The 144,179-nt window shown below is 44.8% G+C and overlaps 1 protein-coding gene across 3 annotated transcripts; it reads right to left on the reverse strand.

Annotated features, from left to right (window-relative positions):
- Positions 1 to 1,376: 1,376 nt before the first annotated feature.
- nrp1a (neuropilin 1a) lies at positions 1,377 to 71,214 on the reverse strand. 3 transcript variants are annotated; one of them, XM_083995622.1, is made up of 18 exons: positions 71,062 to 71,214; positions 69,142 to 69,678; positions 67,846 to 68,020; positions 48,747 to 48,928; positions 40,068 to 40,295; positions 36,259 to 36,414; positions 32,057 to 32,223; positions 21,285 to 21,440; positions 18,758 to 18,902; positions 14,057 to 14,391; positions 11,986 to 12,130; positions 8,776 to 8,865; positions 7,740 to 7,787; positions 4,694 to 4,837; positions 3,884 to 4,161; positions 3,315 to 3,411; positions 3,144 to 3,197; positions 1,377 to 2,615 (listed from the first exon to the last, which is right to left on the reverse strand). In XM_083995622.1, the coding sequence occupies exons 2-18, from the start codon at positions 69,206 to 69,208 to the stop codon at positions 2,326 to 2,328; spliced, it is 2,757 nt and encodes a 918-aa protein (XP_083851748.1). In that variant the 5' UTR covers positions 69,209 to 69,678; positions 71,062 to 71,214; the 3' UTR covers positions 1,377 to 2,325. The 3 variants fall into 3 exon arrangements, with proteins under 3 accessions (XP_083851748.1, XP_083851747.1, XP_083851746.1); XM_083995621.1 differs by having other exon boundaries at positions 1,377 to 2,612; positions 8,755 to 8,865; XM_083995620.1 differs by having other exon boundaries at positions 8,755 to 8,865.
- Between the last annotated feature and the right edge of the window lie 72,965 nt (positions 71,215 to 144,179).

A 144,179-nucleotide genomic window follows, 5' to 3' on the forward strand; every position in this document is an offset into this window, starting at 1 on the left:
TTTTTTGTTTTGTGTTTTGATTGTTTCAGGTCCCACGGGGCCCTCGAGTCCTGATACTGTAAAATCTCACTCAGAGTTCACTCAGAGTTCCCCTTGTGTATGCATGTGTATGTGTGTGTGTGTGTTTGCATGTGTGTGTGTGTATGTGTGATGGAGGGATAGTCCCATCCTGTCCATCCATCTGCAAAAAAACAAGAAAAAAAAGGAAAAAGAGTCTCTTTTTTTGAGAGAGTTCACGCTGAGGTGACATTTGCTCGTCTTTCAAAGCTTATAAAGAGATAGAAAAAACAGACACATCGCTCGTCCCATCGTCCCATCATCGTCCACCCGGCAGGTTTCAGTTCAGTTCTCCTGCCCCTGATGACCGTTGGTGAACTGAGTTAGTTGTGTAGTAACGGTGAGAAGAAGAAAAACCCTCCACCCTCCATCCTTTGGTGAAGCCACGGAGCAGAGGGAAGGCCATGATTCGGCGATCCCCTCCCTTCCCTCCACTGGTTGGCTACCTTAGTGTCCTGTCCTAATGACATCAGCTCTGACATCACAACGTTATGGCTGCTACACGTGAAACACGTTAAGAAACTTCTTTGCGCCCCCTTTTTTTTTACGGGCCTTTTAAGCTACAATACAGCATGTGAACAATACAAACTGGGTTTAATTAATAATTCATCATGAGACACTTTTTTTGTTGTTGTTGTTGTCTGGCTAAAAGTAACGATAGCACCATTCTTTCAGTTTGTGTGGCGACCCCCTCCTTCCCCCTCCTCCTCCTTTTCGTCTAAAAACAGGGGGAATCGGAGACAAAGTGCATTCAAGCTGCATTGTCCAGATAGCACTTCTTCAGTGAACAATCCACAGTGATGTTGGGAGGAGATGAGTTGATCTAAGATTCAGCTAAAACAAAGAAATCATGATTGTTTTTGTAGTTAGTTTTTTTTTGGTTTCACCACCACCACCACCTTTGTGTTCGTTTGAAGCTGTGTGAAGATAGATAGTATGGTAGAAATGGGAGAGAAAGGTGCCAAGAGTTCATCATCATGTCAGCTTCTTTTGTCGTCGTTACCTTTTGACTAATTTGTGGGCGATGACATTCGATGACAGGTGGCTTGAATGCACATTGAAAAATCGCTGTAACATCAGCTTCACACAAATCTTGACTTGAGCAACGTAATCCTAAAGTGAAACCTAAAGAAAGAAAGAAAAAAAAAAGAAAAAAGAAAAAACAGACCATAACACTGCACCTTCCACAAAACAGTCAGGAGATTGTATTTACACACACACACACACACAGACATACAAACCCATGAAAAAAGGGATACTGCAGCTTTTTTCCTTTTTACTTTCTTTAAAAAGGGCAATAAAATATATTAAAACTTATTTACAGTGTGTGTTTGTTTTGGACAGAACGACAAAACTAAACAAAACAGAACAAAGCGCATGTGATAAGATTGTTTTCCTGTATTTTTTCGCAGGTATTTCCACGTTTCCTGTCGTCATAACTTAAGCCATGTACAATAAAAACGTCAACAGAGGAGGCAAACCCAAAATGTACTAAAGGCACTGTCAGAACCATACATTGCCATGAATGGGACCCTCACTTTAGAGTGACAGGGGTCATAGGGGAGGTGGGTGGGGGGGTCGGGGTACATGTGTCAGGGTCCGGGGGTAATGGGCGCACACCCTGTATGCCACCATACACCACAGGGGCAAATCTACAGTTTTGCCGGTTATGGTTCATTTTAAGATTTTTTTTTCTCTTTTGTTGAAAAAGTTCATGAACTGATGATGAAGAGAGAAAAAAAAAACCAACAACAAAAAAAACATTTTTCTTTCCCAGAAAACGATAAATACTTTAAACATTATTAATAAATTGGTCTCAACACCAGCATCCGATTGTAAAAATGAATGAAAATCAAAATAGAAAATTAAAATATTCATCTAAATCATCTGTACATATTTTTTTCCTGTATTGTTTTTTTTTTTTTTCTTTTTCATTATTATTTGTACACAGTGTCCCCTACTGGTAGGTTCTTTTTACTGCAGCTCCTGAGAAAAGCGTGGATCAGTCCAAACCTCCCACTGGGTCCTGAACCTTGTCCCTCATCCAGCGAGTTGAGCCGAGTCTGAGGGAGTTGAGGGAGGGAGGGAGGGGGAGTAGGTGGGTGTTGGCAGTCCTTTTTGAGCTCTCACCTTGCTCGTGCACACACACACACGAGAGGATGCGCAGTGCACTACAGCCAGTCACTCGTGCACGAACGCTCTTGCACGTGGTTTACAGTACAGTCACGCTTAAAATGCACCCAGCGGTCGGTCTGTCTCTCCCCCATCTCAAGCCTCCGAGTACGAGCTCTGTACGTTGAGTTTGTCCTTCTTTAGCTTCACGCCGTCCACCAGTTCAAAGTTATAGTTCTCCAGGGCCGATAAGTTCCTGTCCGACATGCCGCCGTGCGAGCAGGCGCAGTACAGCACCACGCCGCAGATGGCGCCCAGGAAGACGCCCAGCGCCGACATGGCGATGATGGTGATGAGGATGGGGTCCAGCGTCTTCAGCATGTTGCCCGCGCCGCTGATCTGGTTGGTTTCCACGAACACCGGGTATTCGGTGATGTCCTCGACTGCTGGAGAGAGAAGAGTGAGGTGAGAAGAGTTTTTTTTTCACCATAATGCTAAAAATTCAAAATCTATCAAAGAATATTTGTCTTATTTCTTGTCAAAATGTCAAATTTCTAGTCAAAACTAATCTCTTTCCACTTAAAATAAGACTCATCACCTAAAAATGAACTTGTTTTTAGATCATTTTCACTTGTTTCAAACAAATTTTCACTTGAAATAAGTAGAAAAATCTGCCAGTGAAAGCAAGTTTTTTGTGCTTGTACTAACAAGATAGAAAAACTTACTCCACTATCAGATTTTTCTACTTATTTCAAGTGAAATATGCTTGAAAGAAGTAAAAAAGTGTCTAAAAACAGTCTAAGAACAAGCTACTTTTTAATGTGATGAGTCTTTTTTTAAGTATAATGAGATTTGTTTTGACTAGAAATGACATTTTGACTAGAAATAAGACAAATATTCTTGGTAAGATATTTGAGTTTTTTTTGTAGTGCAGAGGAGACTTCTGGATAAATCCTCAGTGTGAGGAGACTTACGGATTTCATTGATGTGATCCTCAGGTAGCATGGGCTCAGTGGGTATGTCGGGATCTGTGTAGAAAGAAAGAAAGAAAGAGATTCTCAGTGAATAAAAATCTGAACGATGGACCAAAAAAATAGAAAAAAGTGCAGAGTCGTAGGCTATTTCAGATCGAGCGGTTTTCTCACCTTTGCAGTCCACCATGCTGAGCCCATTGAGGACCTTAATGTCGTCCACAGCGATGTCCCCCCAGCTCTTTCTCTCCACCAGACCTTCGATCACCACCTGGAAATTAAAAAAAAAAAGCAGAGTGAGTTTTTGGAAACATTTTTCTGGACAGATACACAAGAATAATGTCATACTTCTAGTCAAAATGTCATTTCTAGTCAAAACAAATCTCATTATACTTAAAATAAGACTCTTCACATAAAAAGTAGCTTGTTTTTAGACAGTTTTTACTTCTTTCAAGGATATTTTCACTTGAAATAAGTAGAAAAATCTGATAGTGGAGCAAGTTTTTCTTCCTTATTACAAGCACAAAAAACTTTTTTTCTACTTATTTCAAGTGAAAATTTGTTTAGAAAAAGTGAAAATGATCTATAAACAATTATTTTTTAGGTGATGAGTCTTAATTTAAGTGGAAAGAGATTAGTTTTGACTAGAAATGAGACATTTTGACAAGAAACAAGACAGATATTTTGAGTTTTTGCAGTGTAAACAGCGCAGGTCAACGGTACGACAGGATTTTTTCCTTTACCCTGTATGGTTTGTTGGTGCGAGGCACAAAGACGCGACCTTCCCTCCACCGGTTGCCCTGGTGACCGCTGACCGTCCACAGCAGGATGTCGGCCGGCCCGTCCACCGTCTGTTTGCGCTGTTTGATGTGCAGCGTGCCGATGTGCGACCCGAACATGTGGTACCAGAAGGAGACGCACAGGTCCGAGTCCGGGGAGCTGACGGTGGGGCTGACCAGCCGAGCCACCTCCGTCTCCTGGGGACCCGTCGCCAACGTGTAGATGAAGTTCCCCGATCCTCCTGAAGGGAGAAAAGACAGAGAAACGTCACAAAGGCTGAAAGGAAACCAGGGTTCCCACTGATGCCATACACTGACTAATCCCCTGTCCCATTCATGCTTTGGAGAAGTGTTCTTTTCGACAATGGTACCTTATTTTATACATTTAATCAGTTTGTTTCTATGTTTATTCCTCTCTCTCATTCTCTCTCCCAGAAATCTCATTTAAAGATGTGCAGTCTATGGCTCTAATTTATGAAATAATCTCTTAAATGCTTAGAAATGATGACAAATTTATCATAGAACAGCACAAACATGTTATTATTATTATTTTTTTTGGAAACAAAATCCTTAGCAGGGTCTGAAAAAGTCAAATAGAGCTCTGGTAGCTGATGTCATGATGTGATGAATCATTTTTCAGGACAACTCAAGCTTTTCCAGGACATCTGACTTTAATGACTGAAGAATTGGTCAACTATTTTCCAGGTTTTCCAGATTTTCCAAACGTGACAGCCGGCCGGTGAGTCTGAGCAGGAATTAGCAGGACTCTCTCACCTGCGTGATCCATCTTGGGCCCTGTGTTGAGGGTCGGGGTGCCGCTGGACTGGATCTGCCACCTTGAGCCCGTGTCCTCGGAGGTCCAGCTGCAGAAGGACGGATCGTTGGCCCAGCCGAAGTCGCAGGCGAACGACAGGAAATCTGAAAAAATCACATTAAAGAAAGGTTGAGCCCCGACGAATCAGAGAAAGAATCTGGTTTCAACATCCTGCTTATTACAGACGGACGATGTGCCGCGAGCTCTGGGCTTTTCCCCGAGCCCTGACCCCGAGGGCATGTCAGGATTATGCTGCAGGCTACACTTTGTGGGCTGGGATTCCTCTTCCACTCCACTCGCTCTGACTAATTAAACTCTGAGCAGCAGAGGGCAGCAGAGGTCTGTGGGACATGAGCGTCCACAGCTGGAGGAACGTGCACTGCAAAAACTCAAAATCTTTCCAAGAATATTTGTCTTATTTCTTGTCAAAATGTCTCATTTCTAGTCAAAACTAATCTCTTTCCACTTAAATTATTAAATGAACTAGTTTTTAGATCATTTTCATTTTGTTTCAAACAAATTCTCACTTGAAATAAGTAGAAAAATCTGCCACTGAAAGCAAGTTTTTTGTGCTTGTACTAATAAGGAAGAAAAACTTGCTCCACTATCAGATTTTTCTACTTATTTCAAGTGAAATATTCTTGAAATAAGTAAAAAGTGTCTAAACACAAGCTACTTTTTAATGTGATGAGTCTTATTTTAAGTATAATGAGATTTGTTTAGACTAGAAATGACATTTTGACTAGAAATAAGACAAATATTCTTGAGTTTTTGCAGTGTGGAAACAGTCAGAGCGACTCAGGAGGGAAGAAGAGACTGCGATAGAGGAGAAGTTACATGAGAGAGAGAGAGAGAGAGAGAGAGAGTGAACCGTCAGCACAGACCTCATGCAGACATTGTATCTTGGCTCTGGTTAATGAGCTCTTTTAATGAATGTAAAAGGCAACATAAAGAAAGGTATGGAGGGCGTTGGGGGGGGGCATTAAGAGCAGAAAGAGCGTCGCAGGAGTCGGGGTCTGGACACGGTGTCCAGTTGAGAAGGCAACACTCATAGAAACCCGCAGAGAGCTGAGGATTTTAATGAGAGCGGGGACTTGAGAGGTTTTGAAGACAGCTATGGTAACAGTGCCAGGGCCCCTCTCCAACAATGCAATCCCCCACGGACACACGCTGCGCCGGAGAGACGTCTCCGCGGAGGCAAGAGAATGTGTGGGAGCTCGGAGCTTTTCAAACCGGATAAATAGAGAGTTCCAAGGAACACAAGGGAGCGAGGTGTTTGGGATGTTATCCACGGCCCCCGAAACAGAAACTCCCATCATCAGCAGATGCCTTCAGAGATACAAAGAGATAACTCTCCAAATGACAGAATATATGAGCCAATATTCCCTTTAATAACGAGGAAGGCTTTAACTAGCTTCTGCAGGCTACGTTTCTGTTTACCCATTAAACACAGAGGATGGAATTCCCATGTGGAGCCGCATTTTCAGACGCCAAGCCACTTTTTTTCACGGAGAAATCCCATTCCCAATTAAAATGGCTTTGGCATTTTTTTTTTATTGTTCCATAATAATTCTTGGGAGGCTCTGACGGAGGCTATACCAACCAGCGCTGCTCGCTGGATTGATGAGCAGCCACATGACTCACTTGGCCATTTCAAGAGAAAAGAAAAAGACCTTTTCTTTTTTCCTTTTGTGATTTTCTTCCTCCGAGCGCCGACGGCGAATAGCTACGTCCTGTGAGATTATGGTGCCCAACGCACACACACACTCACACTCACAATACAACGGACACACGCATATGAACAGAGCTGATTAGCATGCGTGGTTGGAGGCTCTTGGAATGAAAAGTCGGACAGATAAGTGTTTATCCACAGCAGACACTTGGTTCTGTGCATATATACACACAAATATGCACATGCACACACACACCTGGACCTGAGCTCTCATATATTGTGGCGGCTGCAGACAGACAGACCACAAAGCCAGCTGATGGAGTGAGGAGGGGGGTGGAGGGGGGAGGGGGGTGGAGCCTATGGCCCATTAGCCAAGGTCAGACTGGGGCACAGCCTCTCAGCTGGCTGCTGCCTCATCAACCTGCTATAGGAGACGACGCTATGTGAGTGTGTGTGTGTGTGTGTGTGTGCATGTGGCCCCGAAGCTCACTTAATTTCCTGTGGTCATTTGCATTGTGCTTCCCTGCTCTATGTGTGTGTGTGTGTGTGTCTGAGTGTGTGTGTGTTTAGTGTGAGTCAGTGTCGGCCCAGTGATTAGTGATTATGCTGAGAAGGCAGCAGCAGAGCACCAGTGCTAATCATCAGCTCGCCCCGCATCACGCCACCTCCCTCACCCTGTCAGCAGGAGCCTCTCAGGGCCGTATCATCAGCTTTAATAACAGACACACATCAGAGGAGAGAGGGCTGCCTCCGGCTTCGCAGTCATTAACTCAGAGACACTGCTTGATGCGGCGATGCAAATGAATCCACAAAAACCTTGAAAAGTTGAATATTTTTACTCTCTTATATATTCTGACTTTCAGCCAATGTGATGGTGTTTAAAGGAGACATATGATGCAACTTTTTCCACGAAGTAAAATAGTTCCCAGGTGTCTGTGACATGCTTCGGTCAAACACCCCAAGGACCAAACATCACAGATCTTTTCATCCTCTCAAAACAGAACGGAACGGCTGGTTTCAGTGCCTGTCCCTTTAAATGCAAATGAGCCACTGCTTGCCCCGCCCCTTCTACAGGTACCAGGTAGGGGTGGTATTATGCAAATTTGAAAACTAGTTACATCATTGGAAGAGATCTGAGGCAACAGCTCATAAAACCACATGGATTTTAACCTAGGGAGCCTCTAAATTACTGATTTTTTGGGGTCAATTTTCACATTTTGGAGACCGGAAGGCAAGACAAACACCCACATGTATGTTAAAGAGCCTTGAAAAAGTGATATTTCCATCATATGTCCCCTTTAAAAGCAAAAATACAAAGTTGTCTGGGTTCTCACCTGGGACGGTGTCCACCTCGGCTGTAGTGGTGTCTGGTGTCGCCGTACCTGCACAACAGATGAGCACAGTTAGCTACATGCGGCTAAAAGGAGGTTTCTTCTCTAGATAACTGCACCCATGCTTTGTTGTTGTCTCCATGCTACAGTAGATACATTTAGCTAATCAACACACGCCTTGGTGCCCTCCCTCCATGCTCATCATTGGAGACTGCTGGTTAATATGGAGGAATAAGGGGGGGGGGGGTAAGCAGCAGTGCAGCCTCAGAGGCTTCTGGGTTAGTGGGACATTAGGCCAAGAGGAGTGAGTGGGAAACGAGGTGCAGGAGGATAAGAAGAGAGTTAGTGTAGACGCAGGTGTGTGTGCAGAGGTGTGTGATAATGTGCTGCTGTGGGTTTAACAGGGGACACATTGAAGCGGGAGGAACTGCAGGTGCAGCTAATAAGCTAGCTGTAGCTGTGTGTGTGCATGCACGTGCACTGTGCGAGTGTGCACAGTAGATGGCAGGTTAGAGAGAGAGAGAGAGCGGTCAAGCCGGGCGAGCACACTGCAAAAACTCAACATCTTTCCAAGAATACAGTATTTGTCTTATTTCTTGTCAAAATGTCATCATGTCATCATTTTCACTTGTTTCAAACTAATTTTGACTTGAAATAAGTAGAAAAATCTGCCAGTGAAAGCAAGTTTTTTGTGCTAGGTACTGTAATAAGGAGGAAGAACTTGCTCTACTATCAGATTTTTCTACTTATTTCAAGTGAAAATATGCTTGAAAGAAGTAAAAACTGTCTAAAAACAAGCTACTTTTTAATGTGATGAGTCTTATTTCAAGTAGAATGAGATTTGTTTTGACTAGAAATAAGACAAATATTCTTGGTAAGATATTTGAGTTTTTGCAGTGCAGAGCAGATATGAGCCATAGCAGAAGGAGGAGGCGCAGGGGGGGAGAAGAGGGGGGTGAGGTGGGAGTGTGAGTGGGTGAGGCGGGCGGTTGCAGTCTCATGAGGGCGATGTTAGCACCTGTCACATCGTAGTCATCACCTGTGCCGCTGTGGCAGCTCGCCTGGTCGTCGTCGCACTCGTCCGACGGCGTGGTGCTCGGGACCAGAGTGGTGGGGGGCGGAGTCGGAGCTGCAGAGGAGAGACAAGAGAGAGAGAAACTTAAATACAGGAAGTTATTTCATGGAGAGAAGCATAAGAAGGCAAGGCATTTTATTTGTAAAGCATTTTTACAAACAGTTTGTCTCAAAGGGCTTTACATAGCATCATAACAACTTCCTCTGCTCTTAGACCCTCACATCGACTGAGGAAAAACTCCCAGGAAAACCCTTTAAACAGGGAAAGAGTTGGAGAAACCTCAGGGTGAGCAACAGAGGAGGGAGGCCCAGAACAGGCAGATGTGCAATAGATGTTGTATACAGACAAGAAAACAGTTTATAACATGGAATATGATGGGAAAACATGGAAATGGTAAACAAGAGATGATGAAGGAGGCAGCATCTGGTGGGAAGAAGCTTCATATAATCCCTTCATTTGTTTGGTTGCTACTTTAGCCCAAAGCAAGATACAGTAAAACATAAACTACTGTAGATTTAATCTGGTTTTTCAGCTGCTTTATAGTTAAAACTGACCATTGGAAAGAAAAACAGAAACATGTAAACAGCCTCTGCCCACAGTTACACACTGGGTTTCAATCTGGGCCCGAGCTATTAGCACGGCTCCCCCCATCAGGTTGTGGAGGTGTGTGTGTGTGTGTGTGTGTGTGTGTATAAATAGAGCTGAAGCTGAGGCTCGGTGCTTCGGGCTTCGGCTTTAGGCGGAGCGGCCTGTCATTATGGCCGTGCTGCACTTGGTTGTGGGCGAGGCCCCTCGATCCACGCCACACTCCACTGCTGCACAGCCGTCCTGCGGTGTGTTTGTGTGCATGTTTGTATATGTGTGTATTTGTGTGTGTGTTTACACTGACTGAGTAATGAACGGGCTTCCCCAGTGCAGAGGGAGGAAGAAGGAAGAGGGAAGAGAGAGAGAGGGAGGCACAGACAGATACACTGCAAAAACTCAAAAACTCAAAACCTTTCCAAGAATATTTGTCTTGTTTCTTGTCAAAATGTCTCATTTCTAGTCAAAACTAATCTCTTTCCACTTAAAATAAGACTCATCACCTAACAATTAACTTGTTTTTAGATGAATTTCACTTGTTTCAAACAAATTTTCACTTGAAATAAGTAGAAAAATTAGATTCAGATCAGATTTTTCTACTTATTTCAAGTGAAAATATGCTTGAAAGAAGTAAAAAGTGTCTAAAAACAAGCTACTTTTTATGTGATGAGTCTTATTTTAAAGTAGAATGAGATTTATTTTGACTAGAAATGACATTTTGACTAGAAATAAGACAAATATTCTTGGTAAGACATTTGAGTTTTTGCAGTGTAGGGGGCAAACTGCCGGAAAAATGTATTTGTACAGTATCTGTGTGTGTGTGTGAGATTGTGTGTGTGCACTTGTATGTGTGTGTGTGTGTGTGAGCCAATACTCTTGCTCACTCCCTGTGCAAGATGAAATATGAGGCAGATCAACCCCTGTCAGATTCAGGGTGGGGAAGGTCAGGGATGGGGTCAGCGCTGCGTCAGGGGAGCCTCGCACAGAAATGAGGATTTAGCCCTCCTACTATGGCTTCACACACACACACACACACACACGCTTGTATGTGTGTGCGTGATTGCGTTTACATGCCTGTAACCGCATGTTCTGGCGAGGTGATTGCGGTTGTTGTGCGTCTGTGTGAGTATTAACAGTGAAAACAAGCGTTATCATCCGACTCCAGCTCCCGACGGGAGTCCAGGAGGCTTACAACCCGACGGGCCGCCCTGAAATCCAATATGTAAATCCACTTAGGGGGCTGACGCTCGCTGCTCGCTGCACGTTCTCGTATCTCTGAGCCGTTTCTGTGCAACATCATCAGCTTCCACAGACTCAGATAAAGAAAAGAAGAAAAAAAAACACAACATTTTACAGATAGCAAAGTGTGTATGTGTGTGTGTGAGTGTGTGTGCTGCCCTTTGAAAGAAGAAAGACATGGAGGAGTGTGCTGCAGGGGCAGGTGGGCTTTGATTTGATCTCTTCCAGAAGTGGCACAGATATGGAGGCAGCTTTGATGTAACAGTGAGACAAGACAACTGCCCCCTTTTTTCTTTCAGGGGGTGCAGAGCAGAGCAGGAGCTGGACAGCTGTGGTGGAGGCTCCACACAGGAAGCAGCTTTAAATAACCGGGACTGTGGCGAAAGGCACGAAGAGCAAGACGTGTCATTAGCTGAGGTGATCGATGGCTCACCTGTGTGTGCGTGTTCTTGCACAGCTACACATGTGAGGACCAGTTTGAGTTTTAAACCACCAGAGTGAGGACGTTTTGGCCGGTTCTCACGTTCTCAGACCCGTTCCAAGGGCTTTGAGGGTTAAGACTTTATAATAACTAGGTTATTAGGTAACACTTTACAATAAGGGTCCCTTAATTGCATTATTAAGCATTAATTAACTGTTTACAGGTATATTAACAATCATTATTATGTATTACTTAGGATTAGGAAACACATTAATGAATGTAGCCTATTAGTAAGCAGTTAATTAATGTTTACTACTCTAAGTTAGTTAATAAATTATTAAGTAATAATAAAAGTTGAATAATGTAATCAGTTATCATTATGTATGCATTACTCAGCATTAATTAACACAACTAACGGGCCCTTATTGTAAAGTGTTACCAGTTATTATAATTAGGTTTAAGTTAAGCATAATGGTTAAGGTTAGACATTTGTTTTGGATGGTTAAGGTTAGGGTAAGGGGCTAGGGAAAGCATTACTATATGTCAATGAGTGTCCTCACAAAGATAGCTATACAAACATGTGTGTGTGTGTGTGTGTGTGTGTGTGTGAATGACTGTGTTGAACTTAGGTGTGTGTCAAGTCATCATAACTTTTATATACTATATATACATGACTATAAATGTAAAGATGTAATCACTACCGCGTGTGAAGAGTGGAAGTGTTTTTACTGCGTTCCAACAGCTGGAGCTGTCGTCAGAGTGGGAGGAAAAGTTCCAGTGTGAGTGATAACACCACAGGCTGCTGCCGCTCCTTATCTTTGATATTTCGCTACTAGAACTGAGGCGATTTTTTCTTCTTCTTCTTTTTAACAGGACTCTGAGAATCCAATAGATCTCAACAAGATATCGTAACAAGGGGGCTTCGGTTTTACCTTCAATTTCACAGCCCAGCAGCTCGAGTCGCAGGCCCATGCCGGCAGGAGTGGCCCTCTCTGGGTAAATCCTGATGAAACGGGTCAGCAGGGTCTCCACCGTCCTCAGCTCGGGGGTGTCGTAGTTGCTGTTCCCTTCAAAAATCTGCAAGGACGGACACAAGAGAGGAGAAGGTGAGGGGTTTGATGTTTTTTTTTGGATCGTATGGCTTTTCGTAGCCCGAGGCGGAGGTGCTCATCGAACACCGCAGGTTCGGATGGAGAGGTGGCACGAGCCGGGGGGGGGGGAGCGATTAGATTAGATACGATATGATACGATAAACTTTATTGTCCCGTTCAGGGAATTTTGTCTTGGATGTACTTTATTCATCCCACAAAGGGGAAATTTAGTTGTTACATCAGCCAAGTTAAAAAAGAAAGAAAGTAGAGAGGGCTAAAAAACGAAAACACAACACAACAGCTCAACAGACAGAAAATATAGACGCAATAAACAATAAAACGAATCAATCTTCAACCAGGCAATGTGTAAAACAAGTACTAAGGATGGCTGTGTGGAGGAACAGAGGCTGACATCTAAAGCAGAGCTTAGGCGTCTGACGCAGGAGGGGACGGGGGGCAACGTTGGGCTCCTTCAGATCCTCGTCCAGCGAGAGGGGAATAAATGAGGGATGAGGGGAAAAAGGAGAGGAGGATGTCGGGTGTGAAGGAAGCGAGCGGAGGTGGAGCTGCAGGATTGATGGAGGTGGATTAATGGGTGTGATCATGTTAAAGGAGACTCAGATGCTGGAACCTCTTATATTAGACGAAGGGGGGGAGAGAGGGAGCTAACTAGGACAGGAGGGGGGGAGGGGAGAGGGGGGCAGAGGTGGTGGTGGTGATGGTGATGGTGGAGTATATAGATCCTCTTCACTCCCTTCATAAATCAAGCATCAGCCCATCTGGATCAGATTTATGCCCTGTCAGGGACGCTTGTAATTGGGGACAGGCTCTTGTAGCTTTTCTTGTGTGTGTGTGTATGTGCTCAACTCGTATATACATTTTGTTTGTGTGTGTGAGTGCATGCATCGTGCAAAGTGCCGGCATGTGTCTCCCGAACGTGCAGAGACACCGGCTGATAAATCTGGAGCCACTTCTCTAACGTTGTGCATCTATCGACTCCATCACCTCCACTCTGGTGTGTTACGATTCACTGAGGAGGCAGGACAGTGTGTGTCTGTGTGTGTTTGTGTGTGTGTTGTGCAGAAAACAAAGCAGGGAGAGAAAGAAAAATTAGAGGGGTGAAAGGACTGGGAGAGCCAGGAGATGCTTATCCTAATGTGATTCAAAGCGCTGCTGGAATTGACTCGGAACGACTGGTGAATGACTCACGAGCGCCAGACTCACAACGCTCTGGTGAAAACTGACTAAGTGCATCGTAATCAGAATCAATGTTGTGTTTTTTTTTTCTTTTTGTGGAAGGAAGCGTGTTTTCAAATGATTTCCACAACTTAGGAGGAGAGTAAAACCTGTCTTTTGGTTTGTGCAGGAAACCATCAATTCAAACCCATTCCCTTGAATAATGAAGCTGCCGAGGAGTTCCTCTGGTTACACTGCAAAAACTCAAAATCTTTCCAAGAATATTTGTCTTATTTCTTGTCAAAATGTCTCATTTCTAGTCAAAACTAATCTCTTTCCACTTAAAATAAGACTCATCACCTAAAAATGAACTTGTTTTTAGATCATTTTCACTTGTTTCAAACAAATTTTCACTTGAAATAAGTAGAAAAATCTGCCAATGAAAGGAAGTTTTTTGAGCTTGTAATAAGGAAGAAAAACTGGCTCATCAGATTTTTCTACTTATTTCAAATGAAAATCTGCTTGAAAGAAGTAAAAAGTGTCTAAAAACAAGCTACTTTTTATGTGATGAGTCTTATTTTAAAGTATAATGAGATTTGTTTTGACTAGAGATGACATTTTGACTAGAAATAAGACAAATATTCTTGGTAAGATTTAGTGTTTTTGCAGTGTACAGATCTGATCTGATGCAAAAGAGAAAAAAAAAAGAAGCAAAGAGATGAAAAGAAACACTCACCTTTGGTTTGCTCCCGGTGGCGTCGTCCATCACCATCCTCCAGTCGGAGCCGTTGTTGCTGTAGCCGAGGCGGAACTTCTTCATGAAGACCTTGTTCTCGCGGTGCTTCCCTCCCTGGATGATCATGCCCTTCACCAGCTTCTCCTCGCCCAGGTCCACCTGCAGCCACTCGTTGGTGAAGGGCTGCGGCTGGGGCAGCAGCGTCCAGCCCGTCCTGCTGGTCAGCAGCCGCGCGTTCTCCGGCACCCAGCTCCGGTCCGTGTGCGAGGACGCCGTGATCTGGCTGTCGGTGATCAAGCCCGAAACCATCCCCAGCATGCCCGAGCACGGGTACTCTGAAAGACAAGAGGTGGTTGCTCAGCGCTTTTTTTTTAATGCAAACTAATGAAAACCTGCAGAGATGACGGGAACACGGGAAACAAAAGACTTGATCTGCGTCCAAATGCTTGATGTTGGACATAATTCATAGTGCCACGAGTCAAGTTTGGTGAGTTTTAAGTTCATGCCGGGGCGGCAGGGAGAGGGGGAAAGTCGGGAGGAGGACAATTCCCCAAACTCTCTGTGATGTTATTGTGATCTCTCCCTCTCTATTCTCTTCCTCTTTCTCCCTCTCTCTGCAGATCTCATGCATACTAATTCCTCTGCCTGAAGCGGTTGTCTCCAGGCAGCCAATTAAAACCCTCCTCTCGGTCGGTGCTTCCACCTCCTGCATTCTGTGGGAGATGCTTTTTCTTTTCATCTCCACTCGTCCACCTCCTCCCTCCCTCCCTCCACACATTCGCATTTACTCACACTCGCACACACTCTCTCTTTGTGTTTTATCTGCTGCTGCACTCATCTACCTTCTGCTCCACAGCTGTCAACATCTGTGTGTGTTTTTTTTTCTTTTAACACCTCATTGTTTCCTGTGTGTGCACATTTTCAAACTTTCTTCTCCTTTCATTCTCCTTCTCTGATCTCATCCCATCTTAACTCGCTGTAGGTCCATTTGTTCATCCTTTCTTCTTCACGGCGTCCCCTCACATGAAGAGTCGAGCAGGAGAACAACAACCTGTTGCAACAGCTTGTTAATCTAAAGCTGTTTTTTTTTCCATTTTAAAGGACAATTCCAGGCAAATTCAACTCCGGGCTGTATTTTCCTAAGATTTTAGGTCTAAAAGAAGGAATCTGAAGATTTTCAGTTGCTCCTCTTTTGCGGTAGTTGTGTCGCAACTTTTTTGCTGCAATTTTTTTCCACAGACAGCATCAGATGGTGACTCAAACATGCACCGAGAAGTTTTTTTACTTCAAGCAAGTCAAGAGTTGGTATTCCTGTGTTTATGACACAAACGGGAGCTTCCGACTGCACGTAAACACACTGAGCGTCAACTCGGGTCTCGTGCGAAACTCCACGAGACTTTGAATTAGATCTAGTTTTACAAACATGTCGGCTTGCTTGAAGTAAATAAACGTCTCGGTGCAGGTTTGAGTAGCCATCTGACGCTGTCTGTGGAAAAAAATTGCGGATGTAGGAGAATGTAAACAGCCTAAGCAGTGGAACTTGCATCCGCTCCATTCATCGCTGCCGTGGCGATGCATGGACAGACACAACTACCGCAAAACAGGAGCAATTAAACTGAAAATCTTCAGATTTCTTCTTTTAGACCTAAAATGTTAGGAAAATACAGCCCCAAGTTGAATTTGCCCGGAATTGTCCTTTAACTGTCCACATGTTGTTGATCTTGCACCACAGGAAAAGTACTGCAGGTGGAAATCCTGCACCATGGCAAGTTATTGTTGAGATCTAATGAAATGTTACTGACTGTATTGAGTCTGTATTGAATCTAATGATTCTTATTTAACAACCTAAAATTCATGCAATGTCTCGAAGCTTTAGCTGTTTTTTTTTAAGCGGCTCAGTGATGGCACAAATTCAGTTTAGCTTCAGCTTTCTCAAACCCCACAGGATGAGATTTACTGTCACCGGTTGTGAGCTCTCTCTGCCCGTCTTTTTTACCCACTGTCACAGTGAGTGACGCCAACTTAAATCCACTGGAGTTTAGCAAAGTTCCCCTGTGCTGTAATCACCAGCAGAAGTCAGACACTCAGCCGCTTGTCTTAGGACTAAATCTTCCTTCTGTCTTTTTTTTCCCAAACTTTCTTCCAACTCTCAATCCCAGGACACTGAGTCAGGGGTCCTGTGGTAAAGTAACAACATATTTACTATCCGGCTCCCACAGAGGGATAATTCTGGGCATTATTACGTCCCCTCTGTGTCCGTAACCAGACAAAGCGAGCAGTGTGCGGCTGCAGGACCGACGGTTGCAGCGGCATCTGGGAAAAAGTGAGCGAAGACTCTTTTGCAGAACAAGGCTTCATTCAGACCGGTCTTTATCTGAAGAAGCTCCTCTCTGCAGACCCGTGGGACCATCTCGGAGCTCAGGGAACAAATGGAAAAACTTCTTCTCCACTGTTTTCAGACTCTTTCTCTAAGTCTTTCTTTCGTCTCTGGCCAAGATCTTGTTGGGGGGGAGTGATCGCAGCAGCTACACTGGCCGCCTTTGAAGTGGGAGGATATGAGAGGTGTGTGATTGAGTGTGTTTGTGTGGAGGCTGATCTGAGTTTAGGCACTCGGGTGAACTCCCCGGGTCATCTGGAGCTGTTAATCGACTTCAGCTGCGATCACAGAGGATGGCACGCACACATGCAAGGACACACCCAGAGAGGGGCCGGTACAATGTGTGGAGATGTTGCTCCATCATGCCTGCATACGTACGCGGGGCCTCGCTGAGGGTTTTGGGTGGAGCATCAGTGGTTCATCACAGATATTTATACACCGCAGCGTATTTACCAACAACAGGGCGGTGGATCTTTCTTATTAATACGCAGCTGTTTGTATGAACAGGGACACGCGACCAGGGTCATGTGGGTCAGAAACATCTTGGAGCGTTCAGGGGTTGAACTCCTCCCGTCCTCTGATGTCTGAATCTGAATCACTGCCTCCATATTTTGAAAATGTTGCACCAATACCAATATTGGCCAGGCCTTGCTTAGGAAAAGAGATGTTTTTTAATCTCAAGCAATCTGCCTGGTAAGTTAAATAAAATATTTTTTTCAGACTGTTTCAGATCTTTACTGTATCCTTGCACACTTTTTATTGCAAGTTCCTCTTTCTTCTATTTTCCTATATTTAGGTATTGTATCTGTCGTATTTATTGTTTCTGACTGTGATCATTAGCCATTACCTTCCATTAGGACCTCATGTATCCAGTCACGACAGCTTAGTATTTATTGTATGTATTCATTGCACTTTATCTTGGTATATTGATGCTGTTTCTATTGATTGTATTTTGATACTGTTGATATTTAATATTTGAATTCCTCACACTCAGATGTGTGGGAAAGTGATTGGTTTGTGTCACACAGCCACTCCTATTTAAGATGGCTTCCTGTGTTGGCACAAACATTTGCTCGGAAAAGGTCTAGTACCGAAACGTCTCAATAAATTCTGCAGGTTGGCTATGTGTGTGGGAACTCTTCTTTGTTTGAAAACATTGCACCAGAAATAGTTTAATGCAGCTCTATACTCTGCTGCTGTTGCTGCTGCTATGGCACCAGAAGTTTTTTTTTCTTCCATCAGATATCTGCATAACTCAAGGTGGAACCGAGTGAGTCAGTGCAGTGAGTTTGTTGCAGCTCTCGAGAGCTTCGCAAATTTTCCCTCTCTCTCTCTCCCACTGTGCTGCTGCTGCTGCCGAGCAGAGGAGCTGGCAGCGTCTTCAGAGCACCCGGGGGTGCTGACGTCATCACGGAGGCCCTGCGGTGACTCCGATCCTTCTGATGTGTTTATGCTCTGGTGTTGTGCCCGAAACACACGCCCCGGCCGTAACCCCCGCCGCAGCCGCAGCCACACAACCACACAGCGGCCCTCTGCTACTGCACCGAGATACAACACATGTAACATCCGTAACACCATGAAGGAAGCTTTGACTTTAAACCGAGGCTCAACTTAGATATACAAGCACAAAGGAGCAAAACACACAATTAGCATCCGATTCCACATGCTCTAAAAAAAAAACCCATACAGATGCAGCCAGATGTGCTAAAACCATATGAAAGTCAGCCCCACATGCACGCCACTCATTAAGAAAAAAAAAAAAGAGGAGCTTTTGCCAAAATCAAAGCTCTGGAAGCAAAAAAGACAGACTGTGGCTAAAGATGAGACTGAGACCAGATCAGCAGGAGGGAAGGGACCAGCGCCGAGCCCACCCAGCTCCAGCAGCACTCTCTCTCTCTGCCTGCCAGCTGTTGGCTCCATTTATATTGTATGAGCGACATCTAAACATGGGGTAGCATAAATAGGTAATCCTCCTTCATGTGCCACTGCTCCATTATGCAGCAGCTTGCTTCAGCCTTAGAGGAGGAGGAGGAGGAGGAGGACGCTCACAGAAATGGGAGCTACATCTGGCAGAAGTGAGGTGTTTGTGCAACCGGGAGCCAGGGTGGCAAATACCAGCTCTGCTTGATAAAAAAAAAAAAAAAAACCAACAACAACTGAAACATGTGCATAAATCATAAATAAGAGTCAGTGGCATCATCTGATTATTGCACTTGGAATTGGAAATAATCAGCGTTATGCAAAGTTTGTTTTCGGTGGCAGCTGTGAGCAAAGATAAAGCTGAGATCAGTGAGTGGATCAGTGAGAATCTCAACAATACCAACCTGATATCTTACATCCGTACACCTCGAAGCGCAGTGCGATGCCTGTTTCCCAGGTAACGGGACGGATACGGACGAAGCGCGTCAGCGTGGGTTTGGGCAGCATCGTCTTGGCAACGTCTGTTGGGTTGGTGTTGCCTTGGAAAACCTGTGAAAAGAAAAAAAATGATTTAACAGAGAGGAATGTGTTTGAATGTGTCGGAGACCTTGGCTGCATTGAATCAGCATCCAGGTTCGTTTTTTCTTTTTTTTTAAACCAGTGAGATCAATAACCAGAGCCGAGTGATCGGCCTTTTGTCTGCGTTCACTTCAGCCGAGACGCCGCCGCCGACACACATGAACAAACAAAACAAAAACCATCTGTGTGAGAGAATGGGATCATAAAAACCACAGAGTTGAAAGTTGTTTCTGTTGCTTCCCTCTCACTTCCTCTCCCAGCACAAACAAACCGCCGCCTGTGACCGTGAAACCTGAGGCAGTAAAAATGTAACACTGACAGGACCAGATTGGCTCAAGACGCCCTCTCTCCTCCTCTCTCTTCCTCTCTTCCTCTCTGTCCTCCACCTCCAGATCTGCTGCAGGTTTTACTGCGGCGGCGGCGGCGGCTTGTCCAAAGGTCAAAGATGTCACTGTTCTCCCCCGGGGTCGGCTGACAGTTTACTAGCTCCATACGAGGAGGAGGAGGAGGAGGAGGAGGAGGAGGAGGAGGGGGAGGAGGAGGAGGCCACCCAGCGATGAAGCAGCAGTTCGTCACAGTTCAACTCTGGGTAATTGAATCACACCGGTGACCATGTGACCTCCCTGATGTAACAGAGAGGAGTCCAGCTGAGAGGAGTCGGATGGACGGATAAAAAGACGACAACCGGGGCTAATTCTGGACAAAACACTAAAACAGACCACGGCCCATTATCTGTCACTGCTACTACGGCAAAGTCGTCCACTTTCTTGAATGTCACTCCTTGCTCCTCGCTCCACTCGCTGACTGCAAAGTGGCTTTTTTCTCCAAACTGCAGACTCAGCGTTGAGCAAATGGTGCCCGCGTCCGCAACAAGAGCACTTTACTTTAGAGTCCGGAAAAACACCGGCCGGCTTCACCGTGGCACCTTTAAGCCACCACTTTGCAGAGGGGACTGTGTACTTTGTTAGAGGCCATAAAGGAGTGTGTATATACACTATGTGTCTGTGTGTGTAGCAGGACAAACATGCTTGTTTGGTCGCTCTGACTGAAACTTTTTTGTTCCCAACTCTTCCAGTCAGAAACGCCCGGTGGTGGTATTTACATGTCACACATACTGTACTGTGTCTGTATGCCTTTGTGACCCTGCACTGCAAAAACTCAAATATCTTACCAAGAATATTTGTCTTATTTCTAGTCAAAATGTCATTTCTAGTCAAAACAAATCTCATTATACTTTAAAATAAGACTCATCATATAAAAAGTAGCTTGTTTTTAGACACTTTTTACTTCTTTCAAGGATATTTTCACTTGAAATAAGTAGAAAAATCTGATAGTGGAGCAAGTTTTTCTTCCTTATTACAAGCACATGATTTCACTGGCAGATTTTTCCACTTATTTCAAGTGAAAATTTGTTTGAAACAAGTGAAAATTTGTTTGAAACAAGTGAAAATGATCTAAAAACAAGTTAATTTTAAGGTGATGAGTCTTATTTTAAGTGGAAATAGATTAGTTTTGACTAGAAATTAGACATTTTGACAAGAAATAAGACAGATATTCTTGGTAAGATTTTGAGTTTTTGCAGTGTATGTGTGTGTAGCAGGACAAACATGCTGGTTTGGTCGCTCTGAAACTTTTTTGTTCTGAACTCTTTCAGTTGGTATTTACATGTCACACATATGCCTCTGTGACCCTGCGGGACACCCACAGAGTGTGTGTGTTTACCTCCAGATGGACAAGACCTGGCCTGTTTGACAGGCCGATCGGCAATCGATGGTTATAGCACTGTCACGCTCCGGTCAAGCATGCCGTCCCTCCTGTCCGTCCTCCTCCTCGTGGACACACCTCTACCAGCTGCTCAAACATCTCCTCTTCCTCTCCTCTTCCTCTCCACCACCGTCGCCCTTTAGCTCCTGTTTGTCGACTCGTTTGTCATCGTCCCTCTGCTGCTTTTTACGGCGAAGCTGACGTGAGCTTGACATAAAAACGGCCGCTACGCATTCTTTACACAATCCTCCCTGCAGCTATACAGCCGCCGCAGCGTGTGTGTGTGTGTGTGTGTGTGCTGGAAATACTGCTGGCTGTATTACCACACCGAGCAAAGTGTGTAATTGCATGTTGGGAGACAAGAGGCTCAAGTACATATAGCCGGGTATTCCCCATTTTTGTTGAGTTCAAAGGCAACTTGGACCAAACCACAATTCAAGTCAGCTGCTGTGCTGAGATGGGATATTCCAAACGCAGGGGTGGTTTTTCTGGCACAGTCGCACATAAATAAAAGAAAACAACTTTTTTATCTGTCTGTTTGTTGTTATTTAACTTTTTTTTTTTTTTTTCTTTAAAGTCTCCTCCTACCTTTTGCTTGGAGCCTTCCTTCAGCGTGATCCAGTCCTCTCCGTTGGAGCTGACGTCCACTTTGTAGGACTTGACAAAGTAAATCCTCCGCGTCTCCTGGGAGATGGCGCCTTGGGTCCCGATGGCTGAGACAAACCGCAAGAACCCGAGATCCACCTGTGGAAGCCAAAAAAAAAAGAAAGAAAAAGAAAGAGAGACAACTGAGCAAAAGCTGCTTAAAGTGGCTTTGTGTATGAAAATTTCACAGTCGCTATGTGAGAGCGCCAGGATTTAGCTTCAGTGTTTGGACGGGGATGCTGCTGAAATATAATTCTCCTCTCCTGCTCAAATGCATGAATAATTTCTGCAGAAAAGGCTCCAGCCATGTTTTAATAACACACTGAGCAGAGCTGAAAACTGTAACCTCACTACTACAGTCACCTTTGGCCATAGTCTTATCATCAGCTGCTACCTGGAATTTAATAAACAGCAATGAAATGAGATTCACATTAATGAAAGAGACACAGGATGACAAGTTAATTTCCTGAGATGGGAGACAAGAGCGCGTCGGATGAAAGTGAAACGATGAATAGAACGAGGTCTGCTCTGCAATCACATTATCAAAATCGGCCAGGAGGAAAAAAAAGAGAGAGAGATACAGACTGAATATCAAATATTGTGCTTTTTAAATATGCAGGGCTTTATAAAGTAATCATGAGGCGCGGTGCATTACTGCAGGGGCTTTTATATTTTCACAAGGAGGCAGCCAGAGGCGCTGGGGTCAGAGTGGCACGTGAGAGAGTGAAGGAGGGAGTGTCTGCTCTGTAGCTGCATGTACGTTATGTATTCGCTGGTGAAGCAGCAGAGCGTCTGCCAACCGTCAGGCCTGTACACTGTGACTGGGAACACACACACACACACACACACAAACACACTCCTGGCTTCTGTTTCTGTGTGTTTTTTTCCGAGCTGCAGCCTTCAAACCCTCCGTTTGATCCTGTTCTGTTGCTTTTCAAACGTCACCGTCAGACTTTTAACTGTCTGACCAGGAGCACAGAGCCGGTTACTAATAACTCTGACACACATGTACTGTACTGTATAATTTCTTTTTTAGCCGGCGGCGAAATAACAAATCGGTTCCCTCTCCTCTGACCTCTGTGGCAGCTACTTAACCTCTTCCATGCCATCCCCTTCATCCAAAGGCTCATCTCCCTGACCTGCAGAACTGAAAGATTTAAAGGGATAGTTCAACATTTTGGCAAATTGGCCCATTGCCATAATCGCTATAGTCATAGCAGTAGGTTCGTTACCTTTATTTGTCGGTGTAAGCTATTTTTAGAACGGAGGAGCGGAGCGGCAGGCTGTTCAGAGCTACACTATGGAGGCTAATGGAATTTCTTGGTTTCCCTCATCAAACTCATCAAATACAAAATCCCAAAACTCCAAAACGCTTTCGTGGACAAGTTGTGACCTGCACAATCACCACGCTATGAGATAATAATGGAACGTTACGAAACGGAGCCGTTTTCGAGGTAAATACAGAGTCTGCTTGCTGAAAAACTGTCCCTGAACGCAACGTGCATCAGCGGTTTTGCATGAATTTACCTCTAAAACAACTCTGTCTCGTAACGTTCTATTATTATCTCATAGCGTGGTGAATGTGCAGCTCACAACTTGTCCACGAAAGCGTTTTGGAGTTTTGGGATTTTGTATTTGATGAGTTTGATGAGGGAAACCAAGAAATTCCATTAGCCTCCATAGTGTAGCTCTGAACAGCCTGCCGCTCCGCTCCTCCGTTCTAAAAATAGCTTACACCGACAAATAAAGGTAACGAACCTACTGCTATGACTATAGCGATTATGGCAATGGGCCAATTTGCCAAAATGTTGAACTATCCCTTTAAGAGATCATTTGTTCCTGCTGCAATCGTTTTATATAACACTTGTTAAAATGTTTTTTGTGTTCATCTTTTTTGTGTCATTATTGTGTGAGCTACTGGACTAACTTGAATTTCCCTGCTAGGGATGAATAAAGTATTCTCTATTCTCTATTCTATTCTATAACAGAGGAAGGAGAGAGGATGGTGAGGTATTAAAAGAAACCCAGCTCCTCGGTGTGTTTGAGTTTAACACCGTCCCGTCTGACGTTAATGAGGAGTAATGCGGCGTCAGAGAAGTGAAGAGCGTTTGGGTGGAAACAGGTTTCCAAGATGGCGACGAGAGATGTTTCTCTTTGATGTTGTTGGAGATGGATGATGATGGCGACACGAACACCAGAGTCTTGGAGCAGATTAGCACAAAAAAAAAAAAAAAATCCCTCTGTGCAGTGAGTGAAGGGAGCAGGCAGACAGTCACAGTAGCGTGCACATATTTGAGAAAATCAAAGCCAGGTTCATCCGCTGCAGCATGTTAAAGCCATACAGCTTTGTCTGCCAGCCCATCTACACACAGCACACCAGTACCACACTTAATGACTCGGAGCAAAGACGGAGAGAGGGGAACATGTGCATGCCACAGAGCGCTGGTCATTCCTGCTCTTCCTGATGGGGTAAAAAAGACCTAAACAGATGGGAGCAATAAACGACGTTCCTCTGCTCTATGCCATTCTCTCACTGTCTCTTGGCCACTCAAAGGATTTGGATGGATGGAGACTAACAAAGAAGACAGTCTCGTATAAAGACAGGATACTTTTTTTTTTTCTTTCTTTCTTCCTCCCCCCTGTCTACGGGCTCAATGGGCTTATACAGTAAGACCCAGATTCCTTTTGGGTCCACAAATAGAGACGAAATCAAATCCCCGTCAGCTTCAGACTGGTTCCCATTTAATAATAACGCAGGAGCTGAATTCCAGCCCATATGTGCCAGCGCTGGATGGAGAGAGAGAGAGAGAGAGAGAGAGAGAGATGGCAGCGAAGGCGCGGGCAGGTCTTTTAACATCTGCGTTCAAACGGGGCCAGGCTGATTCGTTTCCAATCTGGACCAATGGCAAAGCGGCTTACTGAAAAAGAGGCTCAGTTTTTAAAATAAAAAAAAAAAGCAAAAAAAAAGAAACATCTAATAGGAAGACTTGGCCTTGGGATGTTTTCCCCTGAAAGGATCTCATTAGACGTAATGGAGAAGTGGAGCCTCTGGGAATGAAGTGAGTGGCGGGGCTAATTGGGAACACTCATGGGTGCTCAGACTCCAACGGGCTCAGGACATGAGCGAGATGAAATACGGCTGATCTGAAGAGATTGGACTGATATATGACTTTAATCAATATTCTGAGCCTGTAAACCTGTTAAATTCACTCAGAGAAAGTTTTTTTTTTTTTTTTTTGGAAGTGAATGTTTTCATTTGGAGGGCAGAAAACTTGGAGCCCGGTTATTACAGTATATTTTATATTTAATTTCTTTTACTTTGATCAGTTTGAGGTCCAGTACTTATAAGGTCCTGCAAAACCAGAGAGATGGAAAAAGTAAAGTGAATTACTGTAATTATCTAAAGTTTCTTTCTAGCGCAGAAGCACAAATAGTTATGCACCTTTGAGTCCAAATGGGGCGTGAGGCCGGGGCACCTGGGGGAAAGGGATGGAGGGATGGGAAAGAAAGAAATAGAGAGCAAGGAAGAGGAGGAGGAGGAGCCGCTGACAGACAGTGATGCCTCGTAAGAAGTGAAGGACAGAAGCTCAGGGTCTCCTGTGAAGAAGTGCACAGACTAGATCAATTTCACTGACACGGGCTGATAACAGAGGCCGGGTAATGAGCAACGCATGATTTATTAATGTGCTGCTTGTTAGAGGCAGAGGAACGAGGCCGAAGCTGCGCTAACAGACTGAGGTTGCGCGGGTCAGGGGAGGAGAAGCTCGGCTCGGCTGCTGCTGCTGCTGCTGCTGCCAGTCCATCCCATCCCATCCCATCCCACACCACAGAGACAGACCGCAGCGAAAAAACGAAATCCAGGGCCCAGATAATGATTATACTAGCAGGACTCCTTTTTAGCCCAGGGGCCACGAAACAGCACAAAATGACCTATATACATAAACCAATAGGAGACGTTTAGAAAGTGCATGCAGCGCAACACGGAGCATCTCTAATAAACAATCGATCCCTGAGAGGCTGTGATGTAATCGCTGCATGCATGGAAATGTGTGAATTACATCTCCTGATCTCTGATCGAACACACACAAACACACACACACACACACACACACACCGTCTGTACTGTCTGTTATTCTCCTCCTATGCACAAATGACAGTATGGATTCCTGGCATGCTGCTGCACTCACACTTGACACCATAAACATGTCAGACAGGGTATGAAATCATCTGCAGAGCTGCAGCACGCTGATGTGTGGGCATGGCTTCGATGTGCTCTTGCATCCAACACCCCCCCCCCCCCAAAAAAAATATAGTGTGTGTTTGTGTCTCTATATATATGTGTGTGTTTGTGTTTTCCACCTTCCTGTTGTGAGGCAAGGCGATGACTCAAAGCCCCCCTCTTGCCTCACAACAGCTCCAGTCGTTTCACAGACTAATGAAACCAGAGAGGCAGAAAAAGAATTAGTCGTGCTCGGGCTTGTAACATCAGCCAGTTAAAGCCTGGTGTGTCTGCAATTAGATCGACAACACAAGCGAAATCCACATCGGGCTCGTTTCGACTGAGGCTGCACGTTATCGTCTATATATTATGTTTTTCTGCGTAAAACGTGGCGGATAGAGTGACAGCCAGACAACATTTACATGTATTTACGTGTGTTTGTTGCACATTTTTTGACGAGATAATTCCTCCCCATAGATGATGCCGCCTCATCATCATCATCATGAGCAGTGGTGGTGGTGGTGGGATTTCGTGGGCGTAATCGTCAGCTCTATCTGTTACTCAGTGCATCGTCTCTGTGCCGTGTGAGTCAGACGTACTGTAGATGCACCGACCGAGGCCACATGACATGTATTTGAGGCTAAAGCCGAGTCATTGTTGCTGCTGCTGCTGCTGTTGTGTGGGCACAGCCAGGAGGAGACGTGTGGTTTATAAGGCCGAGGGAGGGGTGAGGAGGGGAGAGGAGAGGAGGGGGCGTTCAAGAAAGTGCTCAAAAGCTTTATCTCTTGCTTCTTGATTGCCTTATAATTGAGTTGCCAAGAAGTTGTATGCAGCAGACTGGGAGAAGTTTACCAAAATACATTTTTTTTTATTCTATTTCTCTGCTTCCCCAACAGAGGGGGTAAAAAATAGCTCCTCATCTCTCTTTGTGTGTGTGTGTGTGTGTGTGTGTATATATATATATACTGTATATGTGTGTTTGTGTGTGTGTGTGGGCTGCTGCCTCTAGGGGAAAGAGTTTATTCGTTTTTTTTCTCCCCCTTTTGCCAAAAACAACAACAGGAGAAATGCCGAGAGGAGGTGAGCGCTCCGGAGTCAAAGAGCAGCTGGTGGACACAGAGAGACTCCTCCTCACCCAGCATTGCATTGTGGGTCTCTGAGTGAACACACACACCACGCCACACACACACACACACAGCGACTCCACTAAAACCAGATTCGCTAAATTTCCCCCGCATGCAGCGCTGCTTCGGTGTCGGTCGCCAGCGGAAGCCTTTCTTTCGGAATAGCTCCATTACCTGAAAAGTGTAATTAATTCTCCTTTCATGAAAATTGTATTACTCTAATGCTGCAGGACCTGTGAGCTCCACTCGTGACCCCCCACCCCCCATTTATCACAATACTCACCTGACACAATTACAGTTTATTTTTAGCCCCCCTGGACACCTCTTTAGGTGGCATTAAATTATGCATGACTTCCCATGCTCCCATCATCTGTTTCCCTGACAAAGAGGGATGTATAGGTCAAACTGTGAGAATAAAAAATAAATAAATAAAAGGTTTGTTGTGCGTGAAGTGAGTGGATGTGTGATTAAAAGGGTTTCAGCCACAGCTGTTAAGAGAGGATGTTTAACTGTCTGGTTTCAACGTTTCCTTCCCGGTGAATCATCGTAAAGACCAAAAGACTAACTCCTCACCACACACACACACACACACACACACACACGACTAATGCTCTGAGTAATGATTATGAAACCGAGACTGGGAGCGGCTCAGGACGTTCAGCTGCTGATGATGATGATGATGATGATGATGACGACGACTCACCGGCCGCGAGGCGTTCAGGCACTTCCCTCCCTTTTGAAAATGACACTGATTACGGCTGAGCTGAGCTGAGTTGAGTTTTTGTCTCGGGGAAGCTTATGCAGCAGCGCCGCCGTTTCATTTCATTTCATTACATCATCGTGCCATCCCTCATGTTTCGATTTTTTTTATTTTTTAAGTCCCCACTTTTTTGGGCTTCTTCACTCAAGTGTGGGTCTCTATCCTCTTCATTGATTTTCCAATCGAGAGCGAAGCCAGACAGCATCCATTGTTTCCATTTATGCAGCGCAATGACTATGACAACAATGATGATGATGATGATGATGATGATGATGATGATCTCACTGCCAGACTCTCGTTTGACTCCATCAACAGAAACCTGCTGTTAATTACCGGTTCGTATTGTAATTACTCATCACTCAGCACGACGGTGTATAGGCTATATGCCACAGACTGGGGGACACAGGAGTGAAAGGAGCAGGAGGGGGGGGGGGGGGCATCTCTGAAACTCATTGACCTGAGGTAATTGAAAGCACATTTAAGATGAAACAGGATGTAGAAGAACGCCCTGGTTTCAGCGTCAGATCTCCAGATCTATGTGAAGAACAAGAGGAACCGCACTACACTGCAAAAACTCAAATATCTTACCAAGAATATTTGTCTTATTTTAAGTCAAAATGTCATTTCTAGTCAAAACAAGCCTCATTATACTTAAAATAAGACTCATTACATTAAAAAGTAGCTTGTTTTTTGACACTTTTTACTTCTTTCAAGGATATTTTCACTGAAACAAGTGAAAATGATCTAAAAACAAGTAAATTTTTAGGTGATGAGTCCTATTTTAAGTGGAAAGAGATTAGTTTTGACTAGAAATGAGACATTTTGACAAGAAATAAGACAAATATTCTTGGAAAGATTTTGAGTTTTTGCAGTGTAAGGAGTTCCGCTGTGGTGTTTTCCTGCAGGAAGTGCGCGATTAGCGGCGGCGGTTCATCTTGGGTCAGATGCTGTTGTCTTTTGCTAAGTGGCGATGTTTTGAGGAAATATGGTTAAAGCAGGTCATGCCCTCATGTCTCTTATGTTTTTAAACCCCCCCCCACCCCCTTCTTCTGACTCTGTATACCTCCAGATTAGCATCACACGCAGGAGGAGATAGAGAAGAGGGAGCGCGTTGTGTAAACAGCCGTCTTTTTTTTTTGCTCTTTCATCCATCAGGAAGACGAGATGAAAGCGTTTTTCTCTCTTATGACAAGAGCGGAGCGGCTCGCTATCTGTCCCCCCCGGCATCCTGATTAAACTATTTAGGTTATCAGAGACATATAGAGGCTGACATATACTTAAACACTGATGAAGCAGCTGCATCCTGACAAGAAGATTGAAGATAATGGCAGGAGCCTCTGCAGAAATTGAGAGCAGAAATGAACTCGAGCTCATGAGGATATATAAAAAAAAAGAAAAAGAAATATATGGGATAACATACTGTATATTGTCATTATGAGATGCTCAATAAAGAGGCTTTCAGGTATTGACAGTTGGGTTCTCTCCAAGACGGGGTAAATTATTCATGCTGTGTGATCAATGGAGGCCGACCGACCGCCCTTCTGCCTGACTGACTGAGTTCCAGTTTAGCTTTTATGGCATCACTCAGGTGCTGCGGTGACTCGGGGCTGGCCGTCACATCCTGTCCACCGACCGACCGCCGACATATTCGACAAAGCCATTCCACACGTTCTTTGTCAAGGTTTTCGCGGGGCCGTGACACAACAATCTGAAAACATAACAGAGACGGATGTGTTGTGGTTGTGCAGGTCCAGGTATTTCCTCGTCGGTGTCGTGCATCACTCTGTGTTTTTTTTTTTTTCCTCCTGGAGCTGGTGAAGCAATGATCGGGCCATAAACTGGGGGTGGACCCTCATTTAGTTCTGCAGCAGAGATCCTCTTATGCTTCAAAGAAATAAACGGAGCCTGGTTAAGTGCACACATCTCTCCCTGCACCTTGATGTAGATCTGTGGACCTGAATCTTCAAGAGGACCGAGGACAAGGAGGAGGAGAGAGGAGTGAAAGGACCGAGGGGTAAAAAGGGATTACTGCCTCTTTCTTTGCTGCATCCTCCGGGAGCCACAAAAAAAACACACCTCAAAGGACATCTGTCCATCTTTGTGTACAACCAAAGGGTTGATTAATGACCTGGCTAACCCAGCACTCGATGCTGAACCACACCACACCAATCTAATTACCTAGAGAAGAGAGCACAGTCTCCTCTTCTCTATGCATCAGAATGAGGCGGCATTAAAATGGATGGCAAATCTGAATCTGGATTATGTTCTGCAAAAAAAAAAAGAAGAAAAAGCAGAGAGAAGGAAAATGCCCCAGAATCAAAAGGCCGCCTGTCATGAATAATAAAACCCGTCGGCCTCAAATTGCAGTCGGGGAATGATAATGAAATAAATAATGAATTGATTACTATGCATCTAACGGAGCAGTGAGATGATTTATACGTGCCGCGAGGGGGCCTGAGCTTGTTGCAGCAGCGCCACGGACAGGCCTGATGAAAGAGGAATGAAGAATTGAACTCTTTTAATACCACTTGTGATAATTGGGCTTCAGCTCCGAGCGCTCGCCACAAGTGCATCGCAACATAAATTACGCCGTGACTTTTACGCACAGACTTTTCCTTGGCTCCGTCCGTGGCTGCGCTTGAAATTAGAAATCAGGGCCGGTGTTTTGATCCGATTAGTATCGGGGAAATCAGCACGGACCCATTAGAGGCACTAGTTTCAAATCAAATCCTCAATATGATCAATACCACAGGGGGAGAGAGACCGGAGTGGCAACAAATCACTGTGATCACTTGTTATTTCCGCAGACAAAAGGGGCCAAAGTGAGGACGAGGAGCCTTCCAGTCTGTGTCCTCGGCGTCCAGCGACTTCTCTTCTCTCGCTAAGTGCTAAGAGAAGCCATCTTTCTTCCCCGTCCACTCAGACACATGCTGCGTTCCTCTGCAGGACAATATGGCCCCTGCCAGACCCTCCCACTCACCCACGAAGCCAAGGAACGCACACAGGAACACACACACACACACACACATATAAAAAAGCATGGGAGACTGTGCACAAACCTGCACACATCCACGCTCACACACTGATTAAATTAGTCTGAAGGAGCAGCGGGGGCCCCCAGGACAATATTTTCATTGCAATAATAAAGGAAAAGCTTGCTTATGGCCCTCCCCAAGCAAATATTTGGCTTTGGGTCAGCTCTATTATTCATCCCCCGAGGAATACGCTGGGGCCAAAACTTTTTTCAGCGATGAAGCAAAAGAAAAAGAAAAAACAGCAGAAAAAGAAAAACAGTCTGGGCATTTACAAGGCCTGGAGGCTTTCTGTTAATAAATCAAACATGCTCCAAATGCATCTAGGTAGTGGTGGTGGTGCGGTTGTGTCGCTGAGGGAGTGTGTGCATGTGTGTGTGTGTGTTGTGAGTGGACTAAGGATATGTGACTTATCCCCATATGAGGATATGAGGATGGAGGAAGAACTAAATCCTTAATCTTTCCACATAAAGTTTCCCTGGTGGGCGATGATCGCTTTGTGCAGATAAGCCGTCAGACAGGAAAAATATGACTATTTGTGCAGCCTATTTGTGTGTGTTTATGTGTATGTATGTGTGTGTATGTGTGTGTGTGTGGCTTAGCAGGATGCCTGGACTAAATCCCAGCATCCCCCTGGAGGTGGACTGTGTTATCAAGTAAGGGGAAAGTTATCAGGTGTGACAGGGAAAAGATGGAGGCAGGTGGAGAGACGGAGGGGACGGAGGCGAGTGGACACACACAGAGGCAGCGCAGGACATTCATCGTCTCAAATAGTCGGGTATCATCGTCGTCGTGGCAGCCAGGGGGGACGGGGTTACTAGGCTGGGGCCGTTGACTCGCTGTTTTGGTATACTTTTTTTTTTTTATTGATACTATGATCTTTTATCCTCCTTTTTTGTAAGGTGACCTTGGGTGACCTGAAAGGCGCCTCCAAATAAAATGTATTATTATTATTATTATAAGCAGCCGGATCCAGGGCGAGAGAGAGAGGCCTTTCCGTCAAAATAAAAGCACCAAGCTAATAAAATGCGGTGAAACTTTTTAATTTAAGTAATTATAATTTACAAGAAAGTCCCCCGAGCCATTAAGTTAACCTTTTGCTTTTATTGTATTACAAGTTAATGTCTATTTTTATAAGTTTTATGTTGGTGAACACTTTTACTTTGGTGAATTTGGTGATTTCCCGATCCGCTAGAAGACGGGAACCCAAATGCAGACAAAATTCATACATTCCCACCTCAATCCGACTTCTCAACAGCTAACTCCCACCATAACTTTTTCTTTTTTAATTAACCTGTTTTTAACTAATTTTATCATTGTATGTGTCTTTTTTTAACCTTTTTTGCGAGTACTTGTACTTATGTGTGGTACTGTATGTAGGATGTGTGACATTATTGTGTAGGGATGTGTGGATCATTGTATTGCTGCTCCTGCACTTTTGATGTCCTTCCGCAACAAAGTTCGAATGAAGCACTTTTGACTTTGACTCGATACTGTGACTCACCTTCCAAAAAAAACCAAACAAACGAACAAAAAAAAAAGCTCAGACACCTGAAACAAACACTGATATATATTCGTACCTGGATCCACTCCTTGTTGGAGTCTTCCGCCGGCGTCCACGCGTTTTCATAGTAGTTGAGTCTGGAGCGCTCCGGAGACCAGCTGGGGTTGTACTGGGTCGAGGACATGATCTGGTCCGACGTTATATCTCCTGACTCCATCCCCAGCGGGTCGCTACAGTCAAAGTCTAAGAGGAGGAAGAAGGTGGGAAGAGGAGGAAGAGGAGGATGAAAAGAGGAGGAGAGAGTAAAAGATGTTCAGCTGATTCTTTTTCTGAAAGCACCAGAATGTTCCCAGCGTGCGCTCTCAGTGTCGTCCAGATTCAGAGCTCTGGTCTCTGGGGGAGGAAGAGGAGGACGCCACCGCCGCCGCACGACAGGCACTCAGGGCTGGAGGAGGAGGAGGAGGAGGAGGAGGACGGCACATCAGCGACGCCTCACTAAATCCTTTCTGTTTCTCTCTGGTTTAGATGGAAGCAGGATGCAAAGTGTTTCCGCATTAAGAAATAAAAAAAGTCTTCATAAAACATTCAGTGTGAGCGAAGTTCGAGGCGTTAAAGCGACTTTCACTCCACTTATTTCTTCCACTGACTGGATCTGTTTCCTTCACCTCCCTCTCGGGGCGATTTATCTTTTTTTTTTTTTTGCACAACTATTTTTCCAAGGCTCGGTCTCTTGGGGGAGTTTACGTGTGTTTAGTATCTGTATTTTTTTTTTGGAGGGGGGGACCATATATCAAACTCAATAGCCGAACCACACATGGTGGGAGGAGCCGCTTCCATTGTTTGTGTTGACCTGAGGCTGAGCTTGAAGGGGGGGCGGGGTCAGCGCGGGGTCAGACATACTGACACCGCGGCGGACGGAGCTGCAGCAACGAACGATATGACCTTTTGATCTCTGCCGCGGGGACGTCACCGTGACGACGCAAAGGTATCCGAGGAAGCATTCTATCACACTACACTGCAAAAACTCAAAATCTTTCCAAGAATATTTGTCTTATTTCTTGTGAAAATGTCTCATTTCTAGTCAAAACTAATCTCTTTACACTTAAAATAAGACTCATCACCTAAAAATGTACTTGTTTTTAGATCATTTTCACTTGTTTCAAACACATTTTCACTTGAAATAAGTAGAAAAATCTGCCAGTGAAAGCAAGTTTTTTGTGCTCGTAGCCTAATAAGGAAGAAAAACTTGCTCCACTATCAGATTTTTCTACTTATTTCAAGTGAAAATATCCTTGAAAGAAGTAAAAAGTGTCTAAAAACAAGCTACTTTTTAATGCGATGAGTCTTATTTTAAGTATAATGAGATTTGTTTTGACTAGAAATGACATTTTGACTAGAAATAAGACAAATTTTATCTTGGTAAGATATTTGAGTTTTTGCAGTGCATGGTCGTCGACTCCTTCGTGCTCTTCTTCTCCTTCCTCTTCTTGTTTGTTTAATTTGCGTTACGGACCGATGCTCATAAAACACCTTGACAGTGTCACAACACACTGCAACAAAAATGCAGTCATGTGCTTGTGTGTATGGACGCACACACACACACACACACACACACACACACACACACACACACACACACACACACACACACACACACACACACTGAGAGGGCACAGGATGAGGAGCAGTGTGGCTGCTGCCTATGAGCTAACACAGATGGTCTCCCCATCTGCCACACTGCGAACACACCTCAGTCACTGGGTCAGCGTGTGTGTGTGTATATGTGTGTGTGTGTGTGTGTTTGTGCTTCTCAGTGTCAATGTGCCGGTCGTGTATGTGTGTGCGTTGTGCTTCGGAAGTCTTTGTGTCGACTTGAGAGAAAGCGTCTCACACCTCTCTCCTCCTGTCGCCGACGCTCCTCTCTTTCAACAAAACTGCCTTTTCTCATCATCAAACTTTTTTTTTTCTTCTTCCAGCTCTCCATCTAGATTACTCATGATCAACAAAACACACAATCAGGCGTTTGTTTGCTGCAAAGGACTGTATCTGATCATGTGGATTACCGAGCGAAGTGCGGTTGATAGCCAAAAAGATAGCAGAGGGGAGAAAGGGTGATGATTGCAGCAGAGGGGAGGGAGGAGGGAGACTGGATAAGAACAAAAGACAAGGCCTCCTTTCATCACCTTATCATCTCTCAACAGTAGCTTTCAGCTAGAGTGTTCCCCTTCCCCTTCTCGCCACGCAGCAGCGAGAAAATCCACCGTGTATTATGCATAAGGGGATTATGAATGATTCAAGTGGTGCGAGTCTGGAAAAAAAAAAAACATGCAGGCAAAAAGTTTGGAGTTTTTTTTTCTGAGCTCTGATGTAAGGCCCAGCAACTCACGTAAAAAAACAAATTATAAAAGTATTTACTTCTGGCCAGACAGACACGCAATTCTGCTTAGATGGAGAGATGCTGAGCCAATGGCTTCAAGACATAACGACCTGTCTCAAGTTGGAGATGCTGCATACGCTTCTCTATCGGCGGCTCAGAGAAAAAGTTCTATAGAACATGATGGGATCCTTTTTTATAATATTTTCATAACACCCAAACAACATGAAATGTGCTCAGTTTTTGGCCCTTGACATACGGTAAGCGTTCGCAGCCATGAGGGGGCGACACCATAAGTTAATCTTTAGAACTGTGCCTTATGATGCGTTCAAGACAACTCGGAAGTCAGTAAAAAAACGAGCTCCGAGTTGTCAAAAATGAACTGAACGACGTCGAACTCGGAAATTACAGGTCGGAAACTCGGCTCATCATTTCAGAGCTCCGACTTTCCGACTTGACGTCACGACAACATCAAAACATGGCAGCCCTCGTCTTAAACGGTTAGAATTTAGAAATTTTAAGTTATTTGTTGAGGTTTTAATGCATATTTTTTATGTATTATTGCAGTAGCCTAAATAAAACATGTTTAATTTAAGCTGTGATTGTTGTATTGTGTGAAATTGCGGTCCTCGTATGTGGCGGAAATAACGTTTAACTGTTATCAAGGCTGTAACATTATATGTCCACTCATCTGCGGCGTCTCCTCTCCTCCAAAATAAACATAATTTGCTGCTGCATATATTTTTCATGCCACAATATGCCAAACTTCCTTCGGGTATCCATGTTTTTTCTCTTCCGAGTTCCTGCAGCGTGATCGCAATGATGTCGGAAGTCGGAAATGTCCGTCCTTCGGGGTTTGTTATGTGCGGGATTGTTAATTGTACCTGTTAAACCCTGCACTTTTTGTTTGTTAAAATAAGGATCTACTTTCTACTTTGTGATCAACATGCACATTATACCTGTCTGAAAAATCCAAATAAAACTATTTGAAATTAAAGTATTTTACTGATTGCAGGTCAGAGATACAGCACCTGGAAGTGCAAAAGTTGATTTGTGTGATCTGATCTGAGATGAGTGATTAAAGTAACTCAGGAGAAACTCAGGAGAAATGACATCAGCAGTCATCGCTCTGCTCATTACTGTCAGGCAGCGGGTGTGTGTGTGTGTGTGTGTTTTTCCCTTTGGGGCAAAAGACGAAATCCTTTTTAGAGATGATTTGTAGATTTGCTGACTGTCATCCATCTCTATTACAATACAAAGGCTGACTCAGTGTGTGTGTGTGTCTGTCTGTGCATGTGTGTGTGTGAGACAGGGGTGGTCTCGCCTCTGGACAGATTTACGACTCCTACCGACGCTCGTCTTCCTTAATGAAATGTTTAGCTGGAGCGTTTTAGCAAAACGGGGTGGGAGGTCAAGCCCCGTGACGACGATGTTGCATGTAAAGAGAAGCAGGGGAAGAAAAAAAACACATCCCTGGGGTGTGTGTGTCTGTGTGTGTGTGTGTGTGTGTATGTGTGTGTCGGGTAGCAGCGCCTGGCGGGGAGGCTGCCTTCTGGAGCCGGTCTGGGGCCCATAGTGAGTTAACGTGGGCCTTGTAAACCACTGGACTGGCTCCCTGAGACTGAGACGATGAAGAAGCGAAGAGAAGAGGTGTTTATTTAATAACTCATGACGAGCTTGTGGAAACTTGTCACAATGGAAGCAGCTGCAGACAACATCTGCTTCTCACTTTGACTAATATTCCTCTGGTGGTTTCTTTATTGCCCTCTAATTCTTATTCAACTACCCACTTTTCAATTCAAAGATCCTCTAACACAGATTTCTCCTCTCCTCCTCCTCCTTCTCCTTCCTCCTCCTCTCTGGAATAAATCCTCTGATTATCTTTATCATTATTTTCCACTCACCCTCTGGGACCGTCCTCTCGATGACGGTGAAGTTGGCGGAGAAGCCCTCCTTGGCGATGGCGCTGTCGGTGTTGATTGTCAGCGCCATGATGCCGGTGTAGGAGATGATCCGGCCCGGTGTGTTCTGGCCACAGTACCGGCCGACGTACGGACCCACTGGAGAGAGAGAAAAGAGACGAAGACGACGTCGTTAGTTACTTTAGGGTTGGTTTAATATCTATTTGTTTGCCACAACCTTGTCACACATGGGTTTTACTACCACCCCCCCCCCCCCCCCCCCCTACCTCTGACATTCCTCGTCTGCCTGCTGCTCAAACACACACACACACACAGACAGAGAAAGGCGGAAGGAGGACCTGTGGCGTGGACGGGTCACGGTCTCTGTCTATTTACTGGCTGTAAATACTTCAGACTCGACTCCCCAACCTTGTTTTTTTGTTTTTTTCCCCCTTCTCTTTCTTTCTTTCTTTCTTTCATTCCTGTGCAGGGCATGAGTCACACACATAGCGACCACGGCCGAGCGAGTTTTGTGAAGGAGACCAAACAAGTGAAGGCTGAGCAGAGACAATAGAGGCTGCAATAAAAGCACAAGAGGGACACGTTCCAGTGAGCAGACGGAGGAAGAGGAGGGATGTGGTAACCAGGGGAAAGCACAGTGACCTTGCCCCTGTGATGTGAGCTATGATCCGTCTATCTGTGTGTGTGTGTGTGTGTGTGTGTCCCTGCAGCTTATCTATGATTAGTAATGCTGTGATCAGCGGCGAGTGACAGTCCTGCCTCCCGTCATCCAAAACATGCCTCTTCCAGCCCGACATGAAAGGTGGAGGCCCCGGGGCCCCGCGGGGAGTTACTGCAGGGTTACAGAGGTTTGGAGGCTCAGATTAATCTTCATGACGCAGGTGTGTGTGTTTGTGTGAGAGAATCTGTCAGTGTGGGTGTGGGTGTGTGTTTTCAAATCCGCTAAGGCCCAAGATGAACGAGAAAAAAAACCCCAAAAAACACCATCTCCTGGATTATCTGCATGACTCCCGTGTGCTATGAAATTTTAAAGAACCTGGCTATGAACTCTGCGTCCTGCCCGTCTCTCTGCTCCTCAGGGAGGAGGGATGTGGGCGTGGAGCTGTGCTTTAAAGATATAGTTCAACATTTTGGCAAATTGGCCCATTGCCATAATCCCTATAGTCATAGGAGTTTGTTACCTTTAATTGCAAGCTATTTTTAGAACAGTGGAGCAGAGCCGCGAGCTGCTCAGAGCTACGCTACCGAGGCTCATGGGATTTCTTGGTTTCCCTCATCAAACTCATCAAATACACAATCCAACAACTCCAAAACGCTCTGGTGGACAAGTTGTGACCTGCACATTCACCACGCTATGAGATAATAACAGAACGTTACCAGACAGAGTTGTTTTAGAGGGAAATGCAGAGACTGCTTGATGAAAAACTGCCCCCGACGGGAGCGCGCATCGGCGGTTTTGCATGAATTTACCTCGAAAACAACTCTGTCTGGTAACGTTCTGTTATTATCTCATAGCGTGGTGAATGTGCAGGTCACAACTTGTCCACCAGAGCGTTTTGGAGTTGTTGGATTGTGTATTTGATGAGTTTGAAACCAAGAAATCCCATTAGCCTCCGTAGCGTAGCTCTGAGCAGCTTGCGGCTCTGCTCCGCCGTTCTAAAAATAGCTTGCACCGACAATTAAAGGTAACGAACCTACTGCTAAGACTATGCCAAAATGTTGAACTATCCCTTTAAGAAGTGTGCGTGTGTGTAAGTGGGGAAGATACAGGGAAGGAGGTGCGACTCCCATGGTGCATTCATGGCCGCCTGCATTTGCCCGGACATCTCCCACTTCTGCTCACCCTCACCCCTCCCCCCTCCTCCTCCTCCTCCTCCTCCCCCCGACCGCTGGCATGACACCTGTGCTCTGTGCTAATGTACTATCGACCCTGCAGGCGGCACAGGAAACACACACACACCGACACACACACATTTTCCCTCACATGGCTTATTTTTACACAAAGCGTCTGCCACATACAACAACACTTGAAGGGTGTGATCCCCGTGTCCATCTGAAAGTGATAGTTCAGTGTCTGGGTCGGTCTTTTGTGTCGAAACTCTTCAGCTGAGAAATTCCATTAAGTCGGAAGTAGCAACAGGAAATGTGTCTTTTTATATTATAATAAAAAAATATGTATTTAAAAGGTGATAATAATGTGAGATATTGCTCTCTGATCTTTAATCACACAAAAAGCTGAAAATGAAACATGTCCCACCTCCCTAAGGGGGAGCGATTCACAAATGAGCACAGAAAAAAAAAAAAAAACGGCTTTGCTTCTCTTTGTAGATTCAAAGTTCGAACGTGAGCTTTGGAGATTATTGAACTTTTAAACTCGCTCGAAAAAAAGGCGTCAACTAGATTTTTACACTTCAACCTCATCAACCTGAACCCGGAGCGGAGGGCGCTGACGTGCAGCGACCACGTCCAACGCTCGTAGGGAAAATTCCTTCACTTTTCAGCGGCTGATGAGCAAGAGGAGCTTTCATCTCGACTGTGGGGGGAGAGAAAAAAAAAACTGAAGGCTTCAAGAGGTGAGTTCAAAGCCTCGTCTCAGGCTGTGGAAGAGCTGATCTGAACAACTCGCCCTCTCTCTCATCTGCTGACTTTTTTCTTTAAAAAGTTGGATCTGAGAAAGCAATTTAAGCCAATAACTCGTCTCGTGGTCGATGCTACGACCAGGTGAAGCTGCTACTGCACTACTTCTTTTTTTTCTCTTTTCACTTGTGCTGTGGGAAACTTCCAGAGGAAATTCCTTGGAGAGTCACTTCCTGCGAGATCGTATCTGGCGTTCGCAGGGCGGCGGCCGGCGACTTAAACTTAAATAACACCGCTTAGATTAGACCTTCAATTCCCAAGCGTAGTGACACTAACAAATCTTCAGACACACTGCTGGTTTGTGACAGAACCAGGAAGGGGAGGGGGCGGGGGGGTCTTGTAATCAGGAAGTGTTTGGCAGTTGAGCGATGACGAAGCGCTGCGCTCGTGACGACAGACCCTCTGGCCCGCGGCCAGGACTGGCCAAAGCAGCACTTAGCCCAGCGGGCCGGATAATGCCATCAGAGAGTGTGAAGTTGTTCATTTCCTGTGGAAAGGCAGCGAGAAGTGAAGTTGAAACCCACCACAACCCCCCCCCCCCCCCCCCCCCCCCCCCCCCTCCTCGGCCGATCTTCTCTCTCCTTCCCCAGGTTTCTAACTTCACCAACATTAGTCACGGTAAATTAAACCAAGTGAAGCCGAAGCAGGAAAAGCCCGAGAACATTATAGCTGACAAACACCGGACTTTGCTTGTTTATGAATTTCTCTTCTGCATTTGCTTCATTTCCTCTTTCATAAAAACACAAAGTCGGAGATCATGTCTTCACTGCAAAATCTTACCAAGAATATTTGTCTTATTTCCTGTCAAAATGACTCATTTCTAGTCAAAACTAATCTCTTTCCACTTAAAATAAGACTCATCACCTAAAAATTAACTTGTTTTAGATCATTTTCACTTGTTCCAAACTAATTTTCACTTGATATAAGGAGAAAAAGTTTTTTGTGCATGTAATAAGGAAGAAAAACTTGCTCAACTATCAGATTTTTCTACTTATTTCAAGTGAAAATATGCTTGAAAGAAGTAAAAAGTGTCTAAAAACAAGTATAATGAGATTTGCTTTGATTAGAAATGACATTTTGACTAAAACTAAGACAAACATTCTTGGTAAGATTTTGAGTTTGATTTGATTTTACAGTGTTTATGTCTCGCTCACCTCCAGGGAAGCCGTCCCAGATCTCCAGCCGGTCGTAGCGGCAGAACACGCCGGTGGGGGGCGTCGGGTCGGGCTCCAGCTCGAAGCTCTCGAACTCCAGGATGATCTCGGACCGCTTCGGGGCGAAGATCATGAAGGTGCAGTCCAGGTTGTTGGGGTACTTCTCGGGGAAACCGGGCGACTTTATGACGCCGCTGTTGGACGTGAAGTTCCTGGAGCATTCTGGACCTGCAGGAAGGAAGGAAGAGAGAAGATGAGACGAAACAGGGACAAAAGAAAGGGTGGGAACGACTCCTCTGAATGACCGGTTGGTTAAGTGATCTGTTTCAGGAGGCTTTGTGTGCGAGGCATTCAGACGCTCGGCCTCACAGCTGCTCTATTGACTGGAGGAGTTTATAGCCCAGAGATGAGAGACAGAGACAGAGAGAGAGAGACCACCTTGATGCTTCACCAGCGGCTGCATCTGGTCTCAGCTCCTCTCACTGTGTGGACTCACTCTGCCTTTTTCCTCTTTTCATAAATGTCACAGCATTTCATCACCGTGTGTGTGTGTGTGTTAAATCTGTAACTCCTGGAACATCTGGATAGGGAGTATAAACATTAGTGAAAGGCCTCAATCACTAGAATCAGGGAACGATGATTAAATGGCTCAATTCTCACACACACACATGTGAAACATATGAGAGGCAAAATTACAGTGTCAGTGATGGAAGACTGTGTGTACATCAACACACACACACACATACACGCTGTAACGCTCATTTTTTACACAAAGAGAAAGTCAAAACATTTATTCACGGCTCCCTACAGAGCTGAGGAGCATTAACACGTCTCGCACGTCGGAGCTGGAGATCATCACGTCTGAGAATGAGTGACACGTGTTAAAGGGATAGTTCAACACTTAGAAAAATTGGCCCATTGCCATAATCTCTATAGTCATAGCAGTAGGTTTGTTACCTTTAATTGACGGTGCAAGCTATTTTTAGAACGGCGGAGCAGATTTCTTGCAAAACCTCTGATGCGCGTTGCATTCAGGGACAGTTTTTCATCAAGCAGTCTCTGTATTTGCCTCTAAAACAACTCTGTCTCGTAACGTTCTGTTATTATCTCATAGCGTGGTGAATGTGCAGGTCACAACTTGTCCACTAGAGCGTTTTGGAGTTGTTGAATTGTGTATTTGATGAATTTGATGAGGGAAACCAAGAAATCCCATTAGCCTCCGTAGCGTAGCTCTGAGCAGCTCATGGCTCTGCTCCGCCGTTCTAAAAGTAGCTTGCACCGACAAATAAAGGTAACGAACCTACTGCTATGACTATAGCGATTATGGCAATTTGCCAAAATGTTGAACTATCCTTTTAAAAAAAAGAAAAGAAAAGAAACGCAGCCGACAGGTGCAGAGAGAGAGGATTTAAAGAGTTCACATAGCGTCCAGTGTGAGCAGAGTCTGGCTTCACACAAAAACACACATAGGCTACATGCAGCAGCCGCCGCAGCAGCAGGGAGAAAATAGAGGACTGTCATCCAGGGCAATTATTTGGAGCCATTAGTGGCAGAAATGTGCCCGTGATAACGTCATTTTCACGGCAGGCTGACAGGCGGCGTGATGGGTGCAGATGGTGCCGATCCAGACTCAAATTGCAGGGAGTTATTGGCCGATAGAGCCTCAGTGCTGCAGCCGCCGCCACCGGCTTAAATGAATGTGGCAAACTGCTTTTTTTTTTGCTTTTTTTTCCTCCTCACTGTCATTCAAAGATCTCGTCGGGCCCCTAATTCACGACCATCAGGCCCACTTCAGCCTGTCCACTGACTGGTGGAGCCGCGGAGCAAAGAAGAAGGGGCGAGAGTCATGTTGATTTTCTTTCTTTCTTTCTTCGCCGGCGAGTTGAAAGTGGCGGCGAGCGGCGTTTTGACTCTAAAGAGAGTTGACATTTAGCGCGGCAGCTAAAGTGCGGCTTTTCGAGAACAGTGGACACCATTAATTTCACAGTTTCCCCCCACGTATTATTTGCCCCGTTTGGAAAATAAGAGAGATTTTTTCCGCTGAGGCCTCGTCATGTTTGGGAGAAATGTCACTCAGACTTTTAGAGAGAAGGATAAAATAAAAAATAAAAATAAACTACAGATGGAGAGTAATACTTTGAAAAAGGTGTTGGATTTCCTGCAGATACTGTACCGCTACAGAGCTCCACTTTCCATCCATCACATCAGGCCCAGACCTTGACCTTTGACCCTCACATTAAAAATCCTTGAACTTTTCCATCATAATCCATCAGTTTTGAGTATTTAGCACAATTTTATTCAGTTTATTCACTGCAGTTGTGATACATTTGATATATTCAAGGACTATATATTCATCCTGGCTCTCTGTTGTGTCTGTCTCTGCCCTCCTCCGCCGCCTCCCAGACAGAAAAGACAAGAGTAAGAAGTCGTCACAACAAAACAGAGTGTCAGGAGAAGACAGAGCGCCGTGGTCAGTCCCACCGGCAACATAATCATCCGACAGATCTCTTTTATCTGGTGTCTCCACGCGGGAGAGCTTCGTCCCAGGATGCTTCGTGCTTGTGTGTGCAGTGTTTATGTGTGTGTGCATCTTTGTTGACAAGGAGCTTCAGGAGACAAATATATCCCATTGTCAGCCAAATGCTAACACTCTGCCCCTCACTCACTCTCTGTCTCACCCCCCCACTTGTTTTATCGCTGCAGTTGTCGGTGTCTCTCCCGGTGGATTTATCGCCGTGACAGAAGCAGCAACAGCGGCGGTGGCGACAACAAAAACGTGGAGAAGAAAGAAGAAAGAAAGAGAGTAAAGGAAAGGTTTTGAAACAGGAAACAGAAAAAGAAGAGGTTTTTTAGTCTTGTCAATACGACAGGTAGCGGCTGCTTTTAAACTAACGGCTGGATTAACGGCGGGAAGCGAGGAGAGGAGAGGAGAGGAGAGGAGAGGAGAGGAGAGGAGAGGAGAGCGGTTGGCTATATAACCTTGAACGCAAAACATTTACTGGCAACCTCCAACCAGGCGCTCCAACCTTTACTGCCGTCCGTAGCTTCTGCAGTAATGGATTCTTTTAACTCTGGTTTATATCGAGCTCTTCTCCTCCTCCGGACGAGGGAGTAAACAAATGTCAGTCCCACATGCTCACTCTCTCGCTCCCTCGCTTGCTCGCCGTGACTGATTGGAGTTTGTTTAACGGGGACGAGCCGTCGCCAGCAAAATGATATTTAATGGAGATCTGATTTCAATCTTTTGCAAGTGTTAGAGGTTTATAATAAATCTTAAATAAATATGGTTTGTGGGGGGTGGGGGGGGGGGCATCAAGGGGAGCTTTCAGCCCTCCCCTCCTCCGGCTCTCTGATGACTCGTCCTCTACGTCTCCATTAAGCCGGTGGCGTTGAGAGCAGAGAGCAGCGAGGAGGGGGTTAGGTGTTAATCATTACAACAACACTGCAGCCGCTGAACACGACTTAAACGTTTGAATGTGACGGCCTCTCGCTACTTTTCATTTGGAAACCTGTCTGTTCACATATCCTCTCTTCACTCACATCAACGTTGCCCCACCCTCTCCCTACCCCCTACCCCCACCTGCCCCCCCCTCCCCTCCTCTCTCTTTAGTCGGGGTTATTAGTGGCCGGAGCCATTGGGACTGAAGGTGTTGTTCTTGGACTGCGAAGTAAATCAACCAGTGTTTATGTTCCATGTTGCTCTCTGGCTGATCATTAGTCCAACTGCCCCCCACCCCCACCCACTGCCCCCCCTGGCATTTACCTACTTTTACCCACTGACACATACGGACTCATTGCTGCTGGTGGAAAATTTACTCTTTCCACACAAAATCAAACATTAACCTGACACACACATGCAAACACACTGCAAAAACTTGAATATCTTACCAAGAATATTTGTCTTATTTCTTGTCAAAATGTAATTTCTAGTCAAAACAAATCTCATTATACTTTAAAATAAGACTCATCACATAAAAAGTAGCTTGTTTTTAGACACTTTTTTACTTCTTTCAAGCATATTTTTACTTAAAATAAGTAGAAAAATCTGATAGTGGAGTAAGTTTTTCTGCCTTATTAGTACAAGCACAAAAAACTTGCTTTCGCTGGCAGATTTTTCTACTTATTTCAAGTGAAAATTTGTTTGAAACAAGTGAAAATGATCTAAAAACATGTTAATTATTAGGTGATGAGTCTCATTTTAAGTGGAAAGAGATTAGTTTTGACTAGAAATTAGACATTTTGACAAGAAATAAGACAGATTTTGAGTTTTTGCAGTGTACACACACACCCTGAGGCATTGCACCGCTGACATGTGTGTTGTTCACTGTGTCTGGGACGTCACTCCCCCCCTCGAGCCAATGAGGGATGACACAGTGCTGATGGGATGGGGGGAGGGGGAGGGCAGTAGTGGTGGTGGTGGTGGTGTCTCCCCCCTTACAGAGATTTGTTACTCTAAGTTTCCATGAGGGCTGCGTGTGTGCGTGTGTGTATGTGTGATGACAGTATATCTCCATGCCAGATGTGACCTATGCCATCAGGGTGTGTCACCCATGAGGAGAATGTACCCTCTATTACGGCCCCACCCAACACACACACACTGAGACAGAGACACACACACACCTTGACAGTGTTTTCACAGGTGTGTGCTCTGACTGAATGCGCCCACATCACGGTGACATAACAAACAGAGCTTTAGTGTGAAGGATAGGGATGTCACGGTTATAGATTTTATTGATTATGTCAGAAAAAAATAATCACGGTATTACGATTATCACGATTATTATTATTATTATTATTATTATTATTATTATTAACACTATGAATGTGTAAAATCAAATATAGTCAAAATATAATGACCAATTCAGTGTTACATTAGATAAAAGGACTAGTATCTGTGCATTTTCCTTTACTTTGGTGCACATCTTCTTCTTTGGAGCATCCTGGCAGAAGAATTTCCTTTGGGATGAATAAAATTCTATCTATCTATCTATCTATCTATCTATCTATCTATCTATCTATCTATCTATCTATCTATCTATCTATCTATCTATCTATCTATCTATCTATCTATCTATCTATCTATCTATCTATCTATCTATCTATCTATCTATCTATCTATCTATGCCGATATGGTTCCGACAATGTTTTTGGAAAGTTACGGTATTTAGGAATCTTTACCATCAATTAATTGTGGCGTTTAATACCGCGGTTAATTGTGAAAACAAGTAATCGTGACATCCCGAGAGTGAAGGATGCTGTTTTCCAGTGTGAGGGATGAAACGTGATAGGCCTCGGTCCAACAGTCACTCTGCTGAGTAATCGAGAAGAGATGAGGATGAGTGTGTGTGTGTGTGTGTGTGTGTGTGTGTGTGTGTGTGTGGAAGTGGGAGGAGGGAGAGGAGCGGCTACCACCAGTGGCACTATCTCTGCCTCCTCCTCGCCCACTTCAGCGGGCCCTCAGCCAGCCTTGATGTGGCTCTGAGCAAACTGCAGGGCTGTTAAAAGAAAACATATGTTGTGTGTGTGTGTGTGTGTGTGTGTGTGTGTGTGCGCGTGTGTGCTTAAGTGGACAGATCTTTCCAGAAACACTTGGAGGATTTGAAGTTTAAAAAAAAAAAAAGAAACCAAGTGAGATGTGCAGATACAAACAGAGCAAACCAGGATCATGGGTTTGAAGGTAACCCCGCCCCGGAGCACCCGGGGAGCTGCCATGATGGATGTTTGTCCACGCTGGAGCTTATTTATCTTATTTTATCTCTGTTTTATTACTGTCTGGAAGTGGAGGGTCTCAGCAAAGACACACACACACACACAGCCATCTTGCTAATCTTCCCCTATCACTTCAAATATTCCTCACTCTCAGAGTTATCCCCTCCTCCACCTCCTCCTCTTCTCTATCGCCCCCAACATCTCACTCCTTCCCGGCCGCTCGCTGCCAGACTTCAGCCAGCAGAGCGAGGCTGCCAATTTGCAGGCTATAAAATAAATAGCCCATGCTAATTAAGATGGTTGGATGGGATTGAGGAGCAGAGAGAGAGAGGGAGGGAGAGAGAGACTGATGTGCAAGTGGCCACAGAGAACCGCAAAACAACCTGTTCTCTTCCAATTAGACACTTTGCAGGCAACCGCTGATGAAAGCCTGCATGCGCCACCGTACGCCAGCGTATTCAAGCGTGTGTTTACACAGTTTACAGCTTAAGTGCATGCAAACACCGGCACACGTGGTGCATCTTTACATATATTTACTTCCTGTATATACTGTATATGTGTGTGTGTGTGTGTTTATCTTGCATGTGTGAGATAAGAAGCAGCAGCACTGGTCGGTTGCTGAGGTTGAACTCCAGTGATCTCCAGGCCTATAATCACAGTGATAAACAGCCTCCATGGTTTTTTCTTTTGTTTTGTTTGCTCCATCCTCTCTTCATTGGCATTCATGAGCGCGATCGAGGCTCCCCGTTCCTCCATCCGTTATCAGAGCATCTGTGTATCATCATTAACGTTACATGTGTTAGCCAACACAATGTTTTCCCAACTAATACCCTGCTTGTTGATAAGCCGTGCTAATCAGCTAGCTTTGTATCTCTCTCTCTCTCTCGGTCTCAAACAAACACGGCTCGGCTGTTAATTGATCTCAGAGCCCCGTTCTTGGCGCCTCAGTAGTTAAAACGCAGAGAAAACATAATGAAGGTCTGGATACATGGAGGAAGTGAGGGGTAAAAATAAAAAAAAGTTTGGTCCTGGGTTTAATCTACAGTAACGCCCCGTGAGCCTCCGTCTCATCAGCAAAAAAACAAACCACAGATCCTCATCTGGCTTCAACTCCTTCTATCCATCTCTCTGCCGTCCACACTTTCTCCTCCATCTTTCTCTCTCTGCAGATCCGTAGTTCCTCATATCTTGCTCAGCGTTCAGCAGTTTCCCTCCTATCTGGGCCCTTGTAACACGCCTCATTTATAATCAGCCCTGCTGCCTAATAGATGAGAACGAGGAAATACCAAGAATGTCGTCGATTTAAACCGGCCCCCATCAAGAGGAACGAGGCGGCCTTGATGAGTTTGCGTATGCCGGGGCGGAGCGCCGCTTTGATCTCCTAAATGGACCCACACACTCCACCAGCTGCCCTCCCTGCCGCCACCGCTACCGCTGCAGTGGTGGTTGTGGTGACACGCACAGAAAAACCCCCAGGCACGCAAACACAAGCACATACACACACAAACACACACTAGCCCAGATTAAAAGGAAGGAGGGACCTAACAGGGGCCATTCATCTTGTCTCTGGGGTCACGGGGGGCCGTCCCATAGAGTGCTGCTGGGGTTAATTAATGAAAGTGGAGTGTGTAGCACCTGTCTGCAGATATGTGCTGTTGTCCTCCCCCCTGCTTCCCTCAGCCCAAACAAAGCAAGGCGGCCAACAAACAGGACACACTCCCTCATGTCCTGATAAGATAGACTTCCCCCCTCAGGATATTTATGGTTTATCGTACCTCATTCACTGCTAAAATTACCCATTGTTCTTATTTTTAGTTTTTTAAGGGAGGATCCTCATACTAGAAATACCAAGAAACATAAGGAGGTTGGATTATTTCCTTGACTTGAGTCCTATTAAAGCTTTTGAAGATTTATTTCTGGTTTTAAGCAGCCAAAAAAGCATCCTGTAGTTTCCTTATCCTCTCTCAACAACAGGTCAGTGTCAGCCAATCAGAGGAGAGGAGGTTCGGAGCCTCTAACCCTAACCCTAAGCGATTAATTAAAAAAATAGAGCAGGTTTCAGAATAAAGCACTCAGAGAAACCAAATTCTGCACGTGTTGGATTATGGCTCCAGGTGGGCGGGGCTTGGTGATTGCCTTGTTGTGACATCATAAAGTCACAGGAAGTACTGACTTCTTATTTAAAGGCTGTGTGTGTGTGTGTGTCTCTAATGAACCATCTGACGAGAGAATCCAACACTTGAAGCAGCAATACTTGAATCAAAGTTTAGCACAATTATGCCCTTGCTTATTGTACAATAATTCACATCAGACAAAAATTGCGACAATTATGGAACATATGGGACTATGATTCATTGGTTGTGAATGCAGCATATTGCTCGCCATATTGTGATTGCATAATTTGATGCTCTGGTGCTTTGACTAAATCACAAACAAACCATGAAATTAGACAGAGAGGCTCTTTCTTGCCCCATTATCAGAATGATTTCTCCAGCTTTCTCGCCGCGTCCCGCTGTGCCGTTGTGCCGCTGTGATGGATTCAGCTCAAGACGAATTGCAGCAAAATTATCTTTGATGCGATGTTTTTCTATAACCTTAAGACGAGAGCTGCTTTAAATATCGATAAATCAGTCGTCTTTGGTGGGAGAAGAAGAACAGGATGTGCTCCTTCAAGTAGAAGTTGTTTCTTTGGCTGGGAAGTTGCAGTTTATGACAGCATAGATAAGTATTTACAGTACTCAGATTATCTCCCCTTCACTGACAGCTTGGTAAATGGAAAACTGCAGGTGAGCTACTAAATGGACCTTGAAATGAGTCTTAACTCTTGTCTCTTTCACTCAGTTCATGAGAAACGTGGCTCTAAATCTTGGAGGATTTATCTTTTCTCCCCCCCAGAGTTAACCAAGCTGGCACATTTATGATGTTGACATTTATTTTTTTGGTGTGGTGAGGATATAAAAGTGAACCCACCTGTCTTGAAGATCTCGTATCGGATGGAGAAGCCCGCTCCGTGGGTCTCGTAGTCAGACACGAACTTGATGAAGAGCTGGTTCCCGGAGGAGACGACCGGGGAGGGAGCGATCTTCCCGCAGTACTTCCCCACCAGCTGACCGCTCTCGTCCACGCCGTCCCGCACCTCCACGTAGTCGTACCTGAGCAGAAAAAGAGAAGAGAGGAGAAGCAGGTTTTAGGTTTGGTTTTTAACTTAAAGGGATAGTTAAGTAGTAATTGACCCATTGCTGTAATCACTGTAGTCATAGCAGTTGGTTTATTACCTTTAATTGTAGGTGCAAGCTATTTTTAGAACGGCGGAGCAGAGCCGCGAGCTGCTCAGAGCTACGCTACGGAAATTCATGTGATTTCTTGGTTTCCCTCATCAAACTCATCAAATACACAATCCAACAACTCCACAACGCTCTGGTGGACAAGTTGTGACCTGCACATTCACCACGCTATGAGATAATAACACAACGTTACCAGACAGAGTTGTTTTAGAGGTAAATACAGAGACTGCTTGCTGAAAAACTGTCCCTGACAGGCAACGCACATCAGTGGTTTTGCATGAATTTCCCTCTAAAACAACTCTGTCTGTAACGTTGTGTTATTATCTCATAGCGTGGTGAATGTGCAGGTCACAACTTGTCCACCAGAGTGTTGTGGAGTTGTTGGATTGTGTATTTGATGAGTTTGATGAGGGAAACCAAGAAATCCCATGAGCCTCCGTAGCGTAGCTCTGAGCAGCTCACGGCTCTGCTCCGCCGTTCTAAAAACATCTTACACCGACAAATAAAGGTAACAAACCTACTGCTATTACTATAGCGATTATGGCAAATGGGCCAATTTGCCAAAATGTTGAACTATCCCTTTAACTTCATTGCGTTGTCATGCAGAAGGAGAAGTGTTGTTTACACTGTGCATATACGCTGTTAACACACACACACACACACACATACATTCATACTCAGAGGAGCAGACAGAGCAACACAGCATATTGTGCAGGTAATGTAGTGGAAATAAAACACTGTGTTCTAATGAGGTCTCAGGTTAAAACTCAGAGAACAGGTGGGCAGGCTTTGCTTTCATTATATCGACCTGGCACACACACACACACACAAACACACACACACACACACACACACACACACACACACACACACACTGCAGAGGTTTTGTACTCCCAGCAGCACCGAGGTCAGCTTTACGTAACTGCTTCAACTACTGAACTTCAGCTTGAACAGTTGTCAACCACAGGATAAGTGTACGTATGTGTGTGTATCTGTATATATGTGTGACTCTATATAAGAGAGTACGGGAATTGAAAGTGATTATATTTTGGCCTTTGGCTTAAGGTGGTATAGACAGAGCAGGTGGTAAAGCTATTAAACACACACACACACACACACACACACACACACACACACACACACACACACACACACACACACACACACACACACACACACACACACACACACACACACACACACAAACTCAAACATCGCATTCAAATGGAATTTCAGACCCACGGCTATCGAAGGGAGCAGCCGCCTAATTGAGTCGGTGCAGAGTTTGGGAGCAGAAGAGGAAAACAGCTTTGAAATAGGATTGGGAACACGAGCCATGACGCGCACACACACACACACTTACACAAACACACACACTTACACAAACACTTACACACACCCAATCTGGCAAGAGAAACTTAAGATGCTAGAGTAGAAAATCGGAGTGACTGGTCAATGAGGGTGGTCTAAACAGCCTCTGGTTATCACTCTGTGTGTTTCAGAAACTTGTAAAGTGTGTACATTAAAATGCACTCCACTGCCCGCATATGTGTGTGTGTGTTGCGTGCGTGCATGTGTGTGTGTGGGTTCAGATGACTTTTCCGTGCTGTGTTTTGACTGTGAGTGACGGGGCCGAGCGCCACTCCAAAAGCAGATTTTTGGTTCAGGTTTCCCAGAGTTCCTAATTGCCCATAACGTCGCTTCCCGCCAAGTTTTTCAGCTCGGCGGCTTAACGAACATGTTCCTGTCCAAACCCTGATGACCTGCTGCTGCTGCTCCATCTCCATCAGGAGAAAAATGCACTTCACACACACGCTAAGTAAGCACCGAAATTAATTCTAATGTATGTAAAGTATAATGTGCAACAGGTGTGGAGAGACACACACATACACGCATGCATACTCTTCTCAGAAACTATGTGCCCCGTGGGCATCGGGGGCCTATTTTCACGGCTTTTTGCTTGATTCCCAAATTACTGTCAAAACATCAGAGCTCCTTTAGCGATTCTGAACGCACTTAATTCACAGGATCTCGCACAAAAAGGCGATTTACGCTCTGAATGATGGCTCGGGGGTGGGCTGAGTCCCTCAGGTGGGGGGCCTGACATGTATCCACACGCTCTGTTTTCTTACAGCAGCGGTTTTCCTTCACCTGCCTCAACGTTTAAAAAAAAAAAAATAGAAAAACGTGTTTGTAAAACAGAAATGTAATCACTGGAGGGGATTTGCAGGGAGCCGAGGGAGGGTGTGGGTTTCCAAATGTGTCAGTGATGGAGAGACGGAGTGGAAGTCGGACAGAAGCAGCACTGTGACGACTTCACTCGTTCAGATCTGAGGTGATGCGAGCTGTCGGCATGCATCAGGTGTCTCCTCTTGCTTTGTCTCTGCTTTAAATTTTCATGGTCTTGGGGTTAAAGGTGGGCTACGTGGCGAGGAGGAGGAGGAAGCTGCTGTCTGATATCCAGCCTTTTGTTCCACTCCTGCACAGACGTTCATTACAAGTCTCATCAAACACTGTCTGGAAACTGCTTCCTCCCTCTCTCTCTCTGTTGAATTCATACGTTTTAATACTTCTTTATGAGCTCAGCTCATCCCCGGCTTCCCCTCTTCGCTTGTTTGGCTTCTCCTCATTTCTCTTTGCTGTGTTTTTATTTTTTTTTCCAAAAGCTCGGTTTCCTCCACAAGTGCTGCTTTGTTTCAGCCACTTTATCAGCTACAGCTCTGTAAAAAAAAAACACACACACACACACCAGCTTCACATGGTGTTTACAGCGTTATCCCGCCTCCCTCCTGCTCTGCGGCTAACCGGCCATAATTTAGTTTAAAGGGCTCCCCTGAAGCCAGCATCGGGTTTCTGTTGTAATGATGTCATTGTCTAGTTTAGTCACCAGAGCAAATATTTATGATGAGAGGAGAAGAAGTTCCAGTTCACATAAAGTCGATGTCGTATGTTTCTGTCTGTCAGAGCTCATCAGGACACACTGAGAAATAGTCCATGAGGATGCAGCAGGGAGAGATTCTCCCTAAATGTTTTATCTATTTATGAATCAACTCCTCTCCTCTTCTTCTACCCTCCTTCTACCCTCCTTCTCTCCTCTCCTCTCCTCTCCTCTCCTCTCCTCTCCTCTCCTCTCCTCTCCTCTCCTCTCCTCTCCTGATTCACAGCTCACGACGGAGAGCATCAATCTCTCTGTGGCTCTGCTCTGTTCTATCAGCAGACTTATAATTCACCTCAGAGTCTGTGTCTCTGCAGCGATCTGACTCCTCCCCTGCAACTGCCAAAAGCTGAGCATTGCCAGACGCCTAAAAAATTGATGCTGAGATGCATCACTGAGATGAAGGAGGAGGAGGAGGAGGAGGAGGAGGAGGAGGAGGAGGAGGAGAGAGGAGCAAGCTGCAGCACAGCTGAAGGAGCCCAGCAAGTGCACGATATGCTGCATGTGCAAACGTGCAGGGACCTGCAGATCATTATGTGCATTGTGCAACATCCCCGGTTTAGCATGTAGCCAAACCATGAGTGTGCACGTGAACAGAAGCCAAATAATTCATGTTTTCATTTAGCCTCACCCCTCAGAGAAAATATTTCTATTCTATTTCCACTCGTTACACCTCCAGAAAAGCTGTTTATTGCATTTTTGCTCTGTGGCATCATCAGATGGGATGGACCCTGTGAAGGCAGCACAGCAGGGGGGTGGGGGGGGATGCAGATGGGAAGAGAGAATACACCCTGGGGGGTCCTCGATGTGCAAAAACAGGCTGAAAGACAGATAACACCTTTTTAAAACGTCTCTTTATTTGTGTCGAAAACGAGCGGCGCGTCGGCCAGGACTCCACAGACTCTGCACACGCTCGGCGTCCAAGCTCTTATCATCTGGAAGACATTACGGAGGGGGAAACGCTTTGGCGAGGCAGTTTGACGCCTCCGAAACGATCAACCGCGCGTTGCCAGCTCGTGTTAACTGGAGCTCTAAACACCTGTGAGGACTTGAATGGGGAAAACAAGCTTTATCTAAAACCATGGAAGATAGAACATGAACGCAGCCTAGTTTTAAACCCTGGGTGGTCCCATATAGTTTTCGTCTTGACCCGTCACGTCAACTCAAGATTCCTCCTCTAAGGAGTCGGTGGCGTGGTGAACGTCGTATCACCGCTGCTGTTGTTGGTTTTATTCCTCATGACAATACAATCCAGTTGAGCCACGCACCTATTTATCTGTCTAGTCTGCTTTGGGTCTGGGTGGGCTTGTCAGTACGCCACAACACACAGCGAACTGCCTACCACAGTGCTAATAGTGAAAACGGTTTGCCAACCCAGTGGGGAAATTAAAGGGAGGATGAAAAAAAAAGGGTGCGAGGCGGGGTGAGAGAGGGGGGTGGAGTGAATGTAATTCTCAACGACCTTCGCTTCACCGACTCAAATGTATTAGCTCGCCTCCTTTCTTCAGGCACAGAGAGAAAGCAATCCGCCAGTGTCAAACGAGAACATTAGGCCTCCGTGCAAAGCCAAAGAGAAGGCGACAAACCGCTGCTCTAACAATATAACAGTTATATTGCCTGCAGCTTTCCCATGGAAATAATCTGTCCTCCCTCTATAAACGTCCGCTTGATATGGTTCTACAAAAGCAATACAATCTGAGGCAATGGAATAACACTATGACAGACTGTATAAGCCTCGCACAATTGGTTAGATTTCTTAATCAGACCATTTATAAGCTGCAGCGTTCGGCGGGAAAACCCCAGAACAAGAGGCTCTTTTTTTCTTTTTCTGTCTTTGCTATCACTCTCTTTGGTTTCAGTCGTGACACGGAACAAAAAAAAAAAAAAGAAAACGCCTGACGTTTCTCTTTCGGAGCTTGTCACTGTGTAACTCGCCGCCGCGGCACCAAAACATGTCACCTACAACATGTCAAAACATCTCTACATGAGCTACAACAGCAACACGCAGGTGAAAAGGCCTTAGCAACACATACATACACACACACACACGGGACAGCTCTCCCCCCTTCCCCCCTCCCACCCTGAGGGGAAAAACTTAAAAACTTGTTGTCAGCTGTCAGGAAAAAAAAACTCCAGCCCGTGACTCCACAGGTTAACGAGGAGTCTCTGCTAACAAACTGTCATTGGGGCTCCGGCAAAACATCATTAACATTTGTAGAAAGGGGCCCCGAGACAAGCTGAGCTCCCGACTTATAGCTACTCCTTCCCTTCCCTTCGCCGGAGCCTGGAGGGGACGTATCGCTGAAATAAAACGATCTCTTTCTCCGCTTTTCCCTCCCCACCCCCCATCCTCCTCCTCTTCTTCTTCCATGTGACATTCATTAACCTGAACTAGAATAACAAGTTCCTTCTTCGCTCGGGTCCGGTACAGCTGTAGCTAATGACCCAAACATCATGCAGCTCGACTGGACAGACAAGTGGAAGGGAAGGAAGAAAAGCAGTAAAGCAGGTCCTCAACTACTGTACGAACATTAACCCCAACATTAAGATTTTTATTGAAGGCAACAAAAAAAAAGTGTCGTTAAAACAGAATCTGAAAAGAATTGGGAGACTTTTTTTTTGTTTTAAGAGTCTCCACTTCTGAATCTGCAGAAAATTACTGCAAGAGCCTCGGGACACGCCGACTGAGTGGGATAAACCACCGACCAATCAGAGCTGATGGGCTCAGAAGTGGTTGGTGAAGAGGAGGAGGAAGAGGAGGAGGAGGAGGAGGAGGAGGGAGTGATTGCTCTGCTCGCCACCACACTACAACATGGATGGATGGATGCATGGAAGATAAAAAAGATGGATATTCCAGCTGCACCCGTCGCCGGGCCTCTTTGGGTGTCACCCAACGGCAACGGGTCGACTCAGCACTGTCATATTTTTAGACGCTATGGGGCTGCTTTTAATTTTTTTTTTTTTTTTTTCCTGCGGCAGCGGCCTCGGCCACATGTTTGTGAAGCATATTCGCTTTCCTAAACAGCAATTATCATTAGCATTGATGGATTCAACGTGCCTCCATCCATTAGCTTTCCTAATTACACTGTCGAGAGGTCTGCTGTCGCCAACAATCAAATTAATGAATTCAGCTATTTAGGCTCGATTATTGCACATACAACCCCCCCCTACACACACACACACCGCCCCCCTCCATCTTTCTCTCCCTCTCAACACACACAATAATCCTTTATCCTGAAACATGAGCTCAGACAGACAGACGGAGGGAGATTTCTGCCTCGAGGTGGTTGTTGTTGTTGGGACGACCACCTCACATGTAGGACATACAGTAAGTCTGTTCAGCTGACTCCTCGTTTCCCCAGAGCGAGTGTGTGTGTGTGTGTGTGTGTGACTGCGCTCTCCCAGCCGTCCCGATCAACTCCCCTCATTAAAATTGACAACTGATAAACACAAGTAGGTCACGGGGAGATGATGTGATTACAGAGGAAACTTCAGTCGTTAGCCACTTGGTCACAACACAGCAGACCTGAAGATATCAAACCAGCTGTGATAAGATATAATCCATTTATTTCTTAACCCTATACGCCACTCATTTCAATTTCAGTCCTTATTCAGTGATTATTTGCAGCAAATCAAGGTCAATGAAGTGACCAGATGTGTTTTTTTTACCCTTAAAGCAGAAGTAAGCGGAATATTTGTGTTAATATAAGTCTTAAATAGTTATATCTTCCAACAGCAATCACTTATAGAGTGTTTGGTCCGAAACACGGGTCTGTCAGTCACTCTGCTCTGCTGTAAGCCGAGGAGAAAACTTTCCTTGTATCCTACAACCTTTATCCAATGAGGAGAGAGAACGGCATAAAGGGGCGGTCCTCTCTGTGTGTGTAGCCAAGGGATGCGCGTGAATGTGGTGACGTAGGGACGAGGGCGGGGACTGCTAACTCCATCGGCTGACAAGAAGTTAGCCAAAACGACCGGATCGCTTACTTCTGCTTTAATAAAGTTAAAGGAATATTTCAAAAATACTTATTCTTAACTTTAGGTACTTAAATAACGTATTTTATTTGTCAAAAATATGTTACTGCATGTGGTTACTTGGCAGATAAAGGGTTAAAAGAGGATGATTAGTGTAAAACCGGGTTTGTTTTTGTTCCAACGTGTCAGAAAGTTGTGATTTTACAGTCAGGTAATGAGGAAATTAGTGCAAATGAGCTGCTGATTATCGCTCAGCTGACTTCATAAAACAATAAATGCTTGTTAATATATTCCTACAATACCCCGCTGAATATTTGGGTTTAATATTTCATCCGATTTCAATGAAATATGATTCGACATCAGCATTTATTAAAATACAAACTGTGCCAATATATCATCTGTACAAAACTAGAGGCAATAATAATAGTAATGACAACAATAATAATTCCATACAGAGTTTTTAATCAGTGTATAAAGTTGAGAAGCTGCAGCTGGTTCAGATTCTCCATAGCTCATCTTGTTATCATAACTGCAGCGAGAATAAGTGAAATTAAATATAAAAGTGCCAGTGGCAAAATGGAAATACACATTTAGCACTTTTTCCTGCTATGTGAGCTTCGGAAATGAAATTGCTTCTCGTACAAGCGGAGCTCCGAACGTATCTCGGTCTGCAGATATGAATATTCAGGCTGTGGATGTATGCTTCTGCAAATGAAGCCAACGACCCTCAGGGTTAAATTTCTAAGAAACGCTTCATAGAAGTGAAGTCTCAGCGTTGAAATGGTCTTATTATATAGTAATTTTGGCTGAGAGGGTTCGTACGTACCTACAGTACACCCTGTTCTGAAAACTTAAACATCATAAAAGAGGCAAAAAACTCTGTGATGTGATTTTTCAAGGGCCAACAAAAAAAAAAAAAGTCTGAGAAAAACAAGGAAGGAAAGCGATGCAATAAGATCAAAAGGATGGAAAGGCCGGTGTGTTTTGTCAGAGAAGGAAGAGGCCAAGAGATGGAGGGTGAGAGAAGCACTCCAGCCCATTTCTGGGGCCATTACAGGAGGGAATGACTCCCATTTGTCCCACCTTGACATTTGAGAGGATCTCTGATTACACAGGAGCGCGGGGCAGGCAGAGGTGAGCGAGGAGAGAGTCCTCCACAGGGGGGCTGCGGCCCGGCTCAGATGATACGCCGTCGTTACGACAATGAGAAGTCAAGGGTAAAAATAACAGGGCACTGGGAGAAAGGCAGGGCGGGTGGGGTGGGGGTAGGTATGGCATGGAGGGGGGCTGAGGCTTTGAACACACTGTCGCCTCGCTGCTCTCGTGGCCCTGCTCGCCACACATGCACATGTTTGGTGAGAGAACCGTGTTTGTTTCTCTGATAACAAACTCCTGCATGGAGGAGGCCGAGGGTCCCAGAACAGAACCCCATTTATTTGGAGTAGTTTAGTTTAGTTTAGTTTAGTTTAATACGTTTATTTGTATCAGGGACAATGTACAAAATAACATTAGTCTCGAAATGAGAAGAGATGCCTTGTACCGGATTTAGCTTATTAGCTACTTTCCATCTGTATAGTCCCTGGGCAGGTGAATAAGAACAATAGAAAGGTAAGAATGATCAATTTACATAGCGTTCTAAACATCCATACACATGTGCATAATACACCCTCTCACACATCACAAACACTCAAGACATATTTCATATCAGAAAGAAACATACAGTTATTAAAATACTTCACACTTTGCCAAGGTTAAAAATAATTTAGGCTCATGATTAATGATTAATGCTGACATGACATGACTGATTTCTTAGGATCCATTGTTTGACTTCCCGGGAAAAAACATTGAAGTCTGTACAAAGTTTCAGATTAGTTGGTAAGATTGTTCCATGATTTAACAGGTTTACAATCTCCACTTGAGACAGATCTTAAAGCTCTGGTGGAACGCTCAGAGCAGAGTTTAACGAAGGTTTTCAGTGGGGGAGGGGCAACATTATGAATTACTATCATTAAATTATCAAAGCTATAAGCATTTTATATTTGTTGTGAGTATGTCACACAAAAATAAGGTGGTGCATGTGTTCCGAGGGGGTCAGACTATATCTGGATATCCTGCTCATGACGGCGCTCCGGGAACCATGTGACACGGAGAAACGCTAGGAAACATAGAGATAATTGTTAACAACCTCGGGCCAGTGACCCACTGAACTTCACATGGGACTAAAATTAATCAAACGAGCGCTACAAGACTTCATGTACGCGGGCTGAACAATAATAAAAGACAATATGCAGCACTCCACAACATCACGCAGACAATCGGCTGTCTGTTTGTCTGATGCTGCTGCGAGGAGATCGTGGCGCTCCCCGCCGGATAATGAGCGAGCGAAGAGCGTGCTGCAGTCAGTGGCGGCGAGAGGAGCCGAGGAGGAGGAGGAGGAGGAGGAGGGAGGAGGGAGGAGGAGGTCAACCAGAGGTAAAGCTTTGAGTGCTGCCCAGAACTGACTCTCTCCTCTTCACAATGGGCAGGAAGTAAGAAAGAGTAACTGTTTAGGGAGATAGAAGTTAAAAAAACGCCTGTACAGTAGGTGCAGGAACCAAAACAAAAGGCAGGAATGGTGCAAACGACTGATAGAGGGAGTTGGCAAACTGTCGTCAACACCGAGGGTTCAGTGGTGTGAAGCTCGCTCGCTCGCTCTCAGATTCTTCTACATTTGAAGAGGAAGCTCGAGGGCAACAGTGGTAATAACTGCACTGGGAATTATTCAATTAAACACCCCCATCTGCCCCCCCCACCCCACCCCGCTGGCGTTCTCCCTCGTCTTTCTTCTCTTTGTCCTCCTCCCTGCAGCCTGTGGAGGCGGTGGTGGTGGCGGTGGTGGTGGTGGTGGTGGGGGGGGGGTTAGAGAGCAGTCTGATGACCCGGTCATCTGGCTGGACATGCGGACACTTGGCTGCGAACAGGAGGAGACTGTGAACAGGCCCCCACAGTGAGAGAGGAAGAGCAGGAGGAGGAGGATGAGGAAGAGGAGGAGTGGGAATGTCCTCCTCAGTGTGCACAATGCTCACAAACAGCCACCAGCAAATACACCTGACCTTAAACCACACTGTCACCTTCAGACGGGGGCTATTTGTGGCTGCAAACAGGAAGAGGAAAAGGGGGATAATCATGGTAATGGAAATAAACAAGGGCCGGGTTTTAGCAGTGGACACATATTTACAATGTGAATCAGCCCGTGGTTAAAAGAGACCACATCCTTTATTTCATTCTGACGGCTGCATTGTTCTCCCCCAACTCTTGATTTTCCAGTGATGCAGCACTTTAAAAGCCAAACAGTCCGTCGTCCATGCTGCGAGCCGAGGGCCGCATGCCAAGCGGTGCATCTCGGGCGGAGAGCGGCTGAATGCTTGGCATTACGGGGGCCGATCTAAGTGCTGATGGCCGGGGCCGCGGCTCTTGCCAGCATTTTTGGAGGGCAAGGTGACTCTTCCAGTTACTGGCCCCACATTTAAACTTCCCTGCCAACTTGGAGGCCGAGCGTCTGGTGGAAGTGTATCGCTTCCCTTTCTCTTCTTGGTCAAATCCTCTGGGAGGTTGTGTTCGTGTCGCTCGCCCATACGTAGGCCGGTGGTCATCATGGGGGGAAAAAGGGGGGGCTGGACAGTCGGTCTCAGAGATACAGACGTCTAATAACACTCTGAGCACCGCCCTGCTGTGATAATGCCACACAGCGTTGCCTCCAGGCTGAATTTACAGTCGTTTTTTACAATTACTGTCAAATAACAAAAGAAATAAAGCCGTGAGAAAAAAAATGGTGGCTGTGAGGAAAAAAGACCACAACTAATGTCGCCAATTTAGCGAAGCGAGATCAAGCAAAGAGCAAACAAAGCCGGGGATTGTGAGTGCTCTAACTCAATCACAGAGCAGTGGGGTACCGGCCCATCAATCACTGTCTGCTTTTGCTTCGCTACGGACGAATCAGGCCGAGCTGAGTGGTTGGAGGAACAGCGGCGGGCCGCGGCGGGGCCCCCGGCGAGCGCAAACACACTGACCGAAAATGACCCCTTGGGGGATCTGGGAGCTGAGACAGGAGCCTCTTTTGGGTTTTTTTTACTTCCTATACCCACCAGCTTCCCTCTCAGCCACCGCAAACAAACTTCTCTTCACCCAGAGCTCCCTTGGGGACCGGCTTGATTGTTTGAGTAAAGCCCGCCACCCCTCGAGAATCTGTAAGCACCGGGGCGTTAGGGCAACAAACAGGACCACGGCCACATCAATCAAAATCAAGAGCCGCATTCAAGGTTAAAGCGTTGAAGGAAACACGTGTGACAGGCGTGGACGCGCTCGTATTAAAGTGTCCACAAACTCCCCCCGACTCATCAATTCAGCTGAAGAGTCTCGCTCTCGTCTCTTCCCTCTCTCGTCTCCTCTGGGAGGTGTTGGACAACTGAGACACTGGGAGACGGTGTGTGAAAGTGTATGAGATCAAACCCCTGAAACACACACACACATACACACACTCTTTATTCACTTTCTTGTTTCTCATCAGCCCCATAAACTGAGAAATCAGCGTTTGATGGAAAAGAAAAGGGAGGCAAGAGAGGAAAACCTGTTGCTAATTATATTATATGAAGCAGAGACAGGGAAGGAGGGTGGATGAGGAGGTAGTGGTGGTTGTATGGGGGGGGGGCTTCTTATTGCCAACTGTCCTTTGGAAACAGAAACGCATAATTGAATTACAGCCTCGGTGTTTAATGCTTATTTGTCGGCGCTGGAAGGAAAAAGCGAGTATGAATTTCTCTTACAGTCAATAGATGTGTGTCCAGATACAGAGCTGAGATTACCAACTGTTGTCCTCTAATCACCAGCCGCTCCATACGGCTGCTGCGTCTCTATAGCAATCTGTTTTGGATAAGAAAAGCAAAAAAAAAGCAAAAAAAGCGAGCGGGATTCGTCTGACATCTCTAAGCTGTGTGGCCCGCGGCTCCGGTCCACAAGAAACTTCCATATAGGGAAGCTTGTACTGGGGTTTTCTTTCTTTTTTTTGGAGCAGTTGGAAAGAAAAAAAAGGGAGCGGAAGAAGGAAGAAGAGGAAAAAGGAATTCACCCTCCGTGTGCCAGAAACAGCTTAGTGACACTCAATCCCCTGGCAAACACGAGCCGCTAACTCCCACATCGAGATGAAAAAACAAAACAGGCCGAACGACGACGGCGACGACGACACGTGATGTGAGCCTCGAAATCCAACGGGTTATTTATGAGCACAGGCCTCGACTCTTTCTCTCTTCCTCCACCACCTCCTCCTCCCTCTTTTCCCCCTCTCTTCTCCTCCTCTGCTGTGAAGTGGACCTCCCTCCCGCTGCGAGGTAGAGTGGCTCGCCTCCCGGTTGTGGTCAGGTTGTGCATGAATCAAAGCGGTGACAGAGCAGCGGGGAGGATGGCAGATGCCACGGCCAGAAAGCTTTTCAATCAGACTGCCCTTCCAAGCCGCGGCCAAGGTGAAACACTTCACCGGCAGATGAAGAAGCAGAAGAGAGAGAGAGAGAAAAAAAAAGACCCTCAACCTGACGGTCACCCACATGCACACACCCACACACACACACACAGGTGGCTACTGCATGGCTGCAAGCACACATGCACGCAGACCTACTTTAATCCTGCTCATTAGCCGGGAAGCAGCGCTTTATGTTTAAAAGAGATGGAGGAGAAGGAGAAGAAAGAGAGTAATGACAGTGAAGGTCAACAGCGTTCTGATGCAACATCTCTGTCTGCTGTCCTGTCTTCTCTGCCCTCTGGTTAATTAACAAGGTGAACACTTTACATCTATCAGCTTGCTGCAGCTTTTCATCCCCTTTGAATCCGCTCATTAAAGCCTCGGCCGTGCAGGTAGGAAGCAGAGATGAGTGGATGATGATGATGATGATGACAGCAGGTAAAAACAGACATTTGAGATGCGTTTAACGTTTGTTCTGAAAGTTTCACAAGCGGCGATGACAAAATAAGGTTCGCTGTAATTGTCTGTGAAGTACAAAACCAAATATATTCAAAGTGGCGGTGGTGTGGGTTTTTGACAAGACGCATAAACATTTTTCATTTGATTTCCATTGTTGCGAGCTGCGGGACGCGTCGCCGCGCCGGAAAATACCAGGTGCATCATTTCAGCTGCTTTTGTCCAACCCGGTAGTTAAAAGAAGTGGTGTCGCCCCGGGCGCTCTTTATTTTGCTGCGCCTATTTTGAGGCGTCACTTTCAACACCAACCATCAACTCCCCACTCCTCTCCGCAGCATGGATGCCTCTCTCTCTCTCTTTGACATTCACTTTGAACAGAAGTACATATCAACAACAGAAATAAATGTCCGCTACCAACCAGGCCATAAGTATCTCCAACAATCCATGCCCCCCCCTACCACCCTCCTGTCCTCGGCCTCCAGGGGTCACAGCACTTCCCGTCTTTAACAGCCGCCACCGCCACCGGCCCACGTTTAAAAAAAGGTTCCTCTTGCATTACTGCCGTATTTATTTCCCTCCATGACAACGGCTGATAAATGGTCACGCAGCCCCATCTCTCCTTATTTGCTCCTCCTCCTCCTCCTTTCCGTGCTGTGTGGCGCTCCACCGCACTGGCTCCCAGTCAGCTACAGAATAGATTTTAAAGTTCTGCTACTGGTTTACAAATCACTGAACGGTTTAGGTCCAGAATACATGAATGACATGTTAGTAGAGTATAAACCCAGTAGAGCTCTGAGATCTACTGACTCAGGTCAGATAGTGGAACACAGAGTTCAGACCAGACATGGTGAAGCAGCATTTAGCTGTTATGCTGCACACAAGTGGAACAAAATACCAGCAGAACTGAGATCAGCCCCAACTGTAAGCACTTTTAAATCCAGGTAAAAAACATTTCTCTTTTCACGTGCTTATAGCTGAGCTCTTTTACTTTTATTTGCTCTTGCTTTTACCCCTGTTTTTAGTGTTTTGTTTGTTTTTATTCAGTTTTATGCTTCTTTTTTTAATGTTTTGTCTTTATGTAGAGCACATTGAGTTGCCTTGGTATGAAATGCGCTATATAAATAAAGATGCCTTGCCTTGCCTTGCTCTTTCTCTGCCTGTTATTCAGGTGGAAGGGGAACTAGGGGATTATGGGAAAGTGTCCAAGTCGCCTCCTCTGGCCACTCTCACTTCCTAAGAACAGGTGGCTCTCTTTGTTGTGCGCTACGACCACATGAGTGGAGTTGGTGGGATTCCACATGACAAAGGAAACGGCCAACTATAGATCCAGGATAGGTTAATACCCCCCCTCACCCCATGCCATCCTATCCGCCCCCCCCCCCCCCCCCCCCCCATCCAGCTCCTGTTAGTCATCTCTGGAGTCCCGGCCTGTTCAGGAATGCCAGTAGGGGCAGGATGTCTTTTGTAGAGGGTACATAGTGGGGGATGTTTGCCCTCCCAGCAGGCCAAGCAGCACCACGGGGGCAGCTCAGCAGGGGAGGGGGGGCAGGCGGAAGAAGGGGGGGCACAGAGAGAGAAGAGGAGAGGACCACAATTTAAAAAAAAGAGGAAAAAGGTGCTTTTCCAAGCTTTGGGTTACAGGCTCCGACAAGCAGGGGGGCTCTTGTATAGACTTCTGAAGCGTGCACTGCAAAAACTCAAATATCTTACCAACAATGTTTGTCTTATTTCTAGTCAAAATGTCATTTCTAGTCAAAACAAATCTCATTATACTTACAATAAGACTCATCACATAAAAAGTAGCTTGTTTTTAGACACTTTTTACTTAGGGTTAGTTTAGTTTAGTTACTTTCAAGCATATTTCACTTGAAATAAGTCAAAAAATCTGACAGTGGAGCAAGTTTTTCCTCCTTATTACAAGCACAAAAAAACTTGCTTTCACTGGCAGATTTTTCTACTTATTTCAAGTGAAAATTTGTTTGAAACAAGTGAAAATGATCTAAAAACAAGTAAGTTTTTTAGGTGATGCGTCTTATGGAAAGAGATTAGTTTTGACTAGAAATGAGACATTTTGACAAGAAATAAGACAAATATTCTTGGAAAGATTTTGATTTTTGCAGTGTGGCAGGGGCAACAGACTTTCTGCACAATCTCCCCCTCAAAGAGAGAAAGGGGGGAGTTGGGAGTTGGGAGGTGGGGGGGGGGGGGGTGTCTGGGAAGGCATTCCTCAAATATCTCTCCTGCCTAGTACCACCACCCTGCCATACATCTCATCTGCTGCTCAGACTGTCACCGTGGAATTTCTGTGAGGTCCAAAAAATACCATCCATCCATCCAGAGAGAGGGGCAAAAGAAACGAGGGAGGGCCGGGAAAGAAAGAAAAAACAGAGCCACTTTCTCTCCCCCTCTGTTTTTAACCCCTCTCTCTTTCTCTCCTGCTCCTCCCAAAACAAACAGTGCAGCCTTGACTGACTGAGAGTTCAGAGAGCTCGGAGAAGTACAGGAACTATGATTTTTTTCCCTTATACTTCTTCTTTTTGGTCTGGTCAGCAAATCCGATATCATCAATGATTCATAATGTTGTCAGGAGTCGGCTACATCATATCTACAGAAGGCCGGCTCTCCCCTCTTTGAGTCAGCAGCAGGAGAGGAGAAGGTGGAGAGAGAGAAGTGCAGCCTGCAGCTTCAGGATGAAACGCTCCAGTGTGAGTGAGTGAGTGGATTTTCAAAACTCTGGAAACTCTCCACCACTCCGTGATGCTATACACCCGTAAAAAAAAGTTTTGCGTCTTCATTACACAAATGAGATCGACTGCCCCTTTGACCTGCCTCGTGTCCCGCCACTTGTTTAAGATCCAAATCCACTGAAACCTCAAATTTCTTCCCCCCTTCAGATGTGAGAGCCATGATCAGATAGCAGAGGAACAGAACGGGTGCAACACAAGCGTATCTATTTACTTCAGTTTTCATTTGAGCTTAGCTTTGTGCATTCCACTGATTCTCAGAGCGAATTGACTTCAAATATTTGCCTTGATGCCGGCTGCGCCTTTCGCCCCCTCAAACTTCATTAGCTGCCAGAGCGGCGGCGAGGGTGGGCCGGTCCCCCCTCCTCTCCTCTCCCTTCCCCTCCACTCCTGAAACTCTCTCTTCTTGCACTCTGTGAAAGTCTACAGCGGTGCGTGAAAGGTAAACACGCTGTGCATTCAGAATCACAGGGCTCACTTAGTCCCCTTATCTCTGTGATGAAGTGTTTTCCTCCTCCGAGTTCTCAGGATACAGGCCTCTGCACTTCCCCAAACAAACCTGTCGAGGGGCAGCGGGCGGAGCGGAGCGGCGTGCACGTGCAACAACAACTCCACCAGACTCGGGCTGTTTTTCTTTTTACGAGCTCCACTTTGAGTGCTTCTTGTTTGGTTTGCTGATAACAGCCATGTTGGGGAACATGTGGTGCATATGTGTTCCATTTGCCCACTAATTAGATTGCAAGGCGGTGCACTGAAGCATGCATTGTAGCCCCCCCCCACACCACCACCACCCACCACCTCCCCCTGCGCCTCCACCCACTCTGCCAGTCCATCAGATAAGGAAGCCATTCTGACTCTCATCAGTTTCCATTATGTAAGGGCAGATTTGGTGGAGTGGAGCTGCGACTGGGAGTCTGATGGGCCCAAAACAAATCAAACCCAACTACTGTCTGCTGATACATAAGTGACTATTCCCTTGCTTATAATCGAGTTACCTATGACATGCCTTGTCAGCGATTAACACAATAAGCCGCCCTCATGTTCCACAGTGCCATAATTTAAAAGAAATTAAGGTGGAGAGAGGGAGGGGGGAGAAATGGAAAATGGATTTCGCTCAGTGGATTGAATTGTGAAGTGGAACTAAAGTCCCGTGAAAACCACAAACATTAAAAAATGAAACGGTGAACGGCGGTACAGTACAGCTGCAGGTCAGCGTGACCCCGCCGCTTTCCTCTGCACGACCCACAAGAGTCAGAGACTTCAGTTCAAACAGGCAGAGAAACATATGCACAAATGATGACAGAGAGAGAGAAAGATGCTCACAGATGCAAACACTAAACTTCATCTGCTAACAAATTTATGAACAGCCAATTAGCTGCCAATCAGCAGATTCAGTGGCTGCTGAATGAAAGAGCAGAGCTAATTTGGAAATGATACATCGACGGAGCCCGCTCTCCACTCAACCTGGGAAAAAAAAAAACAACACAAAAACGCTGCCTTCCTTTCCCCCGCAGGGACCGAATTCTTTTTACTGTGTGTGTGTGTGTGTGTGTGTTTAGACACAGGAAACTCATTCCTGACTAATTTGATTAGCTGGAGCATTGTTACTGCTGCCCCCACCTCCTCGTGTCCCCTTGACTTGAGGATCATGGACAGTTTAACGGTCCCGTTGGTGCTGAAATTAGACCCCAAAAAAAGAAGAGTCAAGGAACAGAGAGAGAGCAGCACAGCTAACCCTAAACCCCCCCTCTAACCCCACACCTTCTCCTCCTCCTCCTCCTCCTCCCCTGGGCCATAAATCTCTGACAGCAATAAAGAAAAGGTTAAAGTGGGATTGAAATCTGGGATTAAAGGACCAAACCCTCCTGCAAACGTACACCACGGCCATTCACCGAGCACAAAGGAAGCGTAAGGTCCCCGGTTTTGGGGTGGAACGGGAAGAGGAGAGGGAGGGAGGGAGGGAGGGGTGGTGGGGATACAGTAACAAGATCCAGCAAAGCCCTGTACTCTCCTGAGCCCTGCAGCGTAAACAAACAGCTGAGACACACACACACACATAAAACCACACACGCACAATCACAGACACACAATCAGAGCTGGCTGTCTGTCTGCCCATGCAGGCAGGGCTCATGCACCTCGGGGCAGCGCACTGACACAGGCTCATCACATTACTGTCTGTCTCCGGTTTCATCAGCTTAAACTATCTCTCTGACAACAGGTTAGCTGCTCAGCCTTCGCCTGGATGTGACAGCTCGCAGCTCGCCGGCCAAATAAGGATCGGTGTCGACCTGTAACTCACAGGTCCACCTTGTGTTTTGACCCCTGAGGAGGTGAATCATTTTTTTTTAAATAAGGAAGGAACTCACTCACTTGTTTGGAGAGTTAATGGGATTTTTTTTAAAGAGGGAATATGAAAATAAAATGGGTGATTAAGAGGGACATTTCTTCTTGTAGTGTGTAAAACTGCTGCAGTTTAATGTTTAATGGGGCTCTGGCTCCTCAAGCAAAAAAAACGAATAATAAAAAAAAAAATACTGTAACTCAGATCAGTATTATACCCCGGCTGCATGTGACTTCATCCTGCAAAGACGAGAAGCGAGGACACTCCAAAACCAAATGGCAGGAGTGAGACATTCCTGCCTCCCTATGTAGTGCCAGAGCGGGAACACATCAGCAGCACAGGCCGGTCGGAGCAGAGCAGAGCAGGGCCGACACTAGATGGCGCAGTTTCATGTGCAATACGGAGAAGGGAGGGGAGGGAGTGAGCATCACTACTACACACACACACGCTCACACACACATTCATGCATGCAATAAACCTCACAGAAAGCTGTATGTAGAAGCAACACACTATATGCAATATTAATAAATCTGCAGGTGTGTGAACAGCATATGTTTGGGTTGAATTATTCAGCACAGCTTCTCCTTGAAGCTCTGAGCTCTGAGCTCTGAGCTGACTTTCTATCATCTAATTTGTTGTATTTTTTTTTTTACATTTGGTTGCAAAAAAAGAGAAAAATATGTGACACCAACTTCTCACCCACATCCCACATCAAACAAGCAGTGCTGACTTCAGATCAGACAAAAGAGAAAAGACAACACAGCTGCTTTTCATAGACGCGATTACACAGATTACACAGATTACACAGATTACAAAAACTCATGCGTTGCTGGCTGCACTCACTTGCACTCCCGGTCCTCCAGGTCGAAGTGCGGATTGAAGTTGATGAGGATCCGCTGGTGGTGAGCGGGCGTCGATATCACCCACACGCACCTCTGAGAAGGGGGGTAAGACATGGGGTATCCGGGAGAGGTGAGGTAGTTGGCGGTTGAGATTCTGATGTTGCCTCCACATTTGTCTGCAGAGAATAAAGAGAGATGATTATCTATCTATCTATCTATCTATCTATCTATCTATCTATCTATCTATCTATCTATCTATCTATCTATCTATCTATCTATCTATCTATCTATCTATCAAGACATAATGTATAGGGATTTAGATGCACTTCTCCATTCTGTATTATTCATAATATCAATATGATAATGGGGTATTGTTTATAGTGAGATCATGAAGTAGAGATTTGTTGAGTTTCATCATGATGAAGCACTTTTGGCTCCTTCCACTAAAACAACAGCAGGTTTCAGTTTGAGTTGATGCATAATTCAAACAATGCAAATAAAAAAGGTCCGAGGGGGGAAAACTTTAAAAAGTCACAAAGTCACCAACAAACTACAGGAGAGTTTCTTTCTTCCTCTAAACCTGCTCAAACACTTTGTTTCATCCACAATTGAATAAAAGGCCTGCTGCTGCTGCTGCCATTCACATTCATCCTCATTTGCGCCTGTATTCATCCTTTTTATTACAAAAGCCCGAACCATCTGCTGCTCTAACCTGAGCGCACACCTCCACAAAAAAACCCACAACCAATCTACAGTATTAACTGGGAATAAAGCAGAATAAGGAGAAAACAACGCGAGGCTGAAATGAAACTAAAGGGGAAAGGGAACTTGGGGAAGTTCAGCGTGTGGCCTGACTCACTGGGAAATACACAACAACCCCAGTAGCTCTAAGACTGAGAGATGAACGAAACCCGATTCTAATCATTTAATAAAATCTGAAATAACAAAAATAATTTATGGTAAAAGTCTCACAAGACTCTGTAAGAGGCAGTGAATAAATACAAATCCAGACATCTAACAACAGGGCTTTTAAAGGGGGCAACGATGTGTTAATAATAAACTCACTGAACAGAAACAAAAGCATTAAAGGAATATTTCAAAACGTGCAATAAAGGCGTAAAAGCGTCTCTTTAGAAAGAAACGGGGGAGGTGTAGGCACTAGGCAGGACGATCAGGTGAGCGACCTGCGAGTTTACCCGGAGATCAGCGGAGATCAGAGGGAGTTAATCTTTTAAAACAATACCGGGCTTTAGTTAGAAAAGCGTAATTTAAACAGATATCAGATGTCAACACTCACCGTTTTTGAAAGCCTTGACAGCCAAGAGGATTCCCATGAACAGGATCAACACTAATCCACAATGCATCCTTGGTTTATCTCCAGAAAAATAAAATTACGCATAAAAAAAATGAAAAATGAAAAAAAAAATCTCCAAAACCAAACTCCTTTCGAAAGATTCTTTTTCGGGGGGTCCAATATTCTTCTTTTCTCCTCTCGTTTCGATGAATAAATAAAGCAGAAGAAGCAGAAGGAGTCTGTTTTCTCTTTTTTTCCTTCTTTTTAAGCGGAGTTGGGGCTGATCTGATCTGAGAGCGGGGCTCAGGTCTCGGGCATCCTGTCATTCAGCTCCTGGTTCCTCGCTGCTGCTGTGCCGCCGCCGCCGGCTGCTGCTGCTGCTGCTGCTGCTGCTGCGCTCCCCTCTCCAGCGCCGTCCGTGCCATATCCTCTCCAAAGAAGGAGTCCGAGAAGCGCGAAGAAATCTCCCACTCACTCACTCCGATTCCGACCGTCCTTACTCCGTCAAATGCGGGAGATAATCCGTGGTGGCTGCTGCTGCTGTGGATGTGGATGAGGAGGATGAGGATGAGGAGGTGAAAGACAACAGGAGAGAGATGTGAGCAGGTTATGAACGCAGCCTGACGCCGTGCGCACTGGACATTCCCCCGATCTGTCCAAACCAAACCACCACCACCGCTGCTGCCGACTATAGAAAGGCACGAATATCTATCTATCTGTCTATCTATCTACACCTCCTCCTCTTCTCCTTTCCCCCTTACCCCCTTACGGCCTGTGACCGCTCCTCTTCTATAGGCTCAGAGCGGCCGGGGACTCGGAGAGCTTTATGATTGGCTTGATTACAAATAGCCAACCGAAGTGGTAAAAGCCCCGTGTCTTTATATGTAAGCGGAGCTGCACACTGAGTCACAGAGCACCAGCAGTCCGTTAAGTGACATGACTCCCTCTCTCTCTCCCTCTCTCTTTTACTCACTCTCTCTCTCTCTCTATCCCCTCCCTCCCTCCTTCCCTCTCTCTCTCCTTCTCCTTCTCCTTCTCTCTCTATCTTCTCTCACAAAAAAGGGAGTTAGACATTAATGGAAGCTGTAGTCACACGACAGGAGACCCTCCAGGAATATTCAACACCACACAACCTTTAACACAACCTAAACCTAATACATAAACAGGTTATTTTTGGTGAAACATCTGGACTTTGAACAGTTTTTACATGTGGATTATGAGGAATGCTGTAGTAGTGAGTGTTTCCTCAGGATGTTCCTCCTTCCGCCACTGTCTGGGACTGATTATTAGGACTATAATATGACACACTGGAGCTGCCCATCAAGACAAGTTACAGTGCTGCTGCAGTCACTGTCTGTTCTGTTCTGTTCTGTTCTGTTCTGTTCTGGGCCCTGAGCAACAACAACAGACAAAAAACCTAACCTAAAGAAGAGAAAATAGTCGATTTCTCTCCTGCACCAGCAGCAGCAGCAGCAGCTGATGATCCAGATGCGCCGACGGTTTAAAACCTGCCCCACAACAGTGACACCATTAAAACCGACACTCCGGAATTTAGGGAAAATCAATTAAAGCGTAAATTATAGCTTTTATAGCCTCGGTGGTTTCACTCCGGGCTGCCCTCACTGGGTCACACTGCATGAATAACACCGGAGCAGGGGCGCGCGCGCGTATGTATGTGTGTTTGTGTGCACCGCAAAAATCCTGCACTAAAAAGACACCGCATAGTTAGGAGAAAATATTAATTTATACCATTCATAAAAACATAAATCTAAATGGAGTTTAAACCAAAAATGGGGTCATATCAGTCTAATGTGATGAAAATGGACAAGAAGATCTGAAATCTGCAGTGAAATCTAACGCAGCAGTGTTTAATTTAATTCTCCTCTTTGCATTTATAAGTCAAATAAAAACAGCTGCATTCACCTGCGCCTTGAGGACTCGCAGACCGCAGGCATCCAGCCCTCCTCCCTCCACCTCCAGCATGCGTGGAGGAGCAGAGTGGACGATCCGACACACTTCCCCTCCGATTCTCCTCAAATGTCACCAAATCTTCTTCTCCTCCAGGTCCGCCACAAAAACAAAAAAACAAAAAAAAAACCAAATCAACTTATCTCCCTCCCTCTGTCTCGATCTTTCTCTTTCTGCCTCTTTTTTTGTGTTTGGTTGTTAGTTTAAAGCCGGGGTAGAAGCACCAGTCCAACCCGCTCCGGAGCTCCTACCGCGCAAAGACGCACAGCCGCTGCCGGGAGACCGACTCTCCTCTCCGCGTACAGACTAATCTCCTCCCCGCTGATCTCTCCGCGTCTCTCCTCGTTTCGCTCCCTCCCATTCAGCGCTGTCACAAAGTATGAGGTCCCGGCCGGTGAGAGAAGGTAAAAATACACAGTCCCACAGATGTCAGAGAGGGAGGAAGGTAGGGAGGAGGAGGAGGAGGAGGAGGGGGGGCAGTAATGCAGATAAAAAAGCAAAGTCCTTACAGGTCTATCGTTAAGTTTCTCTCCCCGTCTCTGTCTCCGTGCGCCACACCGCTCTCTCTCTCCGCTCCTCCGCTGCTTGATGCAAATGCAGAGGGTTTGAGTCCCTGCCAGACCCACACGCCTCTTTACGAGGGATGAGTACGCGGGTGCGCGCGTGATAGCTCGCGTGCGCGTGTGTGTGGAAGAGAGAGAGAGAGAGAGCGAAGGAGAGAGACAGAGAGACAGAGAGAGAGGGAGGAGGGGGTGTCTCTCTGCAATCAAGATGCAGATTTCGCCCTGCTGCTTCTTCTCCCTCTCCAGCAGCCTGTAGCCTGTACAGTCACATCAGACAGAGGCTGCGCTAACGCGACACCATCTCTGCACTGCTGGTTTTTTTTCCTATAATCTTATTTTATTTTTGAATAACTCACACAGGCTGATTCTGCAGCTTTATCTACCCCCAGGAATCACACCACACACCTTAAACACACAGAAAACCTGCAACTCCACCCAGGATCACTCTGGGATTATAAAAGTTTTATTATAGGAGATAAATAAAAAACTGCATTTTAAAGATCACACACACCACAAAATCTATATATTCTTATCATAAAGGGTCTATATGGGCTTGTGTGAGCCTTTAGGGGCCAAAGGGCGAGTGCATGGTGTCTCTCTCTGTGTGTGAGTGTGTGTGAGCTGTCTATCACCCACTTTGTTCTGTGCCAAAAATACACACTGACTCGTGAATGACAGCGTATGTCATCCAGCCTGTGATGTGAGAGTCATTAACGTTATAGGTGTTGGATATGACAGCGACCAAGCAGGAGTCAGTGAGTCAGTGTGTGTGTTACCATGGAGAAGAGATTAATGAATAAAACCAGTGTTTGTGGTTTGTTTGTTGGTCCAGATTCAAATAGGATTAAAAAAAAACTTGAACTTCAGTGTGGGGAAAAATCCAAACCACAAAGTTGCTGTTTCATTTCATTGAACAAGCATCTGATTCATAGAGGGAGAAGATGTGTTTGTTTCTGTTATCTGCGACTGATTGGAAGAAAAACAATGAAACTTAAGCTCAAAAACACCCATTCATAGGCCTACTGTACCATTCTTCTTGTCATTGTGAAATTCTCCAGAAACAGGAAGTGAGATTTCCTGTCGGAGAAAATTCAGCTTCATATAGCTAAAAACTTCCCCAATCCTGTTTCTCTAACCTCCTCTGTCTCTGGGCCTGGGGTGGTGGGACGTGGGAGGTGGGAGGGTGGGCAGGGGGGTTATTATGCCTATAGCAGCTACAGTACTACAGTGCTTCACTCCTGCCGGCCTGTGTGTGGTGTTAGGAGCCTTGTGCCCTGTAGGGGGCATCAGAGCTGGTGAGAGCCACCACCTCCTCCCCACTGCTGCTCCTCAGGCTCACCTCACTGTGAGTCTGCACAGCTGGGTTTACAAACAAGTGTCCTGATTAAAGGCTTTTTTTGCTGATTTAATCACTATATTCACTCAGACATCCCATGCATCAGCTTTTAAAACCGCTCTCTTACTCATCTTTGTGGCCCGGTAATCTGTGTTTTACATATTATCAGCTCCTTAAACAAACCACTGTGTTGCTGCTCCTGCTGCTGCCCTGCGTGCAACACAAGGAGCACTCTGTCAGTTCAGGAGTTTGACATATGCTGCATGCACGGAGCGTATTGTATTGAGACGTCTTTATGAAAAGTTTTTGTGACACAATAGAGCCAGGAGAGATAAGCCCACACAGTTCCCTCCTGCACGTTATTATTATTTTTTTCTTATTCCTGGAGAGAAGGGAGACAGAAGATCGAGTGGCTTTATTCCCTGGTAATTCTCCGTCTTGCTGATAACACAAATGTTAAAACGGCGGCGGGCATCTCTATCAAAGGCAGCGGCGCTAACTAGCCTTTCGTGTCTTCAGGATAACGCACGAACAATGGCTTAGAGTCATTTCACAAGGGGTGCTGTGCCTGCCTGTGTGCCGTATCTAAAATGAGGAGGTGGTGGTGGTGGTGGTGGTGGTTGTAACGGAACAATAAAAGAGCCATTTAAAGGATTTGCTTCTTCATATTTATCCGCACTAATCTTTAGTACAGCCCCACGATGAATAATTAGCTCTGGTACAAAAGCAGACATTTCATGGCTCCTGTGAGCAGTGGACTTGATTTCATTAGCCTGAACCTTTATTCACCAGAGTGAGTGAGTGAGTGAGTCAGAGTGAAACGCTGCAGGTTCAAACCATTTGGCACAAAGTTGTGTCGAATGTGTGTGTGTGTGAGTGTTTCACCTGAGAGATCTACCTGCTGCTGAGGAATCAGACACCACTGGAACAGTTTCTGGTGCTCATTCTGGATCAGAGATTGGGAGAGAAAAACGAATGAACGCTGTTTCAGACGGGTACGTTACGACTCTCGAACCCCTACGCTTCCACCCACATTAAAACACTAAAAAGGGAGGAGGGAGTGCACTTCAAAAGGACAGCGTCTGCTCCTCCAGAGACCTGTGGGATCAATGCCAAAGGAGCACGGACTCAATCACGGTGGTCCAACATCTTACGAAAACAAAAACACAAAGACTTCCCCTTTCAACCGGTGCCAATATCTTAGAAATATCTTCCCCTGGCAGCTCTGAGGTTGAGATGAAGGAAAAGATGTCAGCGATGATTGATAATGACACAGATGTTAACTGCAGGTGACCTCTGAGCTGCTTCATCAAACCAACCATCCTTTACTCCTTCAAGAAGATCTAACCTGACTTGTCTCTCTTCAGATCTGTGCTGTTTAATCCACTTGGCTTGGACTCGGCTTCCTTATCCTCTTCGGCACAATTTGTCTGGACAGTGGTGAATGGACTGTACAGAATAAAACTCCAGATAGGAAGTGGTCTTGGAGGCAGATTATCATAAAAAATCAGCAGGTAGCAGAATAAAACAATCAAGGTTTGACCTGAACTAGCAGCAGAACGCGTTGTCGTCTCTGTATCCGGGCAGATGAGACCTCCTTCCTGTGTTTACCTTCTTCACTTCCACCACCCCTCCGGCCCCATATAACAAGGGAAGAGGCAAGTTTACCAGAGCAAACAGAACGCCCTGAAGCCATTTAAAGGGTAATTACCGTTTTTTACAATCTGGACCTTCTTTCTAGCATAAAATATGATTATTTACTCACCCAGATAACTTTGGTGTCATTACAAGTCGTTCCGACGAAATTAGCTCCAGCCGAGATCTGTATAATGCGAGTCTACAGGGCAGCGGAATGCAGCCTCTAAATAACACATTATCTGCAGCGAAACTTGTTCATTTCACCAATATTTTGTTATGATACGCTAGTGCTATTCCCCTCTTAGTCCGGGGTTAGCTGTTATACATCCGGGGTCTGTAGGTCGACCTACTAACCTCTGACCTGGATGATATCATCTCTGAGCGCTGCGCGGCTAATTCTGATTCCGCTTCGGCATTCGGGTCCATTTTTAGTGCAACTAGCCGGAGCTTTAGTGAGTCCAGGTTGCAGAGAGGAAGCCTGTGGAAGCTGAACTTCCTCCAGCTGCTCATTTTGTTCTGACAAGTCGGAAACACGCAGAAACGAACCATAGCATTAGCAGTAGCAACAAGCCACGATATCATCCAGATCAGAGGTTAGTAGGTCAACCTACAGACCCCGGATGTTGATAACAGCTAACCCCGCACTCAGAGGGGAATAGCACTAGCGTATCATAACAAAATATTGGTGAAATGAACGAGTTTCGCGGCAGATAATGTATTATTTAGAGGCTGCATTATACGGATATACGCGGCTCTGGGCTGGAGCTAATTTGTTGTAACGACTTGTAATGACACCAAAGTTATCTGGGTGAGTAAAAGATCATATTTTATTGTAAAAATAAGTTCCAGATTGTAAAAAACGGCAATTCCCCTTTAACATCCCATTAAAACTCGACCGATCACGCAGCACCCAGTGCATTTTACTGGTGAGGAGACTCAGGGCCACACATTCAGAGCTTTACCTCCATTTTCCGACTGCAGCTGCACAGCGAGGCCCGATATTTTCAGCCCTGCTTGCCCTAAATGAGTGGGTGCCGGATGCCAGTCCCTGATGTCATATCAACCGACGTGTGCCGCACTGATCTCAGTCAGACTCTGCGTCTTTGCTTTGCTGCTGTCACATGCACCATTTAAGCTCTTGGATTTATGCGCTTTACAAAAAAAAAAAGAGAGAAGAAAACCTAACCCAACCTTTGATATGAGCAGCACCGCATCCATCTTGGCGGCGAGGCAAGTTCCCCGACTTGTCAGGGACATCACACACTCTGGACTTTCATGTTCGCTTATACGAGACGACAAAATGTGGTGTTTCACCCACTAGCAGGAATATTTAAATGCATGTTCCCATTCCACTGCATTACGAAGAGGATTAGAGCTGCAGACCATGAACTTTTTAAAAGACCTTGTTACCTACTAATCATACTGTGTTCCACATTCTCCTCCATGACAACCACGGTGAAGAGCCACAGGCAGAGGGAGGTTATTGTGTATGTGAATAGAGCAGGGGTCTATACAGCTCTGCACACTGTAAAGACCGCTGCAGCACTGTATCTGTATCCGTTTCACAATATCCAGCAGCTGTCGATAATTACCAACCGAAGAATGTTTCACACGCTCTTGAACAGGCACAAACGACACACCTTCAAACTCTGTCAATGTGTCGTAATCCTGGAGGTTTTTTCTCTTTTTTTAGGATAGAGAGGGAATGCACATGTGCGTGGAGAAACAGGGAAACCAGGGAGGTGAATGGATTTTTGAAGACAAAAGAGGGAAGAAGCCGAAGAAGTGAGTGAGTCGGCTCTGGGAAAAAACAGAGGAGGCCCTGAAGAATCCCTGCACCGCTGATTCTTGAAAGGCGGCGCAGTACGGTGGCGGTGGCGGGAGGAGGAGGAGGAGGAGGAGGAGGTGGCTCAGTCGGATCAAGGTCTGGAGTAATTGCAACAAAGGCTGCGTTACTCCTCGGAGGCGTTTGGGGCCGAGGTGAAACTAAGTGTGAATGGAATTAGCAGAGGAATGAATAAAGAGCTTTCTGAAGTTTAGAGACATTATGGTAATAGAGAAAGAACAACCGAGCTGAGGATGTTCCTCATTCATAGCGGAAGAAGGAGAAGACGAAGAGGAGGAGGAGGAGGAGGAGGAAGGAAGGCGAGCTAAAGGGAAATAGAACAAAAAACATAAAGAAATGGCTTCATTAGAAGTAGAAACATTTACAGTGACATTTAGTGAAGCGGGGAAGATGTATGAATAAATATGCATAATGTTGCCGGGAAGCATGGAGAGCTTCTCAGGGCCAGAAGGAGGGTGAGAGTGATGGCTTGTGAATTAATGATGAGGGAGCCTACTGTCTGTCTCTGGGTCTGTATGAGTGTCTGCGCATGTGACAGCATTTAACTGCAAATGGATGTGTGTGTATGTGTGTGTGAGAGTGAACTTGGGGCATGCACACACACAAACACACACATATCCAAATCATTCTTGCTGCACCCCAATTTCACATCATCACTGATGGAAATTACCCAATCCTCGATACCTAATCAAGCGATCATTTTTTGGAGACACACAGTCTTTGCGATTGTCTCTGTCTGATGCTTAATTACATTTCTGGAAAGCCAGGGAGCAAAACCGCCTGGCAAATTCCAATTTTTGGTGCAGATATATAAATATATATATAATTTTTTTTTTCTCTTAGCGGGTGAGTTAATGTTCTATTCTCCACTTTTTCTTTTTTTTCTTCCCTCCGCCACTTTGGAGGGTTGAGATGATGAATATTGTGCCGCTCATCATCAAACGTACTGGGAGAAGCCCCAGAGATCAGGGCAACGGAGGGGAAGGAGGGGAGGGGAGGGGAGGGGAGGTGTAAAGCGAGGGAGGGAACTGTCAGGGAGAAATGCTATGTAGGTCAATGAAGAATTGCACTGGGATATTGCCTCCTCAGCTCACAGTCTGGGAAGCTGATTTGATTTCTGGTGAATCCATCCGACTTGAATTATGAGAGATTACCTTCCCTAAAATCAGCTCGGCGACCGCCTGCCGCACGAACCCCCTATCCTCTTCCTCCTCCTCCCGCTCTCAGAGGAGATCTATACGCAGAGATCTATACGCCGTATTGGATGATAATATACGCACTTCAAGTCTGCCCAAGTTCTTCAAAGAGACACCTGAATCATACCGTCTCTGCACCGTGGAGGTTTGGTCTTCAGATATGAGCTGCCATAGACACCGACTCTTTGCTCAATATCTGCACATATGAGGTTCAAACTGAGGTAGAGATTGTATAAATAAAAAGAAAACACACGTTTTCTCCATCGTGAACATCCAAGGTACAACAGTAGCCTTAAACCTGACCTGCACACCTGCATCCTTCCTTGATGATGCACCACTTCCTGTCCGATATCAGATTAATTCCTATAGAGTGCCGAAGCGGAAGCAGGAAGTAACGTCTCCATGGGTCCTTAACTCGGAAAAAGTCTCCATGTAAGTGAACGGGAGTCAAAGTTTTCTTTCGTGATCCGATTGAATTGTGTCATGAGAAAAAAATATGACCTCTACCTGTTTAAAACATCGCGTTTCATGCCGAGAAATCAGCAGTTTGTTGTAAAACTATTGTAGAATAACCAGATCTGTAGTCCGTAGAGCGGTCTTCACACTAAATACATTCTTCTGTTGCCGTTTTACGATAAACTGCTGATTTCTCGGCATGAACCGTGATGTTTTAAACAGGTAGAGGTCATGTTTTTTTCTCATGACACAATTCAATCGGATCACGAAATAAAACTTTGACTCCCGTTCACTTAAACATGGAGACTTTTTCCGAGTTAAGGTCCCATGGCGACGTTACTTCCTGCTTCCGCTTCAGCACTCTATAGGCGCTGTAGTGATATCAAAACTCTTCTCGGGAAAGAACAACAATGCAGAGTTGAAGCTGTAAAGTCGACCCATGGGTGGTGGTGGTGGTGGTGGTGGGGGTTAAGATCAAAAGCGAAACATGAGCAGCAGGTTCCCGCCCGACTGTATAGCGAAAGCAGGAGGCTTCATCAAACATAGATACTGTTCAACATACAAACACGAAGACGTCTACGATTTCACAGGTCTGAGATCAGCAAACAAGCAAAAAGAAAAGTAAGAAACCTATACGCCGCTCAAGTCGGAGGTGAGGATGAAGATTCCTCAAATAAAGAGACGATGAACACGAGCAAACAGCAGCTACTGACCTGAACGTCACCTTTATGGTGTTATATGTAAATAAATACCCATGAATTATTCTCTCTGAATCTCCTGCTGCTTTGATCTCTCAACACAGAGCACCTGATTGTTGTTGTGTGTGTGTTTTTTTTTTTTTTAAACAGTCACACAAAACTCTGCATTTAAACAAAAAAGCCTTTATTTTTTTAATCCTCCTGCTGTGAAATCATGCAACACGACACCATTAAACTGCACAGTGTCGACCTCAGAGCTCCGGGGAGGAGGAGGAGGAGGTGGATCGACTCATTGTTCCTCTTTTCAAATTACTTGTTTATGTATTTTCTATTTCTTGACTCATCACTGTGTCGATGATGGAGAAGTTTTCTTCCTCACTGTGTGTCTGAAAGCATCATACCTAACTTTTCACATACATATTTAAAGCAGCAGTTAATGCCTGATAATGTAGTAGTGTAGTGGTGGTAGTGGTTTGACTGATGACCTGCCAGACCTTCTCCTTGGTAAGATAAGAAGTTGCTGGAAGTCAAGCCCTTCCCTCCCTGCCTGGCTGCCTTCATGCTTTGTGAGTTTGTTATAGTAATTGCCACAACAGGTGGTAAACCTAGCTGCCCCTCTGGCCCTCCAAGCCTCACAAGGTGGGCGGAGGGGTGGAGGTGGAGAGGGTGGAGAGGGGGGGTTAAGGACGCACACAACAGGGGTTAGAAATGGAGCCTGGGACTGCAGCACAAAGCCCAGTGTCCTCGTAATTAAGAGGAGGAAATCCCAACAATGGCGTCCGCGGCCTCTGATGGTAAAGATTATCTGACACAGTGAGACGGGGCTGCTGAGGAAGATGAGACGCTGGCTTTGTAAATGAGTGTATGTGTGTGGGTTTATGTGTGTGTGGGTTTGTGTGTGTTGCTGAGGGGGCGGGAGGTGCCTGGTCCACTGTGTGTGTTGTCATGCTGATCATTTCTATGATTCATGTCCCTGTTTGAACATATTTGTGTTTGTCTTTTTAGTTTTTTTTGCGGCTTTGTCACGAGCTGCTTCTGACAAAACAGCGTCGTCATGTGACCGACTGGTGATTATTTACTGAAGACTGACAGGATGTGACTAAAGAGGGATAAAAAAAAAAATGTTTGATTCACATCCAACTTTGTAGGAAGTAGTAGTTTCACCATGATATCTCAGTCACACACAAACACATCACAAGATTGCTTTTCCACCGAGACGACCAAGATGGTCACAGGCGGTTAGAAATGTTTGGTATGCATTGAATAATCCGACTTTTTTTTTTCTTCTCTCCTCTGAATGACTCATCAGGTATTTTCCTCCAGAAATCAGAGCGACTGATGGAACCTCTCACATCGAATGTATTTGCATTTCAAAGTTGGCGAAGCCCCGCTACCTAAATGCACTTCTCTATCAAAGTCATACGAGCGTTTTTAATCTGCCTTGTAAGCAGAAAAATGAAATTGCTGCAAAAAAAATGCAATCGAGCAAAGGATTCACTCGTCAATAAGACTTAAATTTCTCCAGCAGCGGTCTGATTCACATCGGGAAATAACACCATCCTCAGGCTGTGCATGGGCAGAACTTCTTTAAATGATTTTTTTCTAAATGAATCTGGCGTTCACCCTAAAGCAAACTAATGGCCTCCTCAGCCTGCTCAGCAACGGCTTAATGGGATTCTAAGGTGTAGCAACAGTGAGGGATATATTGTTGGGTTATGGATAGTGTTCTTTCCTCTTTATGGACTGATGGTAACATTTAACAAAGTAGAAAGCTGTACTGTAGGTCTTCCTGGAACAGGTTTGCAGCTTTTCTCATTCACTGACACCCAGGTTGACAAATACCCCCCTTTTCCACCGAAAAGAACCTGGTGCTAGTTTGGTGAAGGAGTCGAGTCGGCGCCATGCACGCTCCCCACGCAGGTGCTGCTCCTGTCTTTGCAAGACTGTTATAGAGTTTTCAACGGGATTGAAAATGAAAACTTAGTCCGACCCGATGCGGCCCGTCTCACTAGGCCTGAACCCGGCCCAAAAAAAAGGAAAGAATCTTTGTCGCAATCGCAGCAAACGGCGATTACGTTTAGATGGCGAGATGTTTTGATTCTGATGAACGTTAGCCATTGTAGCTCGGCTACTTAGTTTCAACTGTGAACAAACAAAAGTAATAAGATATAGAGCGCCGAAGCGGAAGAGAAGCTCAACCATGAGACCTCAATTCAGAAAAAGTCTCCAGTCTCCCAAGTGAATGGGAGCCAAAATTGTATTTTGTGATCCGATTGAATTGTGTCATGAGAAAAATATTTGATCTTAACCTACTTAAAACATCACGTTTCATGCCAAGAAATCAGAAGTTTGTCGTAAAACGGCAATGGAAGAATGTATTTTGTGTGAAGATGCTCTACGGACTACAGATCTGGTGTCCCACAAAAAATATGTCACCAATTTACACGGGAAAGGGCGCCATGTGGTGTGTGACGTCACCTACACGACCTGTACTCTCTCTGGTTACGGATTTTTCTGAATTTTATTTTACAATAGTAAAATAGAAATCAGCAAACTGCTGATTTCTCGGCATGAAACGTGATGTTTTAAACAGGTAGAGGTCATATATTTTTCTCATGACACAATTCAGTCGGATCACAAAATAAAATTTTGACTCCCGTTCACTTACATGGAGATTTTTTCCGAATTGAGGTCCCATGGTGAGCGTTACTTCCTGCTTCCACTTCAGCTCTCTATTGATCACGTCTATGCTGTGGTCCTGTTGGTCAGGTAAAAACGTGGTAGGAGCGCACACCAGAATTGAGGAGGACCTGACAGCTGGACCAAAAACAGTAAAAAGAGAAAAAAGCAGTTGTTCAACTCGTCCAGACCAGCGAGGAGCTGGTGCTTGTTTGGAACCAGTGTTGAGAGCCAGGAGTAGTCAAAAAGCAAAGAACCTGTGTTAAATCTGGCTCTGGCTCTGAACTAGCACTGGAAAGAGCTTGGTGGAAAATGACTCGGCCTAAATCCAACTCATGCCACATCCAGGATGAACGCTGTCAGTCCCAGTGCAGAGGCCAGAATCTGTCTCTCTGTGATTCTTGGGTTTAGGAATCAGAAACTTTTCTACTTTGATATTGCACCTCCGAATAAATTGATTTTGCAAACCTGGCCATGTTCACAGAGGCTTTGCACCGTGTTATCTTAACTTGTGACCTAAGCTGCACTAAAACCATGACTGTGCTTTTAGCAAACGGCCTATTTTTAGCAGCCTCCTTGCATTAGCTGGAGCTGTGTGTCCTCCTCAGCTCAGACTGTACCCACAGTTAATGTCTGCAGTGCTTTAAAGTTTTCACCTTCTCCTTCCTGCCAGCTCGCCGTGTAACCCTGAAGTCCTCTCCGTCAATATCTGGAGTTGTTATCCTCCTGACTGCAAAAGTGCCGCCGTCGCCGCGGGAACAAACTAACTCCATTTCACCGTGTCAAGAGTGCAGCCCTCGGAGAAAACCGACCTGTCCGCCGAGACAAATAGAGACAGACAAGCGAGAGAGAAAAGAGATGCAGCGGGACAGAGACAGAGGAGGAGGGAGGAGACAAATAGAGGCATGGCAACGGTCTGCAGCAGCGATAGAGAGAGAGAGAACAAGAAGGGGATAGAAATATTTTAGAATCAGATAGAGTGGAAGAGACAGCGAGTGAGGAATATGTGTGCATCAGGAGTGAGAAATGAAATTGGATGGAGGGAGAAAGTGTGATCAACAAAGACAGAGAGAGAATCAAGGGGAGTGATTGAATAGCAGAGGATAAGCTGGTGTACACACACAGTATATATACATATGTATGAATGCATATATGAGTTAGAAAGAGACGAGACAGACGGAGACATGGGAATACAGAAACTTCCAGAGATTTTGTGGCTTTTTCTTTCTTCTTTTTTAACAGGTGCGACTGTTATCAGACAGAAAACCCAACCCTGCTCCCTGGTGCACATCCACAGGCCTCAAACACATCCTCTCACTTCTTTTTCTGACATAATCCGCCCCAGTGTGGGTAAACACCACATATAACTTAGTTGTAGACTTGTGCGTAGACTATATAATTCAATAGATGAAGAGATATCGAAACAAAACAAACACACAGAGCTGCACATGGCCTCAGAGTTTTGTTTTAATTCGCTATAAAGACTCGGGCCAGCCGTGTTTTTTGGACAACCAACACACACAAACACAAAAAGCGGCAGCTCACCGCACTTCCTCCAGTCATATTTTATGGTTCATTATAAAGCTTTTGATGAGAGTGGCTGTGTTTTTTGTTTTTTAAAAAAAGAAAAAGGCCAAATGGATTGGATGGCTGTGAAGCTCCGGCGTTCACAGACGAGACATATGGCCGGGTGTAATCGCCACAAGGTTTCAGCAAATGCTTTAAACAACAACAAAAAACGGAGGCCGCCTGGCACCAGAACACAACGGCAAAACACAAACAACACAACACACTTGTTCCCAGCACATTGCACTCTTGTTAACTGCTACTTTAATTTGCAATTGGACACGATCACCCCTCCTTCCCTCCTCCTCTTTCCTTCCTCCTCCTCCACCGTTCAGCTCCACTGATATGAATCAAATGCCATGCAGCCACTTTTCTGAGGCTGCTCTGCAACACCGTGGCAGCTCAGATGTTGGTTCGTCAGCTCTGCAGCTCGTGTTAGACTAACAGTCATGCAAACCGGCAGCAGACTGAGACTGACATTGTGATGTTTTTGACCCTCCGTGACCCCATTTGTTTCACCGCCAGCCATCTGATGTAGCGATACGCCTCGGTCTGTTCTTATCAGGCCCTGGTCTGTGCCTGCCTCTCCCAACTCTGCCACCTTCACGGCCTCACAATGGGCCCTTGAGGCAAACACACACACACACAAACACATGAATACACCCAGCATGACACATACTTACAGAGGTTATCTTGCCTTGACATGCCGGTGGTAATCAGCGTCACATCGCCTTGTGCACGGCATCTCCAACAACTCTCCAAACAAACCAGGCCTGTAAATGAAGTGTTCTTCTCTCAGCTGTATATGGCTTCTCGTCCCCTTCATCCCTTCTTTTCCCATTACGCCGTCCCCATCATCTTGTCAAGCCAAGGAAGTGCGCCTAAGCAGACACTTAATTTGTCTTGCTTTGTCATTAGCTCTTGCAGCCACAGAGCGACCCACAAATACAACCCCCCCCGACCCCCACGTATTGATTTAACGTCAGCCGTCGCGTGTTGTCGAAGCGAGGAACCGGCCGCCCCTTGTTTTGGTTTCAGAAAAACTGACAAGACATCGCATTGTAATGTGTGTCACACGCCGATGAGACACGACGGGCAGCGGGGTGACAAGGAGGACTGATGGCGTTTGATATAGTGTTCCTTCACTGCTCTGAAAAGTCAACACACAGGCCACGGCCGGCTGGCTGTCAGCGATGATGAACCGATGGAGTCCTGCCTGAAAACACAAAGGGAGGGAAATCCTGTGTATGTGTGTCTGTGTGTGTGTCTGCTGCTGCTGCTCATCTGACACAGTTTTGGCTTGTTACATGTTTATGTAGCAGATATCAGATGAGCTCATCACGAGGTTCATTAGTACGTCTGCCAGAGCTTTCAACATGTACAACATGTTCTTTATGACTCTGTGTCCCCCTCACGTTGGCAGAAGATTTAAGATTTACTGTTTCATCGCAACTGAACTCTGTCGACTGATGGACACTGACTGACCACTAATGAAAGTTTAAGATGGACGTAGGTTTCTAAAGGAGGGGTTTTGAGGCCATCTTGGCAACGCCGGACTCTAACTAATCCAAGAAAAGGCAAAGAGGAGCATGTCTGTTAAATAAATGTAGTGAGTCCACACTCTGGTTAGCATTGTTAGCACAGTTTGACATGCTGGTGTTCTGCTTGCTGACTAACTGGACGCTAATTAATTTGCTTAGCTAGTTAAAGAACTAAGCTATAGGTATGACACTGACACAGATACCTGCAACTTAAAGCAGAAGTAAGCGGAATATTTGCGTTAAGTCTTAAATAGTTATATCTTCCGACAACAATCACTTATATAGAGTGTTTGGTCTGAAACACGGGTCTGTCAGTCACTCTGCTCTGCTGTAAGCCGAGGAGAAAACTTTCCTTGTATCCTACAACCTTTATCCAATGAGGAGAGAGAACGGCATAAAGGGGCGGTCCTCTCTGTGTGTGCAGCCAAGGGATGCGCGTGAATGTGGTGACGTAGGGACGAGGGCGGGGACTGCTAACTCCATCGGCTGACAGGAAGTTAGCCAAAAACGACCGGATCGCTTACTTCTGCTTTAACATATAAACATATGACACATATAACATATAAATACTCTGTTAGAACTGTTAGTTATTTTTGATTAATCCAATATTCAACAGGCCTGTATCTGCTCCAACACCACAACGTGTTCAGTTGATGTTCAATGAGTCGAATGAGATGAGATGATGCTGACCAAACAGCTGACGTCCCTCAACGATGCACAAGGATTCACTCCCTTTTGGAGCCAAAGTCTAGTGGCCGGTCGGAGAACTGCCACTTTGTAGAAGCTATTTAATCCACAGGTCCTGCACTTTAAAAATCAACAACATAATCCTTGTGAATGATTAGAAAATACTTCATCCAAATTGTCCTGACTTTGTTAACTTTTGGATGTTTTTAAATCAAAGAATAATTCACCAAAATATAAAAATAAACTAAAGTTGTATTCTTGAAATAATCAGTTTTGTAGACCACAGTGGGACCTACAATAAACATAACAAATATAAATATTTGATATAAAAATACCTCAAAAAATCAGTCTGTTTAATTTCACCATATAAGTAGCTCCAAACACTTGAGTTGAACTTGAGCTGTGTGAAGTGTGAGCAGATGAGATGTGTCAGGCCGGATCGATCTGGACTCAGACGCCGTGACTGACTGCTCTGTTGTGAAGCTCAGAAACAACGACCGGTGGGAGCACATTTGTTAAAAAATTGATTTCATGTGACTGTTAGTTATCAGAAGGCCAAAATAAAGTATTTCTGCAGAGCAAATTTATTATTCATCATCACATTCATCATTCTGCACATAAACGACTTCGCTGTTTGACCACTGTGATAATAAACCACGCCAGCTGTCAGTCAGTGCAGTTTGTCGACATTAGGGCCATTTCTAGTTCATGTTGGCGCTGTTTAAGACAAATTGTGTTAATGTTGTTTTCTGACTGGATTTGTTGCTCATGACTTTGTGTCCGGCTGTGATGAACGGACTTTGATACAGGCTGAAAGAAAAGGTCAGAGGGGTCAAGACTCCCTGCAGCATGGAAACTCCTCGTTTAGTCGTTCAGGTTTAGTTCAGACGACGGTAGAAGTGTCTATCTGACTTTAACCGTCTAAGCAGCAGGAGTGACTTCCTGTAATCTGTATACTGTGTCCCAATATGCACACTCGATCACATTTACACACTTGGGCACTTGCCGTGTGTGTTCATGGGCTTAGTGTCAGTGTGCAAGTGTGTCCTGTTTCTCCAGCGACCGAAAGTGCGAAAGTGATTTGCACTTTACCCACACTTCCGACCGAGTGGTATTTGGCCAAGTATAAATCCCACAATGCACCACGGTGAAGTCCGCCGTCACCGGGAGCCACAAGTCACGTTTAGGAAATGCGATTCAATGAATTTCAATAAAATGAAATTAACTTTCTATCTCATAATTATGACTTTTTAATGTCATATTTTATATTCATCATGCTCGGTTCATGTTTTTATTTTATTTTTTTCGTTTTTCTTGTTTGTTTTATTTACTTACGGAGTTGGGTTTACACATTTATGATTTGAATCTTGCACATAGAGACACTTTAGGAGTAGATGAGACTGTGATCCAGCAGCACTGTTAAAACTGTTGCTGTGTGTGTGTGTGTGTGTGTGTGTGTGTGTGTGTGTGTGTGTGTCACAGTTGTGCTAATGTGCGCAATGGCACAGGCTGCACTTGTCAAGTATGACCCGATTGCTTTTAAATATCCCCCCACACGCTTGGCCACTTAATACATGCTTGCACACTATATGCAAATATACAAACATCACCAGAGTGTGTGCGTAACCAAGCGCACTGAGCCAAGTGTGGAGAAATGGGACAGGCCCAGTGATATCTGAGTGGCATACTATGATGACTAGGGATGACGAAGCAGAGCGATGGACTTGTAGACAATATGGCAGATGGTTTCATCAAGTGACGATCTTCCTTCTTCTCTTTGAAAAGGACTGACCCCGACGTGATTTGAACACGCAACCTTCTGATCTGGAGTCAGACGCGCTACCGTTGCGCCACGAGGTCCTGTGTGATGCACCTGATCACACCAGAACTGGAGTCTGAGAAAAGAATGAGCTAAAAAGAAATAAAGAGGACAGACAGAGCGACCCTGATGGCTCCTGGACTCGCCCACTCCATTCTTTAGGGGAAGACATAAACAAATAATCAGTTGGAAACACAATGAGGCTCCCCACATGAATGGACTGTGGTGTTCGTTTGGGGGATTTGCTTGCCAACATATTTTGTTTTGGGTTTAAAACACAAATCCAAGAGCCTCAAATATCTGCTACTACTATTCTGGACATCTTGAACTACTTTCTAGAAATTATGTGAAAACAAAATTGAACAGATCAGCTCTGACCACACCATTTTGTTTTGTCAACATGACATGAATAAGCACCTGTCAGTGAGGATATACACTTCATGGGCAAAAAGGAGGCCTGCTGACTTTTACATACTTCTCTGTGGTTTGGTCTCTGAACTATGTATTTCTAATGAAGAGGAATCTTAAAGCTCTGCAGCATGGAATAATGTCTAAGGGCTTTTTTTGTTTGTTCCCTTTGAAGAGAATCAGGGGACTTAAATGAGTGTTTGCTGTGTCCCCATATCGAAAGGAAAAACAAAATCAAAGTCTGATTTATCCAGACTAAACAAAGCAAACACTTGTGTTCCCAACTATGTAGCAACAGTTCAGGATGTGACAATAAAGTCTGTACATAAAAAAAAAAAATCCAGACCCAGAGAGAGAAACGAACTGTTCTCCCCGTCTGGTGTGGAAGGACCCGACCGCCCCGGCTTATCGAAAATGACTAATAATCTTGTGGCTGAATGGGAGCAAATCCCTCGAAGCCCGGTGCCAAAATCTGGTGGAAAGCCTGAAAGTAGAGGAGTGGCGGTTGTTATAGCAACAGGTGATCGCCCGTGGGTTTGGGGAAAAAGATGTGCAAAAATCAGATTTAGGTGAAGTTTCTCAGGGTTGTTATCTTTGAGAGATTTTTTTTTCTTCCCATTTTCGCACTTCCATTGATTGATTATTATTGTAGCCTTGAAGACAAATGAAATACTTTGTTATTTTTCACCCAAATCATGACTTGTCCCTGATCCTGACCTGGTTGTTTTCCTAAACATTGTTCTCCTGCTGACGGGCCGACACGTCAGGAAAAACGAGAGGTAACAACAACAACTGTCCAACTTTGTTTTCTACCATGTTGTGTAGGTAAATGCCTGAAGCATTTGACATAATGGTGTTTGGATTTCCTGTAACGACAAAAAACCAAATCTGCAGTCGCCTCAGAGGTCAAGGATCTCAACTGTTCAAGGTCCATTATGGTCTGGAGTCGTTGTTTATCTGCTGCAGAGCTAACCTGACACATCAGCGCCTATCGAGGAGGAAATGTTGAGTTCACTGTAATTGCTTTTCGTTTTAGTGCTAAAAATTTCCATATAATAATTCCTATAATAAGGCTGGATGTTTACTTTGTGTCAGGAGGAGTTCTCCGCCTCTTCACGAGTCGTCGTCGTCTTCCTCTTCGTCATCACACTCAGTATCCAGGCAACTGAAGGACACAATGATGAGTATAATGCAGGTCTGCCATAGCTGCAGCAGGAAACTTGACAAGTTTAATGAAGACAGGTAGAGAAACAAAGACAAAGAGAGGATGGGGGAAAAAAAGAAAAGAAAAGAAAAGTTGGTGATGACTGATGCATGAAACGGACGAGGACAGAGTGGAGAGGCAGCGCTGCAGCTCACACAAGCTCGACCCAAACCCCCGGTTGATATATGTGGTAATAAAGTTATTAGGGGCCTCGTAGGCGACTCGCTTCAGGGGGTGATTCAACAAAATGACCTCACTTAGATATGATGCTGCTTCGGAAATGGCTCCGACAGCCTGCAACACTGAAACCACAGCTCTCCCAAAAGATCCTCCGATACCAATACACAAGGAATGTTTTCCTTGGCTCAGCCACTCAACACCACGCTAGGAATTTATTTGGGTTTTCGATGCAGATGAGGGTTGGCTGTGTTTTTTTTCTTCTTTGGGGATGGCAGCTTGAAGCTCAGCTGAGGTGGAATCGCAGAAACCGGATGATTCAATGAGACGTTTGTGGAAACTTTTGCACACTTGGAGGTTTTTTTTATTGCTTGTTTAACCCGCTTCATTCCTGCTGCCCACACAATTCAGGTCGGTCACGAAAGGTTTAAAGTTTATTGCGAACGAGAAACGGTTAATTTTTAAAGACATTTCAATATAAACATTTAAGCCCCCGTAAAATATGTAGAGGCGAAGAAGTCAAACCCAAAGCTGGGGCCGTAAAAGTTCAAACAGCTAAAGCAAACAGTGTGTACGGTTCGGTTTCTACTATCACCAGAGGAGAGGCGGATCTCTCCAAACATGAAAACACACTCTCCTATTTCACCAAACCCCCGAGACAAATGAGGAGGAACAGACTTAAACAAACACAGCGAAAAGTACAAGTTAGCACTCTTCAGCTCGGCTGTGGCGACTGTAAATACTGTAGGAGAGCTTTGTAAAAAAGAACCAGGTCTGTCATTGGTGCTGCTTGTTTTTGGGGACTAATATGTAGCTGCTCTATCATTTGCATTCTTCACAACAGTAGATGGTGGAATGAGTGGATGTTTTGCATCCTCCAAAGCTTTAAAGAGGAGCTATGCAAGAATTTTTACCTTAATGAAACAGCTTCAGAGTAATTGTGATGGTTAGATGACTTGTTACGGGGGTAATGGAGGCTCTCGGTGGCACCACGACAAAAACATGCCCCGTAATCTGTAATCTCTTTTTTATGACAGATAAGACTACAAAAATATGCACACTGTAAAAATGTATATATAACGTTATCCACTGCTCCATGGATTGATTTCTGGCCAGCTTTGTTGAAACAAATGCACATGGCCTTTTAAGTAAATCTTTTAGTTAGCTTAAAAATGACGTACTGTAGGAATATTTCAAATTCTTCAAACTCCAGAATAAAGCCATTGACAACTAGAGTAGATCTGATATTATTTTCTTATATTAGCTTTCCACTGCAGCTATTAGACATGAAAACCTTTAGGACTTTTAACAGAGAGCACTTTGTGAGCACAGAAGTTAAATAATCCTCCTCCTGTGACCTTTCAACTCGCAATCACATCAAATTAATTTGATCTAATTTGTTTTTTCTAAACACACGAAGTGACGTTCTGTTAAGACAAGCTCTTTCATTAGCTCATTACCTTATTAGCTTATGAATAGGTGTGTGAGGGGGGAAAAACAGTTCTGGTTTCAATTTGGTTCTGCTGTAAAAAGAAATAACTCAATAATGATGTCATCATCGGCCTCCATTATAAACTGAAGGTGTGAGGTTCCAGGGTCAAATGAAAGATGCCGTCCAGTGAAACATAAGCTCCAGTGCTCGTGGACCTTGACCCACACTGATGACTGAAAGTCTGCTAGTCTCCTGTGAGTCTGGAGTGGCCCTTTAAAAATCTGCTTCAGCCTCTAAAATATTTAGTAAGTGAAGGTAATCATTTTTGGAGCATGTGAGAACACAAATAAACCAGAAAAGTAGAAAAAAGAAACATTTTCCTCCCTTCGACATCTCATTTTTATAGTTTCTCACTCGACAAGTGCTGCTTTTAACAGTTTACACTACATTACCATGTGCTGACATATTTACATTACATGGAGCTCCACTTGTTGCAGTGTTAGGCTCGTGTTTCAGGCTCCGGAGAAGGATGTCGGGTAAATGTTTTAGTATTTGATAACACAAGTATGATCAAAAACCTTGTTCTTCAAACGCAGATCCCCACTGATTCCCACACGCTCGTTTTGAAACCGTTTCTGAATGACGCTCTGTGAATCATGCTGTTGACACATTCTGCACATCCCCAGACGCCCTGTTTATCAGGGAGGATGGATGTGCGATGTGTGTGTGAGAGAGAGTGTGTGTTTGTGTTGAGTGCACATCAGACGGGAGCTGCTGGAGCTTTTGTCTGAGTTAATTACTAAAACAGCATCAAACAACAGAACAGAAAAGCTCTCCATGGATAGTCTGAGCTAGCTGGACAGTTTGTCACAACTTCAAAACCACCTCCCACTGCTGTGATAAGGTGTGTGTGTGTGTGATTGTGTGTGTTTGTGTGTGTGTGTGTAGGCGCAGGTGGATGTATGTCGTCAGTTGGACACAGAGAGTCTATCTGTTTGTCTTTGTTTGCCTGACGTGGGCTTGTGTGTGTGTGTGTGTTGTCACACTGGGTGGGCCACAACAATTTAGACAGCAAGCAAATACAGGAAAGTGTCTGAGCGGGTCCAGACATCTCAGCTACACACACACACACTCAAACACACGCACACACACACTGATGCCACATTTCGGTGGTGAAATATTTCTATGGCAGCAGCAGCAGCAGAGATAAGCCCTCGGGGGCCTTCAGGTTGCAGCAAAAGAAAAATACTGCGACTTTATTCTGCTGAAGGTCCGTCGTCCAAATCGTGTCAACTAGTTCATTTTCAACAAGTCACAAGGAATTTATTTTCATCTCCATCACTAAGTGGAAAAAAATAGTGTTCAGTCTTCACTGCTGCTTCCTATAGAAGAAACAGTCACAAAGAAAAAAAATTATTGTAGCTCTTTGTGACGAGAGTCTCACATACAAACACTTGGCATCGCCTTAAAGGAGCTGTTTGTGTGTTTTTGCCATCGCTATAGAGCCGACGTTAGCAAAAGAGTTTAAATTATATACTATATACTTATTTATATTATCATATTCACAAGGTAAGAGGTTGTAACACGTCCTCTGAGCAGTGCTACAGACTGGACACTTCAGTGACTCGGTATCGGAAAGTGAGGAACCTGCTAGCTAACCTGTTAGCCACCAGTTAGCATGCTAACTACAGTAGAGAAGAGGAAGTGATAGTGCTGAGAATCTCATTAATGTAGCCTACATGCACAAGTGAAATATCTCTTTATGAGTTACTACTATTGAGCAAATTGAATCAGAAATTATTTGCAATTTCAGCAGCTCGACTGAAAACCAGAGAATCAGAGACGGCTTCGTCTTTTTCTTTTTGGTAAACTTGGTGAGTTGCTCCAGCAGTGGCCTCGAGCCTGTAGCATCAAACTTCTAGCTCACTTCTTCTCTAACTTTCTTGTTTTTGTAGTCTTCACCCCCGACTGATGCCGACTGGAGGCAGTTTTACAAACTTAGTGCAGCTCACACACTTAGCAGAGCTGCACCCATAGTCTGATGTTTGACACTGATGGAGATATGCATTTAAAATCTTTTAGTGGATCAAGTGGGAGCACTGGAGGTCACATGAGTGTTGGTCAAACAACTGCAAAGCTAAATAACATGAAGGACGTTTGATAAAAATCAGCTCTGAGTGTGAGAAGAGGGGGGGAACCGAACCTTTAGATAATTCAGATAGTTACTTCACTGTTGCAGTGTGTTACACAACAATGCTGCCAATTTTCACAGCATGACGGAAAAGTCTAACAACACTTTTTTAAACACGATGTTGTGAAAGTGGTGGTACGTGTGAGCGTTTAACAAAAATCTACCTTTAGAGCGCTATCAGTTTGGGAATACTATTCTTCTCACACTGTTGTTGGTTGTTTCCTCCTCTCTGCAGGTAGAATCATATCCCCGGCTCTCTTTATTAAAATCCTTATTTAAATATCTTATTTTCCTATTGGAGTCACGTCTGGCACCCAAACGAATGGCACAATAACTTGATATCTTATTCAATTGAAATACCATGGTGCAATAACGATTTGCTCCTGCAAACAGCTTGCAAATAAAGCTTGTCTCCCTGAGTGGTAATAAAAAGCCTCATGTGGAAGAGGTTATATTAGGACTGTGAGAAATCAAACAGATAGGATCTGAAGAGCTCGATTTCACTCAGAGATCCAAAAAAAGAGAGAGTTTGGCTGCCTGGCGGAGCATCAGCAGCAGCAGCAGCGCAAATATTGAAACATTTCACCTGACGACGGGGGAGTTGAGCAACACGCTGAAATGTCAGCGGGTCACAGACGTGTGCAAAAAAAAAATCTGCCTACTACCTGTCTGATAGCACAGATCTGACCTCTCTGACTGACTTCAGGTCAATACTGAGCCGGTGTGTTCACATGCCCCCAAATAAACAGGTTACCGTGGCATTTTCTGCAGTAACCTCGTTTCTTTAACATCATTATAATCTCAGGTCTGTGCAACAAGGGCATCCATTTATCAAACCTCCAAGAGTTGCACTTAAAAATGAGCCGAAGCGGCAACTTTAGACCGAGAAGGCCGTTATTGGCTGAGTGTGAGCAGTAAGTCAAATTATCAAATGTCTCTCTGCCAAATGTTAAAAAAGAAGCTAATGTGAGTGAGCACATGACTGATCAAACATGTGGCGTCACGTCACATCTGCCTGTCGCTCAAAGAGGCACGACTCAGAGGTGGAAAGACGGCAACTCTGCAGGAGAAAAAGGTAAAAGGTAAAGAAAGTAAAAACTGGGCTGCACATTTCTGCTCTTATCGACCACTGAAGCACTTTTTCTTTCTATCACACACACACTGATGACGGAGCAGCAGCAGTTTGGGGTTCACTATGTTGTCCAAGGACACTTGCAACATCTGGAGGAGCTGAGGATTGAACCACCAACCCTCCTATCGATGGACGACCTGCACTACCCTCCTGATTCAGACTTGTGAAGCCTTTCTATCTGATCTGTTATATTGATTTTTTATCGATATTGACAATGATTCTATCTGGGGTTTGTGTCTCATGCTGCTGGCTACACACAAACTGTTTTCATTAAACTGTTTTAGCAATTCACTAGTTAAGAGAAGGTAAAGAGAAGTGACGTTATATTGCCTATAGTTTTTCTTTTCCCTTGACACCTAAACAACCCCATAGGCTCTAACAAGGAGGGCTAACAGCAAGAACAACAGAACAAAGTCTCTATACAGTAAAATGAAATAAAAATAAATACAAAGTGTAACAAGAAAGCCATTTATGAAGAAATTTAGCTGGGCTACCCTTTACTGAGAATCTTATCTTTTCTAATTTAAGTAAAACCTAACATCTTTAATTCAATTCAATTCAATTCAATTCCAATTCCAATTTATTTATATAGCACCGTATCAAGCAGAAGCAGTTCAGAGTGCTTAAGCCAGAGGGTTAAGATAGATGGAGGTGAAGGTAAGATACGGCGTCTGCACTGATGATCCTGGCGTGCGAGTGTTACATTACATGAACCTGCAGCATCTGTTAAAATGAAGCACCTATTCCCTTTGTTTCACCCTGTGATTTACTCAGAAGCACGCATGTATTTGTTTTACATGCTTTGTGCACTCACACGGCCGACGTGAGATCAGTGCTCAAACAGGTCGCACAACTACAAAAAGCCTTTTATTATGTCGAGTGTTAACCTTTAACCAGGGGGCAGCTTTGAGGTTTTGTGCATACAGAAAGGCTAACAAGGTCACACAAGCTTTTCCATCCTGTCCACATGCCTGCAGGGTCTAGACTCCACTTTTAGCCGGAGAGATAACCTTCCCCAACAACAACAGCAACAATAACAGAGGTCCTGGGACTCCAACAGTCTCCAATGAGTCACCGATTATCTGTGTTTACAAAAGGTCAGCGTCGTTACAGCCCAGGACGTGGAGTGTCCGCCGGCTTATCTGTCACCTGGCCTCCATTGCTAGGGGAAGAGAGGAGCTGTCACAGTAAACAAGCCTGGGCTGCAGCTGCATGCATCCTGCGAGCGTGACGTTTAACAGAAAGCGTTCACGACGACGAGGTGGAGAGGGGTTTCCCTCCTCTCAGCCCTCAGGACGTCGAGACTTCCCTGTTCCAACCGGAGCAACACGGAGCTGAGCCTCCAACTCCAGGGCTCTGCTAAATCCTCTAATTAGGCAGCCAGGGTTTCTGCTGGAGCTCTCCCCTCGTCTCTCTCTCTCTAACCCACTGTGCTCCCTGCAGCAGAACATGTACATTAAATGTTATTAGGGCAAAATGACACAGACACAGACAGCTCATAGAGATATAATAATATTCTAATAATCTTAAGTGAACACGGGCTTGTTTCTAAAAAAGCTCCCTGCAAAACATTTTCTTGTCAACACCAAAGCTGTCAGAGCCGCAAATGCTATTATCGTGATTAGATTGAATGTGTTTTAAGTGCACGCACCCCAGTTTGCATGTGTGCTGTGCTTTGTGTGCCGTAGATTGTCTGTGATGTAAGTACGCAAAACGCATAATTATGAACAACCAGCTGCTAAAGAGCCGTGTCATTTTTTTGCGCCCTGGTCGAAGCCGTCGTTTGCCATAGGAACAAAGAGGCATCGACTATATTCTTCAATATGTGTTATCTTTTTGTGTAACTCTTCTATCGTGTGAATGACGGACAGTTCACCTTCCTGTCATGTCATAAACCTCCTACTCCACATAAGAAACGCAGGCCGGTAGACGACCCGGGGGCCGCCGTGCATGGAGCGAACTAAACGCAGCTCCTACAATTGAGTAGGAGGGTGAACAGGCCGTAAATAAAAGGAGGAAGGAATAATTAAAGGGTCGGATCATGTAAATACGTCTCTTTGAAGTTCTCCTTGGTGAGTTTGAAAGTGATGCTTCTTGTAATCTTTGTTCATTCCTCCTCTATTTTAGACACAAAACAGACACGTGCTCCTCGTTGAACAAAACAAAAAGGGGGAGTTAAGTGCAGAAAGTTGGAGGGCTGGAGACCGACCGACTTTAAAGGCATCGTTAGGGACGAAGATGGTTATTTTGTCATTTTCTTGCTTTTCTTTTGTTCTACAAATTCCATAAAACTATGGAGGCCCTGAGGGACAAATGCACACTCAATGGAGTGGTTCAATACTCAGATATATTGACATATGTAATGTCTTTTGGAAGAATGACACATGTTTTATTGGACAGTTTAACAACAGTTCTGCCTCTGTGGACTTTTCCATCATAACACATCAAAAAGAATTAATGTTTATAATTAAAAAAAATGGACAAAAGCAGTTCAGTCTACATTAAATTTAGCTTTGTTTTCAGAAATTCAGAACGTTAACTACCCTTAACGTCTTTGTATTTGTTGCATTTCTGAAGTTGCAGCTTGTTTCCATGTGTGTCCATGTCCTCAGGAGACCCAGCAGACTACACTTTGTTTCTGTTTTGGATGTGGTCATGGTGTCAGATTTGAAGGCTTTAACAGAGCCTTGAAGTCGAGCTGCGACCCGACAGAGAGCCCCGTCGGCCCACATGCTGGACTGCCGGCGATGGAGGAAGAGAACCTGCCTTTCTTTTTTCAATTTGTGCTGTGATCTTGTGGGTGAATAACGTGGCACAGTGGTCTTTTGTTGGGAGGTCATGAGGTGGCCCAGATTCTGCACTGGTCAGCCGCAAGCTGCTTTAAAAAAAAAAAAAAAAGCTCAGTGATTTCCCCAAAGAGCTGCTGGACGCTGTAGCTTTTTTAAAACCTGACACTAAACCAGGAGTAAATGCTGCTTTTGTTTGGCAGGCGTGACAGCGAGGATCATATTGTCTTCACCTTGTGACAGTGAGCGTCATGTGTCAAGCGTGTCGGGATGTGGTTTTTTTAAAAGTCGGTCAACGAGGCTATTGTTACGACAAACCTGCAAGACACGGCCACTAAACTGTACAGGTGAGAGTGACCACACAACCACACCTGTCTGGCAAGATGGCCGCTAGAGTGTTTGGGTTTAAAGGGATAGTTCAACATGTTGGCAAATTGGCCCATTGCCATAATCCCTATAGTCCGCTGCTCAGAGCTACGCTACGGAGGCTCATGGGATTTCTTGGTTTCCCTCATAAAACTCATCAAATACACAATCCAACAACTCCACAACGCTCTGGTGGACAAGTTGTGACCTGCACATTCACCACGCTATGAGATAATAACACAACGTTACCAGACAGAGTTGTTTTAGAGGTAAATTCATGCAAAACTGCTGATGTGCGTTGCCTTCAGGGACAGTTTTTCAGCAAACAGTCTCTGTATTTACCTCTAAAACAACTCTGTCTCGTGATGTTCTGTTATTATCTCATAGCATGGTGAATGTGCAGGTCACAACTTGTCCACCAGAGCGTTTTGGAGTTGTTGGATTGTGTATTTCATGAGTTTGATGAGGGAAACCAAGAAATCCCATGTTGAACTATCCCTTTAATATGAACTCAAGCATGTGTGTGTGTGTTTTTAATAATAAAGGAGGCCCAGTGAGACTCATTGACATGTTTTCATTACTTCTGGTCGAGAAGTGGAGCTCGGAGCTTCAGATCCTGACATGATACTGGATCGATTCATGGTCTGTTCTGGTTTATTAACCGGGCTTTGTTGAAAATAACAAAAAAAAAAAACACACAATATCACTTACTGAATATTCAAGTAAACTGTTATACATTTATTCTTCCTGCCAGGACTGTGTTGTGAATATTTGAAATGCAACTCGTGACCCGCTCCTGTGTTGCTGTTGTTGAGATGTTTCATTAAAGAACATGGAAGTCAAATTGTCTCGCTCTCTGTGTTTTCTCCCCAATCACTCCCTCTCTCTCCCCCCTGACAGCTCCACAGTACACAGACCACAGTTTAATAAGGCCATTTCATTTTCTGGAGCCTCATATGCAAAAAGAAAAAAAAAAAAGAAAAAAAAAACCCCAAACAAATGTGTCGTTTTAATCAACACTAGCTGGCTGATTGCAATTCACCTCCTCTATTTGCATCCTGCGTGGAGCTGTCACCGTGACCTTGCCGTGCCCCCCACCCCCGTCTCCAGGATTCGCCCTACAGCGTCTCCCCAATCAGCCCACCCACTTGTGTGATATCATTCTAGGGAGAGTGTTGGGATATTGATGCGAGGGGTCCTGTCACGCTCGCTCCCCGTAGCTCCACTATCAGTAATGCTTTCGATAGAGGAAGAAGTAGAAGAGGAGGAGGAGGAGGAGGGGAAAAGCGAAATATCTTCTCGGTTTGAACCCTGGCAGAAACGCGTCGGGGAGGCGAGGCAGCCATGAATCTTTGAGGCGCTTGCTAATGGCTTCCAAAGAGCAGAACATTTGTGTGTGTAATGCAACACGCGACGCTGAGATGGGGATGGGAGCTGATGGCCTGACTCCCCGACAGGGACGTGCACATGACTATAGAGGGGCAGGGGCTCAACATCAGAAAAGGGCAGTGTACAATTTTTTCAGGCCTTAATATCAAAATAAATAAATTAAAATAAATTACAGTTACTATTTAGTCGGTAGAGAAAGCCTGCACGCCTTCAGGACTGCAGTCAACACGCTGGACCTATTTCCCAACTTCCCGAAACAGAGTCATGACTTCTGAACTGGTGGCTAAGGCTAATATGGTATTGGGTGCACATTAACATGGCTTGCAGAAAAAAAAAAAAAAGTAGGCTAAGCCTACAGCCTACACACACAAAACCAAGAAATGACTACTGTGACTGCTACTGTGCATATTTACCAACAGTAGCAATATTTACCACAGCAAAGTCACAATTACCAGTAACTCAATATCTGGAAACGAATTCAAATAGTCAGTGAAATCAAGCTGAGTGAGTGATTCCTCCTGTTGCTGCTGTTATTCACTACATTCAGGTGATGTTAGACAGAGGACGGGGTGGGGCTTAACTCTTAACAAGCAGTCAGCTAAACAAACACAAATGGGGCTTTTCTTAAATATGACTCATATTAAGCTCGTTGAATAAGTGGACGGCGACTTGTCAGAACCGACAAGGAAGTTATGTTGGTGGATTTAACTCACGAGATTCGACACAAGTCTCTCCACTGTCACGTCTCATAGGCTATATGTGCGGGTTATCGATGAGGCAGCAGCTTCTACTTCTCTCTCTCTCTCTCTGGACGTGCATGTGAGGGAGCGCGCACCGCGGGGCAGCCCCGCCCCTCAGTGAGGGACAGAGCGGAGCAGCAGCGGACAACACACACACCAACGTACATACACAATACCGTGTGTATTACAAGGAAAAGCGTACGGTAGATAGCCGTGGCATTTTTACAGCGCGGTTGTTTACATCCTCATGCACAACAGGAATGCATTTATTGAAAAAAAAAAAAAAACATAAAAAAGGGCACTTTTTAATACGAGGCAAAAAGGGCAGGGGCTCAAGCACCCTTTGGGCCCTATGTGTGCACGTGCCTGCTCCCCGAGATGTGTTGATGCCACTTTCACGCCGACCCCCCGCTGCTCTCTCTCCCCCCGCAGCAGCAGCAGCATCCTGCGTAGCTACATCGTTCCCTTCGTTCCCAACGTCACGCTTCACATCCTCTCCCTCCTCCCTCCCTGTTATTTCTTGTCCACTTTCTTTACTTACAATTCTCCCCTTTTATTTTTAATCCTTCCGCTTTTTCTTTCATGTGCTCTTTATTCTGGTATTTCAAGGAAATTATCCTCTCTTTACCGACTCCCTCTCTGGCTGTGGGGGATAATGTGGATGGGAAGCAGAGACTCTTTCCCTCTCTCTCTCTCTTTCTCTGTGTCTTTCTTGTTGGGTTGTTAATGCTGTCTGTCTGCTTGACTCTCTCGCTCTCAGACGGGGGACTTGTGGTGATGAAGATGCTCATTTCTCTCTCCCCTGGAGGGCCAGATTGCAGTGTTGTGCCATTAACCAGAAGTTGCGCTCGTGCCTTGGCAGCTTATTAACATATTTCATCTGCACACACGCTACTCTCCCTTTTACAATTCAATTGTGCTTCTTGTTTTTTTTTTGTTTTTTTTTTTACTTATAACTTATTTTGGTAATAATCACTGGTTCCTATTAGAAAACAGAGGTGAGTGTTTTTAACATATAATTACACAGTGAAAAAAAAGAAAAGAAACAGAAGCTGAAGAATTAGGGAGCGATCTGTGAGGTTTTGGTTCAGAAAAGACAGACAGAGGCGGCCACACACATACAGAGAGGGAAAACAAATACTTGGCCACACCGACATGTAAATACACAACATCGGTCGACCGTGCCTGTGGAAGTGAAGGGGGAAAAAAAGAGTTTGGTAACACTTTATAATAACTACACACTATTACGCGTTAATTAATCTTTATTGAATACTTTAAACTTCATATTAATTAGTCTGTAATTCATAAACAGAGTCATAAATGTTGACGTCTAGATTAATAAACTAATCTATAATGTGTTTAATGATTGTATTACCATACTCAATAAATGATGGAGTCAGTATTCAAGTGTTATATCAATGACAAACCAGTTATTATTGAAGATGTCAGTGGTTCATAAAGTGTTAGGAAATGATTGACAAACTATTTAGATTAGATTTATGCTGCTTTTGGATTTACACAATTATTTAGACAGTGTACTAATGCTCAGTGTTTGATTAGATGTTTTATAAAGTACTTAACACAGAGTAATTACCTGAATCAATCATGAAATGCAGTGTTTATAAAACACTAATGTGATGCTTTATAAATGATCTTGGTTGGTTTGTAATTGATATAATACCTGATTTATAGACATGATAATCCATCCTTTAGCAAGTACGAGCAGATTTAATGTGATGTATTACAGACTAATTATCAATGGAAGATGACTCCTTTATAAATCAAGTGTTTACGAATGTTTCACAGTTTTATTATGAAGCTTTACCAAGGATTTTTCCTAAGTGGTGTCACGTCTATGCACCAGTAGCCTTCGAGTCGTTAACAGTGTATTTCAGGGACTGCAACATGCACGGGTATAAACACACACACACACACAGAGCCATTAAAATGCACCTGCCTCCTTTCTGCCCCCCTGTTGCCCCCTCTTTGCTCTGTGCTTCTCTTGCTCAATGCTAATGTTCGTCCTGAGGAGCAGGAATGTTGCATGGACCAACAGGGAGCAGGAGGCTGGAGGAGTTGGGGGTGGGGGGCCCTGAGGGGTCGGGGGTGGAGGGGGCCGGCGACCACCGAGGGGCCGCAGCCTTTTACACAACCAGGATTAAACTTTAACCCGAGCTCAGTTGCAGATTGAGGAGGTGTGCATAGCTGTTTAAAGGGATAGTTCACCCAAAATTGAAATTTCACTCATTATCTACTCACTCACCCTCATGTCGACTAAGGGCTGGGAAAAGTTTCAGTGTCCTCCGTGGCTTCTCTGAGTTACAGGGGGTCTCGGCATAGCAGTGCATGTCAATATAACGTACCAACTGTCTTCATAACAAAAAGACACACCAAAAAACATCCAAATACCTCCATAGTGCTTGTATGCAATGTATTGAAGCCTCGAAATGCGAAATTGTCCTGAAAAAAAATGAAATATTTCAAGCTTGTTTGTAGCGGAAGCTCCTCTTCCCAGTTCGTCCAAATTTGACGAACCGGGAAGAGGAGCTTCGAGAAGCTTCTGCTACAAAACAAGCTTGAAATATAGACTTTTTTTTGTCTTTTTCGGTACAATTTCGCTTTACGGGGCTTCAATACAAGACGGACATGTCTTTTTGTTACGAAGACAGTTGGTATCCATTTCCAACCGTTATATGGACATGCACTGCCACGCCGAGAAATTTCAATTTTGGGTGAACTATCCCTTTAATGACTCAGTGTAAAAGCTGTGTTGTGGGGGAGGTTGGGGTTGGTGTGAGGGGGGGGTCAGCTCTCAAACACCATGATGCAGTGAGGATGGCACGTTGTTAAACACAACTCCAAGAGAGAGAGAGAAAGGGAGGGGAGGGAGGGGCTGCAGCGTTTATCTGAGGTGTTTATTTAGTTCTAACGTCCTTGTTTCATAATGAAATTCTGTTCAGTAACAAACTCGGGGGGAAGAGTCTGAACTGTTTTCCAAACGATTTGAGCAATGCAACACCTGAGAGATAAACAAAACTATACCGATAAAGATTTGCTTTTTTTTTTTTTTTTTTCATTATTATTACATCCAACTGACTTACGCGTGAGATAATACATTTATTTCACTCCGGCGAGCTCCTTGCAAGCTTGTCATCAGTGGCTCTCCACGATCGAGCTAATTATTCCTCATCATATCCAGCAGGTAGTAATTAGGCCTTTGTTACTCGCTATCATACTGTTGATACAATAGACGGCTCTCAGGCTGCAATTGTTCTCCGCAATTGTGAAGAGGTAAAGGAGATTATGCATTTTAATAGGTGAGAATTAAAATAATATGAAGTGAAACCCGGCGAGAGGAGAGGCCGCCCGCTTTGTGTTTACTACTGATGTTTATTCATGGAATATACGAGTATAATCTCATGATTCAAAGTGACTCATTCATCCTGCTCATTCAAGTGTTCTTGACTGTCGCTGATGATCGAAATGGAAAAAAAAAAAGCCAAATTGACTCCTGTCTGGGTTGATCCGCGGCAGAGGCAAAACAAAGAGCAAATTGGCTATTTAAAAGATCAAGCCAGAAAAAAATGCTGATTGCTGAGTGTGTTTTCTGCAGATGTTGTTTGTCATACAAAAGGGATGAAAGGCAAGTGATAGGCAAGCTGATTCTGAAGAACACAACACTCAGAAGACTCTTAGCTGATTGCCGTCACACCCACAATCAGACATTGGCAGCAGCCGACACACAAACATCATTTTATTTATGGTAACTTTTTTTTTTTTTTTTTTTTGTTCCTTCTCTCCCACTGAATTTCAGTCAAAATGTGATTATACGACAGGATGTGACCGTCCTCCAGCAGGAAAACAACATCATCATCTACATACTCAAGTCTGTGTTTCATCACAAAGGGCTCTTGTGTGTGTTGAGACAGTAAATCCTTAGAAAACAGAGGTGCAGTCTAAACATTTACGCAGGTGTTGGACGCCTTTCAGGACCTTTGTACACAAACTGTGACTGAGTTATGGACGTTGTGAGCGTGGGTTCAGCCTGTTCATCTAAAAAAATGTCAAACATTTCCTTCAGTACACGGTGACCCGACCTCTGACCCCTGACTTAGTTGTTGCAAAAGGGACTAACTATGACACTTTGGTGTACGTTTAGGGGCCACGTCCCATTTTTGTGGCCTGACTCATCCAAAGATTCATTGCATGTTGCTTATGAAAATAAAACAGCAGCCAAAACAGACCCAGAGGATTACGCTTTTAAATATGCATCGAGTTTCATCCAATTTCAACAGCTAAAAGTGCAACTGTTAAAAAAAAACATTTCAAGGGCCTTAAAAAGTCAAGTGCTTGGCAGGTTGCTAGGCAGGTTGCTAGGCAGCGTTTTGTGATGCAATGATAAGAACAACATGGAAGAAATCCTCCGTAGTCTTCAAGGCAGTATTGACAAGAGACGTCCGTGTTGGAAGTGACGAAGAGCTGAGAGATCAAACTCCCTTTAGTAGAAGTGGCAAATGGTTATTGGGGGTTTTCCATGATGTTTACAGACCATAAACAGTGTCAGACATGAAGGAGGTTGCACAAAGTCTTCCACAAGTGACTGAGGTCAGCAGAGAATGATATGGAGACCAGATTTGACAATTAATAGGACAATTGAAGCCAAATTAAAGGGATAGTTCAACATTTTGGCAAATTGGCCCATTGCCATAATCCCTATAGTCATAGCAGTAGCTTCGTTACCTTTATTTGTCGGTGTGAGCTATTTTTAGAACGGCGGAGCAGAGCCGCGAGCTGCTCAGAGCTACGCTACGGAGGCTCATGGGATTTATCAAACTCATCAAATACACAATCCAACAACTCCAAAACGCTCTCAAGGACAAGTTGTGACCTGCACAATCACCACGTTATGAGATAATAACAGAACGTTATCAGACGGAGTTGTTTTAGAGGGAAATTCATGAAAAACCGCTGATGCACGTTCCCGTTGGGGGCAGTTTTTCAGCAAGCAGTCTCTGCATTTACCTCGAAAACAACTCTGTCTCGTAACGTTCCGTTATTATCTCATATCGTGGTGAGTCTTGTCCACAAGAGCGTTTTGGACTGCTGCCTACAGCGATTATGGCAATGGGCCAATTTGCCAAAAATGTTGAACTATCCCTTTAAGTGCCTGTTGGGATTCCAGTGGCGCATTGCTGACGCAGGAAACTTTGAAACTTTGTTGGACAACAACAGAAGGAAATTCAAGCAGAGACTTGACTCGGGGAAGTTTGCAGCTTGCAAACAGTGGCCTGATGAGTCAGTGTTTGATTATCTGACCCGACTGTCTGAGGTTCACAGCGACAACACTGGAGACTGTCTCGTTTGGTTCTGGCCTCCGTAGACCATGTCCCCTGAATTAAGCCACAGCTTACGTCTCTGTCTCCGTTCAAAGTTGGTCTCAGTCATTGAATTTAAATGGCCGACTGATTACTCACCACTGACACTGACCCCTCTAATGTTTTGATCTGGTGTTTACAGACAGATGATGATGATGATGATCTGCTCCTGCTGGGTTATTATTATTATCATATTATCTGAAGGGACTTTGTAAATCTTCCTCGAGTTGAGGACATTATTGTTGAACATGACCTCAAACTTAGTGGAGCCAGAGGGAAAATCATGAAATTACTTAAGAATGCATGTGTTAAACACAATTTGTATCCACAATGGCTTCTTTTTACTTGTCGGCTTTCTTTGGGATTTCCAGCTGCACACACAGACACACAGATACAGACACAGATACAGACACACAGAAGTAATGTTGCTGACCTCCCTAAAAAAATGTAAGAAATGTCTGCTCATGCAGGGGAGGGTACGAGGGCGGGGTCAGGAATGAGTGTATGGATGTGGTTCGTGTGGTCAGTGGTCAACGCCTCGCACTGTTTCACTGCACTTCTCTGACTGTGTGAAGCCAAAGCAAACAACAGACGAGTCAGATGGAAAACGTATATCAGTCACTCCATCTCATTCCAGCGTGATCTATTATGTGCTCTGCATCTCAAGTCGTCGTGAACGGCGACCGTAACAAGCATCACATGCTATATGAATTATAAAAATCAAGCATCCAAAACCCCCAGTGGAGTTGTCTTCTGAAAACGGCTTGAAATCCATTTAACAACACAGTTGCTCTTGGATACGACACTGGAAACATTCCTTTTCCTTTTGTCTTGCAAGACCAACATCTTCTCCTAATCACCATCATCATCATATATTATTTTTCTATATCAAACTCTCACACACACACACACACACGAAGAAGTGAAACCAGATACGCCGAGAACACACACTACTATCTCCTCTGTCAATCACAAACAGGGATGGAGCGAGAGAGCTGCAGGTAAAACAAACATTACACAGATAGGTAAATATGCCTATTTGTAGTTTTGCATCATTATATATAAGTATATCTGTCCAAAGGAAACAAACCAAACGGGTCAACACAAGTTCACGTGTTGTATCTGCAGGAAAATTATGTCAGAGGTGGTTATGTAGCTCTAGCCTAGACCTATGACCCTTCATTATTTGGCTTAACTGCTGCTTTTGTCACCTTTAGATGAGGCAATGTTAGCATTTTATGCTAAAGCTAAGCTAACTATACACTGCGGAAGTTTAATATTTCGCTCAAATTAGCATATTTGCCAAATTTGTAACTATTCCTTTAACTAGCTGATTCATTTTCCCTTAATTGACTGAATCACATTGTTTCCCTGTGAATATTCCAGTCAGTCAGATTTATAATAGGTTTTATACACAAACAGGTAACTTATCTTTTAATAATGATAATGCACATGAATGGTGATGTCTATATTTTATCTACTACTTTGTAGATTAACACCGACAAAAAAAAACAAACATAATTTCCTGTAAAGATGGAAGATTTACACGTCAGTCGGGGGAATAAAACAACTTTTCCTCCTTTTCCCTGCAAGCACCTGCATCTGTATTCAGTTTGGGGCTCCGCACTTTTAATTAAGTCTTCACAACGTTTAATAAATTCTGCAAACACACAAATCACAACTGATAAGATAACAACTTGGCCGACTTGCAGAAAACGCTGTCCTTCACTGTGTACACCATGTAATAGCCCCGGCACTTAATAAACGAAGCGAGGGGCGGCGGGAGGGGGTCTGGTGTGCTCTGCGTCAGAGTGATTCATTAAAGCTTTCCAACGCACAAACATCCACTTTTTTTGTTCGTTTACTTCAGATATTAGGAGCTTTTATTAAAAGAGGAGAAATCATTTAGAGAGTGAGTCAACCCAGAGAAACGTCTGCTCTGCTGCTGAGTAGAAAGTCTGTGTAATGTCCAACTGAGGTGAATAAAGCAGAGAGTTCACAGTGAGTCTGTGGGAGTATTGACAAAGTATCGGTCAAAATGCATCATAGACTCTCTCCAGATCACATATGTACATTAAATAGAAGTTATGACAAACTTTTCTCTCAGGTGGCTCAACCCGACCTGACCCAGAACGTTTTCTACTTTAGTGGCCGAGTGTTTACTCAACGATGCAAACATCCTTAAAACTTTACCCGGAGTTCATCCCTCCTCAGCCTGGAGAGCTCAGACTCACGGAAGCTGCAGCATCGAGTGCTGTGTTTGTGCTCCTGGAGTAACACATTTTGCAGCCAACGCTTCATACTCGAGTCCCCACTCGTGTATCTCTATTGTCCTCTCCACGCCGATGCTATCAAACACAAAAATGCATCTCCCTGTTATATTTCCTTTGGAGCTTTCATCTGTGCCTGCCTTTATCTAAGAGAGAGGGGGAGGACAGGGAGTGCTGTGACATTTATCACCGGGCTGGTATGTGTGCGTACATACGGTCTCTTTCTCTTTATCTCTGAACAACGGGTTAGATACACAGGGTGTTGGAGCAGCAGAAAGATGATGATAGTAATGGCCGCTGGAATGCTGCTATCACGCTGGGCTTTCCTGCAGAGCAGGACGGGGGGGAGGCCCCTGCATCTGTGTGTGTGCACGAGCGTGTGGTCAAACTATTTAAAAGCTTTAAAACACTCACCTGAGAAGGAGCTGAAACACACCCTGTGATAATGAAGCAGTGGCACAAGACTGTAACTCCTGAGCAGAAAAAATCTAGAGCAGTGACTCATCTCGGGCTTAGATCACCGTGAACCACAAGGACATTCACCAGTTTATGATTAAGCCCATGACAGCAGAACAGATAGGAGCTCTGGAAGTGCTTAGGACTTCCCAGATAAGAGCTGCTGTGGTTTGCAAAAACGTGCCGACTGGCACGGTTTGGCCCTTTGAAGACCACAAAAGATGGCGAGCCCTGTGCTTGTGAGGACAACTTGTGGATGTGTATGTTTGTGTGTGTGTGTGTGTGTGTGTGTGTGAGGAAGGCTGCGCCTCACTGACACACATTTATCATTTTGTCTGCCCGCTCACCCCTTAAACAACACCAGCATTTGCATAGCTCAAACAACATCTGTCTTCATGTCAACCTCTTCGTCGCAACCCAAAAAAAAAAAAAACAAGCAGCAGCGCCTGGAACAGACAGGCTGGCTTCACAATCTGGCTTCAAATTAGTTTGTTTAGAAGTTTTGATGTGGCTCGGAGACTTCGGGGCAAACCTCTCTTACGAAAGCTCGGTGATGAAGAACAGCAGTGGTGCCGCATGTGAGCGGCTTTTTAAAGGGGCCGTTAGAGATTGAAATATAAGTATCCTGTTTAAATTCAAAAGAACCACAAACTGATTTATTTGAGTCTTTCTGCTCAGATGTCATAGTTTCGTGTTGCTCTCCATCTGCAGTCATTGAACTTCGGTGACAGGCTGCTGGGTAATGGATTTAGCAGTAACTTGTGTCAGATCTCGAGCAGTGCCTCCTTTTCATAAAGAAGCGATTTAGACGGACAGAGATTATGGCTGCTGTGATGTATTGTCCGTGTCAAAGAAATGTCAGCAAAGCAAACAAACAAATAACAGCTGCTCATTTCTGCCAACATCTGAGTTAATGAAATGAGAGGAAAAATTAGGGCTGTCCGTCTGCGAGGAGGAGGAGGCGGCGGCCGTGGTGTTGATGGGTTGTTCTCAGGGGCGGCTAAAGTGCTAATGTCCACTGAAATGTCATCAGTCAAATCAGCGCCTTCATCTGCTCGCAGCTGCTTCGACCGGGAGATTTCTTTCAGGCCAACATTGATTGACAGACGGAGGACTGATGAGGGGGCTCCGCAGAAGCTTTTCTGCCCTGGCGACACATCTATTCCTCTTGGAGAGAGAGATTGCTCCGAACAGACAAGACAAAGTGCCTGGTTGCCTGGTTGCCTGGCTGCGCCGTCCCCCCCCCCCCCCCCCCTGACATTCCTCTTTGTCGAAATCAGGGAAAGTGACAATCTGTCTAAGCGCACATCACTTATTCTGAGCATCCGTTCTGTTCGGAACAAGCCAAGTGACTAGCAGGCCCACCGTGTACGCGAACCGGTTCTGAACAACTGTCTGGCTCCGCGCGGCTCCCACGGGGTCGAGCCTGGGCAGGAGATAACACGCTGTTGGCGAAGAGGAGGAGGTGGAGGACGGAGGTGGAGGACGGGGGGGGGGGGCGAGGCCGGTCCGGAGGATCTCGGTGGAGCACCGTGTCTCTCAGGCAGGCAGGCGGGCGGGGCGGACAGGTGGATGTGATGAGTGACTGGCGCCTGCTGTAGGAGCAGCAGATGGCCAAGAGGTGGCCGGTGCCAGCGGGGTGAGCGGACCCGTGTCCCCGTGTGCATCTGCAGCTCGCGTCAGGATTCTGGCAGGGTTAGGTTATCTCCACTTTCTCTCTTTTCTCTCTCTTTCCCTCATCATAGAGCAGCACTTTAACTTTCTTCTCTTCTCTTCTCCATCTCACATCTCTCTATTTCTCCTTGCTTATGCTCTGTCTTGAGCAACACTACTGTAGTTGCTCCAGTTTCAAAACATCGACTTCCACACACACAGCAACACATACACACTCACATGGATGCGCACACATACACGTTTACTATCCTCCACCATATACCTATCCATATGTACAGCACTGTTTGCACCAGTTTTAACACTTGTCCTCGGATTTTTGGTTGTTATGCAAATTAGGTGAAGCTTGACGTCTTGTATGCATCACATTTTTCATTCTTTGTGGCAATGTTGTATGTATCATCCCTGTTAAATAAACATTAAAATAAAAATAAAATTGTTGTTTTGTTTTTGCTTTTGTCTTTTTTTTTCGTTTCGTTTTGCTTTGTCTTGTATGTTTTTGTTGTTCTCTACTTGTCTTTTATTGGCATCACTTAATAAAAAGGTGGAAAAAAAGTCACACAAAAAATAAAAAAAGGATTCTGGCAGGGCCATCGTGTCCGGGCCAAGTCCTCCCCTCCCTCCACCTCCACCTCCTCCTCCTCCTCCTCTGTCTCCGGCGCTCGGCAGCCTGCAGCGGCGATGGAAATTCAAGTTGGGCAAAGGATGAGTCGAAAAAAAACCAGCCACGCACCTGATGCTGTGTTGTCGTGCAGGGAATCAGTGGCAGTCGTCCAAATAGGATCTGAGAGTATGGACACAGAGTCGAGATGAGCGAGATGGGCCTTGGCATCTGGACAACTTACCTAGGTGAAGTAGAAGTTGGAGCTCATCAAAAAGTTTGGTTTAATTATAGACCAGGCCAGGTTGAGTGGTGGTGCCAGAGAAGTTGGATTTTGAATATTCAGCAGCCGGGGGAACACGACACAACTTCCCCCCTGTGATCTAGAAGAGGTGGTGTCCACGGTTTCCTCCACTGGCCCTCGTGTACAAAACATGTCACATCTGAGATACTGAGGTTTGATTAGGTGCTAAATGGGCAAATTATTGAGATTATTCTGCAAAATAAATCAAATACAACTAACAATGAAGCCTTAAACTAATACAACTGAGAGCATGAACTGCTGTTTGAACAGATTTTAGATCTTTAGATGTTTTATTACACAAAGTGTTTGAAGATAAATGAGTCCTGTTCTTCACCGCTGCTCTTTTTATTCTTTTACTACTTTCCTCCATGGAAAAGCATAAAAAAACACATTTTAAAGGGAGAACGAGGAGTTTTGGAAAGCGAAGTGTTTTCACACCACATTTCCCATGAGCCACCGAGCACACGGTGAAAGACGGACGAAAGCGAAAAGAATGTTTTCAAATCAAGAATTAAAGTCGGATGTTCGAAGACTATCAGATACCGTCGTAGTTCCGACCATAAACGGCAAATCGGCGGGGTTATTCCCATGACCCGCCGGGCAGCGTCCTGCGAAACCGAAAGTAGGAAAGACAAAACGATATATTAATTTGAATATGGACCCATTAACAAGTGGGTAACGTAGATTCATCCACATTAATACAAGACTTTTTTATAACCAAATACAAACTCCTCGTTGTCCCTTTAACACATTTCCACTTGTTTGTACACTACACTACACTGAAAAATGCACATTACACCAGGTTGTATAGAAACATACCTGATGTATCATTTCAAGCTGAATGTCTCATACTCTCTCTCCTTTGATGACTGCAGCACGTTCACAGTGTGTCGTGTTGTGTCGGTGTCTGTGGGTTTGTGACGGCGCTGGAATCACAGTCAGCCCGTTGTTGTTCTGACCTCCGCTGATGAACCATCCGCCCGGCGCTCATCCTCTGGGATGCGTCACGTAGCACAGCTGAGCAGAACGTCAATATGAAGGTGATGCACCCCTCTCCCTCTCTGAGGACTTGAAGCTGCAGCATCTCTACCACAGGAATCTGGATGAAATCAGACGAGCCTCTGAATTCTTTCCTCTGTCTTTGTTGTCGGGCCTTTTTCCTCCCACCTCCGATTCCTGCGGGTGAGTGAGTGAGTGAGTGGCTGAGGCGAACCAGCTCAAAGACAGCTCCACTGATCAATATTTGAGCAGCTTGGCGCGGCTTGAGCTCCCCCATACATGTCACTGGGGTCCCCCGTTTCCTCTTGCTGGGACAATTGCCAGGACACGGCGATGCTGTTTGAGGCCTGCTTACTGAGGTGATCCAGTACACCAGCAGCAAGAACATCCCCCTTGATCCATTATAGATGAACTTGGGAGTTTTGCTGGCAAGTTGTAGGCTACCCGTGTGTAATTGAAGGAAACAAGGCGGCAAACATCGCTACACAAAGAGCAAACATGTATACACGCTGAACATATGCCAAAAACACACACAGAGAAACGTAGCTGAGTGCATCATTACCGAGGTCTGAGCGACAAAACAGGTTGGTCGCTCAGGACCCGCCACATGAAGAGGTGGGCGGTTGACAGGAAGTGACACTCGCACTGTCATTGTGCAGCAAAGGCAAAAAAAAACAACAACAACCTGCTGTTGAAACAGATTTGTGGGTTTTTAAGGAAGAAGAAAATGAAGTGCATGTGTCTCCACCTACGCACACGCTCAAATTACAAACGCGATCCAGCAGAACTATCATTGCTGTGAAGGATGGTGGTGGCAGCGGTGGTGGCTTCTTGCCTTTGATCCCCGTGGAGACATCTGTCACAGATCGCCATCCTCCCAAACCAAACGTCCTCGGCCGCTTGAAAACAATTTGTGACAGTCTCTGTGAATAGTTTGACGTAACACCAGAGGCCACGAAAACACATGAAGCGGTTCATCTTTCAGTCAAAAGTGTAACATGTATGATGACCCACATTCAGACTTTCTGAGATTCTTTCATATTCTTACTTTTTACTATACTAGAGCGCAGATTTGCATTTATTTTTTGCTGATAATTCATACAGTAAATCTGCTTCCTGCTTTCTATCAAGTGAAGCAAAACTTTGATCAGTGCGTAATTACATGAGAGAGAGAGAGAGGAGAATTGTGTTGCCTGATAAATACTTTGGAATACATTATCAGTCGGATGTACGCGGAGCGCTGATTTATTTTGTAGCGCTCGTAATGCTCTGTTAATTAGAAGAGGGGAGGGATGTTTAATTAATGCTGGTGGGGAGGATTAAGGACAGGGGGGGTGGGTGTGGGTGGAGGGGCAACAGCTTTCAACTTGTCACTTAGAAACACAACACGAGACAACCAGATAACTGACAGATTCACCGGCTGAACGCAAACAAGATGCTAACAAGGCCGACTTTGTTTTGGTTTGTTTGGGTTTTTTTTTTATCCTTGGCCTGTGCTGCTCATGATTCATGTAAAAGTTTTTTTCCCTCCTGCCCCGGGAGAAGAAGAAGAAGCACTTCAAGAAGAAAAATAAATACATCTCAAGTTGTGTTCGGACTTTTAAATTCAGCCCTCCGAAAAGGCTTGACATAATAACTCGTGTTTGTCCTTTGCCCTTCTTTTATTTTTATCAAAATGACAATAGGTGACCACAGGTCATACACCTGAAATAATTAAATCAAATACAAAAGGTTAGGCTACATATAATAATATCAATGTGTCAATGAACTGTAACTTCTAAATAGCTACTTTCATTCATTTCAACAAACTTCCTTTAAATATAAGCACAGGGCTCTCAAGTCTCACGCATTTGGCGTGTGACACACGCATTCCCACCCGTTCACACGCTCACACGCCACACATTGTATTTCTCACGCATTTAAATTACCACGGTGACGTCCACCAGTCGCTTTAACAGTGGAACAGATTTGAGGGCGCACTGATCACACGAGAGAGGTGAAGAGACAACAACACTGTTACCTGTTGTAGCCTACTGGCCTCAGCCTGTACCATCGCTAAAACACCGACGACCAGTGAGTAACGAGTCAAAAAGCCGCCGACACTGATCACTGCCTGAGGAGTTTGAAAGCAGCCTCTTAACTTCATGAACGCAGCTCAAACCGACCCGGTGCCTCAGCATGGTGACGCTTTGATAAACACACCGGATCCGCGCCAGTTTACAGTAGGAGCTTAATTAAAAAAAAAAAAAAAAAAAAGCGCTCATCGCGGTGGAGCGGAGAACAGCGGAGTTTCCTCTGCTGCAGCTGATCAGCTGACGTGTGGTCAAGACGAAGCTGTCACAGTCACAGGTGTCTCTCATCTCATCTCATTATTATAGACTTCACCCTCAGAGCTGTCTGTCCTCAGACTGTCCTGACCGTCCCTGAACATCACAGGGACAACATGGAGCTGCCTGTGTGATTGGTTACTGAGTTTTAATGTTTACATCAGGCTGAGTTCAACTAATCAGTCAATGCTACTGTGATTTATACAGTAATCATATAGTGGCAGGAAAGACCATTGCATCTGTATCAAATATTGTGTTGAACAAGTTCAACTTGAGGAAAAATGTTTAGGGTGTTTTCACTGTTCCTAAATGTAAAAATGGGTCACATTGGACCCTCAACATTATTTAAAGGTTAAATAATGTGTTACTTAAACATTTTTCATTGTGCTGTGCTCTAAAAATAAACTAACAAATACTAGTGTAGAGTCCTGTATAAGTGCCCAAAATAAGTGATTTGAGGGCATCCTCCCCAAAATTTTGTGCGCGCTGTGCGCGCAATAGCACATTCGCATTCACTGTGCCCCCTCCAATTTTTGGGTTGCATGACGCCCGTGGTTAACTTATTCCAGTCATAAATCATAAATATTTTTGTTTGAATGAATGTATGCGTCATTTGTCAGACATCCATCCCCACTTCAACCAAATCCCCGCTGCCGCTGGTAAAATCTCACTCTGAACTCACTTCAAAACTTGAGAGCCCTGTAAGCAATAAAAATGTCCTTTTTATAATGTTGAATTACATAAAACACAGCGGAGCCAAATGATGAAAAACGTTTGTGGCTTGGCTTAATAGCTGAGAATGCTAATGGAGTTAGCCGAGAATGCTAATGGCAGCTAGTATGAGAAATATAGAGATATAGAATGACAGTGCGGTAAACATCAACACAACACATGCATTTATAAGCTAAACATTGTTAGCAGACTATTTCCCAGTTAGCTGCTGCTACTTACCAATGGGTTGTGTGCTTCTGTAAGACTTCTTGCACGAACTGACAAAAAGCTTTTCAAAAATAAAATGAAGAGGTACAAAAACCCTTCAATAAACTATTCAAACTCACACTAATTAAATAATTTAAATAACAAAAGTCTTGACAAATTGTGCCCCTGAAAATTGAAAGTTTTTTTCCATTCCTGTTCCTCGATGCCACAACATGGCAGTTTTTCAGGCTGCCTGATGGAAATGTCTTACCACTCACCTGCAGTTTGAATATTTTCTCACTCAAAAACCCGTCCACCCGTCTGTCCGTCCTGGCCTGATCCTGTCTTGATTCTCCGAGTCTCCCTTCAACCTTCTGACATGAAACTGTGGGTTTTATTTCATTCACTGTTTCCTTGGCAACTCTCTCTGAGAGACCGGCGAGGTTTCAGCAGGAGACAGAGTACAGCAGCAGCCGAGTCATTATTTACTGCAGGGCTCAAGCTGATATTCACCGACGCGCTTTTACAATATCATCCACGCACGCCGTCTATTTCAACCCCTCACATCACCACATAAGGTTACTGTACATAATTACGGTCTCCATGGCGATGCTGTTGTTCAGGTTCACTCACTGGACATTTTTGAAATACACAAATTACCTGTTATGGAAAGCAGCGAGAAAATGAAATGTTTTTTCTTTTTTTTGTTGCTGTTGTTTGTGAAAGGTGAAACCTGCACGCTTGATGGAAGATTTTCTAAAAGTTGTGTAGCTATTCAATGGGGAAAGTGTGAAAGTCCCAAGAACATAAAAACAAAAAACAAAAAAATAACGCGTTAAGGTTCATTTACAAATGCGCTTCAAGGCTAATTAGAAGAGTTATTTTACGTGCTAATCACAGTTTGTTGGTTCAGCGTACTCACAATGAGGCGAAGGCGGACGGCAAGGCCACCTTTTTCACTGGGTGATAAATCTAAATTTGAAAAGTGTGAAATTCAGTAAGCCGGGGTCTTAATTACCGCCCATGTTCACTCTCTCCATTCATCCATGACCGTAAACTGAATAAAAGCTGCTCCGAGCGGCTGCAGCAGCGCCGGGAAACAAACCGAGTTCACCTTGTCCCAAACCCATACATCATCAGCTGTCAGCACCGGGGCAATGTTAGTTTACTTTCATTAGAAAAGACTTTGTGAAGTTTGGTTTACAATCAGGTTTCTGCAAGATAAGATTGTAAACAAAGTAGACAGTGAGTAAAAGTTATATTTAACAGAATAATAAGTACCTGAGGTTCAATGATCATTGTTTTCTTAATTAAAAAACATCTCTTATTCCAAGTTGGGAAATATTCAAATTGTGGTTAGCCTAAATGCTAAATGGGCTCACAAATAAACAGTGTGAGCTTGTTTTCTATGTAATGCATTAGTATTTATTACTTTTTATCCATCACAATCAGGTCTTTATTTGTCTAATACTTCCTACTTTATGAAAGAAAAGCTGCAAAACATTCCCACTTTGCTAATGAACAAATGTTAGCATGCTAAGAAGCTAATATAAGCTGGTAAAATGTTAGTGCTGTCTCTGTAGGATGTTAATGCTCCAGACTTTTCCTCTGTTTTTTGTGCTTTTAACACTTTAATTTTCCACCTTTAAATAAAATGTGGTCACACATTAAGAGCAACTATAGTTTAAGCTCCGTAGATCCATTTCAGGGAACGTTGAAATGCTCCAGTGATATTTTATCCTCTGCTCTGCTTCCAACTTTGTGGCAATAACTTGGAGGAAACCTTTCCCTGACAAAACGCCAGGCGCATAAAAGAAATGATTTTCCCGTAACTTCTCTTGACCTGCACCTCTGGCACGAGCCGGAACCGCGACCGCGAGCCAGGCCGCACCGCCCAACATCAGCGTCCGACCTCGCTAATGCTCCTCTGGCTGAGTGGGAGAATATCCAAGCAGCCAAGTACTGTAGGCCTATATATATATATAGCTGAGGAGTGTTCCCAGAAGATTGAAGCTTTTACACCAGCAAATTAGTATTGATGATTTATGTTATGTCAATAAATATTAAGTACTGCAAACACAGACTGAAGAGAGGCTCATATCATCCCTGCCTGTTCTCTATAAGCTGCTAATGAATCAGGTTTTGAAGCATCACTCTGCTCCATGCATGTGACACCTTGAAACAAAGACTTGTGCCTGTCAAAGCATTGCCCGCCCGGCCTCGACACTCACACACACAGACACGTACACACACACACAGGCACACACACACACACAGGCACACACACAGGTGTTATTGGTGCCCTTCTCCTTGACTGACCTTCAGGATTGCCTCACACCAAAAGCCGTCTTTGTCTCTGAAATGGCAGCAATTAGCGTCTGGAGCCGAGTGGAGGGGTTATTTTGAATGTGCAACGGGGGCAAACAGAGCGAGGGAGGAGCGCGCGGGGAGAGGCAGGAGACCCCGAGCGAGCCACAGGGGCCCGGAGTGGGAGGCAGAGAGAGGGAGAGCCAGAAGGTCAGGGATAATTAGAGCCCTTTGTGGTCCTCTCAAGAGGCTCAGGAGGAAGCCCACAGATGGGCCCACAGCACCCAGACACCTTGGAAAGGAGGGTGCACGCACACACACACACTCATGCACATGCACACATTCATACACCTGAGGGATGCTGCAGTGAAAGCAGCAAAACAAATAACAGTGGACACAGGTGTATTTAGAAGAAAGAAAGAGTGACAGGAAAGATTAAAGTGTAAATATTGACTGAAGCTTTTTTTAAATTGTTACTAAGTCAAACTGGTTTTCTGTGACTGATCAGCAGCGATCATGACGGCTATTTCAAGGTTGTTTATGAAATGAAATCAATCACCGCTGCAGCCTGGCAGCCACTTTTCTCATTTGCAACACAATCCTTATAATGTCACACAGTTGCTCTGGATGAATTAACTCTCTCACTGTGGCATGTGCTGCCTCCAGTGCTTGACTTTTAACTTCAAATGTCAATTGTGTCACCCGGGTCTCGCATCCGGCCCGGAGCCTTTCCCCCCTCGTTTTCTCAGTGACCCGGTGAAAAATCAATTAAAAGGAACCGTGACTTCGCTTGAGCCTCAGGTACAGAAAATACTGTAGCAAAAAAATAAATAAATAAAAAAAATAGCCGTGATACTGGTGCAATTATCGGGCCTGACATTTTTATCCAGGCTTCCATGCAAATTCACATAGCTGTGAAGTCGGTGGAGGAGAGGGGAGGGGTGGATCATTTCTGCGATGCCGTTGTCTGCAGGTTTAATCAAGAGTTTGAAGCAGCATGATGCTCCCCACACACACACACACACAAACACACACTCACTGAAACCACATCCATCCTCCTGGAAACAGTAGTCTCCATCAGTTAAGGTCTTGACACGCGCTCCACGGGGCCTCACCAGGCTGCCTGGGAGTCAACCTGCTGATATAAGCCCTTCTGTCACTGCTAGCCGCCTGTCACTCAGGTAATACTTCCATTAGGGCCCGCCGATGACAGATCTACCATCACTGTCATGTGATTAATGTAAAAACCTCTCACTATTGCCTCACTTGTCTCCCCGCGCCATTCATCTGGCATTTATAATTTACCTTTTTTTTTCTTCTTCTTCTCAATATGCAGCCTTATTTACTCAGGGACGCTTTAGCTGCTCTGACTGCAGTGAGGGATCCACCGTACAAACGGCCTCACTGCTTTATATTCTCTCGCTGCCGGTGCCATAACATCTTTCAGCGTAGTGGAGCCGGTGTAGTGAGTGATGTAAACGGTAAACAAACGTATTATGACACAGGGTCAACATTCAACTGCAGCGTTGACAGCACAGGCAGTAGGAAGAAATTACTTCTGACTGATATTTTGCCTCTTGTCAGCAGAGCAATTTCAACCTGAGCAGACGGACAGGATTAAAAGTTTCCCCTGCAGGGATACTGTGTTTCGCTTCACTGCTATGTAAATAACTTGTGTGTGTAACATTTTAATGAAGGTTGGGGATGAGGGGGGGGGGGGGGGTACCAGGACTAAGTGGATGTCTTGGCTAAGCTGCACAGGTCACCTGCCGTAAATCTTTGCATGATAGATTGTGTGTAATTGCTAAGCTTTGTTTAATCTGTAGCTTAGTGTTTGGCATGCTAACTCAGCGCCATGCATGGCATGTAAATATCAGCTAAATGTCACGTTCATTAAGGGATGCGGAGCCCGTCTGGGTGCGTTGCAGCCCCGTCTTTGAGTCTGTGCGGTGGATGGAGATGACTGCACATGCCACTGCCTGGAGGGAGAGAGGGGGGAGGGAGGGCGCTGGAGGGGAGACGGGGGATCCCCCCAATCTGGGGTCGTCCTCAGAGACTGTGGCATTCTCCGTGTGTGTGTGTGTCAGTGCACAGATGCATAAATGTGTGTGTGTGTGTGTGCATGCTCTGGCATCAAATCTATTATGCGAACAGTTTTTATTTTTCCTCCTCGGCGTCGCACAGTTAACGAACAATGACTTGACTGTTGAATGCGATGTGAAATGTCAGCTGTCTGTTTGTCTGTGTGACATGTCGCTCTGACAGGAGTGGCTTTCCTCCATCATTTCACAGCCTCTCCATTTGTTTATGTGAAGGTGTGTGTGTGTGTGCGTGTGTGTGTGCGGGTGTGTATATGTTTTCAAGGCGGCAGCTCTCCTCAGCAGGAAACATTATGGAAACTCATAGATCACTCCCATTTCTCACGCTGCGCTGCTGACATGCACAGCGTTTGGCCCAATTATTCCTGTTTCCATTGTAATGATGGATTGCATATGTGCATATTTATATTTTTCCAAACGCCCTCGGCACAACGGGGAGGTCTAAATGTTCGTTCATTTAACGTCAGCGAAGTTAACGACATGATCTATCGCCACACTGACCTCCCCCGAGCTCCGCTGGACGACAAACCTGAAAGTTCGATACCGTGAACTTCTGGAGTATCGACGGCAGCAAGCGAGAAGGTGAAGCAGATGGCCGGTATCTTCCCACTTCCTGTTCTCCTCATCATCCAGCCCGGGGTCCTCTAAGCTCCTTCCACTGAGGAAGAAGCTCCCTGCAGCGGCCCGCTGATTTCTGCCTTGGCAGAGCCAGAGCTTTGGCCTTTCCCCTCCAGGCACCCACACAGAGTGACGCTGGGCGTGTGTGTGTGTGTGTGTGTTTAGCAGGAATCAGAGGGTGGGGGTGTGGATGTGGGTGCTGCCCTGATAATTAGCTAAATAGCATTCTAATGGTGGACGGTGCCATCTGTCCAAAGGGGTGGGGCACGGAAAAGGTCTCACACATTTTTAATGAGGCTTAATATTCACACAGAGCAATAATAGGATTGCACAGTGTGACTCAAATGCACTTGCATTTGTGCAAAGGGCAAATTAGGATGCATTGTTATCCGTCATCTGTCAGCTACACACACACACACACACACACACACACACACACACACACACACACACACACACACACACACACACACACACACTGACTGTATATGTGGACATAAATTGCAAGAGTGTGAGGGGCGGGAGCTCACAGCTGTCATGGTTACTACATCAGTGTTTGCTGATGGAAGCCGTCACTCACAGGCTGCAGGAGGTGAGGACGGAGGTGAAGAGCAGGGAGGAGGATGGATGGATGCAGAGGTGGAGACTTGTCTCGGGCGTAATTTCCAGATCGTACATGTTGTAGCTTCTCTGCCACGTTCTTGTCATATTCAGCGTATCGTAATTGCACGTTTTCAGCTCGGTAAATACAGTTCATGTCTGTGAACGTCAAACTTTTAGTCCAAAGCTACATCTATTTATCTTTTATCCAACTTGGCTCCAGTGAATATGAATCACCTGAAACCAAAACACACTCATCTCTGACGCCAGGAAACATCAATCATAATGAAAATCTGTTTTATCAGATAAGTTTATATTCCTCAGTGCCCGGTAATTGTCCAAAGACGCAAAAATCAGCACGTCTCTTCAACTTAGACCAAAACCAAAGTGCTCCTCTCACTGTCAGCTGAATCTCCACTGCTTCACTGTAGATTGTGTGAAGTCTGACTCTAATCTTTCATTTCAAAGAGGAAAATACTTCACTTTATGGAAACAATGGCACCAACTCAAGGACCTTTGAGATTCTACTTCCACGAACATTACATCCTTATAAAATCTGACACCGTTTCCTGTGACATCTCAAGCAGACGCCCATTGTTTCCACTTTCTTTTCTTCTATCCGAACACACTGGAGCTGCTAAAATGCTGTCAAGAGACTGGTAGAACAGAGGGGATTCTGGGACGTGACGTTCACTTACCTCACTTACGATGGCGCACTTGAAATTTCCGGGGCATCTGGCGTCCAGGTTGTCGGGTGGCTGACCTATAACGCTGCTGGACGTGTGCACCAGACCTCCATCTGCAGAAAAAAAGAAAAAAATCATCATTACAGCTGCCCATTGGCCTCAACCTGAACTGGCATGCAGCGCCATTACTAGGTAGAAAATACAAAATGAAACCACTTCAGAGCCAAAACCACAGGCCAGGGAGAGATGCACTAATGGAGCAGGTGAGTGGATGTAGAGGGAGTGAGGGTGGATGATCACAAACACTTGAGAGGTTGGTGATGAACAACAGGCAGAGAAGAGGAAAAAGCAAAAAAAAAAAAAAACCCAAAAACCCTTAATGATGAGGTTGGACTTTCTTTTCTCTAAAAACCAAGTTCACTTTTTTCCCCATTTGACTTATTTTCTTTCCTGCAGTAATGAAACTTTTGCTGCCACGCTGTGATTGGTGGAGGTGAAGAAGGCGACTGAGTGGACGGCCTGGAGCAAGAAGGAAACGCTGGCACCACGCAGCCAGAAGTGGAGGAAAAATGCTTCGAAAAAAAAAAAAAACACTGTGTCAACAAAAACTTAAACCGATTTCGTAAATAACTGGAGGGATGGAGGACGGAGCGGCTGGAGACAGAGAGCAGACATCACAATAGAAGCTTTGAGGTATGTTTTCTATTTTCAGACCAATATTTATTTTTTTCTCAGTAGATAAAAGAAGACATTAATGCTACAAAAAACATACATTTAGTTTGGACGGCACGTTGCCGACTGTCTCTTTAAACACATGAGGCAGCGTATCGACCCGGTGTACTGAGGCGGGTTATGATGGGGCAGCCATTAGTGAAGACGGGGCTCGGCCAGAACACGAGGAGACAGGGCGGGTGAACGCTGGCTACTGGGCTTTTTAATAATAGACCAGTGGGCTCTCATTTTTAACCACTCATGGTGGGGCGTTGTCAATTGATTTCACTCTTCAGCTAGAAATATTGATAGGCTTCATGTTCCTCCTCCTCCTCCTCCTCGTCGTGGAGAAAATCAATGGCCGAGGCTCACAAAAAGATGAAGGAACGATGGAATCAGAGAATATGATGGAGAGATAGAGAGAGGGAGAGGGTTGGTTATTTACAGAAACTGGTTGACGACAACACAAAGCAGCAGATATGAGATGACAAAGCCAAAAAGAGAGGAAACAAGACTGAGTCAGAATATGAAGACGCAGCTGAAAACTATTGTGGAAAAGGTGCTTTTTTTTGTTTTTTTTGCACAAACTGACACAGAGAGAGATGAACCCTTTGAGTTTGAGAGTTACTTATAGAAAAATCTATCTGAAATGTCTTTATATTTGTCAATATTGAGATTAAGATGTATTGATCCTAGGCTGGGATATTACTGTGTTACAGCAGCAGGAGAACAACATAAGTATATACTTAAAGGGATAGTTCAACATTTTGGCAAATTGGCCCATTGCCATAATCGCTATAGTCATAGCAGTAGGTTCGTTACCTTTAATTGTCAGTGCAAGCTATTTTTAGAACGGAGGAGCGGAGCGGCGAGCTGCTCAGGGCTATGCTATGGAGGCTAAGGGAATTCCTTGGTTTTCCTCATCAAACTTATCAAATACACAACCCAACAACTCCAAAAGGCTGTCGTGGACAAGTTGTGAGCATCACCATGCTATGAGATAATAATGGAACGTTACTAGACAGAGTTGTTTTAGAGGGAAATTCATGCAAAACCGCTGATGCGCGTTGCGTTCAGGGACAGTTTTTCAGCAAGCAGACTCTGTATTTACCTCGAAAACGGCTCAGTTTCAGTTTCAGTTTCCTTTAGCCTCTGTAGCGTAGCTCTAAGCAGCCTGACGCTCCGCTCCTCCGTTCTAAAAATAGCTTGCACCGACAAATAAAGGTAACAAACCTACTGCTATGGCAATGGGCCAATTTCCCAAAATGTTGAATTATCCCTTTAATGTATAAGTAATGATATGTAGATGTGAGTATGGAAAAGTATCAGTTGAATAAGGAGTAATATAAGATGAAAACTGTTGTGAATGACGCCAAAGAAAGACACACACGAGAAAAATGGTGGCAATGGGAAAAACCCAACATTTGGTGAACTGGTACTGTAACTTTATCGACCACTCATATGTGGAGGATGACACACTGCATCATGGTCGGTCCAGCCAAAGAAAGAAAAGGACAAAAAAACAAGAAAGTGAAATAGCAAAGACAGAATAGGGAAAGAAGAAAGAAACATAAGAACAAAGGAGAAAAGGGAGGGGGGAATGGTGGAGAAGAATCACTCACCAAAAAGGTGAATGAAAAGGTTGTATTGAAGAGAAAGGAAAGAAAAGGAAAGGAAAGGAAAGGAAATGCATGAAGGGAAAGGACAGAATAGGAATTTCTAAGAGGGACGACACCACCGGGGAGAGCGAGTTCTCTGACAGACTGATTATAGGAGTGACCCTCAGGGCTCCACAGAGAGACGTCCGCTGCCTGTTGTTCTCCCCACAGACGGAGCGCCGTGACTCTGATGACACCGGCAGCCGAGTCCCAGGACTGAAGAGGCCTGTTGAGCAGCGACAGGCCACGCCACGGCTAATTACTCCTCAGAGACACAAGGAGAATCACTCAGCTGTGTCTCACACACACACACACACACAGACACAGACACAGACACCGAGAGCACAGATTAATCCTATTCCCTCTCCGTGACAGAGACTTTTTAATGAATCAAGAGAGGTTTTTTAAGCATCTCGTGTCTTTCGCTCTCCCTGCTCAATTTCATTTGAAAGTAAAATCTCGACAGTTTTTTTTCTCCCTGGGTCAATCAATGATAAAAGCTTATTTGGATTGACCCGAGTGGTTTTTGTGCACCTTGTGCGATTGTTCAGACTCCGACATTTTGATGCACAGACACATTTCATCAGCTCATTTGTATGCCTGCTACACCGACGTTTGTCTGATTTGATATCTGCAGGAGAACTGAAGCAGATCAGTGCAGTCGCCGCCGATGGCACCTGCTCAGACTCTTGCTAAATAATTGGACTAACACTTTTCCACTCCAATTTGCCGAGCGCTCCTTCAGCCTGAGAGATGACAGACATTAGCCTCGGTAACTGTTGCATTGTCACACGCAAGTTGCATAAGAACAACATAACAACATAAATGATGCAGAGTGCTGTAGACTGGAAGTGGGCTCCATGTCTCGGTACAGCAGACTGGGGTCACGACCCTCTCAGGGGGGGGTTTCAGGTGTCGACGCTCTCGAGGTTCTGCTCTGTTTAATTTTTTTTTTCTTCTTTTGCATAGACATTGTACGTGACCAGCAGGAGAGGAGTTCTCTTACGGCTTTGATGGGAGAAAGGTTCAAAGAGGGCGACCAAGAAACATTCAACAACAGCCAACTTAAGATTCTGCACCAGGAGCTGATAAGAGACTAAAGCCAAAGATTATACTTTGATGAAATCTGATAAAACATTCAGCACAAAAAAAGTTCACTTCTAGGTCTCTGGGTCAGTTGGAGGTGAATTTAGAGACTGTGAAGCTGTTTTTTTTTTTCCTTCAACATTTATGATTAGCTATGATTAACAGTCCAGGCTTTAACTGAGGCTTAAACTACGGTGGCCCTGAGAGCTCAATACACTCCTACTACTGCAACACATCACCAAATTTAATCAGTTTGACAACATATGCACTGCAAATGAGGCATAAACAGGCGAGTATATGACATAGCTGCATGACCGAAGCTTTCCTCAAATTAGCAAAGTAGCAATCTAGGAAGGTGAATGAACAAATTCTCATTATGGCGACAATAATTATACTGTTATGGCTTCACTACCAGCAGCATCAATGCCAAGCCTAATATGGAGCCTAGTTCGGATTCAGATGAACGTCCATTGTGCTACCGTGCTAACGTCCATAGCTAATGTACTAATATTCGTGCTAAAGTTGGATGCTAACGTCCTAATGATCTTGTTATCATCCAATGTGCTACCTCCTCATCTTTCTACTTCTTTGTGTGTGTATCCACTGGAACTTCCTGTTAAAGCTTCAAAAGTACAAACCATCAAAAAAAGAAAAGCTTTCACACTGCTAAAGTCTGGAAATCATGGTCGGGATGGAGACCACCTCTCTTTGTTGGACCAAATTTCAGGTCTTTAGTCTGGTGGGGCTTTCACACCAGAAAATTTGGTTTGGATCAATCAGAAATCTCTGAAAGTCCGAACAAATTGAGGTACTAGGTGTGAAAACGCCCCCTCAGAATCACCAAACTAAGACCTGGCCCCTTTTAATTAACCCCACCACACAGTTAAGCACTAACGAGCAGCCTCCTCCACACTGTGGATTAGATGTTGTTGGTGTGACACCGGGAACTCATGGGCCCCGGGGGAGTGTGTCTGAATGATGAGCACCGTGTGTGTCATCATCATGCTTTCTCCTGAGGCTCCCATGGGTGTCCTTCCCCAAAGACAACACTCTCCCTGATGAGCCAGCACCAGAACAATAAGCAGCCACCAGTCGATTGTGACAGTCGAGGCTTTTTTTATGTGTCAGCTGTGTTAACTGAGAGAAGCTGCCTCCATCTTTCACTCACGGTTGACTTTTCACTTTTTTACTCTTCTGACATTTTTTGCTCTTTTTTTTTTTTTTTTGCATATTCCCTGTTGTGTGGGCTCTCGCTATTCATCTGTCGTTTTCAGAGCGCCAGAAATGTCAATGACATGCAGCAGCTGGAGTGAGATCTGCAGCACATTGCGGGCCATGTCGCAAATTTAACCTCACATAGTAGTTCTCTGAGTTACGAGGAACACACACTTTGTATGAGTGTGTGCATGTGTGTGTGTGTGTGTGTGTGTCGGGGGGTGAGGCGGTGATTTATTGCCTTGGAGAAAATAAAACTATGATGGGGGATTTGCGGGACCCCTTTGATCTCTCCCTCTTGCAGCCCTCACAACCCTTCCTCTCAGCTCTATTTTCGCAATATGTCTCTTCTAAACAGTGTCATTGCAGTGGCAAACAACACCTGAGTGCTCAATCCTTCCCTGTGTGTGTGTGGTTGTGTGTGTGTGTGAGTGTGTGTTGATGTGTGTGCATCCTCAGCCCCAGCAGGCAATCTATCTGAGGTGGCCTCACCACAGGAGATAATGTGCCTCCCTCGTCCTCGCCGCTGTCCCACCAGGACCACGGAGGTGTGAATCCATCCCCGTCTCCATTTCATTTTAACACTCTGGTCCTCGACGGAGCTACGATTATTAAAAGACACGACGAGTAATAACATAAAAAGGTGACAGAAGGTGGGAACTGTTGGTTTATTGTGTTTTTTTTAATTGTGCAGGAGACCCTGACAGCATGCACCGCACCTGAAAATGGTTTGCAGGCGTTTGGCATCTCAACATTTAATTTTCCACCTTTTCCCTCCTCTACCTCCTCCTCCTCCTCTGCGCATGCATGAGCTGCTGCCGCCATATTTCATTATTCCATGAATGAGGCCAAGCCTGATCAACCCTGCTGTGAGAGACACTTAATTTTCCATTTGGCCTTTTTTTTTTCTTCTTCTTTTTTTTTTTTTTAATAGCACACCTGAAAAGTCCTGAAGCTTGGAATCTTAATTGGAAAACTAAAATATGATGCACACGCACATTCAGAGGCCGTCCAATCACGGCTAATGAGACTCTTATATGAGCCAGATAGCTTTGGAAAGGGAGGCAGAGCGGAGAAGGTGGTTCTGGGTTAATTCCCGCCTCCTGATACCCTCCCATTACCTGTGTGTGGTGCCCTCTTCTGCAATTACACTCCTTGCTCAGTAATTTCTCTCCCAGCACGTTTATTGCATCTGCTGCCCAAGACAAACAGCAATAAAGCCAAGGTAACCATGGATACATGAGGGCCACATCTCTCTCTCTCTCTATTTTTTTTTTTTTTTTTTGCTCATGCTATTGAAAAATCCCTCCTTTGAATTTAAGTGCGAGGAGTCTCTTACTTCTGCCTGGTTCTGCAAGGTCAGGCACGATGTGTGGGAAGGAAACAATGCTGCTGTGCCGGGCTTTCATGGCGCCACCAAGGTGACGTTAGAGAAGTTAAGGAGGAAAAGTGTCTGTCTGTCTGTGTACGTGTGTGTTTTTCAGTTTTTTACCAGAGCAGGGGAAACATTGGAGCAGCAGTAGTGATCACAGGAACATCTCAAGTTAAACATCGGTGTAATCGCAGGAGAAAGAAACGTTAACAGCCGTGTTTCAGTCGGCTGCCCTGATTGACTGAACGTCTAATCTCTTGACGGAGCTAATGAACACATCAGCTAATTAGAAGCACAGGGAGTGTGTTTTTTAACATGCACACACACGACTCCAAAGACCCAACCCACCACCACCCCTCCTTCTCTCCCTCCACCAACACCCAGCCCTTCCAAACACAACCAGCGAGCGATCTGTCTTTGTTTCTCTCCCTCTCTATCTCCTCTCCCTTCTGTTGCAGAGCCTGCAGACCTCCGTGTAGGTAATCGTGTATTCGCTCTTGTTGCTGTTGTCTTCCTCGCTCACAGTAATTGTCGAGATGTCAGGTTGGTGTAGTGAGACGAGCTTTCCCACCGGTGCCCACAAACTGCAAGGGATTGAATCCCATGTCTTAAAAAAAAAACTTGATTTGATGCTTTAGGAAGCTGATGTGAGATTTTTTTTTTCCTCCAGACACCTCAGTCAAGCAGAGAGAGGTGAAAGGAAAAGTGAGAGGGAGGAGGATGAGAGAGAGAAAAAATGACAGAAAAATAAGGTGAAGGGGATTTAAGAGAGGAAAGGTGAGAGGAAATGAAAAGAAAAAGATGGTTCACAGCTGCAGACGGCCGGAGAGGAGGAGGAGGAGGAGGAGGAGGAGGAGGAGGACGAGGGGTCAGAGTCTCTGATTGTCCCTGAGAAGGAACATGACAGTTGCTGTAATAGATTCTCCTCACATCTTCCTTGAGGTGACCTGCCTGTGGGAGGAGGCCTCTTCACTAATGACAGGTGAGAACACAGAGGAGGAAGAGGAGGAGGCTCATCATCTTCAACAACAACAACAACACATCTGCATCTTTTGTCTTTATGTAAGGTTATAGGAGCCGTCAATCAAACAAAAAGAAAAACTGACAACATGCTAAAGCCCTGACAACTTTCATTCCCCCGCTATAACGGCCGAGGAAGCCGGTGGGAACGGTTCCCTCCACGCCCGTCAACGTATAATGTTCCCTTCACAAAGGGAGCGGGCGTTATTAAGTGATCCATAATCCAGCGGGCTACAATGAACTGAAGTGTATTTCTTCCTCTCCTCTGTTTGTGCTGCAGCCTGGAGAGTTGGAACAGCAAGAGATTTCATTATCCCATTGTATTGTCGATGCGGCTAGCAACGGCGGAGTCACCAGGCAACAAGGCGCCGCCGCACGCTCCCCCCCCCCCCCCCCCCCCCCCCCGTTCTGGGTCCTGTTCTAAAGAGTCAAAGTGTTTGCTTCGCACTTTCACAGCAACAGTTTCTGAAACACACACACTCACACTCACATACACACACTTCTCCAAATCCCCCTTTTCAGTCTCTAAATCAGCTCTAATCCTTTTGGGTCCGACCAAAGTCCTCCAAACAAACATAATGGACAATAATCAGCTCTGCGGCGGCGGTCGGCGTGTTGGCTTGTTTTGTCATGCACAGATGATCAAACACAATAATGCTGTTTTCTTAATAAAAGAGGAGGTTATTAATCTGATGATCTCCAGTCCCTGTGCGCCATCAACACCCCCCCTCAAACACACACACACACTCACTCACACTCTCATCCATCTCTCTATTTGTCTAGCTCTCTCTTTTTGAGCATGTGTGTGTATATGTGAGTGTTATGGGATGGCCATGCTTGCAATCAGTCTGAGTGATGATGGAGGAGCAACACTCGCTGATTAGCGGAGCATCGTCGATTTAAGAGCCATCTACATGTTTAATTGGTTCGTGAAAAAGTTGCTGAGGACAAAATATTTCACTTAAAGGTCAATTCAGAGTCTGAGCTGCAGAATGTGAACGTGTTTATTCCCGCTGTAAACTTCATCATGTCAACATGGCAGTCTATAGAGATCGTGGCTGTTTGGGAAAACTTGAGTGTTGGCTTCATCTGTCGGTCTCTTGGTATAGCGATCCCTGATTGCACTTAACTACACAGGTATTCAATCCAAATGAGCGTTAAATTCATTGTTTACTTTTGTTTACGCTCATCCAGCCTCCATGTTTGTTTACAACCTGCTTCTTGCTCCATTTGCCTTCGAGTCAGCACCAGAGACACAACTACAACAACAACTACAGAACTAAGACCAAGGTTCAAAGGAAACTGGAGCTTCTTGTTAAAGGATAATTACCGTTTTTTACAATCTGGACCTTATTTCTAGCATAAAATACGATCATTTACACACCCAGATAACTTTGGTGTCATTACAAGTCGTTCTGACGGAATTAGATCCAGCTGAGAGCCGTGTATATCCATATAATGCGAGTCTACAGGGCAGCGCAATGCAGCCTCTAAATAACACATTATCTGCCACGAAACTTGTTCAATTCACCGATATTTTGTTATGATAGGCTAGTGCTATTCCCCTCTGATTCTGGAGTTAGCTGTTATCAACATTCGGGGTCTGTAGGTTGACCTACTGACCTCTGACCTGGATGATATCGCGGCTTATTGCTAACGCTAATGCTACGGTTCGTTTCTGTGTCAGTCAGAACAAAATGAGCAGCTGGAGGAAGTTCAGCTTCCACAGGCTTCCTCTCCTCAACCTGGACTCACTAAAGCTCTGGCTAGTTGCACTAAAAATGGAGCCGAATGCCGAAGCAGAATCATTATTATCAGAATGAGCCGGGCAGCGCTCGGAGATGACATCATCCAGGTCAGAGGTCAGTAGGTCAACCTACAGACCACGGATGTTGATAACAGCTAACCCCGGACTCAGAGGGGAATAGCACTAGCGTATCATAACAAAATATTGGTGAAATGAAGTTTGAAGAGTTTTGCGGCAGATAATGTGTAATTTAGAGGCTGCATTCCGGTGCCCGATAGTCTCGCATTGTGGCTCTTGGCTGGATCTAATTTCATCGGAACGACTTGTAATGACACCAAAGTTATCTGGGTGAGTAAATGATCATATTTTATGCTAGAAATAAGGTCCAGATTGTAAAAAAAAAACTGTAATTATCCTTTAAACCACAGTACTTTCTTCCAACTGGGTGTTTGTACTGTACTGTACGGTGGCCCTGAAGGGTCACACTCAAACACACACACCCCCAAGCTGAGCGCATGCAGGCAAAACAATAAAAGGTTCATCCAATTGGCTGTGGCGTGTGGTCCTGGCTGTGGAGATGGAGACGGGAGCAGCACCTGGTATCTCTCGTTGCCTCCATTACGCACTGCCAAGATTGGAGAAGATTGCTCTGCCAGAACAATAATGTGGACATCCACCATGAGCGTCCATCACCCCCCCCCCCCCCACAACCCATCTCCTCTCCCTCTCACCCACTGCTCTCTTTCAACCACTCACCCAAATCAATCTGTGTGTGTGTGTGTGTGTGTGTGTGTGTGTGTGTGTGTGTGTGTGTGTGTGTGTGTGTGTGTGTGTGTGTGTGTGTGTGTGTGTGTGTGTGTGCACATGGATTTTCCCTCCTCCCACTCTGTCCTTTATGGAATAAGTCATCACAGGTCTTTATCTCTCTTATACTCTCTCTCACAACATGGCTTTCCTTATCGTAGCTGAACCAACTGCTTGCCCTCATATGCTCCATCCATTCCCCCCTCCTCACCCCCACCACTGACTTGCTCCCTCCTCCATCCCTGGACTTCTCCTTGTCCAGAGGTCTGACAGTCGAACCAATAGCCACATATTCATTTCTTTGTCCAGGTCTTCCTCTGCTGCTGCCTGAGATGGAGCCGGTCTGGGAATTTATTTATCCCTCAGCCCGGGATTTAACCCTTTGGATGCATCATCTCTCTCGTCTCCTGCCCAGTGGCTCAGTCACTCCAGCAGAATACAAACACATTACAAATATAATCCCCTTGATCAACTTTGGTGATATCTAGCTGCTGATCTCATGATGCATGTACACTGCAAAAACTTATTTCTTGTCAAAATGTCTAATTCCTAGTCAAAACTAATCTTTCCACTTAAAAAAAAAGAATTAACTTGTTTTTAGATAATTTGCACTTGTTTCAAACACATTTTCACTTGAAATAAGTAGAAAAGTCTGCCAGTGAAAGCAGGTTTTTTGTGCTTGTAATAAGAAAGAAACACTTGCTCCACTATCACATTTTTCTACTTATTTCAAGCGAAAGTATGCTTAAAGAAGTAAAAAGTGTCTAAAAACAAGTATAATGAGATTTGTTTTGACTAGAAATTACATTTTGACTGAGTTTTTGCAGTGTATTCAGGCTTTTCTTTGCATATACAAAATATGAATGTGTCTCGTGATACAGGCTGAGCTGCATCTGGTCTGATGCATCGCCTCAGTGAATCTCTGAGGTCACAACGTCGCTCTGATAAACATCCTGGAGAACGTGCACATCACCACCACCACCTCTACACCCTGATGTAGCAACATCTATCTGCTGTAAACTCCAACAGAAACCAACATCTGCTCCACCGTTTCGCTGCCATCATTCCCGCGTCCGGGTCCGCACCTCGCAGCCCCCCTGCATAACCTTTGATCCACTTTCCCGTAAGATCCATTGTTGCCTTGAACATCTCCACACACACCCACCTCATCCATTGAGCTGACGCTTCTCCCCGGCTTATCTGTCACGCCTTTGGATAAGATGTTGCTGGGCAGACTGGTTGGCAGGCTGCATGCGAGGCGTTTACTCCTCCAGTCCTGTTTGGTTTGCTGTGCAGCCACCGAGGTGTAATGCAGGGTGACACTCGTGCACACGAGGAGGACGTGATGTTTTTTTATCGCCCCGGCCCTGTGAAGGAATCAACCCGGGGATTTTATGAAGCGCCGCTGGTCCTGGCTTTATTTCTCTTAAGCAGCTGCTGGGGCGCGATGCAGTTGTTCATATTTTATGGCAGCGGGGAAAAAAACAACAGCAATGTGCTCAGACACAAATGTATACAAGCTGTAAAGACTCGGGCTGTTATTGTTGAATAATACCTAATGTATCTAAACCCACAGTATTAAGCTGTCCACCACTTTGGGTCATTATATTAACAGTAAAATGCAGTGGAGGCGATAATGTGGTGCAAATTACTGCACACTTGCTTTCCTGCACTGCCACTAATGGCTGTGAGTACAGTCTTTTCATTGCACTGTAAAGTTTAATAGCATTATTAAATGGGGCGAAATATATCACTGCTGGCTTGTGATGTAAGAGTGTGGATCTATTTACATAGGCAAAGTAAACAATGTGTTTAATGGATTATTGGCATGCCAGAGGGATAATCAACAGGCAACAGGTCTGTCAATGAAACAAGAGGTCCTGCATTGTATCACTAATAGATTCAAAGCCACAGCAATCACTAATTAACACACTGATGCTGGGAAATAGTGTCAGGGGAGCAGACACTGATTGTGTAATGGGGAATCTAGGTGGGCAAGTCTTACCGTCATATCAGGTAAAGATCAATGGCGAAGCAACTCGGTGTTTTTCAAAGGAATTATTTAACGATCTATGAAAAATTAATGGAAAAATACATCCTGATACGGTCGGATCCATGATGCCGCCGCAGCTTTAATCCCAGGATCAGAACGTCCTACAGCCTGGAGGAGATATTGAACCGAGCGCTTTAAAGGCCAGAAGATTGAGAGATTTCATCAACTTTAAAAAGGAAAAAAAAAAAGGACAGTGTGAGTTCCTGTAGAAGACAGAAGCAGCACAATGACTCAAAAAGACGCCTCGACGCCTCAGATGAGAGACACAAAGGTTCAGAGACAGTTCACTCACTGACACCCAATAATCAATGTGCTTTGGCTTGACAGCATCAGATGAGTTTCTGGGGCGATGCACATAAGACTCCTCGCGCTGTCAATAAAAACAACTTTACTTCATCCACACAAGTTCTGTCACAAGTCAATACAGAGGGAGAGACGGCATCAGAGGTTTCTCATTTACCGAAAAGGTTACGTTTCCTCACCGCTGCCTCCAAACTAAGACCGATCCTTTATTATCATCAACACAACAAGGCGGTAAAAATGGAAACTGAACTGAATTCTCTTTTTTTTTTTTTATTATTGCCTCCAATGACAAACACAGAGGGAAAGAGTCTTTTGCATTTCATTGCGAGTGGCTCACACAGAGAAAGCAGCAGCGCAGGTCGCCCATAACCAACCACTCGGCTGACTTCATCTCAGCTTTCATACGCGGGAACCTCGGCGCACAATAGCTCCGATGTTGCCGCTTTACACAAAAAAAAAAATTGACAATTGTATCCTCAAGGCTGCCGCTTCATTATGTGTCAGCTCACCCACGTACAATGTTTCACACACAAACACACACACACATAGTATATAGTGTAGAGACTACTGTGTTTATACATTTGACCTTGACTTCAAAAACTGTTGTGTATGTGTGTGTGCTGACAGTGAGTGGCTTCACTGTTGAGTTGTGTTTTCACAAGCTTCACAGATTTACATGGCCCAGCAGCCAGGAGGACTTAAAGACAAGAGAGAGGAGGGGGGAGTGGTGGGGTGTTGGTGGTGGTGAGTTACCTATCATTTGATGCTGCCTCTTCTTGCATAATCCCACGCTTTTCAAATGGACGGAAAATGCTGATGAAGCCACGGAGCAGAACAATTGAAGACAGACGGAGAAAGGGAGAGGGAGAGAAAGGGGGAGAAGGGGGGGGAATGCTGCCCTCTTCTTTGGTGTATCAGCGTAAATTCCTGACAAGGCGAGCCTCCCCTTCTTCACCAAGTTTGTGTTTCCAAGGCTCGCGTTCTGACTGGATCAGCAGTCTAATGAAAGCCCGCGATGCCCCAAAGCTCTGTTTGAATCCCTCCAGAAACAGTCAGCAATTGTCTCCTTTTGTTAATATGCAACTTCTTCTTCCGTGCACCTGTGGAGAAACTCCGGGGATTAGAATTACAATTTCCAACATCCGTGCAGCTTTACCCAAAAAAGTTATCTCTTCACCTCTACCTACTATCAAACTAGTTTTAGAGCATGGAAGAGAAATAAAAAGAAAAAGAAAAAGAAAGTTAAAATTCAAAAACACCTCAGACCAAAGATTAGAAAAACTAGGATGTCTCCAACTCCCACTGAACTCATTCATCTTTCTGCTTCTCCCCCCACCTCCCTTCATCACGTTTTCTGCTTTCCCCTTCATCCCCTGGGCCGTAGTGAGCCCCCATGAGCACCAGAATCCTTTGGATCAGGTACAGAATCATCCAGAGCATGCAATAGTACTTCAGGCTAGCAATGTTACACCCAGACCCAACCTGGAAAACATTAACATCCCAAAACCTGCACAGCTTCAAAACTCCTCTCTCTCTGCTCTGGATGTATTGAAACAGCCTCGGGCCCTTTCATACCTCTGTTATGTATGTATGTGGGTGAGTGTGTGTGTGTGTTTGTGTGCACATCAGTGTGTAGCATGAAAAGCATTTTCCATTTTGCAAATTACTTCTGAGGAAAACGGGTGCTGACCAGCTGGTACCTTATGTTTATCAGGGCCTTGGCTCATTACACGATGAACGGCAGGAAACCCTGGCAACTGTGTGCTGTTTTACATTCCCAAACAACAATAGAGAGCCAAACTTCTTGTCAGTTTTTCATACCAGTTATTTACACACTCAAACACACACACACACACACACACACACACACACACACACACACACACACACACACATGCACGAAAGGACAGGATTCAACAGGAGGTGTGATTGTGCATATTTCTAATTCTGGTCCATCCGCAGTCGGGTTTGCCATCAAGATCTGTGTGCCGCCGTGTGAATGGATAACAAGGACGGCGAAAGCAGCAGGATTTGTTTATGAGTCCACACTAGTCTGTGTTAGACAGTGTTAAAGGTCATTACAACCTGCTCTGCTCCACCTACTCCCATTTGTGTCATGCACGGCAAAAACAAAGCACCGTCTGATGAAAAAATAAAAGAAAATAATCACACAAATCCCGAGCAACTGTGACTGTTCAAGCCGAGCTGGGATGTTAATGGTTGTCCACAGGCAGGCATGGCAAGGTAAGAGGCGTTGTTTACTTCAGTGACATGGTGGAGGTGAAGTATTTCCCTGCAGTACAAGCTGCTGTCTGCTGCTTCTCATGCCTCCTGTTCCTGCTTGTTCTGTTCACTGTAAACTGATCCACTGACAAAACAGCACAGACCATCTGCACAGAGAACCAGATAGAAAGACCAGTTTATATTAAAAAGTCCTATATTTTACACTTGAAGCATTGATCCATAAGAAGATATAGGCCTACTTGTGGTTTCAAGTAGCAAACAAAATCTCCATGTGGTTTTAAATCTTCTCTATGGAGCTCTCATAGCAACACGTCTGTGTCAGCCAATCAGAAGAGAGTGATTCAAGTGAATAAATATAAAAACAGAGCAGATTTCAGAATAAAACACTCAGAAACCAAATCCTGCAAGTGTTAGATGGTGGGTCCAGGTGGGCGGGGATTGGCGACTGCTTTGTTGTGACATCACAAAGTGACAGGAAGTCCGGACGGCTGGTTTTATTAAGGCTCAGTTTCTGAATACAGGCTGTGTGCATTTCTCTGTGGAATGAGGCTTTGATACTTTCACAGTATTAATATAGAACCTAGAGCTGCTTTATAATCACACTACACATGGACATCTACCTTTATACTGTATGGAGCTTTAACACAAACATCTACCTTTATACTGTATGGAGCTTTAACACAAACATCTACCTTTATACTGTATGGAGCTTTAACACAAACATCTACCTTTATACTGTATAGCTTTAACACAAACATCTACCTTTATACTGTATGGAGCTTTAACACAAACATCTACCTTTATACTGTATGGAGCTTTAACACAAACATCTACCTTTATACTGTATGGAGCTTTAACACAAACATCTACCTTTATACTGTATGGAGCTTTAACACAAACATCTACCTTTATACTGTATAGCTTTAACACAAACATCTACCTTTATACTGTATGGAGCTTTAACACAAACATCTACCTTTATACTGTATGGAGCTTTAACAAAAACATCTACCTTTAGCTACACTATACCTATGGCACTTTAACACAAACATCTACCTTTATACTGTATGGAGCTTTAACACAAACATCTACCTTTATACTGTATGGAGCTTTAATACAAACATCTACCTTTATACTGTATGGAACTTTAACAAAAACATCTACCTTTAGCTACACTATACCTATGGCACTTTAACACAAACATCTACCTTTATACTGTATGGAGCTTTAACACAAACATCTACCTTTATACTGTATGGAGCTTTAATACAAACATCTACCTTTATACTGTATGGAGCTTTAACACAAACATCTACATTTATACTGTATGGAGCTTTAACACAAACATCTACCTTTATACTGTATGGAGCTTTAACACAAACATCTACCTTTATACTGTATGTAGCTTCAATATAAACATCTACCTTTATACTATATGGCGCTTTAATACAAATGTCTACCTTTACTATATGGCACTTTAACACAAACATCTACCTTTATACTGTATGGAGCTTCAATATAAACATCTACCTTTACTATATGGCACTTTAATACAAACATCTACCTTTATGTAATATGGGACCTTTGAATAATAACATACCTAGGAGCACAACACTGTCTATTGACTGAGAGAGACCTCTGACATGACACTGCAGCAGGAAAACCAACACATCCACAAGCAACACCAACACAATACGAAGCTGTGAAAGCAGCTGATGGCTGAAAGGACAAACAGGGAAGTGATAGCAACTAAGCACAGAGACGATCACGGCCATGTCATGTTGACGACTTTATCACAGGACACAGGTCAATTAAACCTGGTTATTATCTGGCTGAATTATGTCCATGGGAGGAAAAAAGGTGCAGTATTTCTTGGTGAGTTTGCACTTTTGGTTATTGACCTCCCTCTGGCGGAGGTGAAACGGACGGTATCTCCTTCAATGTGAGGGTTTAGACGATTTTGAAAGTGATTAAAAAACAAAATATCAAATGTGATCCCGATAAAAAAAAAACTCAGCAGAGCACCTGTGTTGTGGTCCTGTTCAAGCAGAACTACAACTGCTCCATGCTTTGTGATGACAAATTACAGTGTCACCTTGAATTCCTGATTTCAGAAACTCTAAAAAAAAATGAATAATAAAAAAACAAGTTTGAGGCCAGCAAAGACCTTGAGAACCCAACACAACTCCTGCTGCGATTCGGCTCGAGACATAATTTCTCTCCCGTCTTTACAAAGCACCAACTGGTAGCCACCAGCACAAGAAGCAGAATCTGCAGATCTTAAAGAGTGCTCATCATCGCAACATTAAATATGCACTAAGAAACATCCGCTGAGGCTTTTTATTGTCTACCTAATGATATGATTGAACAAAGCAGAGCAGAGCAAAACATGCTGCTGCTGCTGCTGCCTGTCTGTGTAGAAGTTCGGCTGGCAGCCCATGAAATCAAACTCGTGTGAACCACTTGGCAAGAGATTGACATATCGAAGGATGAGGCAGCGCCCTGATAAGCGAAGCTGGCGTGTGTTTGAACGTTCGCCCATTGACTCCCAATAGCTGAATTAAACACTGGCTGGGAATCGAGAAAGAGAGACAGAGAGACAGAGAGAGAGATGGAGAAAGACCGGTTCCCCACCTGTTTCCTCCGATGAATTCATGTGTTTTTCAAAAGAATGCAAATCAAAGCGACTGTCTCTTCTCCCAACAAAACGATGTTATCAAAGGATGGAGACAAATGCGGTAACTGAAGGGAACCGGCGAGAAATTGTTGTTTGTGGTTCCTCGGCAAGAAAAGAAAAAAGAAAAACCCCAAACAAAACAGAGTGAAACAGAATGATTGCAGTGGAAGATCGGCCCCTTCCTGCTGTATTTTCCTCCAGATGAAAGAAGACTCGTACCTGTTTTATCACAAACACACACACATTTGGCTTCGCACTCTGTACCTTCACAGTCCAAGTGTGTATCAAACATTCCTTTGCTTTGCTGTTATTTCTCTCATCTGTTTTTTTTCTTCCTTTTTCCTCTTTCCTCTCTTTTCCTTTCCTTTCATTCTCTCTCTCTCTCTTTCTCTCTCTCCGTCTCATGCATGCCGGGGAAATGAAAACAGAGGCGGGACCCCGGGACTGGATTGTTCTTTATTCATGCCGTCTTCGCGTGTAAATATGGAGCCATCAAGTGTAAACTGAATTCAGCAGCTGGTTGCCACACACACACATACACATACACATACACACAGCTTGCATGGAAGATGTGGGACACCGCTGGGGATGCCACACAATCCCTCACTGGTTCCTGTCACATTTTCCTGCCATTCAAACCCCAAACACACACACACACACACACCTCGTCTGAACAGTCACAATAATCCTGAACAGGAACCGGAATCGGGATCTCATAAAAACCAGGGGAAAACCTTCCGTGTGTTATTGTGTGTGTCCTTTCCAACCTGTTGACTCAAACAGGCGGTGAGGGAATGTACTGTATGTAGATGATGTTTCAACACCATTATAAATTCTTTTGTTTGTTTCTGGGTTTCTTGTGTTTTTTCTCATGTTACGCAGCGGTGGTTGAAATATAGATCTGGGTTAAATGCTGAAAGAAGTAATCAGCATTGCATATGTTAATTACAGATATGAAGATAGCAAACAGCTCCTTCATAATGACCTCCCCTGAGCCCCAGCTTGGTTATCCAGCAGTGTGCTAATGGGGTTACTCCCAGTCCCCTGTGGACTTCCCACCACCATCTATGGAAACACATAAGCATTATCAGAGTAAACACCGAACATTTACATATTCATCACTACAAACATGACCTAAAATAGTGCCGTTAAAACACTGAGATAAAAGTTTTAAGATCCTTGAACAACAGAGAGTTTACAGAGAGACTAGGAGCCACTGCTGATGTTATTCTATTAGATGTAGCAGGTAATAAACCAGACTAAGTTTATGCAACTTTTTTTTTTTTTTTGTAGCTTTGGTCATTATTCCTACTGGAGTGGGATCACAGCTGCATGCTAAGGAGGAGTCAGGCAGAGGTAAGAAACAAGCTGCGGGTTAGTTAGACTAACAGAATCTGATTACTGTGGCTCAGACAGCAGGTTGGGTTTGTTTTCACCTTGTGAGTCTCTGTGTGAGTCTGTGTGTGTTTGTGTTTTTGTGTGTGTGTGTGTTCCTGCAGAACAACCACAGAGGCTGTTTTGAGCTACTTTGGCAGGTGTTTGTGTTGTGCGTGTCACAAATGAGTCAAATACAAGTCAGGACACTTCACGGGTGTGAAGTTGAGATCAAAACAAAGTGTGTGTGTAAGTGTGTGTGTGGTGACCTTTCACGGGTAATCACCCATGAGTAATAATGAAGTAATGACTACTGAGAACTGTCATATTCACATGTATCAGCTGGTGTCATCGAATCATATTAAAGGGATATTTAAACATTTTGGCAAATTGGCCCATTGCCATAATCCCTATAGTCATAGCAGTAGGTTTGTTACCTTTAATTGATAGTTTTCATGTGACGCGCGTCATGGCCCGTATGGAACGCACCCTTGGCGGTCAAAACAATCCACTTCCCCGCTATCCGCTGGCTTAGGACAAGTTATGTCATGTTGAAAAAGTTACGAACTAATGGAAAACACTCTGAAAATAGCTAAACAATATGAAAAGCACAGCTGCAGTTGTGTTGGTACTGGTACTCTGGTTGAGAAGAGCAACTGTCTGCTCTGCTCTTTCCCAGAGAAGCACATTAGCCTATGTGAATTTGTCATTACCGGCGGTCCCATTGCCGTGTCTGCCACCACTGGTGTCAGGCGGTCCCGTATTACCATCGTGGCCGCCGGAACAATAATATAACAGAACGGAACGAATAACTGAATGTTACCATACAGAGTTGTTTTCAAAGAGACTGCTTGCTGAAAAACTGCCACCAAAGGGAATGTGCATCAGCGGTTTTGCATGAATTTACCTCTAAAACAACTCCGTCTGGTAACGTTCTGTTATTATCTCATAGCGTGGTGAATGTGCAGGTCACAACTTGTCCACCAGAGTGTTTTGGAGTTACTGGATTGTGTATTTGATGAGTTTGATGAGGAAAACCAAGAAATCCCATGATCCTCCGTAGCGTAGCTCTGAGCAGCTCGCGGCTCTGCTCCGCCGTTCTAAAAACAGCTTGCACCGACAATTAAAAGGTAACGAACCTACTGCTATGACTATAGGGATTATGGCAATGGGCCAATTTGCCAAAATGTTGAACTATCCCTTTAAGGTATCTGGTTACTACAGAGATCAGGTGCTAACTTTGGACTTGGCTTATTGTTGTTATTATGGAAATCTTACAACACCATCCTGACAGGTAGAAATGATTAGGTTTTAAACTAAATTATGCAAAATGTTGTTGTCATGGCCACAGTTGTGGGCTCTGATGACTGTACAGCAGCACAGCTTAATGGTCATTAACCAAACGACACAAACAGTAATGTGGCCTGATGTTTGCAGCTGGACGAGATGACTGTCCTGTGAGTCGTGTGCTCCAATATTTCATATACTATAAACTGCTGCAGGGGACTCATAATCACATGTGTGTTCATTAGTGCGAGAGACACCTCTGACAATACACACCGTTGATTAGCGCTGCCTCCTTCACCCCTGAGTGTATTTGTGGTGCAAATGATTCTTCAGGACCTTCAGTCTCCCTCCAACCTGCGTGCTCCTCCCTTTGTCCTCTGCACACAGGCAAAGCTATCTTGACAGTAGGAGATAAGCATCAGCCAGACGCTTGGAAACACAAGAAAGAAAGAGGTAAGAGAGGGTGAGAGTTGTTGCAGAGCACACACACATACACACACACTTCTTTTCCTTGCAGCCATGTCTTGTTTGTACACTGGGGAGATGGCAGGACTCATGTTTCAGCGGCTCTTGTCGCGTAGCCCCAGCACCGCCGTCTGCTGCTGTCATGACACGTATACCCAGTTGTTAAGAACAGCATGTGCAGCCACACTGCTTTGCATCTTTCAGGTGCTGCTACAAAACAAGAGGAAAAGGGGGAATAAATCAGACCCAGGATCTGCTTCTCCCTTGTTATTTCATGTCCTATTATTTGTCTCAGGCCTCCTCCTCCTCCTCCTCTCTACTGATGTAACATGACTCCAACTTGATGTCTATCACGATCCTCATTACACCTCTGTTGTCCTTTCCCAGACCCACAAAGGAGGTCCTCTGTCTCAGGCGGGTCCTCGTCTTCCTCCCCGACTCCCTCCGTTCCTTTTGTACCATCTCCATTTGTCAGAGAAAGCCTCTCCTGTAAAGAGACGAGGCAGCTCTCGTGAATTTAAAAAGGTCAAGCCGCTCGTAGTGCTGGAAATCTTTGACTTGCTACCTATAGCACTGTGGCGAATCTCACACAGCTGTGGTAGGACTGACATTTCAATGTGTGTGAGGCTGCAGCAGTGAAGAAATCTTGAGTTGTTGCCAGAGACGGCATCAAAATGAGAAGACAAAGTATCGACATGCCGTTTTGTTTTGAAGTTGGAGCCTCTCATATGCGATGCACAAACACTGGCGCTTAGGATGCTAACCGAAACACAAGAGCACCACTTTAAATCAATGACCCAGAAAAATCTAAATAAAAAAAAATAAAAAAAGAAGTCAAATCTACATTTATGAGACAGAGAAGTGCAAACAAACAAACACAAGCAGCACATCTGAAACAACTCGCTCCTCCAAGACGTTCTTCTTCAAACTCTTGCGAAACTCGACGGCGCCGCTGCAATCGAAGAGCGCGCTCTCTCCACAGCAATCAAAGTCCTCTCCCACGGCTCTGAATGGTTTGTGATGATGATGATTAGTTGACCACTGTCGCCGAGCTCCGAGGAGTGCATGCAGATGTGGCTAATTTTCGGCTGGTGCAGGGAATGCTGATTGTGTGGCACGGAGCGCTACAGCAGCTAATCAATACGGCTAGCATTAGCATACAGTAGCTCCCTCCCGGTTTCGTGCATCTGAGAGGAGCTCGGCACCTGTGACTGCAGCCCCTGAGCTAATTTCAGCTTGATTATCATCAGCGCTCATCGGTTTCTCTGCACCCCAACGACTCTCCAATTACACGAGTTTGGGACAATTATGCAAATGTGTGGACTTGATGTGGAAACTTGTTGGACTACTGTTAACAGCCCTGTGCAGAGAAACACAACTTGCTGAACTTTAGATCAGTCATATTAGCTTTTTACCATTAATTATCCCATCATGCATCATGTTCCTGTGTGATTCAGTTTAACTGTATGTGATGTTCCACACTGCAAAAAACTCAAATATCCAAGAATATTTGTCTTATTTCTAGTCAAAATGTCATTTCTAGTCAATGCAAATCTCATTATACTTTAAAACAAGACTCATCACATAAAAAGTAGCTTGTTTTTAGACACTTTTTATTTCTTTCAAGCATATTTCACTTGAAATAAGTAGAACATTTTGATAGTGGAGTAACTTTTTCTTCCTTATTAGTACAAGCACAAAAAAGCAGATTTTTCTACTTATTTCAAGTGAAAATTTGTTTGAAACAAGTGAAAATGATCTAAAAACAAGTTAATTTTTAGGTGATGAGTCTTATTTTAAGTGGAAAGAGATTAGTTTTGACTAGAAATGAGACATTTTGACAAGAAATAAGACAGATATTGAGTTTTTGCAGTGCAGGGTGACACCAACACACCTGAGGAAATATTTCACGCTCCAGCACTTATATTCATGCAAGGTTACATGTACCATTAACTCGCTTGTGTTTTAGTCAAATGCACATGAATATCATTTGAATAGCAGAAATAAAAACGCCTCTATATCACACACACACACACACACACACACACACAGACATTGGCTTTTGTACAATAATGTACAGCCGTCACACTCTGCCTATGTGAAGACAGTTTAGCTCGCGGCCATCATTCCCCAGCCTTTTTGTTTTTCCCTCTTTTGAAGCAGCAGACGAGCCACAGAATGGCTCCATTAATGCAGAAACTATTTCTACCAAATCAAAAGAAAACGCCCCACCTCGTCGTGTAATGACGAACTCTTCCCTCCTCGCCTCTGGTGCTTTTTTTTTTTTTTTTTTTGCTTTTTGCTCATCACAGCTAAAGGAGGTCACGGAGGGTTGGGGGTGTACAGTAGAGTGTTGTGTGGAGTTAATGTGCATGTCTGTGGCTGAAGCTGCCTTTGATTGACAGCGCGCCACACCACTAACTATATCATGCAATAGGCAGTGAAATGACTGCAGTGGATTATGAAATCAAGACATTGATGTTCTGTTGTTGACTAAGCAGACGTTGCTGAGATGTTTCGCATTTTACACTCTGCACTCGGCTGTTACTGTTTACTTCAAACCACATTTGATTCATTATTGCCACAAACATAAAACACCTTTATGTTTTCATGTTTGCTACGTAGAAAGGTAAATGTAATTGCTTTCTCTTCTTGGCAGCCTTGCTTGTGTTTAAGTGTGACTGCATTTTTTTCCCCATTTATGTATATAACTATCTTTCTCAATGTTTGTTTGGTGTGACATTGGGACAAGCCATTGAACAAGCCTTCAGTGGTTATTCAAACATCTCTTGCATGTTTTTCCATCTCTCCTGAGACTCTGTGTATTATAACAACATATTTAAAAGCCCATTTTTCTTTTTGTGAATTGACTGAGCTCGACAAAACGCACATTTGTAACCAATTCAGTTATTTTATTTGACCTAAATCAGGGCCAGATGATACTGACTAGAGTCCCTGTGCTGTTTAATTCTCCCCTGGATTCAGTGTCGGCTTGTTGCAGATGGTCACCTGTTATGGGAGTCTGTGCTCAAACCACTGATGGTTAGCCTCTGTGGCTGGAGTCCTAATTAAGCCGGTGTGGAAATATCGTGAGCCAGCATCGTAATGACGCTAATTGTTTGCATCGACCCAGCAAAAGTGCATCATGGGCATAATGGGATAATAAGAAGCTCTAATGCCCCCCCCAATGGTATAACACCTGCTTATTACACACTGAACACTATATTTAGCCATTGAAGGTACTAATGGGGAGGAACCAAGTATAGACACATGTGTTTGGGTGAATTTCTGGCTATTTGTTTGTGTGGGCTTTGTCTGGAGGGGGAGGAGGGGACAAGACAGGACAGCAAGAGAGAGAAAGAGGAGGAGGAGAAGAGAGGGCAGGGGGAGGAGGGGGGGAAGAGGCTGAATTGCCTTTCATATTCTCAGTGTGAATCCAGCAGAAAGTCATTACCCACAACAATAGAGTTTCTGCTCTATTTGCCTGGCATATTTTTCCATCTGGCCTCTGAAGTGTGCCACCCTCAGTCCGGAGTCTAAAGAAAGTGGCCGAGACAAACAACTCTTTCCACCACTGTCACAAACACGCCGTGCCCTCTGTCTCAAGATGTATTGGGAAAACACAATTGCACGTTTTTTTCTTTCTTCTTCTTTTTTCTCATGTCTCCCGTTCTTATGCAACAACAGTGTCAGGCCACCAACAGCGTGCACATCTGCAGGAACTAATGATCTTATGCAGTGAATTCTGGAGACATGAGTGTTGGGTCTTTGACACAGAGATGTGCACATCAGGTGTCGCCAACATGTAGATCTTTAACACGCTTCCAATAGATCTCGAGAACAATAGAAAAACATGACAACACGGCGACAAAATGTGTTTATGGCCCCTGTGAAAGAATGTAAAAGAGGGCGGGGCTTTATTTCCTTCCACCGCACCACAGTGTGGGTGGCGACGGCGGAGCGGCACCAAAGAAAG

This window comes from Trachurus trachurus (genome assembly GCF_905171665.1).
Source record: "Trachurus trachurus genome assembly, chromosome: 20".
Lineage (NCBI taxonomy): Eukaryota > Metazoa > Chordata > Actinopteri > Carangiformes > Carangidae > Trachurus > Trachurus trachurus.

Excerpts from the sequence above, each read along its gene's own strand:
- nrp1a (XM_083995620.1), bottom strand. The coding sequence starts at position 69,208 with ATGCATTGTGGATTAGTGTTGATCCTGTTCATGGGAATCCTCTTGGCT. Across the intron at positions 40,296-48,746 it reads ATACGAGATCTTCAAGACAG|GTCCAGAATGCTCCAGGAAC; the intron begins GTGGGTTCACTT and ends TCCTTCCTGCAG. Across the intron at positions 3,412-3,883 it reads GCACCAACAAACCATACAGG|GTGGTGATCGAAGGTCTGGT; the intron begins GTAAAGGAAAAA and ends TTTAATTTCCAG.